A 144,179-nucleotide genomic window follows, 5' to 3' on the forward strand; every position below is an offset into this window, starting at 1 on the left:
TCCATTTCATAAACGATTCCAAAAAGATATATATTTTTTAGGTTATTAAGTTGTGATAACGCATCTACAGTGCCTTACAAAAGTATTCACCCCCCTTGGCATTTTTCCTATTTTGTTGCATTACAACCTGTAATTTAAATAGATTTTTATTTGGATTTCATGTAATGGACATACACAAAATAGTCCAAATTGGTGAAGTGAAATGAAAAAAATAACTTGTTTCAAAGAATTATACAAAATAAATAAGGGAAAAGTGTTGCGTGAATATGTATTCACCCCCTTTGCTATGAAGCCCCTAAATAAGATCTGGTGCAACCAATTACCTTCAGAAGTCACAAAATTAGTTAAATAAAGTCCACCTGTGTGCAATCTAAGTGTCACATGATCTGTCACATGATCTCAGAGTCTGCTTAGTGGTGTTGCCCCAGAGTCTGCAACACCACTAAGCAAGGGGCACCACCAAGCAAGTGGCACCATGAAGATCAAGGAGCTCTCCAAACAGGTCAGGGACAAAGTTGTAGAGAAGTACAGATCAGGGTTGCGTTATAAAAAAATATCTGAAACTTTGAACATCCCACGGAGCACCATTAAATCCATTATTAAAAAATAGAAAGAATATGGCACCACAACAAACCTGCCAAGAGAGGGCCGCCCACCAAAAATCACGGACCAGGCAAGGAGGGCATTAATGAGAGAGGCAACAAAGAGACCAAAGATAACCCTGAAGGAGCTACAAAGCTCCACAGCGGAGATTGGAGTATCTGTCCATAGGACCACTTTAAGCCATACACTCCACAGAGCTGGGCTTTACGGAAGAGTGGCCAGAAAAAAGCCATTACTTAAAGAAAAAAAATAAGCAAACACGTTTGGTGTTCGCCAAAAGGCATGTGGGAGACTCCCCAAACATATGGAAGAAGGTACTCTGGTCAGATTAGACTAAAGTTGAGCTTTTTGGCCATCAAGGAAAACGCTATGTCTGGCGCCAACCCAACACCTCTCATCACCCCGAGAACACCATCCCCACAGTGAAGCATGGTGGTGGCAGCATCATGCTGTGGAGATGTTTTTCATCGTCAGGGACCGTGAAACTGTTCAGAATTGAAGGAATGATGGATGGCGCTAAATACAGGGAAATTCTTGAGGGAAACCTGTTTCACTCTTCCAGAGATTTGAGACTGGGACGGAGGTTCACCTTCCAGCAGGACAATGACCCTAAGCATACTGCTAAAGGAACACTTGATTGGTTTAAGGGAAAACATTTAAATGTCTTGGAATGGCCTAGTCAAAGCCCAGACCTCAATCCAATTGAGAATCTGTGGTATGACTTAAAGATTGCTGTACACCAGCGGAACCCATCCAACTTGAAGGAGCTGGAGCAGTTTTGCCTTGAAGAATGGGCAAAATCCCCAGTGGCTAGATGTGCCAAGCTTATAGAGGCATACCCCAAGATACTTACAGCTGTAATTGCTGCAAAAAGTGGCTCTACAAAGTATTGACTTTGGGGGGATGAATAGTTATGCACGCCCAAGTTTTCTGTTTTTTTGTCTTATTTCTCGTTTGTTTCACAATAACAAATATTTTGCATCTTCAAAGTGGTAGGCATGTTGTGTAAATCAAATGATACAACCCCCCCCAAAATACATTTTAATTCCAGGTTGTAAGGCAACAAAATAGGAAAAATGCCAAAGGGGGTGAATACTTTCTCAAGCCACTGTATGTGGTTATAACCAGGCCTCCTCAGCGTATCTCAAAGTAAATGGATATTCACGACCACTTTGGAAGAAAATTCATTGTTTCATTAATGCAATAAAAATAATATGCATGTAACTAGAAAGTATGGTTGAATGTAGGCTACACATTTAGACTGATATAACGTGCATAAACAAGATACAAGAAATTCTCTAATGACATAGAAATATCCAAGTTTAACATATATTATATATTCATATTCTGACAAAAGGATTGTCTATATTCATATTCGGACAATCAAAATTAGGCTATGTATAGCTTCAGGCAGTAAATCAAATGATTTACACTTGTCATTGGACAAACCTTGCATCTTGAGTTGGATTGACATATTGACTAGCCAACCATTGATTGTAGCTTTGTTGGCCCTTCCCTCTCTGATGTAGTGGTAGTGTTATGATTTTTTCTATTAGCATAACAGGATGGAAAATAGCCTACTATACAGAACTACATTGTTGCAGTATCGGGTTCAACTGATGTGCACATTTCAATAACAGACACCTCAAACTATTTTATTTCAGTGTCAGGGTAGCTATGTTTGTTTTGCAACAATAGAGGAGCACATACAAGTGCAAGTAAAATAAAAAGGTTTGCCAGTTCTCTGCATTGAGTTTCTTGTTAAAGTTATATATTTTGTAGTAATTCACCTGTATTCAGCCACCCCTGGGGGATCTAGCCTTGAATGGATAGATCCTCCAACAAAGACTTCATTCTATATGTAGAATGCTCACCTGCCATGCAAGTTCACCAAGTTCAACCACAAAGTTAATTGTGAATGTCAAATAGCATATTTGTTAACTGCTAATGATATTTGTGTCTTGGAGGCGTGCTTTGATGTGGGTGTTTCTTGTGTGTCTTTGCAAGTGGGAAGCGTTTTTACATGCAAAACAGTATCACAGTTATAGTCGCAGGTTGACATTTATTGTCTGAGTCTTGTCCTGGAGGCAGAACTGAGCGATTTCCCCTTAGAAAGGCCAGCTGCAAAGTCAAAATTGGCTTTATTGTGATAATTCACAAAAAACTAACATTTGCTTTTTGGTCTTAATTTAAGGTTAGGGTTTAAGAGCCCCTTAATCCCAGACTTGGGACCACACAGCCACTCAACTGAATAGCAGGCTAGTGATTACTTTGCAATGCTAGCAGTTAGCCACTGATTCCTTCCAAACCACTCATTGTTGAATTTGCAGGCAGGAACAGTAACAAAAACAGAGCAACTCCCAAATATGAGGGACTAACCTCCAAATAGGCGGAGTCAAATTATTTACACTTGTGATTGGACAAACCTTGCATCTTGAGTTGGATGAACATATTGACTAGCCAACCATTGATTGTAGCTTTACTGGCCCTTCCCTCTGTGATGAAATAGTTGTAGTTATATTTTTTTTCTATCAGGCTAAGAAGATGAAAAATAGCTTCCATACAGAGCTACATTTTGCAGTATCGCGGTCAACGGAAGTGCAATGTTCGTTAACAGACACCTCAAACTAGTTTTAACTATTTTATTTCAGTGCCAGGGTAGCTAAGTTTGTTTTGCAACAATATTTGTTTTGCAACAAGAGTATCATTTAAAAGTGAAAGAAAAAGTTTGCCAGTTGTCTGCATTGAGTTTCTTGATAAAGTTACATATTTTGTAGTTATTCACCTGTATTCAGCCACCCCTGGGGGATTTAGCCTTGAATGGATAGATCCTCCAACAAAGACTTAATTCTTTATGTAAAATCCTCACCTGCCATGCATGACTACCAAGTTCACCATGTTTGAACGTGTAAGTTTGTCTTGTGGAGGCAGTGTGGCTTTGAGAAAATATGTTTATTGTGAATTACATTTTACATTTACGTCATTTAGCAGACGCTGTTATCCAGAGCGACTTACAAATTGGTGCATTCACCTTATAGCCAGTGGGGATAACCACTTTACAATATGTTTTTTGTTTTTTTGGGGTGGGGTGGGGTAAGGTGGGGTAGAAGGATTACTTTATCCTATCCCAGGTATTCCTTAAAGAGGTGGGGTTTCAAGTGTCTCCGGAAGGTGGTGAGTGACTCCTGGCATTGTGAGGGAGCTTGTTCCACCATGTCACGAGTGGAGTGTAGTGGGATGTGGAATCACACGCAGGACACAGAGAATAAATCCAAAGCACTTTAGTGAAAGTCCTTGAGTAAGCCCAAAACCGACAACAGGTCACGGGCGCAAACAAACGCACACTAGAACAAAAACGTCAGTATGCACAAAGTGCAGGTCTCTCTACAAAATAATCCAAAAATGAGAGAGAGAGCAAAACACAGAGCAAAACAACCACACGACAGCAGAACAATTACACACAACACCTAAACTAACAACAAGGAACTAAATAGGGTGCTTAATGAGACATAACACAAAACAGGTGTGACAAACAGACAAAACCAATCAAACAAGAAACATAGAACGGTGGCAGCTAGTACTCCGGAGACGATGACCGCCCGAAACCTGCCCGAACAAGGAGGAGGGGCCGCCTCGGCCGAAACCGTGACAGTACCCCCCCCTTGACCGCGCGCCGCCCCCGGCCTCAGGGACGACCCGGAGGACGCGGAGCAGGGCGCGTAGGATGACCACGATGGAATTCGGTCAGCAGGGACGGATCCAGAATGTCCCTCCTCGGCACCCAGCACCGCTCCTCCGGACCGTACCCCTCCCACTCCACGAGATATTGGAGACCCCCCATCCGGCGTCTCGAATCCAGGATGGTCCGAACAGTGTACGCCGGAGCCCCCTCGATGTCCAACGGGGGCGGAGGAGTCTCCTCAATCTCAAAGTCCTGGAGTGGACCAGCTACCACCGGCCTGAGGAGAGACACATGGAACGAGGGGTTAATATTCTTGTAATCAATGGGCAGTTGTAACCTGTAACACACCTCGTTCAATCTCCTCAGGACTTTAAAAGGCCCCACAAACCGCCGACCCAGCTTCCGGCAGGGCAGGCGGAGGGGCAGGTTTCTGGTTGAGAGCCAGACTCGATCTCCAGGTGCGTACACTGGCCCCTCACTGCGGTGTAGGTCGGCGCTCGTCTTCTGTCGACGGATGGCTCGCTGCAGATGGACGTGTGCAGCGTTCCACGTCTCCTCCGAGCGCCGCACCCACTCATCCACAGCAGGGGCCTCGATCTGGCTCTCATGCCAAGGTGCCAGAACCGGCTGGTACCCTAACACACACTGGAAAGGGGTTAGTCTAGTGGAGGAGTGGCGGAGAGAGTTCTGTGCCATCTCGGCCCAGGGCACATATCTCGCCCACTCCTCCGGCCGGCCCTGACAATATGACCTCAGAAACCTACCCACATCCTGGTTGACTCGTTCGACCTGCCCATTACTCTCCGGGTGGTAACCCGAGGTAAGGCTCACCGAGACCCCCCAACCGATCCATAAAGGCTCTCCAGACTCTGGAGGTAAACTGGGGGCCTCGATCGGACACTATATCCTCGGGTACCCCGTAATGCCGGAAGACGTGAGTAAATAGAGCCTCAGCGGTCTGTAGGGCAGTAGGAAGACCCGGCATGGGAAGGAGACGACAGGCCTTCGAGAACCGATCCACAACGACCAGGATGGTGGTATTCCCTTGTGAGGAGGGAAGGTCGGTAACAAAATCCACCGAGAGGTGAGACCAGGAGTCGTTGTGGAACGGGCAGGGGTTGTAATTTACCCCTGGGCAAGTGTCTGGGCGCCTTACACTGGGCACACACTGAGCAGGAGGAGACATAAACCCTCACATCCCTGGCTAACGTTGGCCACCAGTACTTAGTACTAAGGCAGTGCACTGTCCGGCCAATACCTGGATGTCCAGAGGAGGGTGACGTGTGAGCCCAATAAATCAGCCGATCCCAGACCTCGGCGGGACGTACGTCCGACCCACCGGACACTGTGGAGGGCTAGGGTCGGTGCGTAATGCCCGCTCGATCTCCGCATCGACCTCCCACACCACCGGTGCCACCAGACAAGACTCCGGTAGTATGGGAATGGGCTCCACGCACCTCTCCTCCGTGTCATACCGCCCGGGACAGGGCATCTGCCTTCCCGTTCTGGGACCCAGGGATGTAAGTGATCTTAAACACAAACCTGGCGAGAAACATAGTCCATCGAGCCTGGCGAGGATTCAGTCTCCTAGCTGCCCGAATGTATTCCAGGTTACGGTGGTCGGTCAGAATGAGGAAAGGGAGCCAATGCCTCCACACCTTTAGGGCCTGTACTACGGCTAACAGCTCCCTGTCCCCTACGTCATAATTTTGCTCCGCCGGACTGAGCTTCTTAGAATAAAAAGCACAGGGGCGGAGCTTAGGTGGTGTGCCGGACCGTTGTGAAAGAACTGCCCCGATACCGGCCTCAGACGCGTCCACCTCTACTTGGAAGGGTAAAGCGGGATCCGGGTGCGCCAGCACTGGAGCCGAGGTAAACAGGTTCTTCAGTCTCCCAAAGGCCCTGTCCGCCTCAGCCGACCACCGCAAGCGCACCGGACCCCCTTCAAAAGAGACGTTATGGGAGCTGCCACCTGTCCAAAACCCGGATAAACCTCCGGTAGTAATTCGCAAAACCCAAGAACCGCTGCACCTCTTTAACCGTAGTTGGGGTTTGCCAATTACGCACGGCAGACACCCGGTCAACCTCCATTCTCACCCCTGACGCAGACAACTGGTAACCCAAAAAGGAGACTGACTCCTGGAAGAACAGACATTTCTCGGCTTTGACATACAGGTCATGCTCCAACAGTCTCCTCAATACCCTGCGCACCAGGGCTACATGCTCGGCCCGAGTAGAACTGTACACAAGAATATCATCTATGTACACCACTACTCCCTGCGCCTGCATGTCCCGGAAAATCTCATCTACAAACGATTGGAAGACTGATGGAGCATTCATTAAACCATATGGCATGACGAGATACTCGTAATGGCCGGAGGTAGTACTAAATGCTGTCTTCCACCATCGCCCTCCCTAATGCGCACCAAGTTATATGCGCTCCTGAGGTCCAATTTTGTGAAGAACCGTGCCCCGTGTAATGACTCCGTCATGGTCGCAATCAGCGGGAGTGGATAACTATATTTCACAGTCACCTGATTGAGACCGCGGTAATCAATACACGGACGCAAACCTCCATCCTTTTTCTTCACAAAAAAGAAGCTCGAGGACGCGGGAGAAGTGGAGGGCCGTATGTATCCCTGTCTCAGAGACTCGGCAATGTAAGTCTCCATTGCCCTTTTCTCCTCCTGTGACAAAGGATACACATGGCTCCGCGGGAGCGCAGCTCCTGTCTGGAGGTCTATCGCACAATCCCCCTGTCTATGAGGCGGCAACCGTGCCGCTCTGGTCTTACTAAACACGAGTGCCAAATCCTCATACTCAGGCGGAATGTGCAGTGCTGGCATCTGGTTCGGGCTCTCCACCGAGGTCGCCCCTACGGAAACACCCAGACATAGCCCCTCACCCTGAGCAGACCACCCTTTAAGAGCCTTCTCTCGCCACGAAATCGTAGGATCATGGGTAATCAACCAGGGAAGCCCCAGTACCACCGGATACGCAGGAGAGTCGATCAGATAGAGTTGAATCGTCTCCTCATGACCCCCCTGCGTCATCATCCTAAGTGGCGCCGTGACCTCCCTAATCAACCCAGATCCTAACGGACGACTATCTAAGGCATGTACAGGGAAAGGCTTATCAACTGGAAGGAGGGGAATCCCTAACTCAACACAGAATTTACGATCTACAAAATTCCCAGCTGCGCCTGAATCGACTAGCGCCTTATGCTGGGAACGAGGTGCAACCTGTGGGAAACAAACAGGTAATGTAATGTGTACGACAGAAAGCTCTGGGTAAGTAGGGCGCCTACTCACCTGGGAGGACTCCCCAATGTGTGACCTGCCATCTCCCTCACCAGGGGACCCTCCCCAGCACCTAGCCGCGGTGTGCCCTCCGCGGCCACAGTTGGTGCAGGAGACTGCCCCCCTCGGGCTCCTTCCTCTCCTCCCTCTAGCGCCAGCACCTCCGAGCTCCATCGGGCTCGGCTCGGAGGCGCTGGAGGGTGGAATGGGAGGCCCCCACCTGGGACGTCCGCGGGTCGCGAGCAGGGTGTCCAGCCGAATGGCCATGTCCACCAACTGGTCAAATGTTAGTGTAGTTACTGCACGCTAACTCTCTGCGGACGTCCTCCCGAAGGCTACATCTAAAGTGGTCTATGAGGGCCCTCTCATTCCACCCTGCATCTGCCGCTAGAGTCCGGAACTCCAGCGCAAACTCTTGAGCGCTCCTCATCCCCTGTCGGAGGTAGAATAGACGCTCCCCCGCCGCCTTCCCTTCTGGTGGATGGTCGAAGACAGCACGGAAACAGCGGGAGAACTCCGCATAGGTGACTGTGGCGGCGTCTATTCCCCTCCATTCGGCGTTGGCCCACTCCAACGCCTTGCCGGTGAGACAGGAGATGAGGGCGGAAACGCTCTCGTATCCCGAGGGCGCCGGGTGTATGGTGGCATGGTAGAGCTCCACTTGTAATAGGAACCCCTGACACCCGGCAGCGGTGCCGTCGTACGCCCTCGGGAGCGAGAGCCGAATCCCACTGGGTTCCGGTAGTTGGACGGGCGGGCTGACCGATGGTGATGGTGCGATAGGTGGGGGTGTGGGTACCCCGCTGGTCTCCCATCGATGGAGGGTGTTCATGACGCGGTCCAAGGCGTGCCCGATTTGGTTGATCCGCTCCTCTTGACCACGAAGACGCTCCTCCATGATCTCGGTAGGTGCGGGTGCTCCTGCTGATTCCATCAGATGTTGTGTAATTCTGTCACGAGTGGAGTGTAGTGGGATGTGGAATCACACGCAGGACACAGAGAATAAATCCAAAGCACTTTAGTGAAAGTCCTTGAGTAAGCCCAAAACCGACAACAGGTCACGGGCGCAAACAAACGCACACTAGAACAAAAACGTCAGTATGCACAAAGTGCAGGTCTCTCTACAAAATAATCCAAAAATGAGAGAGAGAGCAAAACACAGAGCAAAACAACCACACGACAGCAGAACAATTACACACAACACCTAAACTAACAACAAGGAACTAAATAGGGTGCTTAATGAGACATAACACAAAACAGGTGTGACAAACAGACAAAACCAATCAAACAAGAAACATAGAACGGTGGCAGCTAGTACTCCGGAGACGACGACCGCCGAAACCTGCCCGAACAAGGAGGAGGGGCCGCCTCGGCCGAAACCGTGACACACCATTGGGGTGCCAGAGCAGTGAACAGTTTTGACTGGGCTGAGCGGGAACTGTGCTTCCGCAGAGGTAGGGGGGACAGCAGGCCAGAGGTGGATGAACGCAATGCCCTCGTTTGGGTGTAGGGACTGATCAGAGCCTGAAGGTATGGAGGTGCCGTTCCCCTCACAGCTCCGTAGGCAAGCACCATGGTCTTGTAGCAGATGCGAGCTTCAACTGGAAGCCAGTGGAGTGTGCGGAGGAGCGGGGTGACGTGAGAGAACTTGGGAAGGTTGAACACCAGACGGGCTGCGACATTCTGGATGAGTTGTAGGGGTTTAATGGCACAGGCAGGGAGCCCAGCCAACAGCGAGTTGCAGTAATCCAGACAGGAGATGACAAGTGCCTGGATTAGGACCTGTGCCGCTTCCTGTGTAAGGCAGGGTCGTACTCTCCGAATGTTGTAGAGCATGAACCTACAGGATCGGGTCACCGCCTTGATGTTAACGGAGAACGACAGGGTGTTGTCCAGGGTCACGCCAAGGCTCTTCGCACTCTGGGAGGAGGACACAACGGAGTTGTCAACCGTGATGGCGAGATCATGGAACGTGCAGTCCTTCCCCGGGAGGAAGAGCAGCTCCGTCTTGCCGAGGTTCAGCTTGAGGTGGTGATCCGTCATCCACACTGATATGTCTGCCAGACATGCAGAGATGTGATAAGGGACATAGCCAGCGGTCAAGGATGAGTTGATGAGCGAGGTGAGGTAAGGGAGAAGGTCACCGGAGATGGTCTGGAGAAGAGAGGAGGGGATAGGGTCAAGCGGGCAGGTTGTTGGGCGGCCGGCCGTCACAAGTCGCAAGATTTCATCTGGAGAGAGAGGGGAGAAAGAAGTCAAAGCATAGGGTAGGGCAGTGTGATCAGGACCAGCAGTGTCATTTGACTTAACAAACGAGGATCGGATGTCGTCAACCTTCTTTTCAAAATGGTTGACGAAGTCATCCACAGAGAGGGGGGATTCAGCAGGGAGGAGAAGGTGGCAAAGAGCTTCCTAGGGTTAGAGGCGGATGCTTGGAATTTAGAGTGGTAGAAAGTGGCTTTAGCAGCAGAAACAGATGAAGAAAATGTAGAGAGGAGGGAGTGAAAAGATGCCAGGTCCGCAGGGAGTCTAGTTTTCCTCCATTTCCGCTCGGCTGCCCGGAGCCCTGTTCTGTGAGCTCGCAATGAGTCATCAAGCCACGGAGCAGGAGGGGAGGACCGAGCCGGCCGGGAGGATAGGGGACATAGAGAGTCAAAGGATGCAGAAAGGGAGGAGAGGAGGGTTGAGGAGGCAGAATCAGGAGATTGGAGGGAGAAGGTTTGAGCAGGGGGAAGAGATGATAGGATGGAAGAGGAGAGAGTAGCGGGAGAGAGAGAGCGAAGGTTGCGACGGCGCATTACCATCTGAGTAGGGGCGGAGTGAGTAGTGTTGGAGGAGAGCGAGAGAGAAAAGGATACAAAGTAGTGGTCGGAGACATGGAGGGGAGTTGCAGTGAGATTAGTAGAAGAACAGCATCTAGAAAAGATGAGGTCAAGCGTATTGCCTGCCTTGTGAGTAGGGGGGGACGGTGAGAGGGTGAGGTCAAAAGAGGAGAGAAGTGGAAAGAAGGAGGCAGAGAGAAATGAGTCAAAGGTAGACGTAGGGAGGTTGAAGTCACCCAGAACTGTGAGGGGTGAGCCATCCTCAGGAAAGGAACTTATCAAGGCGTCAAGCTCATTGATGAACTCTCCAAGGGAACCTGGAGGGCGATAAATGACAAGGATGTTAAGCTTGAATGGGCTAGTGACTGTGACAGCATGGAATTCAAATGAGGAGATAGACAGATGGGTCAGGGGGAAAAAGAGAGAATGTCCACTTGGGAGAGATGAGGATTCCTGTGCCACCACCCGCTGACCAGATGCTCTTGGGGTATGCGAGAACACATGGTCAGACGAGGAAAGAGCAGTAGGAGTAGCAGTGTTTTCAGTGGTAATCCATGTTTCCGTCAGCGCCAAGAAGTCGAGGGACTGGAGGGTAGCATAGGCTGAGATGAACTCTGCCTTGTTGGCAGCAGAACGGCAGTTCCAGAGGCTGCCTGAGACCTGGAACTCCACGTGGGTGGTGCGTGCAGGGACCACCAGGTTAGAGAGGCAGCAGCCACGCGGTGTAAGGCGTTTGTATAGCCTGTGCGGAGAGGAGAGAACAGGGATAGACAGAGGCATAGTTGACAGGCTACAGAAAATGGCTACAATAATGCAAAGGAGATCGGAATGAAATGAACTAAACATCTGGGAAAGGAGAGAGTGGGGCCTCCCTCACTTACGTTTCACAGAAACACCCAAATATAACTCTCCCAACTTCCACCTCAGAAACTATAATTGTTGTAAACTACAGCGGTTCAATGTTTTCTAGGAATAGACTAACTTAGTTTATTCAGCTAGCTAACTTGGTGCAGTATTCTTCCGTGAAAATCGTCCAGGGCACCTAGTCATATGACACACAGCCAACTAGCATGCCGGACTCCAACAACACGGTTTAGCACCAATACTCGGCCACAACAAACCACCAGTGTGTCAACACGCCAAGCAGATCATTTGTGTCCATGTCTAACGTTGTGGGTTAGTCCCGACAGCTTGAGCGAGTCCGTCGTCAACTTATTCAGCCAGTTAGTTAGCTAGAATAGTTAGCATACTAGCTAGCCATTGCTTTCAGACAAAGAAGAAACCCGTCCTCCCACGGCACGAACACACAGAGAGAGCCAAGCTAACGTTAACTAGTCACCCATGTCCCGAATTCCCTTGAACGACTCTGGCTACCAGTATGTAAAAACAAAACACAAATGTAGGTTATAACTTACCCCTAGCAGCTACTGTTAGCTAGCCAAGTGCAAAGCTAGCCACTGAATTGACTCAGCCAGTTCGCGTTTGTTCACTAGGTCGTTCCAGCTATTGTTTACTAGTAGCTATCCAGGTAGCAACAAGCTAGCTAAATTTCAAGCACAGTAGCCACTTACTACCTAACGTTAACGCTTCAGACAATGAGGTTAGAAAAACAGCTGAATGGTAGGCATTATTGTATGTAATTATTGTAGGCAGCTAGCTGGCGTAATTACAGGTATTCTTAGGCGTGAAACAACAATCCACAGTTGCTAATAGTTACCAGTAGCTACCCGCCAGCTAGTCCAGGTAGTGGGTTAGCTAGCTTCGTGCTTCGCCGGGCTCAGCCGAATACAATACTAACCTACAATAATTGCATACAACAACCCACGATAACTACCTACAATACCTAACTACAATCTAAATACATAGTTTAAGCTTTACTCGACAAAGCCCAAACTATGTATATAAGCCATATAAGCCAAGCTTACCTCCCGCCAGAGAGAGACACAACCTCACCCGACGATACGACGATACAATCATGAATGTCAAATAGCATGTTAGTTCATTAACAGCCAAAGAGATGTTTGTATTGGAGGCATGCTTTGGTGTGGGTGTTTCTTGTGTGTGTCTTTGAAAGTGGGAAGCGTTCGTACCTGCAAAACAGAAACATGGTTATAGTCAGATAACTTGAAAACTAGTCTAACCACCTCGGCTAGGGCGTCTAAAATGGTCCGAGTGAGGTGTTCTCTCATTTGTGTCACCCTAACCTAACGTAGCAAGCGTTAAAAAAATCTGAGCTCCGTTTCTTTCTTTCTGGTTCTGATGAAAGAAAAAAAACTGTCTGGAGGTTCTCTTCTGCACTGTTCAACCAATCCAGTAAATGTGGAGGAGGAGTTAAGATGGCTGGAACACAGGCTCTCTTTCCCCTTAAAAAACTGGATGCATCCACTTTTTTTTCCAACCGCAGAGGGTGGTGTCACCCAGACTTATCTGCTTACCTTCCAAATGTTTAACCTCTTACAACACATTAGATCTTTGAAATGCAAGAGAAAGGCCACAATATAATATTGCAGTTTACGCACAATTTAGATGTCGGCCACTAGATGGCAGCAGTGTGTGTGCAAAGTTTCAGATTGATCCAGTTAAGTGTTGCAATACTGGACTATTTTGTATCAAGTCTGCCCAAATGTGCCGAATTGGTCAATTGATACATTTTCAAGTACATAACTATAGAGAACATAGAAAAATGATATGGTAATACAAAATCTAAGTTTACACACTCCCAGGAATGTCATACATGATGGATCATTAGTTTATACACTAACTTTCACATATCTAGATGGCCGGGCGGGGTGTGTGTGGAGCCAGAGACAGCAGGCGTTCGAAGTGTAGAAGCCAGTTCCTATATTTGAATATAAAAATTGATTTTATCAAACAAAACTATGCTAAATTTTATCTTTGGGTCCCTTAGGATGACAAATCAGAGCAAGATTACTGAATGTAAGAACATTATTTACCTTCAGAGGTGAATGTATCAAACCAGTTGCAGTGATACGTTTTTTGTTGTTGTGCACACTCCTCAAACAATAACATGGTATTTTTTTCACAGTAATAGCCATTGGGTATCCTACCCTATACACGTTTGTTCCAGACTGCTCAAACACACCTGATTCTACTAATTAGCTGCTCATCTTGACGTTGATTAGCTGAATCAGGTGCGTTAGAGCAGGGCTGGAACAAAGTATTACCTAGGCTACCCAGTAGCTCTACAGGAGGATATTTTAATTTGCTGATGATAAATCATATGTTCCAAGGTTAATTATGTGAATAAAATTAAAACATACAGGTGATGGTCTTAACAGGAGTTTAAAACAATGTTCCACCCTTATTCCTACATTGTGAATACAGTACAATTCATCAACCATCACAACTACTCAGAGGCCTGGGAAGAGATAGAAGTGCTTTGGTAGAGTGGCTCTGTCTTTGGTCGGTATCTGTCTGGGGAAATCATCAATTCAACCCATGACCAGTATGGAACAAAATACAAACAGGTTATTGTGGCTCAAAGTAAATCAAAGCTGATAAATTTTTCCAGGCAGCGGAATGCAATGAAGAAAGACCATTGTTAACTGTTCTGTTCCCAGATACTTGCCTTCTTGAACAATTCTCATATGCTCATCACATGTTTTGTCACGGTCAAAACATATTGATGCAACAGTAGCTAAGATTGGGAGAGGTCTTTCTGTAATAAAGCACTACTCTGCTTTCTTACAGGCCCTAGTTTTGTCGCACCTGGACTACTACCCAGTCATATGGTCAAGTACCACAAAGAGGGACAAATTCCAGTTGGCCCAGAACAGTGCAGCAATGCTGGCCCTTAAATGTACACGGAGAGCTAATAACATGCATGTCAATCTCTCCTGGCTCAAAGTAGAGGAGAGATTGACTGCATCACTACTTGTCTTTTTGAGAGGTAAATTAAAATAACAAGAAAATCATGCCGTCTGGTTTGCTTAATATAAGGAATGTGAAATGATTCATAGTTGTACTTTTACTTTTGATACAGAGGTATATTTTAGCAATTACATTTTATTTTCATACTTAAGTACAGTGCATTCGGAAAGTATTCAGACCCCTTGACTTTTTCCACATTTTGTAACATTACAGCCTTATTCTAAAATGGATGAAATTGTTTTTCCCCCTCAATCTACACACAATACCCCATAATGCAAATTTGAGGACAAGGCTACCGAAGTGCTATCAACATATGGACTGTTGTACTCGCCCTGCCAAAATCCTCGACCATTGCTATTCAAACTTCCGGGATGGTTATAAGGCCCTCCCCCGCCCTCCTTTCGGCAAATCTGACCACGACTCCATTTTGAGTTTCTGCCTATAGGAAGGGAGGAGCAAACAGGAAATATCCGTGCTAAGGACTATTAAACACTGTTCTGACCAATCGGAATCCACGCTTCAAGATTGTTTTGATCACACGGACTGGGATATGTTCCGGGTAGCTTCCGAAAATAATTTAGATGAATACACTGAAACGGTGACTGAGTTTATCAGGAAGTGTATAGCTGATGTTGTTCCCACTGTGACTATTAAAACCTACCCTAACCAGAAACCGTGGATAGATGGCAGCATTCGCGCCAATCTGAAAGCACGAACCACCGCATTCAACCATGGCAAGGTGACTGGGAATATGGCAGAATACAAACAGTGTAGCTACTCATTCCGCAAGTACCACAAAGAGGGACAAATTCCAGTTGGCCCAGAACAGAGCAGCATGGCTGGCCCTTAAAATGTACACGGAGAGCTAACATCAATAACATGCATGTCAATCTATCCTGGCTCAAAGTAGAGGAGAGATTGACTGCATCACTACTTGTCTTTTTGAGAGGTATTGACATGTTGAAAGCACCATGCTGTCTAGCGCTCAGACACCCATGCATACCCCACAAGACATGCCACCAGGGGTCTCTTCACAGTCCCAAAGTCCAGAACAGACTCCGGGAAACACACAGTACTACATACTACATATTAATGACTACATGGAACTCTACTTTTTTATTATTTAGATATGTTTCTGCTTATAATTTCTAACATTTTGGTAGACTATTTGTTAGTTAACTTTTCTATAGTTAGATACATGCAGCTTCTCTACTGCCATATCTTTCCATAGAAGACTAAATAAACACTTGCTAACCAAAATATCATAAATCGATAGAATGAATACTTAAATTTAGTTGACATCTGTAAAGCTTTCTCTGTCATCTCTGGTTCCTTCGCGGAGCCAAGACGTTTAGGGACCGGGGAGAAAATGCAATAACTCAAAAAAACTGGAAAGACTTTCTGTGCGAAATTTTCAAATGACATCATTTTGAACAGTTTAAGGAAATAGAAAGCTTTGAAAATGACCCAACATGTTTCTGATAAAAATACTGGTTAAAATACTATCAGGTTTTATGATGCTGATAAAGATAGCACCTCTATACAGATGGTATCTAACTGCGCATTCGCATTCTCTCAAGATGCTGAAAGAAATCAATTATATTTCTCCACTCCTGTTCCCGAGCCCAAATTTGGCCTACATTTGGTGTATCATTTTACTGCAAGAAATGCTTAATTCTGCAGGAGTTAATATTAAGGCTATGTGAGAGGTTATAGACCTACAGTCTGTGTCCAGATTTCAGTTTCCATTTAACCCATCTGAACAATAGGCTACAGTTCTCTTGACGTGCTATACGCCTATTTGAAGTCCCAATCTTGTGACTGTCTAATCTGTGTAGTGCCTCAATCAACACACATAACATAGCTGACACTGCTTTCATCCTCTTTTACCACTTCACCCAATTTTTCCCAAACATTACTTTTCTGGCCCTCCCTTCTCTTTATTTTCAACTCTCCATTTTACAGCTTTTCTTTTATTGAATTAAACTCTGACATTGTCCTTTTTGCCTCAATGGAGCAACATTAACTTTCTCTGCCCGTTCTCAAAATAATTTGGTGACTGGCATATAGGCTATTTGGTACGCCTACCGTTTGGTCGTAAAGCTTAGGTTTATACACTAATGCGATATAGCCTAAAATAATGAACGAAAAACCTCAATGTAGCCTATAGATATATATAAATTGTACAAGAATTATAAATGTTTTGATGTTTTAAGGTAGGCTATTGTTTTCTCTTCATTCAACCAAAATTCAAGCCTGATGCTACATGAGCCTGATGAGCCATACATTAAATACATTTTATGAGCCTTACATTAAAGACATTTAATGAGCCCAAGCCCAAAAAAGGCCAAATGATTGTGCCATTATCCAATACATATATGATATAGGCTGCTGCATATTACGCACGACAGCAAAACATAAAAGCCCATAGATGTAGCTAGCTACAGTGGGGAAAAAAGTATTTAGTCAGCCACCAATTGTGCAAGTTCTTCCACTTAAAAAGATGAGAGAGGCCTGTAATTTTCATCATAGGTACACGTCAACTATGACAGACAAAATGAGAAAAGAAAATCCAGAAAATCACATTGTAGGAATTTTAATGAATTTATTTGCAAATTATGGTGGAAAATAAGTATTTGGTCAATAACAAAAGTTTCTCAATACTTTGTTATATACCCTTTGTTGGCAATGACACAGGTCAAACGTTTTCTGTAAGTCTTCACAAGGTTTTCACACACTGTTGCTGGTATTTTGGCCCATTCCTCCATGCAGATCTCCTCTAGAGCAGTGATGTTTTGGGGCTGTCGCTGGGCAACACAGACTTTCAACTCCCTCCAAAGATTTTCTATGGGGTTGAGATCTGGAGACTGGCTAGGCCACTCCAGGACCTTGAAATGCTTCTTACGAAGCCACTCCTTCGTTGCCCGGGCAGTGTGTTTGGGATCATTGTCATGCTGAAAGACCCAGCCACGTTTCATCTTCAATGCCCTTGCTGATGGAAGGAGGTTTTCACTCAAAATCTCATGATACATGGCCCCATTCATTATTTCCTTTACACGGATCAGTCGTCCTGGTCCCTTTGCAGAAAAACAGCCCCAAAGCATGATGTTTCCACCCCTATGCTTCATAGTAGGTATGGTGTTCTTTTGATGCAACTCAGCATTCTTTGTCCTCCAAACACGACGAGTTGAGTTTTTACCAAAAAGTTATATTTTGGTTTCATCTGACCATATGACATTCTCCCAATCCTCTTCTGGATCATCCAAATGCACTCTAGCAAACTTTAGACGGGCCTGGACATGTACTGGCTTAAGCAGGGGGACACGTCTGGCACTGCAGGATTTGAGTCCCTGGCGGCGTAGTGTGTTACTGATGGTAGGCTTTGTTACTTTGGTCCCAGCTCTCTGCAGGTCATTCACTAGGTCCCCCCGTGTGGTTCTGGGATTTTTGCTCACCGTTCTTGTGATCATTTTGACCCCACGGGGTGAGATCTTGCGTGGAGCCCCCAGATCGAGGGAGATTATCAGTGGTCTTGTATGTCTTCCATTTCCTAATAATTGCTCCCACAGTTGATTTCTTCAAACCAAGCTGCTTACCTATTGCAGATTCAGTCTTCCCAGCCTGGTGCAGGTCTATAATTTTGTTTCTGGTGTCCTTTGACAGCTCTTTGGTCTTGGCCATAGTGGAGTTTGGAGTGTGACTGTTTGAGGTTGTGGACAGGTGTCTTTTATACTGATAACAAGTTCAAACAGGTGCCATTAATACAGGTAACGAGTGGAGGACAGAGGAGCCTCTTAAAGAAGAAGTTACAGGTCTGTGAGAGCCAGAAATCTTGCTTGTTTGTAGGTGACCAAATACTTGTTTTCCACCATAATTTGCAAATAAATTCATAACAAATCCTACAATGTGATTTTCTGGAAAAAAAATCTCAATTTGTCTGTCATAGTTGACGTGTACCTATGATGAAAATTACAGGCCTCTCTCATCTTTTAAGTGGGAGAACTTGCACAATTGGTGGCTGACTAAATACTTTTTTTCCCCACTGTATATGCTCTCTTGGGTAAATAAATGAAACTAGTTTCAGTAGGCTAATCTTTTTGAGCGTGAACTGTATTACTGTACTGTATTGTATTACACTGTATTATATGGACTGGAATTACGCACATCATTCAAACATGCAGCCAGTGGTGTAAAGTACTTAAGTAAAAATACTTTAAAGTACTACTTACGTAGTTTTTTGGGGGTATCTGTACTTTACTATTTATATTTACTCCACTACATTCTTAAAGAAAATAATGTACTTTTTACTCCATACATTTTCCCTGACACCCAAAAGTATTCGTTACATTTCGAATGCTTAACAGTACAGGAAAATTGTCCAATTCACGCACTTACCAAGAGAACATCCCTGGTCATCCCTACTGCCTCTGATCTGGCGGACTCGCTAAACACAAATGCTTATTTTGTAAATTATGTCTGAGTGTTGTAGTGTGCCCTGTCTATCCGTAAATTAAAATAACAAGAAAATCGTGCCGTCTGGTTTGCTTAATATAAGGAATGTGAAATGATTCATAGTTGTACTTTTACTTTTGATACAGAGGTATATTTTAGCAATTACATTTTTTTTTTTCATACTTAAGTACAGTGCATTTAGAAAGTATTCAGACCCCTTGACTTTTTCCACATTTTGTAACATTACAGCTGTAGTGTATGAAAAATTATGACTTTGCTAATGTTTTCAAGTGGAACCTGAGAGGAGGTTTATTCAGTGTTAGAGGGAGTAGTTTTAGAGTGACACACCATAGAACAGGAAGTCTGTTAGGTGTCCTCCTGGGATTGGTCTGTAGGGAACACCCATATCAGATTACATAGCATATATACCACAGTTAGGACAGAAGAGGTCAGAATAATCATATTAGAGATGGGGCGATTATTCTCCGGGTATCTGCAGGTATCTGTAAATCGACGCTGTAACCCTTTGTTATGAATGATGAAAATACAGCGTCAGCGGGTTCTCCTTGTCACACAGCATAATTAGCAACGTTAACTCGACACCACACAGCCTTATTCTAAAATGGTGAAATTGTTTTTCCCCCTCAATCTACACACAATACCCCATAATGCAAATTTGAGGACAAGGCTGCCGAAGTTCTATCAACATATGGACTGTTGTACTCGCGCTGCCAAAATCCTCGACCATTGCTATTCGAACATCCGGGATGGTTATAAGGCCCTCCCCCGCCCTCCTTTCAGCAAATCTGACCACGACTCCATTTTGAGTTTCTGCCTATAGGATGGGAGGAGCAAACAAGAATTATCCGTGCTAAGGACTATTCAACGCTGGTCTGACCACTCGGAATCCACGCTTCAAGAGTTGTTTTGATCACACGGACTGGGATATGTTCCGGGTAGCTTCTGAAAATAATTTAGACGAATACACTGAAACGGTGACTGAGTTTATCAGGAAGTGTATAGGTGATGTTGTGCCTACTGTGACTATTAAAACCTACCCTAACCAGAAACCGTGGATAGATGGCAGCATTCGCGCCAATCTGAAAGCGCGAACCACCGCATTCAACCATGGCAAGGTGACTGGGAATATGGCAGAATACAAACAGTGTAGCTACTCATTCCACAAGGCAATTCAACTGGCAAAACATCAGTATAGAGACAAGGTGGAGTCGCAATTCAACGGCTCAGACACGAGACGTATGTGGCAGGGTCTACAGACAATCATAGACTACAAAAGGAAAACCAGCCACGTCACTGGACGTCTCGCTTCCAGACAAGCTAAACACCTTCTTCGCCCGCTTTGAGGATAACACAGTGCCACTGACGAGGCCCACTACCAAGGACTGTGGCCTCTTCTTCTCCGTGGCCGACGTGTTTAAGACATTAAAGGATGTTAATCGCTGCAAGGCATCCCTAGCCGCGTCCTCAGAGCATGCGCAGACCAGCTGGCTGGTGTGTTTATGGACATATTCAATCTTTCTCTTTACCAGTCTGCTTTTCCCACATGCTTCAAGATGGCCACCATTGTTCCTGTACCCAAGAAAGCAAAGGTAACTGAACTAAATGACTATCGCCATGTAGCACTCACCTCTATCATCATGAAGTGCTTTGAAAGACTAGTCAAGGATCATATCACCTCTACCTTACCTGTCACCCTAGACCCACTTCAATTTGCTTACCGCCCCAATAGATCCACAGACGATGCAATCGTCATCACACTGCACACTGCCCTATCCCATCTGGACAAGAGGAATACCTATGTAAGAATGCTGTTCATTGACTATAGCTCAGCATTCAACACTATAGTACCCTCCAAGCTCATCATCAAGCTTGAGGCCTTGGGTCTGAACCCTGCCCTGTGCAACTGGGTCCTGGACTTCCTGACGGGCCGCCCCCCAGGTGGTGAAGGTAGGAAACAACATCTCCACTTTGCTGATCCTCAACACTGGGGCCTCACAAGGGTGCGTAATCAGCCCCCTCCTGTACTCCCTGTTCACCCATGACTGCGTGGCCAAGCACGCCTCCAACTCAATCATCAAGTTTGCAGACGACACAACAGTAGTAGGCTTGATTACCAACAATGACGAGACAGCCTACAGGGAGGAGGTGAGGGCTCTGGGAGTGTGGTGCCAGGAAAATAACCTCTCACTCAACATCAACAAAACAAAGGAGATGATCGTGGACTTCAGGAAACAGCAGAGGGTGCACCCCCCTATCCACATCGACGGGACCGCAGTGGAGAAGGTGGAAAGCTTCAAGTTCCTTGGCGTACACATCACCGACAAACTGAAATGGTCCACCCACGCAGACAGTGTGGTGAAGAAGGCGCAACAGAGCCTCTTCAACCTCAGGAGGCTGAAGAAATTCGGCTTGGCACCTCAAACCCTCACAAACTTTTACAGATGCACAATTGAGAGCATCCTGTCGGGCTGTATCACCACCTGGTATGGCAACTGCACCGCCCGCAACCGCAGGGCTCTCCAGAGGGTGGTGTGGTCTACCGAACGCATTATCGGGGGCAAACTACCCGCCCTACAAGACACATACAGCACCCAATGTCACAGGAAGGCCAAAAAGAACATCAAGGACATCAACCACCCGAGCCACTGCCTGTTCACCCCACTATCAACCAGAAGGCGAGGTCAGTACAGGTGCATCTAAGCTGGGACCGAGAGAATGAAAAACAGCTTCTATCTCAAGGCCATCAGACTGTTAAATAGCCATTACTAGCACATTAGAGGCTGCTGTTGCCTATTGAAATCACTGGCCACTTTAAGAAATGGAACACTAGTCACTTTAATAATGTTTACAGTCACTTTAATAATGTTTACTTATCTTGCACTACTCATCTCATATGTATATACTGCATTCTATTCTATAATATTCTACTGTATCTTATTCCATGCAGCTCTGTCATTGCTTGTCCATATATGTATATTTTCTTAAATTCCATTCCTTACTAGTTTTGTGTGTATTAGGTATATGTTGTTAAATGGTTAGATATTACTTGTTAGATATTACTGCACTGTCGGAGCTAGAAGCACAAGCATTTCGCTACACCCGCTATAACATCTGCTAAACACGTGTATGTGACAAATAAAATTTGATTTGATTTGATTTAATGACAAAGTAAAAACAGGTAAAAAAAATAAAAATATTCTATTTACATAACTATTCAGACCCTTTACTCAGTACTTTGTTGAAGCACCTTGGGCAGCGATTACAGCCTCGATTCTTCTTGGGTATGACGCTACATGCTTGGCACACCTGTATTTGGGATGTTTCTCTCATTCTTCTCTGCAGATCCTCTCAAGCTCTGTCAGGTTTGATGGGGAGCGTCGCTGTACAGCTATTTACAGGTCTCTCCACAGATGTTCAAATCGGGTTCAAGTCCAGGGTCTGGCTGGGCCACTCAAGGACATTCAGAGACTTGTCCCAAAGCCACTCCTGCGTTGTCTTGGCTTGTGGTTAGGGTCGTTGTCCTGTTGGAAAGTGAACCTTTGCCACAGTCTGAGGTCCTGAGCACTCTGGAGCAGGTATTCATCAAAAGATCTCTCTGTACTTTGCTCCATTCATCTTTCCCTCGATCCTGACTAGTCTCCCAGTCCCTGCTGCTGAAAAACATTCCAACAGCATGATGCGCGGCCACCACTATGCTTCACCGTAGGGATGGTGCCAGGTTTACCCTAGACGTGACGATTGGTATTCAGGCCAAAGAGTTCAATCTTGGTTTCATCAGACCAGAGAATCTTGTTTCTCATGGTCTGAGAGTCTTTTAGGTGCCTTTTGGCAAACTCCAAGTAGGCTGTCGTGCCATTAACTGAGGAGTGGGTTCTGTCTGACTCTACCATAAATGCCTGACTGGTGGAGTGCTGCAGAGATGGTTGTCCTTCTGGAAGGTTCTCCCATCTCCACAGAGGAACTCTGGAGCTCTGTCAGAGTGAGCATCGGGTTCTTGGTCACCTCCCTGACCAAGGCCCTTCTCCCCCAATTGCTCAGTTTGATCGGACGGCCAGCTCTAAGAAGAGTCTTGGTGGTTCCAAACTTCTTCCATTTAAGAATGATGGAGGCCACTGTTTTCTTGCGGACCTTCAATGCTGCAGACATTTTTTGGTACCCTTACCCAGTTCTGTGCCTCGACACAATCCTTTTTCTGAGCTCTACGGACAATTCCTCGACCACATGGCTTGGTTTTTGCTCTGACAACTGTGGGACCTTATATAGACAGGTGTGTGCCTTTCCAAATCATGTCCAATCAATTGAATTTACCACAGGTGGACTCCAATCAAGTTGTAGATACATCTCAAGGATGATCAATGGAAACAGGATGTACCTGAGCTCAATTTCGAGTCTCATAGCAAAGGGTCTGAATATTTATGTAAATAAAGGTATCTGTTTTTTTCGCTTTGTCATTTTGGGGTATTGTGTGTAGATTGATGAGGAATTTGTATTTATTTAATCCATTTTAGAATAAGACTATAACGTAACAAAATGTAGAAAAAGGGAAGGGGTCTCAATACTTTCCGAATGCACTGTACATTTAAAACCAGATACCTTTAGACTTTTACTCCAGTAGCATTTTAATGTGTGACTTTCACTTTTACTTGAGTCATTTTCTATTAAGGCATCTTTACTTTTACTCAAGTATGAAAATTGGGTACTTTTTCCACCACTGCATGCGGCCTACAAAGTTACAAGTATAGGCTAGTGAATTTGTATAATTAGTAGGCTGACGCATATATACTTTTCATAATATTTCCCCTAATGTTAGCCATTAGCCTACCTCCTCTTTCTCTATTGTTGCTTCATTCCTTCCTCGCTTTCAACAGTTAAATGAAATACGTTTCATTGTCCTTATCTTCATCATTCTAATGACATCCTTTAATAACATAGGACTAAAATTACATGCAGAAGGCTTTCACTTCTCTTCACGAAGTTTGAATGGTTATGGTTCTGAATAAATACAGTAACTGCTATAGCCTACTGCGTTCGCTCTTCTTTCAAAATACCTGTGAGTTCAATTGGCTACTCTATTTAACATTCAGAAGAAAAAAAAATTGAATCCCTCTTCGAATAGTCTGTTGGTATAAGAAATGCTAAAAACTAAAATGTCCAGCAAGCTATTCTAGTCTAGCTTTTCCTGCATGGGACTCTAAGAGCTAAGGAGCATTATTTAAGGGGAGGCCAGCGAAGCAAAGGTGCGAGGCTATAAATTAGAAGCTTATTATGCAGAAACCATCATTAATTAGCTAAATATAAGGCTAATACTGCAATGAATGTATTACCTGAAAGAGGTAATCTAGGACATCTATAAATAGGGCTATATATCAAACTAGAAAAGGATTATCTATTTCGGATGCAATTTGAATGGAGTTGGAGGGAAGGACTGCGAGAGCGAGCATGCACTGATTTAAAGCAATGATATTTCAAGTAATAGGCTGTTTTAAAACTCTGCAGCTGCAATTTAAAAAATAGATCTTTACAATTAAAAATAAAGGTGACCCCCAAAAGCTAGATGGAGATGGGTAAATTAGACGCGCTTTCAGTCTTTATATTACTGTAGCATAGGCTATGCTGCAGCAAATATAGGCCTACCTGTTATAATTCCTTGGTTGACTGTAAGTCGCTTTGGATAAAAGCGTCTGCTAAATGACATATTATTATTATTATTATTATAGCTAAATATGACAGACTTTTATCCGTAGGTTATTTTCAATGTGTTACCACATTTAATAACATAAATACAAGTAACAAACGACTGTATGCTAAACTGCCCTCATGCTCTAGCGCATGTGCAATATAAATTAACCCATTCATCACACCTGTCACAAGAAAAAAAGTTACCATGATGAGATGACAGGTCTATATATATGCATTTTGAACTGCTGCTCCATACTGAGATGGGCTGTGTTTCCCCACCCTGAGCGTTGATGATTCTTCATGCAGAGGCCATAGTGAAGCCAGATTTAGACATTGCATATAAATTAACAGTTCCATTTCATGCCATGCTGTTCATATAAATAATTTATTATAATTTACCGGTTTCTCACAGTTATTTATCCCGGGAAAAGGCACTGATTTTGGGTGGTAAATCTCAGTCATTCTCAGTAACTGGGTTCCCCTAATAAACCCTAATCCTGTTTTAAAATATGTATTTTTATTGGTGTTTTGACTCTTTATTCAGACAGTAAGAAAATCAGACGGGGAGACAGGTAAGTGGGAGAAACATTGAGAAAGTGGACACAGGGATTGAACCCTCTGCACTGGGCGAAAAGGGTCCATATCAGGGGATATCTCTACATTACACATGTTTTATATTCTAGAGAACACAGACCATTTCCAATGCATATTTAGAGTTCTCTGGATTTGCACCACATCCTGACAAATTCTGAATCCAGATGTGTCTTTTAGACATATATGATATTGGGATTACTTCATATTCCTATGACCGGATATGGACTCATTCAATATCCTGAGATATGTGACATCCTATTATCTCTCTTCATGTTGACAAATACTGGACCGTATACCTTGCATATCGGTGTCCTCAGCACATTCAAGATATGTTTCTCTTGGCTGAGGTTCATATCCGGATCTTGATATGCTTTTTGATATGCTGAAAATAAGGTAGATTTCTGATGCATTTCTGAGTTTTCAGCACATGCTCCAAAATTTGTAGGCCTACATAGTATATTTTCTCAGCACATACAATGCATATGCTCTTGACTGAGGTCCATATCAGGATCTTCATATGCTTTTTGTAATGCTAAATAAGGAAAATGTCTGATGCTTATTTGAGTTGAGGACATGTTCAATAATTTGACAAATATTAAATCCATATAATTATTTGAGACACTAGCTAAACTATTTGTATTACATCTGCATAAAGGCACACGCCAAACTTACGCTAAAAGCGCTGTAACTGGTAGCCTAGCAACAAGAATCAATTATTTTCTGCTGTGGAGTTCCAATTTGGGAGCCAGAAATTAGTTTGTAAAGGTGTGTGGTTGAACTGACAATTGGAGAAACAAAGAAATGAGAAGCTGTTCAGAAAGACTTCAAAGAAGTGAAAGCTAAAGTGAGTAGCTAATTTGAGATGTTTTATTTATCTTAGTAACTAGAATAAATAACATGAGCTAATTTGGCCAGCAGCCAGTAGGGCTAGCTAGCTAGGCTTGATAGGGATAAAAAAGTGGTAGCCTAGCTAGCTAACAAATAACGACATTTCCTTCCCTTCAGGGATTTTTTTTTTAACCCACTATCAAGGCTCAAGGTGACAGCTAACGTTTTAAAAGGGTTTGGGCATATTTTGTATTACTGGTTAATATAAGATAGCTAACGATAGCTAACTAACTTGGCTAGCTAGCTTGTTCCAGTTAGCTTTCTCATCATGAATGAAGCAGGTAGGGTAGTGTTGGGATCTATTTTCTTATAACTGGATGTGATGCCTAGCTTAGAAAGAATGCATTAATGATTAAACATGTTAAGTTGCGTCAATTCAAATCTGGTATTAGGAACAAAAGAGGTCAATACACGTCTTCTAAAATAGACTAGTATTTTAATTAATGCAAACCACTTCAATGGTAAATATGATGTTCGTATATACGGGTCCACTGAAATACCACGCAGGGCACTCAGAGAACTGATCCATTGTTCTAAGTTCTTCTCCAAATACTCTGACAGAGATAGTTCCCGCTCCCTGCTGGCCAATCAGAGTAGAGACTGAGCGTGGTTTAGACTTACTCAGCCAATCGTTGGCGCACAGGCTGGTCCCAGTCCCTTGGCGCTTCACTGTTGCCAGGCATAAGTTGTTATCATCACAACTTGTAGAGTCAGCACCTTTTTGCAGTACACGTCCTTGAGCGCGGTTTAACAAAGAGGCAGTGTGTATGTGTCTGTGAGAAATAAAAGTCTGTCTCACCCTACTCCCTAACATTCCTCACATGAATCACAGCTTGTTATGTTAAACAATTTATATCAGTACAGTACAAACCTATTATGTTTAATCATTAATGCATTCTTTCTAAGCTAGGCATCACATCCAGTTATAAGAAAATAGATCCCCACAATCCCCCTTTTCACACCCACTGGGTGTGAACCCAAAATAAGAAAACCCAAAATAAGAAATTTCAGGAAATTTTAGGATTCCCCGTATTGACACCCTCTAGGGTGTCACTCATTAAAATACAATACAAACAAAAAGAATCACACTTTTATTAATAGGCAATAATGATAATAAAAAGGCCTTCAGTCCTTCCATCTACACCCAACTTGTACTAGGTTGGCTACCAGCCACCCAGGAATTTCAAACCTTCACATAAGGAAAGACAAACATTCACAATGGTTAACTTGATTAATAAAGCATAAAACACATGATTAATAGAACACAAAACACAAGATTATTAAAACATAAAACACAAACAGGGAAGTAAATTTTGGCCCCCTTTAGACACCCTCTAAGGTGTCACTCCACCAAGCCTGGTAGGTCATATCCTTCATTCCTTAGGTCGGAGTCCGGGATTGGGCTGTATCTCACCATCTGTTGGGAAACCGCCTCCTCCATCGCCTTCCTCACCAACCCTCGGAAACAGGGAATAAGACAACATCCACAAAGAACAAGTATATCCATAGAAGCTATAACTTCACCCAGAATAGTTACAACAATAGTTTTCAATTTACCAAATATGTTATCAAACCACACTGCCTCTTTGTTAAACCGCGCTCAAGGACGTGTACTGCAAAAAGGTGCTGACTCTACAAGTTGTGATGATAACAACTTATGCCTGGCAACAGTGTGCAACAGTGAAGCGCCAAGGGGATGGGACCAGCCTGTGCGCCAAAGATAGGCTGAGTAAGTCTAAACCACGCTCAGTCTCTACTCTGATTGGCCAGCAGGGAGTGGGAACTATCTCAGTCAGAGTATTTGGAGAAGAACTTAGAACAATGGATCAGTTCTCTGAGTGCCCTGCGTGGTATTTCAGTGGACCCGTATATACGAACATCATATTTACCATTGAAGTGGTTTGCATTAATTAAAATACTAGTCTATTTTAGAAGACGTGTATTGACCTCTTTTGTTCCTAATACCAGATTTGAATTGACGCAACTTAACAATTGGTGACCACCGACTGTGATCTGGTAGAAGGGACTTCGCTGGGTATTGTCCGGCCCATTGGACATCGCTGTCATTGGACGGTGTGTTTCACAAAGAGTCCGGACTACTAAAAACAGGTAAGCAGACACCTATTGTTATATAACTAAAGTTCTGTACATTGGCATTATCCAAATTAAATTTGTGAAACACCTGTCTGATGTAAGTGAACTAAATTATGAAACTATTATGAGTAGATGAGCACCATATTGTGACATGCAAACCTGTGGTGAATGTGATGTTAAACCATGGTACCATACAGTATTTGTTCTACCGGCAAGGTCCGTAACTGCGAGGGTACGGCTAGGTTCGAAGATACAGGGAAAAATTGACTTAAGTAATTGCTATCGGCAAGGTTCGTAACTACGTGGGTGCGGCTAGGTTCGAAGAATTACACCGGCAAGGTCTGTAACTTCGAGGGTATGGCTAGGTTCTGGAAATTTTAGATAGTGTTGCGCTATCGGCAAGGTCCGTAACTAGTACGGCTATGATCGTAGGAGCACTTTAAAGTACATTATAGTGTTGCGCTTCGGCAGGGAGCTGTACTTGGGGGTACCGCCGAGATCGGAGGAGCACTTTAAAGTATAGGGTGTTGTTGTATGCATGAGAGTGCGAATGATCCCAGTGTAATAAAATAGTGTTTGCAGACTAAATAAAAGAGGGAATGCGGGTTACTAAAATTAATAAACCTGTATACCTTGATAGAAAACTAATTAGGAATTAAAGACGTCTGTGGCTGTCCAAACTGTATAATTTGTGAATAACTGTTGGGTTTGTGGTTGCTTAAACCGTATAACCCGTTAATAACAATTGGGAACATAAAAGGTGAAATAATGAATAACTAGTATGACTAAACTGAAACGTTTGAACTGATTGTTTGACATAGCATAATACTGGTTTTAAATAATTAAGTTGAAGCTATTTGGTTTATTATTTAATTTAACGGTTGATGTTTGACCCTGCAAAATACTGGTTAAATAATTAGACTGAAATTATTTGGTTTATCATTGAAATATAAAGTACAGAATATTTACATTTGCGGTGATTTGGCAGACGCTCTGGTCCAGAGCGACTTATGGGAGTGATTGGGGTTGAGTGCCTTGCTCAGGGGCACATCGGCAGATTTTGCGCCTGGTCGGCTCGGGGATTGGAACCGGCAACCTCTCGGTTGTTGGCGCGGCGCTATTGGTCACTAAGCTGCCTGCCGCCCCATATGAGTTTAAGGTTGTGCCGTTGTTTGATCATGTGATAAGGTTTAATGGGTAATCGGACCATAACTAATGTGGGTATGGAAGTAATGTATAAACAGTGGAGAGCCAATAGGGGGCTCCATTGAACTATTATGTTGTGTTGGGCATTTCGGTGGCATGAGGTGAAGTCTGTGTGTATGAGTGAATTCAACGGCTGGTGTGGGTGGTGACCGGATGCTACGGAGTGTTTGGTTTGGTGATGTTGAATGAACGATTTGTAGCGTGTTTTGGGGTTTGGTTTGGTGATGTTGAATGAACGATTTGTAGCGTGTTTTGGGGTTAAATAGAAAGACTCACTTATTCAATAGAGAATGGGTGAAGGGTGAGATAGCATTACTTTGTGTTGCTGAATGAGGTGAAAGCTAGTGCAGTTTTCATTTGGTGACGTCACTTGCTCTATGAACTGGAAGTATTTACTTTGAAAGCATCGCGGAATGTGTGGAGTGACTGGCAATGTATGGAGAGGGTCCCTGGTTCGAACACAGGTAGGGACAGTGGGTAAAGCTTTCGCATTGGGGCTATAGACCCAGATTACTACGTGGATTGAGAAATGTGAAAGGTTGAATTAGATAGCTTAAGTAGAAGTATTCTAGAAAGGTCTATGAAAATATGTTACTAGGTCCTCGCGCCTTCCCCGTTGGATAGAAAGGAGCAAGGGGAGGGGTGAGAGATAGTTCAAATGATATGAATATCATTAAATGTATACTTATCAACGATAGCAAGTCGTTTTATTAATTAGGGCCTAATCAGAGAGAACAGTTAAAGAAATTGAATAGCGAACTGAAATGGCGATAGAGCTGTGAAAATTGAGTTGAGGACAAAGGAGAGTAATTTATGGCTCTGGTTAAAGAATAAAAAATGGAGACAGTCAAGACAGTTGGATTGGGCTGTGGGATTTCAGGTAGAGGTCTGAATGCCTGACTGGAAGGCAGTGCTTTGATACATTCTAATTGTTATTACTTTATTCGATGGGTTGCTTGACGCCAGTTGTGTATGCAAATAGTTGGTGAATTCTAGAACGATAATTTATTTTCATTACGGGGACCAGGGGATGCAAGTGGCTTTGGCTGTTGTGCTGGGGGAATAGCGCAAGCCTGTGGGTGGGTTCTGGATTTGTTAGATAAACAAACTTATATTTTAAACTAAAGTAATGCAATAGGCTACAATTATAACATTATCAGAAAAAGGCACAATTTAATGTGAAATAGTTATTATAATTATTATGAATAGTTATTACAGTTATTATCATTGATCCAGTAATGATAGAAGAATAGTAGAGGAAAGGCAAGGGATTAAATCTCATTTAGGGAAAGCAGAAGAGTATGAAGATATATTAGGGAGAAAATACCATTAACTGAGGGAACATTTGATGTAACCGTGATTGTATTGGCTAAAAAATGAAATATGACATTTACAGGGGGGACAGGAACAATAGAAGAGGAGACAGATTTGCCTAGGGGGTTGATAAAATAATTGATAATGGATCATTTGAGATGAGATCACATGTAGCAGAGTTAGGGTAATCAATTAAATAATCATTGTATACTCGAGGAATTTTGAGTGGTTTTATATATTAGTTATGAGGAATTAGATTGATACAAACAATTATTGATGGGTTAGGACTGGGGATACAGTGGGGGGAAAAAGTATTAGTTAGCCACCAATTGTGCAAGTTCTCCCACTTAAAAAGATGAGAGAGGCCTGTAATTTGCATAATAGGTACACTTCCACTATGACAGACAAATTGAGGAGAAAATATCCAGAAAATCACATTGTAGGATTTTTAATGAATTTATTTGCAAATTATGGTGGAAAATAAGTATTTGGTCACCTACAAACAAGCAAGATTTCTGGCTCTCACAGACCTGTAACTTCTTCTTTAAGAGGCTCCTCTGTCCTCCACTCGTTACCTGTATTAATGGCACCTGTTTGAACTTGTTATCAGTATAAATGACACCTGTCCACAACCTCAAACAGTCACACTCCAAACTCCACTATGACCAAGACCAAAGAGCTGTCAAAGGACACCATAAACAAAATTGTAGACCTGCACCAGGCTGGGAAGACTGAATCTGCAATAGGTAAGCAGCTTGGTTTGAAGAAATCAACTGTGGGAGCAATTATTAGGAAATGGAAGACATACAAGACCACTCGATCTGGGGACAGCAACAGTGTGTGAAAACCTTGTGAAGACTTACAGAAAACGTTTGACCTGTGTCATTGCCAACAAAGGGTATATAACAAAGTATTGAGAAACTTTTGTTATTGACCAAATACTTATTTTCCACCATAATTTGCAAATAAATTCATTAAAAATCCTACAATGTGATTTTCTGGATATTTTCTCCTCAATTTGTCTGTCATAGTGGAAGTGTACCTATGATGAAAATTACAGGCCTCTCTCATCTTTTTAAGTGGGAGAACTTGCACAATTGGTGGCTGACTAAATACTTTTTTCCCCCACTGTATCTGTATCATGTTTTGTGTGTACTACCATCTTTAGATTATAACCAGGAGAAAGAGAATTAGCTTATCTCATTGGAATGTTGCCCAGGGCTAGGGGGAGCAGTAGTGAAGTTAGGCAGTATTTAAGTGGGGCCTGGCTATTTGTGGTTGTTGTTTTTCAAATTGGGTTTTTCAAACAAAAAACAACACACCTAGTATGATATTTATAAAGCCTTGTTGTTTCAATTTTGGGGGGATTTCAGCAGGTCAAGGGTGATAGGTCTTAGAGGAGCACGCACAGTGAATTTTATGGAGTTTTTCGGTTTTGGCTGAGTTTGGGGTATATATGATTTCTTATGAGAATGAATGTCAGAGGACTTAATGAACACTTGGGATAAGTAACATTTATGAAATATTTAGAATAATGGTAATGTTTGGTATACTATGGGATGGAACAGTTCGTTGAATAATTTCAATTGCCTCTGAAATCTGTTTTGACTGTTTTTGGTGTTAATTAATCATCCACACTAGTAAATTCTAAAGGCATGAGCGGAGGACTTTAAGATAGTAAAATAAACTAAGTTGAGGGTAATTTATAATACTGTGAAAAGTGTGAAGAAGATTATAATTTAGTAATAATATATATGATTTGAACCATAAAATTACAGAAGAGAGTGAGAGCTTTCCCTGAATGAGGGATACATGTTGTTAGTAAATTGTACTAATCTTGGATTACTTTTACGGGATAGAAGTAAATTGAGGTATTATCAAATGTTGTCATTTAAATTTCATTTTTAGTATGCTTTAATAAACAACAAGTTGGTATTTGAAACTAAATTAATGCAATGAGCTGCAGTAATCAGAGGAAGGCACAATCTAATGCGAAACAGCTATAACCTAGATCATTTATTTAGTAATGAGATCAGGAAGGGAGGAGCAATAAAGAAGCAAGGGACAGTCTAAGAAAATAATTAAAAATAAGGGATGGCAATTGGATGATAAATCACCAATATTACCTAAGTGATTGTTTAGGTAGGTGGTAATATTGACACATTAGCAAATCATGTGTCAAAAGGGGGATGGTAGGATTAAATAATAAATATATACAAAGGAGAGGACAAAATACTTTTAAAAAATTGAGAGCTGAACATGTGAAGATAATTTATTAACCACACCCGTATGTCAGAGGTTTTGTGCCGCACAGGTGAACTAAAGGAGAAGGTGACCCACTCTATCTAACCAGGTGACTGGTGAGCATCCAGTCCCTAAAGAAGAAAAACTGGAAGCAGGCCTGTTGGGAAGGGCCCTACCAAGTCCTATTGGTCACTGCCTTTGCCATTAGAATAGCTGAGAGATCCACCTGGGTGCATGTCACACACTGCAAAAAAGGTAAACCCAGCTACACCTGACGAACAAACACAGAGTTAGGAGAAAGAACCGATCACCACTAGGGCTCGGGGGTTGGCTCCTTAACGAAGATTCCCTTACCATGTCTGATCATCCCTGTGTGAGTTCGATAGAAAGTAAAGCAATGGGTTGGCCTCCGGCGTCTGACATGTTCTCAGGGCGAGGGTGGGGATTCACAGGTCTCCTGATGGTAGGTAGCTGTCTGATTGTGGGGGCCATATTCCTAACACACTCAAACCCTCCTGATCCGCCAGAAGTAGTAGTAGTTAACCAAACACAAGTTGATAAAATAATACCTGAGCACAGTCTACGAAGGCATAGGAGACAGCTAGACGTAGGGAAAGGGGAAGTACTAGGGACTGTAGGGAAGGACATCACCTTTTGAGGTCTTTGCGGACCAGTTGGGGACTACTGGCTGGTAGTATCGTAAAGGATGGGAGATATATATGTATGTCACCATGTACATCCTGGGACTATGTAGTTGCTCATACCGAGCGGGGGATATATCAATCTCCATACACAGTTTAAGGACAGGTGTAGTATTGTGAAAGTAGGGAATTACCAGAAATGGCAGTGCGACCCATATAAGGGTAGAATTCTGAAAGTCTGAATTACGCTAAAACAGGTTACAGACCTGACAAGTGAGATATCCTCTTCAACTGGGGCACCCTATAGAGTAAACCTCTCTGAGGGAGGTAGTGAGACCGGGGCTGTGGTGAAGATAGTGCAAACTATAGACCTGAAGGAAGTAGTACAGGTGGAGACGGGGTATAGAGATCCTAACCTGTGGTTGGAATGGATTCAGTATACGGCAAGAACTATGTCTAAAGAGGACTGTTATGCCTGTGGGACAGCCAAACCAAGGTTAACAACTACTCTGTTCCCCTTGACAGGCTTTAACTCTCCGTCAGGTTTATCCTCCATGATGAAATTGTTCAAGCCACCTGGGAATGTGGTGAAGGAGTGTTGTAGTAACTTGCACTATCTGTATCCCCCGATAACAAAGTCACCCCGACCTAGGTTGCCTCCGTTTGAAGTCTCAGGGGATTCTTATTATTGTTTTTCTAGGACTAATAAGATAGGATACAGGGTAGGGCATCTTAGCTCCTGCTCCCACACAGAGAATGTCACAACTAAAGAGACCATCACTAATCTCTCCTCTTTGTTGCAGCCAGAGGATTTTAGGAACCAAAACAGGCCTGTGCTTACATCTGATGGTTGTGTGGTGATAACAGATTGTGAACTCACCTACATACGCAAACAATCAAACGTGTCAGAGATTGGTGAGTTGTCACGTAGAAAGTGGGACCTCCTCCCGGGATCCTTTGATGAAAGGATATATATTGATGGGATAGGAGTACCTTGAGGGGTTCCAGAAGAATTCAAAGCTAGGAATCAGATCGCAGCTGGGTTTAAATCAAGTCTTTTCTGGTGGTCAACAATTAATAAAAACGTAGTTTGGATAAATTATATTTACTATAACCAGCAAAGATTTATAAACCACACTCGTGATGCAATAAAGGGATTGGCTGAGCAGACAGCGGCAACTAGCTTAATGGCATGGCAGAATAGAATAGCTTTAGATATGCTTTTGGCTGAGCGGGGCGGAGTTTGTGTTCTGTTTGGATCTATGTGCTGTACTTTCATCCCCAACAATACAGCACCTGACGGGTCCGTGACCAAAGCGCTTCAGGGACTCACCATGCTGGCGAACGAACTGGCTGAGAACTCTGGTATTGATAGCTCCCTAAACGGTTGGTTTGATAACATATTTGGTCAATGGAAAACTATTGTTGTAACTATTCTGGGTGAAGTTATAGCTTCTATGGGTATACTTGTTCTTTGTGGATGTTGTCTTATTCCCTGTGTCCGAGGGTTGGTGAGCAAGGCGATGGAGGAGGCGGTTGCCCAACAGATGGTGAGATACGGCCCAATCCCGGACTCCGACCTAAGGAATGAAGGATATGACCTACCAGGCTTGGTGGAGTGACACCCTAGAGGGTGTCTAAAGGGGGCCAAAATGTACTTCCCTGTTTGTGTTTTAATAATCTTGTGTTGTGTTTAACCATTGTGAAGGTTTGTCTTTCCTTATGTGAAGGTTTGAAGTTCCTGGGTGGCTGGTAGCCAACCTAGTACAAGTTGGGTGTAGATGGAAGGACTGAGGGTTTTTATATTTTTTATATATTATCATTATTGCCTATTAATAAAAGTGTGATTCTTTTTGTTTGTATTGTATTTTAATGAGTGACACCCTAGAGGGTGTCAATAGGGGGAATCCTGCATTTCCCTGAAATTTCTTATTTTGGGTTTTCTTATTTTGGGTTCACACCCAGTGGGTGTGAAAAGGGGGAGTTTTGGGATCTATTTTCTTATAACTGGATGTGATGCCTAGCTTAGAAAGAATTCATTAATGATTAAACATAATAGGTTTGTGCTGTACTGATATAAATTGTTTAACATAACAAGCTGTGATTCATGTGAGGTATGTTAGGGAGTAGGGTGAGACAGACTTGTATTTCTCACAGACACATACACACTGCCTCTTTGTTAAACCGCGCTCAAGGACGTGTACTGCAAAAAGGTGCTGACTCTACAAGTTGTGATGATAACAACTTATGCCTGGCAACAGTGTGCAACAGTGAAGCGCCAAGGAGATGGGACCAGCCTGTGCGCCAACGATAGGCTGAGTAAGTCTAAACCACGCTCAGTCTCTACTCTGATTGGCCAGCAGGGAGCGGGAACTATCTCTGTCAGAGTATTTGGAGAAGAACTTAGAACAATGGATCAGTTCTCTGAGTGCCCTGCGTAGTATTTCAGTGGACCCGTATATACGAACATCATATTTACCATTGAAGTGATTTGCATTAATTAAAATACTAGTCTATTTTAGAAGACATGTATTGACCTCTTTTGTTCCTAATACCAGATTTGAATTGACACAACTTAACAGTAGCTAGCTACCTTGTGGTAGGGTTTTGTGAAATTATAATATTTTCTTGCAATAGACATAATTTTGGATTCATGATTTATGCATTGACAGTTTGGAGTGGATCACAGACCAACACTACCAGCACGTTGGGTCTGGACTGCGAGGGACCACTGCTGGCAACTTAATCTGCACCCATCGCAACCATCATCCATAACAAACAGGGCAGGTAGGGGTATTGAGAGTGTGCAACTTTACATTTTTTCTTAAATAAATAAAATACATTTTAAGCAAAGACTGGCCTACATTTGCATCTTTACAGAAAACGTGTTGTGAATGGAGCTCTGGATTTTCTATGCTGCATTTAAAAAAACAGAAATAGCAGAGGTGCTTTGGATTAAATATGATGATCTTTGCTTTTCCGTGGCTTGTAGCCTACTACTGACTATAGTGCAAATGTATGCTCAGTTTTGTCACCATGTGAAGAAGCACGATGATTTTCGGCGCCTGAACAGGTCAAATATTTTGTCCGCTGGACATTGATCATGCGTCGGATTTTGCCCATTTTCGATCCGACATACTGTATGAGGATGAATATTACATATCATGTAAGGATATCTATTGAAATTATGATTTTTTTTGAAATACAGATCCATAAATGATCAGGTAATGACTACAGATATGATACATTACTGAAAGTATGTGAATTTGTTCATGCCTAAGTATAAAGGCTTAGATACAAGCATGGCAACATACCCTTTCCAATGTTAAAATACTCTACAAATACACTACATGACCAAAAGTATGTGGACACCTGTTCATCGAACATCTAATTCCAAAATCATGGGCATTATTCTGGAGTTGGTCCCCCCTTTGCTGCTAGAACAGCCTCCACTCTTCTGGGAAGGCTTTCCATTAGATGTTGGAACATTGCTGCAGGGATTTGCTTCCATTCAGCCACAAGAGCATTAGTAAGGTGGGGAACTGATTTTGGGCAATTAGGCCTGGCTCGCAGTCTGCGATCCAATTCATCCCAAAGGTGTTCGATGGGGTTGAGGTCAGGGCTCTGTGAAGGCCAGTCAAATTGGGCGGCAGGTAGCTTAGTGGGTAAGAGCGTTATGCCAGTAACCGAAAGGTCGCTGGTTCTAATCCCCGAGCTGACTAGGTGAAAAATCTGTCGATGTGCCCTTAAGCAGGGCACTTAACCCTAATTGCTCCTGTAAGTCGCTCTGGATAAGAGCGTCTGCTAAATGACAAAAAAATATATATATATATATATATATATATATATTCCACACCTATCTCGACAAACCATTTCTGTATGGACCTCGATTTGTGCACGGGGCGTTATCATGCTGAAACAGGAAATTCCCCAAACTGTTGCCACAAAGTTGGAATCACAGAATTGTCTAGAATGTCATTGTATGCTGTAGCGTTAAGAGTGTTGCAACCGAGGACAGATGATTTTTACGAGCTATGCGCTTCAGCCTTCGGCGGTCCTGTTCTGTGAGCTTGTGTGGCCTACCACTTTGCGGCTGAGCCGTTGTTGCTCCTAGACGTTTCCACTTCACAATAACAGCACTTAGTTGACAGGGGCAGTAATTTGACGAACTGACTTGTTGGAAAGGTGGCATCCTATGACGGTGCCACGTTGAAAGTCACTGAGCTCTTCAGTAAGGCCATTTTACTGCCAATGTTTGTCTATGGAGATTGCATTGCTGTGTGCCAGATTTTATGCACCTGTCAGCAACGGGTGTGGCTGAAACAGCCGAATCCACTAATTTTGAAGGGGTGTCCACATACACTATATACAGTGAGGGAAAAAATATTTGATCCCCTGCTGATTTTGTACGTTTGCCCACTGACAAATAAATGATCAGTCTATAATTTTAATGGTAGGTTTATTTGAACAGTGAGAGACAGAATAGCAACCAAAAAAATCCAGAAAAACGCATGTCAAAAATGTTATAAATTGATTTGCATTTTAATGAGGGAAATAAGTATTTGACCCCCTCTCAATCAGAAAGATTTCTGGCTCCCAGGTGTCTTTTATACAGGTAACGAGCTGACATTAGGAGCACACTCTTAAAGGGAGTGCTCCTAATCTCAGCTTGTTACCTGTATAAAAGACACCTGTCCACAGAAGCAATCAATCAATCAGATTCCAAACTCTCCACCATGGCCAAGACCAAAGAGCTCTCCAAGGATGTCAGGGACAAGATTGTAGACCTACACAAGGCTGGAATGGGCTACAAGACCATCGCCAAGCAGCTTGGTGAGAAGGTGACAACAGTTGGTGCGATTATTCGCAAATGGAAGAAACACAAAAGAACTGTCAATCTCCCTCGGCCTGGGGCTCCATGCAAGATCTCACCTCGTGGAGTTGCAATGATCATGAGAACGGTGAGGAATCAGCCCAGAACTATGCTGGAGGATCTTGTCAATGATCTCAAGGCAGCTGGGACCATAGTCACCAAGAAAACAATTGGTAACACACTACGCCGTGAAGGACTGAAATCCTGCAGCGCCCGCAAGGTCCCCCTGCTCAAGAAAGCACATATACAGGGCCGTCTGAAGTTTGCCAATGAACATCTGAATGATTCAGAGGAGAACTGGGCGTTGTGGTTAGATGAGATCAAAATCGAGCTCTTTGGCATGAACTCAACTCGCCGTGTTTGGAGGAGGAGGAACACGGCGAGTTGAGTTCATGCCCTCAGCCAGGGCATTGAAAATGGGTCGTGGATGGGTATTCCAGCATGACAATGACCCAAAAACACACGGCCAAGGCAACAAAGGAGTGGCTCAAGAAGAAGCACATTAAGGTCCTGGAGTGGCCTAGCCAGTCTCCAGACCTTAATCCCATAGAAAATCTGTGGAGGGAGCTGAAGGGTCGAGATGCCAAACGTCAGCCTCGAAACCTTAATGACTTGGAGAAGATCTGCAAAGAGGAGTGGAACAAAATCCCTCCTGAGATGTGTGCAAACCTGGTGGCCAACTACAAGAAACGTCTGACCTCTGTGATTGCCTTTCAAGGGTTTTGCCACCAAGTACTAAGTCATGTTTTGCAGAGGGGTCAAATACTTATTTCCCTCAATTAATAACATTTTTGACATGCGTTTTTCTGGATTTTTTTGTTGTTATTCTGTCTCTCACTTTTCAAATAAACCTACCATTAAAATTATAGACTGATCATGTCTTTGTCATTGGGCAAACGTACAAAATCAGCAGGGGATCAAATACTTTTTTCCACTCACTGTATACAAAAGTATCTACACATACAGTATGTGACAAGTACACCATTTTTGGAGACCACTTTTAGCTCGTGGGCGCTACTTTCAGAACTACTGGCTAAAACGTATACAAAAGTACTGGAGAATATCTTTAAGAGGCATTAAAAGAAGACAAAAAGTATCCATCATACGCATTTGGTGTGTCATCATAGTAGCCTCTGACTTGTGGTCAGAATCGCTCAGGTGGAACAAACTTCAATTTGCGCCTTTTTTCAATGCTGAATAGAATGTCATTGAGAAAACAGAAAGCTGTCATGTGTTTTTCGCAAACATCCTTTCTGAATTCAAAATAATCCAAGAAGTAATCTATTTTTTCAAATCCAACCCTGCACAAGCACACATTGAAATGTACACACATGCACAGAGACACACACCAATGTAATTTAATACTCATACACACAGTAGAGACACTCACAAGCACACATTGAAAATGTACACACACACACGTAACACTTTACTTGATTATAGATTGGCATTCATAAAACCTTTATGAAACCATTCATGACATACATTATCTAAATAATAGTCAGAATAGAACACACCTTTACTTAGGCTGGGATTTACTCCGATAACCTAATAAATTTAACGGTTACCGTAATAACTTTTCCGCTTATGTCATCCGGTGGTTATTACATTATCAGGTGAGTAGCAACATTGTTTTATGAATAACGTATTAACTTCAACCAATCATGTAATAACTTAACAAAATCAACCCTTATTTTGATGGACATTAAATGGGGAATACACATATTTACCTGATTTGTTTCATATTAATAGTTAACTATTAATATGCTTAACAATAGTAGAGACATTTCTTAACTACCAATGCTGTGCTTTTCGTAAGGATGGTTCCCTCTAGCTCCCTGCAGCTGGTCTGGGCGTGAAGTCAAGGACATGGGATAGAGATAAACTTGAGGAACAGATAGACCTGTATTGTTTCAATTTCTCGTTGCTTACACATAGCCACAAGAAGAAAACAAGGTGGCTCCTGATCTGCCAGGGAGGGGCGTGCTTGTATGAAAAACAGAGATTGTTTTAGACACTTTGCAGAACTTATGAAGAGCTATACAAATCCTGTTGACTCTGTATTAACTTTTGTCTGCAATTGCATAACTAAATATATTTTACATATACTTAGAAGCCGTTGTCTGTGTCATTTTCTAATGTTTAAAGTTTGCTTAAGAATAACAAAGAATCCTCTACATTTTGGCGAGCTTGCCAGGAGTGAGTGACCACCCGCCGTTGGAGTGAGCGTCGACCCACTGTGCTGCGCAACTAATTACTAAAGGTAAGCAGACGGCTGTTATATCTAAAGTCTGTAATTTGAACAAAGCACTGTGTGGTTGATGACTCATTCTGACACGTAAGTGGCGCCTCACTCACAGTATGCTGTTCATTTAAGAGACGAAACCTACATTGTGGTATATATTGATTTATTACTAAACTCTTAATAGATAAACCTGTTGGAAACTGACACAGACCACCTAGGTGATAGTTAGAAATTCCTAGGTGTGAATATGATTGAAGGCCTGTAACTGTTCACTCCAGAGTGCTAGGACGGTAAACGAGAGGTATGTTCTAGTTGTGTTGTCTGTTGTATAAATTGTATATATATGATTATGAGTGACTCATTGTTGTATGTTGTATAAATTGTAGTGACTGACTATCGGTGATGGTTAGGCTTGTATTTGTTTGATGATGAATAATTAAACGGCTAGATTGTGGAGTTACAATTCTGGTGTATCTCAATACGTGTTTGAACGAAGGGCATTTGCCTTGGTTGAATGGACTTTTAGTAACAACGGACACCAGGCTAGGTGTGCCGCATTAAACCTTGATTTATATGCTAAAACTGTTATAGAAACTAACAACTTTAGATATAGGTTGTCCTTGTCTGTATTGAGTGGAACCTCTTTTGAAACTGTTTTAGGGCCATTTCCAAATGAGAATTTGCCTGCTGAAATTAGAATAATAATTCAGACCAAACCTATTACCTCCCTAGTTCCTGTGTTTGTTGAACCCTTTACCCTAGCCTGGCTGGCGAACGGTTGTAATACCGTTGAGTTATCAGTTCGCCTTTTGGGAGGGCAGAGGTTGCTCCCGGGGCCCTGATGGCCTCTGGAGACAACACCTTTCAGGTAAACCTGTGTTGCCAACACAACTTATCCCGTCAGTTTGCCGAACGGCACATGGGATGTGTCATTCGCCAAGAGGGGATATGGTAACCAAGATTTCACAAGATTGGTTTTGCCCAAATTTAACAGAACATGTGAAACAACACATTTTTAAATGCGTCACGTGCATACACTACAACATTGCCAAGGGGACACCACTTAAATCTGGTCATTTCCCCTCACCTAGTGGCCCATTTACACACATTGCAATGGATTTTATTGATATGACTGAAAGAGTGGAGAGAAAGCGCTATTGTTTAGTAATAATTGACCGATTCACAAGATGGGTAGAGGCATTTCCTACTACCCACTGATGCTAAAACATTAGCTAAAATTCTGGTAAGGGAAATATTCCCTAGATTCGGAATCCCAGAAAGCTTGTCTGCAGACAATGACACCCATTTCACTTGAGATGTCATAGCCCAAATTGCCCTTATGCTGGGGATAGATCAGAAATGTGTCTGTATCCATCACCCACAAAGCAATGGGGTTACAGAGCCAACCAGACTCTTAAAGGAGGACTGGCGAAGGCTTGCCACTCGACAGGTAAAACCTGGGTAGAGTGCGTACCTCTGGTGCTGATGAAAATGCGAAGCAGCCCCAGAGGTACTGGATATAGCCCTCATGAGATGTTAACAGGCCGTCCCATGAATGTCCGATCTCATAGGCCCATGACTGACAAACAGACTGACCTGACTAGACTGGAAGATGACCTGTTAGGATATATGAAGGAACTAACTTCTACTGTTAGATCTGTATTCTCACTCTAGGAAAGCCCAGGAAGTGCCAGACGGAGAGGATAAAGACGACATCCCTGTCCAAATCGGTGACTGGGTGAAAACTGAAGGTTCACAAGCGAAAATGGAACCAGCCAAGATGGATGGGACCATACCAAGTGATCCAGGCTACCCCGACGGCTGTCAGAGTGACCGAGAGACAGGGATGGCACCACCTGTCACACTGCCAGAAGATGGAGAACCACCCACCAAAAGAATGAAGAATGACTAGAACCTGCCACCTGATGAAGACTCAACAGTTCTGCATGGACTCCATGGAGACAGGAGGGGAGGCCGTGAGCCACATCCACTGGGCCATGAATGTGCTGTGTTATGTGTAATAATCTGTGCTCTGCTTGCTTCCTCAGTCTCTGGGGTGGAAATACAGAACATGGAATAGTCCCAAAAGTGCAAAAACCATCAATCTGGCACTCCAGGCAGGCTCAAGCAAACGCTCAAAGTATTTGAACGATTTCAAATACTATTTGAACCCAGATCTGGATGGCGCAGAACTAACCCAGTCAGTAACACTAGCAACCATCCAGCTCAATCCCACCAGATATTTCTACTATAGAACAACTTGACAATAATAATAATAGTAATACTGTAACAAAAACAGGACTTTTGTTTTGAAGATTACATATGATTGATGTTGTATTAATGTGGTATTAAATAAAATAGAGCCTGCACACTCATAGGCTCCACCAGGTACCTTTATACACAAACAACTTTTAGATCCTGCAAGGATCTTCGTCAGGTTTTAATGTGGTATGAAGTTTATTATGAATGATCCTGCAACATTCATGAAGGGGTTATAAATGATTTCATGAAGGCAGGGCCCTTTACAGAGAGAGAGGGAGATGTGACGGTTCCTTAATGTTTTGGCTGTATAATACAGGTTTCTTCAATTGAATTTAATATTAAAACCTGTGTTTGTCATAGAACGATGCCAGGACTAGTTCATGTGGATGTGGATAGATTTCCAGCGTTGTGCTTCGTTTGACAGTGCATATCTTTCTGCCAAGAAGTGACGGGACTTTCAGCAAATTAAATGGGCAGGAAATAGGCTGGACTTCTGAGGCTGGTAACTCTAATGAACTTATCCTCTGCAGCAGAGGTAACTCTGGGTGTTCCATTCCTGTGGCGGTCCTCATGAGAGCCAGTTTCATCATAGCGCTTGATGGTTTTTGCGACTGCACTTGAAGAAACGTTCAATGTTCTTGAAAACGTTCCGCATTGATTGACCTTCATGTCTTAAAGTAATGATGGACTGTTGTTTCTCTTTGCTTATTTGAGCTGTTCTTGCCATAATATGGACTTGGTCTTTTACCAAATAGGGCTATCTTCTGTATACCCCCCTACCTTGTCACAACACAACTGATTGGCTCAAACGCATTAAGAATGAAATAAATGTTTACTTTTAAGAAGGCACACCTGTTAATTGAAATGCATTCCAGGTAACTACCTCATGAAGCTGGTTGAGAGAATGACAAGAGTGCGCAAAGCTGTCTTCAAGGCAAAGGGTGGCTATTTGTAGAATCTCAAATATATTTAGATTTGTTTAACACTTTTTGGGTTACTACATGATTACATATTTGTTATTTCATAGTTTTGATGTCTTCACTATTATTCTACAACGTAGAAAATAGTAAAAAATTAAGAAAAACCCTTGAATGAGTAGGTGTCCTAAAACTTTTGACCGGTAGTGTACATACACGTCTCCATATAATTACATATTAGAACTTTAAGAGGATCTAATTCATTTCGGTTTAGATACTAATATAATAGTAATTTAATAGGATATCTGTGCATGCCTCTGTCTGGGCAACTTTAAGGGTGAAGTGTGCACTCATACAGTCCATCTCGTGGATTTAAAAGGAATGGACTGGTGTAATGAATATGGTGGAAACACCCTGCAGACATGTTCGCACCAATCCAAATTGTTTTATAATATGCATGAGGGGGAGTGCACACTTCTGGAGAAGGGTAGAGAATCGGAAGGCAGCTATAGATGTTCTGCACCACACACTTCTTCTGTCATTCTGTCACTACCAGGTGAAGATGACTTTATAGAGGAAGCCATCATTGGTCTAAACTAAAAAGCCTCGGTCTGAGCTGTAAGGCTCGTATCTCACTCTGTATCCCCTGGCCTCCACATCCATGTTGATGCATTCCATCAGGTCAATGGCAGTCGGAGGGGCCTGTAGCACACATGCAAACGATTAGGGAGAAATGCACATACACACTAATCAATCATAAGTAAAGGTTACTTGCGTAACCCTGGTTCTATGCGTAACCCCGGTTCTCTGAGAATATGAGTGAGAATGATGTCTCACTATGGGATTCGCTGGATAGGCGGATCACTACGGAAAAACCAATCACACAACGTCTGTCAGAGACAAGATAGGTCGAATGACGTATGAGGTGAGCCCCTCCCTCTTCATAAGGCGCCACTCGCCCCACCCTATGGTCAATGTCAAGCATGCCTCTTCATTGCGCTCTTGCGAGCAGGGAAATGCGGTGAGACATCACTCATTCTCAGAGAACCGGGGTTATGCAAGTAACCTAGTTATCTTTCAAATACTTGTTTCAATGTCTCACTATGGGATATGCCCAACTCCCGTCTCACGGTCCGACATGATCACCCCTCAGAGGCGCCGACACTGAGGACAGTATGCGCCAAAGAAGGTGCAGTGACATCCAGTCGGTAAAACCTTAAATGTATGTGGGGTGGCTAGTATAACAGCCTCCACTATCCAATGGGATACCCACTTCTCAAAAACACACCACTTGTTCCATACACTGTAGAAAAGGCTCTCGCACTCTGGATAGTCCCAAGGACTCTGAGTGGCAAGCCTGTCGCATTCAGATTCATCCTCTCATGGGCCAGACCAGAGGGCAATGGTCCTGGGGTAAGGTGGAAAATCTCCACGTTCACTTGGGTCAAAAGATCCCTATGTAACAGTAGCTGCCAGGGCTGGTTGTAAAGCAGGAGAGTGATCTCTGCCTACCAGAGCTTCCCTAGCTGTCAAGAGGCTCTAATATGAGTGATAAGCTTTGTTCCCTCACTCTGTTTACCAGGAGGGGGAAAAATCATAAGACATCACTCTTGCCAGGGGTGTGCTAGAATTTCAACCCCTAGCGGTGCGTTTTAACCACTTGGGGATGGAGTCTCCAAACAAATAAACACAGGGTTGGGGCTTCTAACAGTCTGGGAGTTAGTCTGGACAGACGCGCAAAGCGGGCTCTCTAGATGTTGAAATACGTCAGTGCATGCCGGTCTTGCGCACCCCAGGGTGCAACAATGCTGCAGAGGGGTAGAGAGTGTCTCAGTAACTAGGACACCTTGTAAAGTGTCAGAGGCATATGAGCAGAGCATTTTTTTCAGAAGAAAATGATTGATCCTCTTGGACCGTGCCCCTAGTAAGCGGCGACAGGTATGGCTATACCGTGTCACCGAGCGGGGCTATCTGCAAAGAGAGAGCAGCCGGTGGAATGATGTAAGCCATCAGACGGTGTAGCTGAAAAGGAAGAAGGAAACATACTGGTTACCCAGACGTCCTAATCAGTGCAGTAGAGCAGCTATGTGTCTGGTCTGTCTTGGCCCTACTCCGAGGAGGGTTAACAACAGCAAAAGTATCCTCAGCCGCTCACTCCCGTAGGAGGTAGAGCGGGCAGTGGCCCGACTGTGTGAACCCGACTGCGTGAACCAAGCGCAGGGTAGAAAAGGGACAAAAAGAAAGCCTGAGCGTTGTGGACTTGGGAGAACCAGATAGCTGTTTGGGGCTCTGTCGCCTGATAAGGGCGCCATTCCACCCGCTCTCTTTTTTTTAACCAGAAAGTATAAGTAATGAAATCCTGTACTGACTGTCCTCTAGCTCCATAGAGGGTTCTCCATCAATTGAGCCGAGATGCTGTTGGCTTGCTGACAAATCCCAAAAAACAAGTGGGCTAAGGGAGTTTTGTAGTAAGCCAAGAAAGCCTGTTCCCCAATGGAAACCAAACACATGAAACCTCAGGGATGAACTGCGTGAGAGCGACAGGAATACAGAGAGGATGGGAAAGTGTTGTTAGGTTTTATTCCCTGCCTCGCTTACCTAGAGGAGGAGCACTCGAGAATCTGTTTACTGTGTTCGCTAGCACGCAATAGACAGTTTGGGGCAAAATTCTGCAGGGCATGGGAAGAGGAACATGATAGATAGCAACTGGCAATCTGTCATCCTGCTCCATTTGTCGGATGAGACCAGAGGGAGAGCGGACATGCAGACTTTCGCCCCAGGCTGGAACCTGAGAAGGCGCAGAGGGGAAAGTATAGGGGAGGGCGGCACTTGGGGGTAAAGTGCAGCTCCTCTATTTTCCCGTTTGAGCAAGGCCACGAAAGTGAGCTGCTGCACAGGGAATATATACATTTTATTTTTTACGCAGAAGTGCCTCCCCACTGCCACGTGAGGTGGAGGAATTACTTACGTTAAACCCGAGAGAGAGGGTAGGGCAGGGAGCTGTAAGCTTTGCGCCCTAGGTTGGCCGACCCCTCTTGCCTCCCCTTAGGGGGGTTAAGAGGGCGGAACCCTGTTGCGGCTGCAGCAAAGGACTGTCTACCTCCAGGTTTGCCCTGGTTATTGGCAGTTTGCTGTGTCGCCTGGGAGGGGGGGGGGTCAATGTAAATAGTCCGGGAGAACATTTAATTAATTGATCAGCAGTCTTATGGCTTGGGGGTAGAAGCTGTTAAGGAGTCTTTTGGTCCTAGACTTGGCGCTCCGGTACCGCTTGCCGTGCGGTAGCAGAGAGAACAGTCTATAACTTGGGTGACTGGAGTCTTTGATAATTTTTTGGGCCTTCCTCTGATACTGCCTAGTATATTGGTCCTGGATGTCAGGAAGCTTGGCCCTAGTGATGTACATTACCCTCTGTAGCGCCTTACGGTCGGATGCCGAGCAGATGCCATACCAGGCGGTGATGCAACCGGTCAGGATGCTCTCGATGGTGCAGCTGCAGAACTTTTGAGGATCTGGGGACCCATGCCAAATCTTTTCAGTCTCCTGAGAGGGAAAAGGTGTTGTCGTGCCCTCTTCACAACTGTCTTCGTGTGTTTTGACCATGTTGGTGATGTAGACACCAAGGAACTTGAAACTCTCTACCTGTTTGTTGGAGTCGTGCTTGGCCACGCAGTCGTGGGTGAACAGGGAGTACAGGAGGGGACTAAGCATGCACCCCTGAGGGGCCTCAGTGTTGAGGATCAGTGTGGCAGATGTGTTGTTGCCTACCTTTACCACCTGGGGGCGGCCCGTCAGGAAGTCCAGGATCCAGTTGCAGAGGGAGGTGTTTAGTCCCAGGGTCCTTAGCTTAGTGATGAGCTTTGTGGGCACTATGGTGTAGAACGCTAAGCTGTAGTCAATGAACAGCATTCCCACATAGGTGTTACTTTTGTCCAGGTGGGAAAGGGCAGTGTGGAGTGTGATCTGTTGGGGCTGTATGCGAATTGGAGTGGGTCTAGGGTTTCCGCCATGACCAGCCTTTCAAAGCACTTCATGGCTACCGACGTGAGTGGTACGGGGCGGTAATCATTAAGGCAGGTTACCTTCGCTTTCTTGGGCACAGGGACTATGGTGGTCTGTTTGAAACATGTAGGTATTACAGACTGTCAGGGAGAGGTTGAAAATGTCAGTGAAGAAACTTGCCAGTTGGTCCGCGCATGCTTTGAGTACACATCCTGGTAATTCGTCTGGCCCCGCGGCTTTGTGAATGTTGATCTGTTTAAAGGTCTTGCTCACATCGGCTACGGAGAGCGTGATCACACAGTCGTCTGGAACAGCTGGTGCTCTCTTGCATGCTTCAGTCTTGCTTGCCTAAAAGCGAGCATAAAAACGGCATTTAGCTCGTCTGGTAGGCTTGCATCACTGGGCAGCTCGCGGCTAGGTTTCCTTTTGTAGTGCGTAATAGTCTTCAAGCCCTGCCACATCCGATGAGCGTCAGAGCCGGTGTAGTAGTATTCAATCTTAGTCCTGTATTGACGCTTTGCCTGTTTGGTCGTTCAGCTGAGGGCATAGCGGGATTTCTTATAAGCGTCTTGATTAGTGTCCCGCTCCTTGAAAGCGGCAGCTCTAGCCTTTAGCTCAGTGCAGATGTTGCCTGTAATCCATGGCTTCTGGTTACGAAATGTACGTATGGTCACTATTGGGACGACATCATCGATGCACTTATTGATGAAGCCAGTGACTGAGATGGTATACCCCTCAATGCCATTGGAAGAACATATTCCAGTCTGTGCTAGAAAAACTGTCCTGTAGCGTAGCATCATATGACCACTTCCGTATTGAGAGTGTCACTGGTACTTCCTGCTTTAGTTTTTGCTTGTAAACAGGAATCAGGAGGATATAATTATGGTCAGATTTGCAAAATGGAGGGCGAGTGAGAGCTTTGTATGCGTCTCTGCGTGTGGAGTAAAGGTGGTCTAGAGTTTGTTTTACTCTGGTTGCACATGTGACATGCAAGTAGAAATTAGGTAAAACGGATTTAAGTTTGCCTGTATTAAAGTCCCCGGCCACTAGGAGCGCCGCTTATGGCCTTATACAGCTCATTGAGTGAGGTCTTAGTACCAGCATCGGTTTGTGGTGGCTTTCCCTAACTTGCCTTCCCATGACACCAAGTTGTCAGAGAGTGAATGGAGTGAATCGAGGCTATCCATAACCTCACCCCAGCTGTGGGAAGCGGAATCTCAGCCTTGGCCATTGGCTTTGAAGTGAGAGAAGGGGCAGAGACAGAGGTACGTCTGAGCCTCCTCCTCAAACCCACCCTAGTCAGCATTTTGCAGTGATCCCAGGACTCGGGGTCGTGAGTGCTGACTGAGCATGTTCCTTCCAAGCAGTTGACGAATAAAAGGTGAAAATCCTTCCATGCAATAATGGAACCCCAAGCGCAAGAACGTGGTGGTTTGAGTGCTTGGATTGGTCTGACCTGGGACAGGGTAACAGTAGCCATTGTATAGAGCCTTGCGGCTAATGGCTAACTAGGGTGAGTACAGTATGAACGCTATAGCCACAAGGCTAGTAAGGCATTAGCTAGCTAGCAGCTACCTTGCGTGGCTAAGGTGCGCTTTAGCTAGCACAGTGCTAGCCGAAGGAAACCGTGTGGGAGCAATGTTCGACTTCAGGCTGATATTCTCCCACAAAAGTGGAGCCATGAGGCTAAAGCGGTCGGTCGGTCTAATTAATACAAACGAGTGAACCTAGGTTAAACTAAACGATAAGGGAGCTAGCAATACTACCGTTGTACACGTAGGAATGCTAGTGTGGTTAGCTTGCTTTCCAGCAAGCTAGCCAAGTTAGCTTATGCTTTGCAGCGTGGACTAACCAGGTCTCGAAAGTTAGCCGTGTGACACATTGTGTGATTGGTTCTTCCGTAGTGATCCGCCTATCCAGCAAATCCCATAGTGAAACATCGAAACAAGTACTTGAAAGAGAACCCCCTGTTAAAGAGGAACTGTTGTGAAAAAACAATGTTTCCAGTTGAAAGTGCCTTTGAGGCATTGGTAGTAGTCATATACAGTGCCTTCGGAAGGTATTCTGACCCCTTAACTTTATCCACATTTTGTTACGTTACAGCCTTATTCTAAAATTGATAACATTTTAGCAAATGTTTTACAAATAAACAGAAATACCTTATTTACATAAGTATTCAGACCCTTTGCCATGAGACTCGAAATTGAGCTCAGATGCATCCGGTTTCCATTGATCATCCTTGATGTTTCTACAAATTGATTGGAGTCCACCTGTGGTAAATTCAATTGATTGGACATGATTTGGAAAGGCACACACCGGTCTATAAAAGGTCCCACAGTTGACAGTGCATGTCAGAGCACAAACCAAGTCATGAGGTCGAAGGATGTCTACAGCATTGAAGGTCCCCAAGAACACAGTGGCCTCCATCATTGTTAAATGGAAGTAGTTTGGAACCACCAAGACTTCCTAAAACTGTCCGCCCGGCCAAACTGCGCCATCGTGGGAGAAGGGCCTTGGTCAGGGAGGTGATCAGGAATATGATGGTCACTCTGACAGAGCTCTAGAGTTCCTCTGTGGAGACGGGAGAAACTTCCAGAAGGACAACAATCTCTGCAGTACTCCACCAATCAGGCCTATGGCAGAGTGGCCAGACGGAAGCCACTCCTCAGTAAAAGGCACATGAAATCCCACTTGGAGTTTGCCAAACAGCACCTAAAGACTCTCAGACCATGAGAAACAAGATTCTCTGGTCTGATTAAAACAAGATTTAACTCTTTGGCCTCAATGTCAAGCGTCACATCTGGAGGAAACCTGGCACCATCCCTACAGTGAAGCATGGTGGTGGCAAGATCATGCTGTGGGGATGTTTTCAGTGGCAGGGACTGGGAAAGATGAACGGAGCAAAGTATAGAGAGATCCTTGAACCTGCTCCAGAGCACTCAGGACCTCAGACTGGGGTGAAGATTCACCTTCCAACAGGACAACGACCCTAAGCACACAGCCAAGACAACGCAGGGGTGGCTTTGGGACAAGTCTCAATGTCCTTGAGTGGTCCAGACAGAGTCCGGACTTGAATCCAATCAAACATCTCTGGAGAGACCTGAAAATAGCTGTGCAGCGACGCTCCCCATCCAACCTGACAGAGCTTGAGAGGATCTGCATAGAAGAATGGGAGAAACTCCCCAAATACAGGTTTGCCAAGCTTGTAGCGTCATACCCAAGAAGACTCAAGGCTGTAATCGCTGCCAAAGGTGCTTCAACAAAGTACTGAGTAAATTTCAAAAAGCATGTTTTATCTTTGTCATTATGGGCTATTGTGTGTAGATTGATGAGGGGGATTAAAAAAAATATATACATTTTAGAAGAAGACTAACATAACAAAATGTGGAAAAAGTCAAGGGGTCTGAAAACTTTCAGAATGCACTGTACATCAATTATTAAGTACAGGTATATACACACACACACACACACAACCCCCAGTACAGGTACACACCTTCCACGGTCCGAACCGCACCACCTCCTGTTCCTCCAGGTTGTTGATGGCGTTGTCATAGCGACCCAGGTTTTCAGAACACACACGATGACAGCAGAGTGACGGGCGGCGATGGCTTCCGCTCGGGCCACTCTCACCAACACCTGGTAGCCATACAACAGTGACCATAAATAATATATCATATTTATCAGTGACATTGTAGAGGTAGTTTTATTTTTTTAAAGGAGTGGGTCAGTCCCACGCCATTCACATTTGTGTTTATTGGACAGGATATATAGAGGAGTGGATGGAGGAGAGAGAGTGCTAGAGCAGTTTTCAAACCCATGCTCGCCGCGGTAGTTCAGTACATGTAATCCAGAAACAGCGGCTTAGACTGCTGGATCACCCCAGGTCACAGGGGTTAGGTATTGTTATTATGTCAGGGCCATTGTACCTCCAGGTTCTCCAGGTATTTGGGGACCCTGGAGATGAACTGCTGCCTCCCCACTGTTTCTCCAAAGTCCTGCAGCTGCTTCACCAGGGCTCAGATGTCATTGTGGAGAGCCTCCTGGTAAACCTGTTACACACACACACACACACACACGTAGGACTCTCATGTTATGAATTGTTGTAACTACTGGGGGTAACAGGTCTCAGGGAAGGTGACATCAATGCACGATGGGCTCGCTCATTGGTTCAGGGTTCTGACATATGGGCTTGTGTACGTGTCACAAACCTCTAGAACACTCTCTGTGGGCAAGCGCTGGGTGCGTAGGAACTGAAGAATGGCTCCGAAGTGCGTCCCGTGGCAGTCGATGAAGTAGCGTCCCTTGGCGTTGGTGGGCAGTTTGGGTTGCTGACCACTACTGAACATGGAGGTCAGCTGGGAGTCGGGGTGTTGACGCAGCGCAGACGTGGTGAACACATGACCACCCACGTTCAGCTGCACTACAGAACAACTCTGGGGACAGGGAGACTGCTAAGGTTAGGATAGGTTAGGGACAAGGAGGGATATAGGTTAGGGATAGGGACTATTAGGGTTAGGACTTCCTGATGGGCCTCTCCCAGGTGGTAAGGGTAGGTAACAACACATCTGCCACGCTGATTCTCAACACGGGGGCCACTCAGTACCCTCCTGTACTCCATGTTCACCAATGACTGCATGGCCAGGCACGACTCCAACACCATCATTAAGTTTGCCGACGACACAACAGTGGTAGGCCTGATCACTGACAACGATGAGACAGCCTATAGGGAGGAGGTCAGCGACCTGGCCGTGTGGTGCCAGGATAACAACCTCTCCCTTAACGTGATCAAGACAAAGGAGATGATTGTGGACTACAGGAAAAAAAAGAGGACTGAGCATGCCCCCATTCTCATCGACGGGGCTGTAGTGGAACAGGTTGAGAGCTTCAAGTTCCTTGGTGTCCACATCACCAACGAACTATCATGGTCCAAACACACCAAGACAGTCGTGAAGAGGGCACGACAAAGCCTATTCCCCCTCAGGAGATGGAAAGGATTTGGCATGGGTCCCCAGATCCTCAAAAAGGTATACAGCTGCACCATCGAGAGCATCCTGACTGGTTGCATCACCGCCTGGTATGGCAACTGCTCGGCCTCCGACCGCAAGGCACTACAGAGGGTAGTGCATACGGCCCAGTACATCACTGGGGCCAAGCTTCCTACCATCCAGGACCTCTATACCAGGCGGTGTCAGAGGAAGGCCCTAAAAATTATCAAAGACTCCAGCCACCCTAGTCATAGACAGTTCTCTCTGCTACCGCACGGCAAGCCGTACTGGAGCGCCAAGTCTAGATCCAAAAGGCTTCTTAACAGCTTCTACCCCCAAGCCATAAGACTCCTGAACAGCTAGTCATGGCTACCCAGACTATTTGCATTGCCCCCCCACCCCATCTTTTACGCTGCTGCTACTCTGTTTATTATTTATGTAGTCACTTTAACTCTACCCACATGTACATATTACCTCAACTAACCGGTGCCCCCGCACATTGACTCTGTACCAGTACCCCCTGTATATAGCCTCCCTACTGTTATTTTATTTTACTGCTGCTCTTTAATCTTTTTTATTTTCTTAACTGCATTGTTGGTAAGTAAGCATTTCACTGTAATGTCTACACCTGTTGTATTCTGCGCATGTGGAAAATAACATTTGATTTGATAGGTTAGGAACAGTTAGGGTTTGAAACAGTTTGGGAAAGGACTAGGAACTGTTAGGAAGAGTAAGGTCAAGGCCCACTTCACCTATTCTGTGTACTTTCACTACACATCAATGAAGCACAAAAACATTAAATTCATTCTTTCAAATAAGCAATACAAAAAAAATGCATTTAATAAATGTAATGAAAGGGCAGGGACACCGCCTACATAACAATGTGGCACTCAGTCAGCAAGTGCATTTCTAAGCTATTGGTCTCCTGAGGTGGACTGCCTCCTTGTAAGATAAGGAATAGTCCACCTGCTACATGGTATATAAATACTGTAGTCTTAAGGATGTGCCTACCTGCCTGGTCAGCAGAGCAGCAACGCCCTCAACACTTGTCAGTATGAGAGCCAATAACTTTTAAAAAGTAAAGGCGTTTTTACAAGATATTCATTATCTTAAAGTAGGAGTGCTACTCTAGTAACAGGTCCCCTGTATAACCATTTCATGATGATATAAAGGGCAAAACTGTTCCTGGATCAGCACACCTATTTTAAAACGCTTCGTGAATACTGGCCCAGATTTGCGTAAATCGGTGACAAAGCAGACTGTATCCAGGACCTAGAGAGGGAGATAACATTTTTGGCTACTTTACACCGTCTCAAGCAGAAGGTTATCGAGAAGCTGAAGCAGTTAACAAATAAGCAACTTCCTCCAAACATACCAGAGGCTTGAAATGAATGACTATGAACACTTCTTCCCTTACCAGTAGCTCCGGAGAAGACTGTTTGCCCCGCGATCTGCTGTCTGAAGACTCATTTTCCATCCTGACTGTTGTGGGAAATGTTTTGGGTGATGTCAACACGTCTCGCTATCGGGAAGTTCAGGGAACAGAGTGAGGGGATTCAATTTAGATGGCCCGGTTCGCAGAGTAAAAGGAGTTTACATCGGGTGAAAAGTGATTACATTCGTTTTGTGAGCCGGTTGCCCCGGTGTAGTGATACTGGTCTGTCGGGACTGATGGTTTGTTAACATCTGTAGCATTTTAGCTAAACTTAACTCAGCTAATGACAGAAGTGACGTTACATAGCAGGTTAGAAGGAACTAACGCAGTAGGTTAGGCGTTAACACAGCAGGTGAGTGAGAATAAACAGTAGCATGTTAGAATTAACGTAGCATGTTAGGATAATTAACGTAGCAGGTTAGGAGAATAAAGTTATGAAAAGGATTAGTGTTAGCTAAAGTGCTACAGTTAACTGTTAACCCCGATTTGACAACGAGATGAAGCTGTACTTCATCTAGCCACAATCATACAAACAAATGTGTTTACATCCCTGTTAGTGAGCATTTCTCCTTTGCTAAAATAATCCATCCACCTGACAGGTGTGGCAAATCAAGAAGCTGATTAAACCGCATCATTACACAGGTGCACCTTGTGCTGAGGACACAATGCCACTAAAATGTGCAGTTGTGTCACAACAATGCCACAGATGTCTCGAAGTTGAGGGAGTGTGCAATTGGAAATGCCGACTGCAGTAATGTCCACCAGAGCTGTTGGCAGGTAATTTAAATGTTAATTTCTAACATAAACCGCCTCAGTTGTTTTAGAGAATTTGGCAGTATGGCCAACTGGCCTCAACTGCAGACCATGTGTATGGCAAGAGATTTGCTGATGTCAACGTTGGGAACAGCGTGCCCCATGGTGGCGGTGGGGTTATTATATGGGCAGGCATAAGCTACCGACAACGAACACAGCTGCATATCATCGATGGCATGAATGCACAGAAATACCGTGACGAGATCCCGAGGCCCATTTTTTTAAGGCGTCTGTGACCAACAGAATACATATTCCCAGTCATGTGAAATCCATAAGGGCCTAATTAATTTATTTCAATTGACTGATTTCCTCATATGAATTGGAACTCAGGAAAATCTTAAATCGTTGCAATTTGCATTTATTTTTGTTCAGTATAAAATAAGCTTCTAGCAACAAGTAAATAACCCCAACACAGGTATGTAAAGGACAGTACATTATTTGATATCAGGGTTAATTACCAGAAGAGGGTTCTGTTGTCCTAGAACACATCAAGGAATGACTTTCCATGACAGCAACAAGTTTTAGAACATGACCATGGGCTAAAGCAAGCCAGGTTTATAAAACAATTGAGTTCTAGGTCCTTTGTTGGTACTGACAAAGTTATGAATAGTTCTGTTTTTACAAGGTATATTATTCTCCAAAAACCAAGGGCTTTTTTAATTTTTTTTATTAAGTAGTTATTGAGGTGGCATTTCCTTAACTGGCTACCCAGACTCCTTGCCATTCTCCAATTCTGAAAGTGCCATACACCCTACCAATTATTATATAATTAAATTACTTAGCATGGTTGGGAACAGGAATATTTCACAAGTTGAGACAACACAAGGTGTATTTTCCAAGTTTTATTTTTGTACAGAAAAATTCAGGGTCCTGCATCCATCTGAACAAATGGTTGACACCTGGAGAAGAAAAGACAGAATTAGGACAACATCCCTAACCCTACCTCAATCACAGCTTGTGAATTATACACAACATACATTAGCTTAGCTACATGCTCAAGGTCAATTCCGCCATCAGTATATTGTCAGACTCAAATGGCACCCCATTCCCAATACAGGGTACTGCATTTGAACAGAGCACTAAAGGTCCTGTTCAAAAGTATAAAAGGGAATATGGTGCCATTTGGGGGACACATTTCATAAAGCCAGGAAGCCCTTCTCAGACAAATGCCTCGATGTCTTCAACTGAAGAGACACACTGCTCTGGGGAACTGAACCCAGAGACACAGAACGTGACCCTGACCCAGTGAACCCAGACAGGCTGTGTCCCGTTCCGACTCGTCATCGTATCATCACTGAAGGGAAGAGTAAACTAAACGTCGCCCTGAAAGTAAACAAACTTACTCCATCACACCCTGCGATACTCTTTGGTGCAGCATTTTAAATGAGACAATCATGGGGAGTCCTTTCACTACCACAAGCCTCCTCCACAATTACTACATTTTCAATCTAGCATTAAAAAGAATCTCCCAGATTGCATTTGTGGTTTTCCCCCACAATACACATTTTGAGTCACAACTGAGGCAACCTGGTTAAATTTGGGCCCAGAGGCAAAACCAGTTGAGAACAACTGATTTACAGTACATTTCTACTATGCAGTGGCTGGGTTAGTGTTAGGGTATAGTACCTGTCTATGCGGTGGGTACAGGAGTCTGTGGCATGGCTGCTGGGGCTTCTGGCTTGGCCCCCTTCTGCTCCGACTGGGGGGTGGAGGGGATAGTCTCGTCTTTGGGCTCCACAATGCTCACATGGTCTGGCAGAGGCTTCTTGGGGCCGATCTTACCACTGGGGTCCCATGGTAACATGATCTTCACCTTGATGCCCAGCACACCTGACAAACAAAAACACATCAGTGCCCTCTACACAACGGTTATCATTCTGCGTACGTAGAACAGTATATGTAGAACAGTGAAAGCGTATAGAGTATGAGGGTTAGCCCATGTGTGGTGTAGCAAGAAAGAGGTTGATCATAATATGACTAGACTTAAGTCATTTCTGGCCCTTCTCAGACAAATGCCTCGATGTCTTCAACTAAAGAGACCCGCTACTCTGGGGAACTGAACCCAGAGACACAGAACGTGACCCTGACGCAGCGACCCCAGAGACAAACCGTGTCCCGTTCCGACTCGTCATCGTATCATCACTGAAGGAAAACATTACACCTTTAAAAAGCAACAGACCAAAAATCCTACTGTTGATGACTCACCTTGACAGAGCAGAATAATCTAGGGGTAGGGTATAGGGGTTATTTGGTACTCACCCTGTCGGAGCAGGACGTGGCGTACAGCGGTGTCGACGTAGTAGTTGACTGGGTCTCCACTGTGGATCATCAGGCCGTCAACAAACTTCATTGACTTGGCCCTCTGACCCCTCAGCTTCCCAGATACCACCACTTCACAACCCTTAGAACCACTCTCCATGATGAACCTCAGCACACCATAGCAAGCTCTGGGAGAGGAAAGGGATGGAGGAAAGAGAAGAGCGATGGTGAGGGAGAGTGAGAGAGTAAGAAAGGAGAGGGGGGTGAGGAGGAACATTTGAGTGCAAAGGGGGGGAGGGGGATAGGAGAAAATGTAAATGAGAAAGAAAATGGGTTTAATACACATGTCAACTATGAGCTCCCATCTGACATTATGAGCCATTTTCCTGGCCCTTCTCAGACAAATGCCTCGATGTCTTCAACTGAAGAGACCCGCTGCTCTGGGGAACTGAAACCAGACACACAGAACGTGACCCTGACCCAGTGTCCCCAGAGACGGACTGTCCCATTCCGACTCGTCATCGTATCATCATTGAAGGGAGACATTCTACTGTATATCATGAGAAAGGTAATTTAAGAAAGTGGACTGTAACAGCAGGGACATGTGCTCAATGGATTCCTAGAGATACTCATGTTAGCATGCTAAGCTAACTAGGGGCTGCTCAAGATAACTAAATAATGCAGATTATACTTCCAAACGGTCTGGGGTGATTGACGACAGCACAGATTAGTGGAAAAACCAAAGATAAGTCTGCCAATATTCTCCTGAACAGATCTAGAACCCGCTTACCTTCCCAAATCCTAACCTGTACCATTACAGAGTGAAACCTGCACCATTACAGGTTAATGCATAACTGACCTTTGAGCAGTGTCTAGATGCAACAGGTTAGAGGTCAGGGTTAGGCTTACCTACGTACAGCCAGTCCTCCCAGCAACTTGTAGCGCAGAGACTCAGCCTGAGCAATGGCACACAGACCACGGGTTGCAACCTTCTCAGCATACAGCTAGAGAGGGAGAGAGTGGGGAGGTTAACCTTCTACACAAACAGCGAGAGAGACTACACAGCATACAGCTTGGTGCGGGTACTGCAATGTGATAGCCCCGGGACCACCACAGCAGAGAAGTGTAGCATCGCGATTCACATTCTTAAATTGTGGTGGAAATAGTCTCTAGAACGCCGACTACGTCATGCATCACTGACTACCTTCATCTTACCCAACTAGCCACCCAACTCCCTAACAAGAAACCATCTGAATTCACACATTTCCTGTACTGGATTGAACCCTTCTCAGACAAATGCCTCAATGTCGTCAATTGAAGAGAAACGCTGCTCTGGGGAACTGAACCCAGAGACACAGAACGTGACCCTGACCCAGTGACCGCAGAGACTGACTGTGTCCCGTTCCGACTCGTCATCGTATCATCACCGAAGGAAAGTGGTTTCTGGTTAACAGTCTGGTGCAAAGGCAAAGCTAGAGCTTCTCCAGTCATATATTCTACCTTCAGACACACTTGAGGTTGGTTGTTGTAAGTTGATTAACACATTTTAAATCATCCCCTTGTAAAAATGTGGAATTCACACTTGTTTTCATTTAAAAACTTCACACAATCATATTCCTCTACCCTCCACACCGCAGTCAGAAGCCAAACCTCTCTTGAGCCACAGTTGTCAGCTCCCTGATGTTGGGGTTAGGGAGTATGTCTAATGTGTAGTGTCTAGTGGATGCATGTCAGTAGTGTGCATTTACCTCCACGTTGCCCTCAGGGAAGCCAAACCTCTTCTGAACAACAGCGGTCAGCTCCCGGATGCGACGGCCCTTCTCGCCCAGAACATTCTGGGTCCTGAAACAATAACACTAAATGTGCTCCATGTCTGCAATCAGTTATCAGTCATCTTGTTTTCCTGAACGTTCCAGCCGTATTTAACATGTTTTTTCCCCTATTTAAAAATCTGATTATCCATTTCATTCAAATCAATAGATACTTTTGAGTTAGTAAATGCAGATTAGTTTGAATGACGCAGGACAGTAGCTGGAAGGCACCAGTGTTCTCATTATGATGAACACACTTTGGCAACATGGCCCTTTCTACAGCAGACCACTTTCACCAACCCTAACCCACCACATACCTAACTAGCCACCTAAACAAGATTTTTTTTGTTGAGCAGTTGCACACGAGACATACAGTAGAAGTCTGAACTTTATTTTAAGAATGTGAAATGTCAGAATAATAAGACAATTATTTACTTCAGCTTTTATTTCATTCATCACATTCCAAGTGGGTCAGAAGTTTACATACACTCAATGAGTATTTGGTAGCATTGCCTTTAAATTTTGGCCCATTCCCCCTGACAGAGCTGGTGTAACCGAGTCAGGTTTGTAGGCCTCCTTGCTCGCACACGCTTTTTCAGTTCTGCTCACACATTTTCTATAGGATTGAGGTCAGGGATTTGTGATGGCCACTCCAATACCTTGACTTTGTTATCCTTAAGCCATTTTGCCACAACTTTGGAAGTATGCTTGGGGTCATTGTCCATTTGGAAGACCAATTTGCGACCAAGCTTTAACTTCCTGACTGATGTCTTGAGATGTTGCTTCAACATATCCACAATTTTCCTTCCTCATGATGCCATCTATTTTGTGAAGCGCACCAGTCCCTCCTGCAGCAAAGCACCCCCACAGCATGATGCTGCCACCCCCGTTCTTCACGGTTGGGATGGTGTTCGTCGGCTTGCAAGGTACCCCCTTTTTCCTCCAAACATAACGATAGTCATTATGGCCAAACAGTTCTATTTTTGTTTCATCAGACCAGAGGACATTTCTCAAAAAAGTACGATCCTTGTCCCCATGTGCAGTTGCAAACCGTAGTCTGGCTTTTTTATGGCGGTTTTGGAGCAATGGCTTCTTCCTTGCCGAGCGGCCTTTCAGGTTATGTCGATATAGGAGTCATTTTACTGTGGATATAGATACTTTTGTACCCGTTTCCTCCAGCATCCTCACAAGGTCCTTTGCTGTTGTTCTGGGATTGATTTGCACTTTTCGCGCCAAAGTACGTTAATCTCTAGGAGACAGAACATGTCTCCTTCCTGAGCGGTATGACGGCTGCATGGTCCCATGGTGTTTATACTTGCGTACTATTGTTTGTACAGATGAACGTGGGACCTTCAGGTGTTTGGAAATTGCTCCCAAGGATGAACCAGACTTGTGGAGGTCCACCTTTTTTCCCCCTGAGGTCTTGGGTCAGGGACAGCCCTACAGGGGTGTATTCATTACACAGATTATGTTGCAACAGGAACAGTTTACTCCAAACAGAAAACATTTTGCAACGAAAACAAGTTGCTATTGGACAAATTGAGGTAGGTCCCTGCCCGTTTTGTTCCGTTCTTAAAACGGTAAACAGTTTCCATTGCAAAACGTAATGAACACACCCCAGGTACCTACACAGCCAACTCCCTAACTAGAAACCATCTGACGCCAACTCCCTGTACTGTATTGAGCCCTTCTCAGACAAATGCATCTTCAACTGAAGAGACACGCTGCTCTGGGGAACTGAACGTGACCCTGACCCAGTGTCCCCATAGACAGGCCGTGTCCCATTCCGACTCATCATCGCAACATCACTTAAGGGAAGAGGAGGCTCACACCGTGCATTGGCTGGGAGTCAAACATATGTATATAGGTTTATGTGCTGGAACAACACTGGTGAAAGTTGAAATAAAGTTAATTTTTGCCAGACCTGTCATCCAATGGCTTTGATGGGCTCTCTGTGTAGGCCACCTAACTGTAGACAATGGAAACTACATTGATTGGGATAAATGGCTGTGCACTGTCGTGGTCACGGCATCAGCAGTATAACTACAGAGTCAATCCCAATGATTTAAATATACACTAGACGACTGATAGGGGGCACTGTGTTTAAGCCACTGTGCCTATATCTTGGCACTCACCATCGTAAAAACATTTTGGAAGCTATAGAAATGCATTTGTTGCCACATTAATTATATTATTAGACACCTTAATGCATACTTCTAAACTATATTATGTGAGCTAAACATAAAAAATACATATTTCTTCCTTAGTACAATTGTTATAGATTACCTATGTTCCTGTCCTTACTACAAAAAATACATGCAATTTTGCACTGCATTCATTCCTATGGAAGACCGCTCCCAATGGGGCGTGCCTTTCAATGGCCAATACATAGCGTCAGCAATCCAGGGTTTATATACATCATTGGTCAATCCAATTAATAAACCTTGAATACTACAGCATGTACCACCTTGTAGAATACTACTTACAATATACCGTACAGCAAAGACAACAGTCCCAACAATATACCCAATACTAGCTACTACCAATACCCCTTACTAGGCTTGGGCGGTATTTGATATGATACTGTATATACCGAGGTATTTGCTGGCTAATATGCGTTGTGTGCAGCAAGCTGTCTAGCATTTTGTGATTACTTGTAAAGTTTAGGACAGAAACTGTACAAAATGTTCAATGCGCTCGTTAGCATTTACTATTATTCCTTAGTATTTGTAATCATTCTGGTAAGTGACTTTTTTGGGCCTCGAATATTAGTACTTTTTAAATAAATACATTCAATCAACTTGTGCACTAGGTAGTAGATAAAGCAGATAGTATTCATAATTTCACCCGTTACGAAAAATGTATTATGACGCTTACTGGTACTGGTTTCCCAAAGTCACTCCTGCAGCGCAATTTAAGTGAGGTGATCAGTTACACTTGTATGAAATTCACAACTAATGTTAGCATTTAACCAGCATCCGCTATGAGAATACCGTATTTTCCGCACTATAAGGCGCACCGGATTATAAGGCACACCTTCAATGAATGGCCTATTTTAGAACTGTTTTCATATATAGGGCGCACCAGATTATAAGGCGCATAGAATAGAAGATACTGTAGTCAAACGAATTGACTGGGGTTGCGTTATGCATCCACTAGATGGAGCTGTGCTAAAAGGAATGTCAACAAAACAGTCAGATAAAGTCAAACTTTATTAAGCGTTCTGACAACTCCGTTCACTCCCATGGTAATGTTGTTCAAACGTTAATGTGCATATTAACAATATCTCCCAGCCTTGCGCACTCTTCTCCCAAACGTGGAGGGGAACCTTTCCCTGATTCAGTAAACACGTAGTAAAAGAAACCGTCTGATACCACTAAATCAAACATTAGTGCATAACTCAACATTGTTCAGTTACATATAACACGTAAAGCTCACTTTTTCAGTTCATTCCCCATCCACGAACCCCTCGAATTCTTCTTCTTCAGTGTCCGAATTGAACAGTTGGGCGACTACGGCATCCAACCTGCCCGGCTCCCTCTCGTCATTATCCCAGTCAGTGTCGCTGCTGTTGCCTGGCAGTTCAGAGATTATTCCTGCCTTCGTGAAAGCTTTGACCACAGTTGAGACAGATATATCAGCCCAGGCATCCACGATCCATTGGCAGATAGTAGCGTAAGTCGCCCGGCGCTGTCTCCCCGTCTTGGTGAACGTGTGTTCGCCTTCTGTCATCCACTGCTCCCACGCAGCTCGCAGTCTAGCTTTGAATGCCCTGTTGACACCAATATCTAGCGGCTGGAGTTCTTTAGTTAATCCACCCGGAATGACGGCAAGCTCCGAATTAGTTTGCTTCACTTGTTTTTTGACAGCGTCGGTGATATGGGCGCGCATTGAGTCGTAGATCAATAGGGGACGGAGCTGTGTGGAAAAAGCCACCCGGTCTCTTGACGTAAATTTCTCTCAGCCACTCACTCATATTTTCCTCATCCATCCATCCCTTCGGGCTAGCTTTGATGACGACGCCAGCTGGAAAGTTCTCTTTTGGCAAGGTCTTCCTCTTGAAAATAATCATGGGTGGAAGTTTCTGGCCATTAGCCTGGCAGGCGAGAACTACAGTGAAGGATGACTTCTTATTCCCTGTGGTACATACAGACACCGTACTGGTCCCCGTTTTCTCCACAGTGCGGTTCACGGGAATATCAAAGGTGAGTGGAACCTCGTCCATGTTGGTGATGTGCTCTGGCCAGATCTTCTTTTCAGTGATCTTCTTTTTGCAGTATGCGCGGAAAGTGACCAGCTTTTCTTGGTAATCTTTTGGCAGTTGCTGCGAGACGGTAGTTCGTGTGCGGATGGAGAGATTACATCTTTTCATAAAACAAAAGCACCAAGAAGGACCGCCTCGAAATTCATCGATTGTCATGTCCCGTGCTAGCGCTGTTGCCGTCATTCGAATAGTGACTGTAGAGACGCTTCTACTTGCTGCTCTCTGTTCAACAACCCACTGTTCGAGTTTGTCCTCTAACTGTGGCCATCTCGCTTTGTTCCCGCGGAAACTCTGTTTAGTCTTCTTTACTTGGCGCAGGTCATCTTCTTGCTTCCTCCACTTCCGTACCATTGATTCATTAATGTTGAATTCTCTCGCTGCTGCTCTATTCCCATATTCTACTGCATGACCGACAGCCTTGAGCTTGAACTCTGCGTACGTAGCGTGTCTCTTGAAAGGTGCCATTTTGGGGTCTTTATACACACACAAGTGGTGTGGGACTATGAGTAAGCACAATACCGGTGTGTACTGGCTACCGTAATGCGGCTTTGTAGTTTACCAGTCGTACTGAAACATTTCATTATTATTACATTGTTTTTATTGGTTTTTCATACTGAAACATTTTGACAGAGCACCTTGAGCACCGTGTACAACCAGTATGGATCAACCAATTAACCAATTGATCCATATATAAGGCGCTCCGGATTATAAGGCGCACTGTCGTTTTTTGAGAAAATTAAAGGCTTTTAAGTGCGCCTTATAGTGCGGAAAATACGGTACCTTAGTACTTGTTATCATTCTGGTGACGTTTTTTGGGGGTCTTTTTTACATTTGGAAATTAGTGCCCCTTGTGTGCACTATCGATATTACGGTATATCCCGGGACGGCATGAAAATATGGATACCACCCAACCCCTTACACTACCAACAATAAACCTTAAAGCCAGCATATCACCACTACCTACAAACATACCGGTAACGTTACCTTGTGGCCAGGATTATGATCTCGGTCCTGGTTGGGGTCACACGCACCTCCACACCGGAGTACCCATCTTCGGCAAGTTCGCGCGTCAGGAACTCGTTCAGCTCGGCTTTGAAGATTCCGTCCGCGACGAACTAACCAAGCATAACACAAAAATGCAGTACATTGTTAGCTAGGTTGTAGGGAACATGATTGTAGTCACATAGCCGCTAGTGAACGTGCTACTGTAGATAGCATCATTGGTCAGCAAGTTACAGAGCTGGTGAACTGGGTAGCGCAAATGTTTAAATAAAGTAGCCTGCCACCTGTGCGACTTTAACATTAGCCAACTAGATACTGACCACCAATCTACAGACTCACGACAATCATAGTTGCAACTAAATGCTTTGAATGGTGTTATTATGGTTATTCTTACTCGCTAGTACGGTATAAAATGCACCCCTTGGCACGTTCACTAGCGGAGTGAGGATTGCTTGTACCGGTAGTTAGCATCTGTGGTAATCCTCTTTAGACTAGGGGACGAGGACGCCAATCAAGGCTACAACCAACTCCGTATTCATGCTGCTAACACATGGCATCCCAATTTGCTACAACTGCATCCGTTATAAAGAGCATTTTGGGATGAAATGTGAACAAACCTTCCTCTTCTTGGAGATTTGCACAGCCATCTTGTCGGAGGCCGCTGACAGGAAAGAACTTGTTAAGGAACCGGAAGCATACTTATACCCGGAATTGCGCGTTCCGTCGACGCTTGATGACGATGTTTTGGGCGCTTTCAACAACAACAAAAATACTGGTAGCTGCCGCTAGCTAGCTAACCAACTTCGTTGGAAATGGCAGCACATCTCAAAAAGCGAGTTTACGAGGAATTCTCCAAAGTTGTCCAGGTTGGTAGACGCATGATTACGGAAAAAAAACGAAACATTCACTTTGTAACCATCGTTGTTCTTTCAATAATAGCTAGCTAACGTTATACTGCGTCTGAGTGTTTCGTAGCTAGCTAACGTATTGCATTCTGCAATAACATCACATCGTTTTTGATAACATCATGCATCCTCTTTCATTAACTTTAGTTAGATAGAGATATTATATAGGCCTCATAGAAAAGTTGCTAACTAACTACCTTGGGTCACAGGGATCTGAACAAATAGCCATTGGTAGCTAGTTATGCTGGTTGGTGTACAATTGCAATCTTGTTCTAGCCTGAGTGCCAGTCTGTTTCTGTTATGATCATGCAAATTATGACAAGGACAGCAATAGAGTGGGAAAGAGCACAAACAGATCTGGGACCTGGCTAGCTTTGTCTAGATCCTAGCTATAGTTCGATCCCTACAGCGTTAGATATGCCGTTTAGTTATCCAGATCCGTATGATCTCATATAACAAAATGAAAAAGAAAAGGTAATCCATTGTCTCTGTTGATCAACAGCTTCCCCAAGAGGAGGCTCCAGCCAAGAAGCTCCGTCTGACCAAGCCAAGTAAGTCTGCAGCGCTGCACATTGACCTGTGTAAGGCCTCCAACCCCACTGATGCCCTGCAGTACCTGCTGCACTTCGCCCGCAGCTCAGTGGAGGCAGAGGGGGTGGTGCGCATACTGCTGGAACACTACTACAAAGTATGGTGGCCCTGGCTTTGATCCTTTGATCCTCCCATCTCTCCTTACATCCCTCTATCTTCTCCTTCTGTCCTTTCTCTTCTCTTTCTATCCTTCATCTCTCTCCCTTCTCTCCTCCTGGAACACTATTACAAGGTAAAGCAGCCCTCCTCTTCCTAGCTGCTCTTAGCAATGTGGGTGTATTTACATACACTAGCATTGCTTTCAATTGTATTGGGTTGCACAAAAATTGTCAGCGGAAACCCAGAAGTTCAATCAAATTAAATTTTAACGTATTGTGCCAACGTACTCTCTGCTTACCTCATGTTCAAATAAAAGTCCTGCACATGTGCCATATGTGGACAAAAAACGAATAACTTGTGGGGGACTTTTATTTTGGCATGAGGTAAGCAGAGAAGAACTGGGTCTACAACAGACCCACGTTTGGAAAGTCTGTTTAATAATACAAACTTTTAGATATTGTCTCAAATTCCCCCCGTCATAATGACCAAACTTCCTGCCCACCGGCACAGTGACTTAAAATGTAATTGTATTTAACTTCTGGCTTCCCGCGGACTGTTTTTGTGCAACCCAATACAATTGAAAGCAATGCTAGTTATATAAATAGACCCGCGTTGCTAAGAGCAGCTATCCTCTTCCCTCCTTCCATGGTCCCTCCTTTCTTCCCTCCTACTTCTATCCTTTCTGTCTCTCCTTCTTCCATCCCTTCTTTCCCTCACCTTGCTCCTGTGTCTTCCTGTAGGAGAGTGATAACTTGTAACTGTGTGGGTGTGTATGTCTCTGTAGGAGCAGGATAACTCGGTGCGGCTGAAGATTGCCTCTCTGGTCGGCCTGCTTAGTAAGACACAGAACTTCAACCCTGAGAGTATCCTAGATGACACCCTCAACACAGAGAGTAAGTTACACTCTGATACACACACTTAGTACATCGTACACACTCCCTTATCTTCTCTGACCTAGTCCATGTCTCTCTCTGAGTTTTCTTCTCCGTGTGTGTAAATGTTTGTGTGTGTCCAGAGTCCCACCAGGTCCTGGCTCAGCTGCTGGTCATCGGCACCCAGCTCCCAGAAAGCCCTACTGTTAGACACATACTCTAAATTCAATTTAAATTAATACTCATAGAGGTGGCCTGCAAGGTAACACACACACACAGATGTGGTCTGCAAGTTGAATCTCTCTCATACCTCTTTTTCATCAATCTCTCTCATCCTCCTGGCTCATCAATCTCTCTCATCTCTCTCTCGCTCATCCCCCCCTCATCGATGTCTCTCATCTTATCTCTCTCTCTCTCTCATCCCTCTCTCTCAGCACCTGTCAGACACATATTTCGGCGTGAGGAATAAATGCTTGCAACTCCTGGGTTGCCTGGGCAATGTGGACATGCCCCTAAGTAAAGACAGACAGGGATTGGTTCCAGCTGTGATTGGGGGCGGTGCTCCGGGTGTGTATATTTATTTGCGTTAACCAGGGTAGTTGAGTCAACAACGATAAAAACATTTACTACATGACATGTTTATTTAGTTTAACCAGACTATTCCACTCATCACATCACCATGTCTGTTAGAGATGTGTATGTGTGTGGGATGTGCAGCAGAAGTGTGTTATCAGTGACTACTTTCCACTCTCCCTTCCTCCTCCTTCCAGGGTGTCTGGCGGAGTGTGTGTGAGAGACGTGCAAAGCGTCATCAGTGACTACTTTGCCGACCAGGACCCCAGGGTGCACACGGCGGCCATCAAAGCCATGGTATGACCTCACTTCCTCCTGTTATGTCCCAATATACATACTAGCATGCTCACTTAGAATGCATGCCCAAAACAATGCTTCAGTCTATTGAGTGGATATTGAGAGCCCTCTCAATAGTCTGCACTGCACTGAAAACACAGGACAGGTGAAAGTTAGGTGGATGATGCCTACACCAAACATGTAGGAAGCCTCTCAATACTGTTGGCATGTGTTCAGCGGCTGGATAGATTTATAGATTGACTGATTGATTATTCAATGTTCTGCTCTTCCTTTCAGCTGCAACTGCATGAAAGGGGAATGAAGATTCAACATACCATATATAACCAGGTAGAGTGTGTGCGGGCGCACACGTGCATGCATGTGTTTCTTTCCAAGCCTCTAGGTTGCTGTGTGTGTGCGTTTCTCTCTAATTGTGTGTGTCTAGGCCTGTCGGCTGCTGTGTGATGACTATGAGCAGGTGCGTTCGGCTGCCGTTCAGATGGTGTGGGTCCTGAGTCAGCTCTATCCAGAGAGGTAAGACACACACACATACAATGACTATGTTCAAGAGCACCAAATCCATGATGCATTGTGTGTAAATTGTGACTGACAGACTGATCTACAAATAATAATGAATGGTTATTTATGACGCAAGTCAATTTGTTGATCAGTCAGTCAGCAGTCGCCTGCAATGTCGGCTGCAATGTCAAACAAGACCAACACTACACACTGAACACACAAACTCACTGACTGGGGGGATGAAAACTACTGTGTGATTGGTGACTAAAGGTGTCATCTGTCCAATCAGCATCGTGCCTATCCCGTCGTCCAATGAGCAAGTCCGTCTGGTCGACAACTCATTTGGGAAGATCAGTCACATGATCTCTGATGGATCCTGGGTAGTCAGGGTGCAGGCCACCAAAACACTGGTGAGTACACACACACACAAACCACTCGTTCACGTCTTACTTTTCAGATAGTCATGGCTCTCCTTTCCTCCCCCGCCTCTCTTCCACTCATCCCTCTCTCCTCTCTTCCTCAGGGTAACATGTTGCAGGTCAGTCCTCACTTCCTAGAGCAGACCTCGGGGTACGTTGTGTGTGTGTGTGTGTGTGTGTGTAAAATGTATCTTCAGAGGAAGCATACAGCATTCTATCTCAAGGCCATCAGACTGTTAAATAGCCATCACTAGCCGGCTACCACCCGGCTACTCAACCCTGCACCTTAGAGGCTGCTGCCCTATATACATAGACATGGAATCCCTGGCCACTTTAATAATGGAACACTAGACACTTTAATAATGTTTACATACTGCTTTACTCATCTCATATGTATATACTGTATTTTATTCTACTGTATTTTAGTTAATGCCATTCCGACATTGCTCTTCCTAATATTTATATATTTATTTATTCCATTATTTTACTTTTAGATTTGTGTATTGTTAGATACTACTGCACTGTTGGAGCTAGGACACAAGCATTTCGCTACACCCGCAATAACATCTGCTAAATATGTGTATGTGACCAATACAATTTGATTTGATCTGAAGCGGAAAGTATTCAGACCCCTTGACATTTTCCACATTTTGTTACTTTACAGACTTATTCTAAAATTGATTAAATAGTTTTTTTCCCTCAATCTATACACAATACCCCATAATGACAATAAAACCCTTAAATAACACATTTACATATCACATTTACATATTCAGACCCTTTACTCAGTACTTTGTTGAAGCACCTTTGGCAGCGATTACAGCCTCGAGTCTTCTTGAGTGTGGCGCTACAAGCTTGGCACACCTGTATTTGGGGAGTTTCTCCCATTCTTCTCTGCAGATCCTCTCAAGCTCTGTCAGGTTGGATGGGTAGCATCGCTGCACATCTATTTTCAGGTCTCTCCAGAGATGTTCAATCGAGTTCAAATCCGGGCTCTGGCTGGGCCACTCAAGTACATTCAGAGTCTTGTCCCGAAGCCACTCCTGCGCTGTCTTGGCTGTGTGCTTAGGGTCGTTGTCCTGTTGGAAGGTGAACCACCCCAGTCTGAGGTCCTGAGCACTCTGGAGCAGGTTTTCATCAAGGATCTCTCTATAATTTGCTCCGTTCATCTTTCCCTCGATCCTGACTAATCTTCCAGTCCCTGCCACTGAAAAACATCCCAACAGCATGATGTTGCCACCACCATGCTTCAACGTAGGGATGGTGCAAGGTTTCCTCCAGACGTGACGCTTGGCATTCAGGCCAAAGAGTTCAATCTTGGTTTCATCAGACCAGATAATCTTGTTTCTCATGGTCTGAGAGTCCTTTAGGTGCCTTTTGGCAAACTCCAAGCGGGCTGTCATGTGCCTTTTACTGAGGAGTGGCTTCCGTCTGGACACTCTACCATAAAGTCCTGATTGGTGGAGTGCTGCAGAGATGGTTGTCCTTCTGGAAAGTTCTCCCATCTCCACAGAGGAACTCTTGAGCTCTGTCAGAGTGACCGTTGGGTTCTTGGTCACCTCCCTGACCAAGGCCCTTCTCCACCGATTGCTCAGTTTGGCCGGGCGGCCAGCTCTAGGAAGAGTCTTGGTGGTTCCAAACCTATTCCATTTAAGAATGATGGAGGCCACTGTGTTCTTGGGGACCTTCAATGCTGCAGAAAGTTTTTGGTACCCTTCCCCAGATCTGTGCCTCGACACAACCCTGTCTCGGAGCTCTACGGACAATTCCTTCGACCTCATGGCTTGGTTTTTGCTCTGACATGCACTGTCAACTGTGGGACCTTATATATATATATAGACAGGTGTGTGACTTTCCAAATCATGTCCAATAAATTGAATTTACCAAAGGTGGACTCCAATCAAGTTGTAGAAACATCTCAAGGATGATCAATGGAAACAGGATGCACCTGAGCTCAATTTCGAGTCTCGTAGCAAAGGGTCTGAATACTTATGTAAATAAGGTATTTCTGTTCTTAATTTTTAATACATTTGCAAAAATGAAAACTGTTTTCGCTTTGTCATTATGGGGTATTGTGTGTAGATGAGGAATTGTTTTTATTTAATCCATTTTAGAATAAGGCTGTAACGTAACAATGTGGAAAAAGTCAAGCGGTCTGAATACTTTCCGAATGCACTGTTTGTAATGTAATCTGTATGTAGTGTAATCTGTACATATTGTTATCTACACTGAACAAAAATATAAACGCAACAAGTATCAAGTTATTGGTCCCATGTTTCGTGAGCTGAAATAAAAGATCCCAGAACTTATGAACAAAAAGCTTATTTCTCAAAAACAATGTGAGCATTTCTCCTTTGCCAAGATAATCCATCCACCTGACAGGTGTGGCATATCAAGAAGCTGATTAAACAGCATGATCATTACACAGGTGCACCTTGTGCTGAGGACAATAAAGCCCACTCCAAAATGGGCAGTTTTGTCAAACAACATAATGCCACAGATGTCTCAAGTTTTGAGGGAGCGCGCAATTGAATGTCCATCAGAGCTGTTACCAGAGAATTGAATGTTCATTTTTCTATCATAAGCCGCCTTCAACGTTGTTTTAGAGAATTTGGCAGTACATCCAACCGGCCACACAACCGCAGACCACGTGTAACCATGCCAGCCCAGGTCCTCCACATCCGGCTTCTTCACCTGCGGAATCGTCTGAGACCAGCCACCCGGACAGCTGATGAAATTGTGGGTTTGCACAACCAAAGAATTTCTCCACAAACTGTCAGAAACCGTCTCATGGAAGCTCATCTGCATGCTCGTCGTCCTCACCAGGGTCTTGACCTGACTGCAGTTCGGCGTCGTAACCAACTTCAGTGGGCAAATGCTTGCCTTCGATGGCCACTGGCATGCTGGAGAAGGGTGCTCTTCACGGATTAATCTCGGTTTTGACTGTAACGGGCAGATGGCAGACATGGTGGCGGTGGGGTTATGGTATGGGCAGGCATAAGCTACGGACAATGAACACAATTTGAATGCTTAGAGATATCGTGACGAGATCCCGAGGCCCATTGTCATGCCATTCATCCACCGCCATCACCTCATGCTTCAGCATGATATTGCACGGTCCAATGTCGCAAGGATCTGTACACAATTCCTGGAAGCTGAAAATGTCCCAGTTCTTCCATGGCCTGCATACTACCAGATATGTCACACATCGAGCATGTTTGGGATGCTCTGGATCGATGCGTATTCCAGTTCCTGCCATATCCAGCAACTTTGCACAGCCATTGAAGAGGAGTGGTACAACATTCCACAGGCCACAATCAACAGCCTGATCAACTTTATGCGAAGGAGATGTATCGCACTGCATGAGGCCAATGGTGGTCACACCAGATACTGACAGGTTTTCTGATCCACGCCCCTACTTTTATTTTTTTAAGGTATCTTGACCAACAAATCCATAAATAAAGGTTAAATAAAAACATATATTAATAATAATGTTATCTATATTTCAGAGGATACGTACTGCTCATGAGTGGGCCAAAGAGCTCTATTCGTCTGGTGAGTTCTCCTCGGGGAGGAAATGGGCTGATGATGCTCCCAAGGAGAAGGTGGACACGTCAGCTGTCAACCTGATCACCTCGGGGGACTGGAGGACGAGATGTATGGTAAGTGCGTGTTTGTCGGTAAGGGTGTGTGTGTCAGTGTTTGTTTGGCGGGTGTCTCTGTGTGTGTTGTTTTTTTGTTTCTGTAAAGACTGTGGAGGCTCAGAGAGGGAGAGAGAGTGCGTTTGTGTGCGTGTGTGTATAAATTATAATGTGCCTGTGTGTGTTTTATCTGTAGAGGTGTGTATTGCTGCTGTGGATGCACTCTGCTCTCGCCCAATCATCTGCCAGCTTTGCTGAGAAGTGCCTGGACTTCCTGGTTGACATGTTTAATGATGAGATTGAGGAAGTCAGGCTGCAGTCCATCCATGTTCTGAGACAGATCTCTACTAACATCACCCTGAGAGAAGACCAGCTGGATACTGTACTGGCTGTACTAGAGGTAACACACACCAACACACAGAGACATATACACACACACACATACGCAGACGCCAGTGGAGGCTGCTGAGGGGAGGACGGCTCATAATGGCTGGAATGGAGGCAATGGAATGGTATCAAACACATCAAACATGTGGTTTCCACACTTACAAGGTGAAAGTAGAACATTTCTAAATGTTAGAATATATATGCTTTTTTGAATGAATAAAAATAAACAACTGAAATGTGTAACCTGTGTAGGACTCGTCTCGTGACATCAGAGAGGCGCTACATGAGTTGCTGTGTTTCACCAATGTGTCGACAAAAGAGTGTATCCAACTGGCTCTGCTGGAGCTGCTGAAAAACCTCACTAAGTACCCCACCGACCGCAACTCTGTCTGGAAGTAAGCCTGTGTGTGTCACCTTGCAAGTGATTCAATAAAAAGCTTTTAAAAGTCAACACTCTCTTTCTGTCTATTTCTCTTCATCGCTGTCTTTTTCTTCATCTCTCTCCCTCTCATTCTCTCTCTAGGTGTCTAAAGTTTCTAGGTTGTCGTCATCCTACCCAGCTGCTCAGTACTCACCCCTACTTCCACACCCCTGAACCAGACATGGATGACCCTGCCTGTATCCTACACACACGCACACACACACAGCTATACCTACCTCTGTGTTGTGTGTTCCTGACCTAGCGTAACAGATTGTTGTTGGTGCTGGTATTCAATGCAGCTCAGTCTTGTCCCACCATGACAGCTCTGTTCTCAGACCACACCTTTAGACACTACACCTACCTACGAGACAGCCTCTCTCTCCTAGTACCTCCTCTCAGGGTAAGACACACACACACACACACCCCTTTCAGACACTAGACCCACCAATCTATGTCGAGACCCCTGTGTTATAATCTGTGTTATGATTGTGTGTGTAGTTACCAGGGAGGAAGCAGGCCCCAGGTGTGAGTGGTATAGAAGGATCCAGCAGTGTGGAGTCTGCTCAGCTGTTCCTCCAACAGAGTGAGCAGAGTTAGCACCATACACAACCTACAGGACCCCGGAGCTCAGGAACTGCTCATCTTTACTATCAGGTACATACACGCACATCCACACACACATACTATCAAAACATTTCAAACTATTTTTGAAGCGACTATTTTGTGTGTGTATGTCCTCCTCAGAGACCTACAGAGACTGGGGAAGCTACAGACAGAGCTGGCAGGGGCTGCTGACTTCTCTGCCACCTACCTCCGCTGCCAACTACTGCTCACCAAGGTGTGTCTGGATCTGGATAGACAGGTGTCTTTCTGCATTACATTTGACCAGAATGCCCAAATCATATTGCCTCTCCTCATCTCCTTGTCTCCTCTCCTTGTGTCCTTCCCACAGGCCTTGCAGGAGAAGTTGTGGACCATGGCCGTCCCCCTCTGCCTTAAATACAACGCCATGGCAACTGCTGCTGCCAAACAGGTACACGCACAAACTAAAGTGCTTTTTTTGTTGTTGTATTTTTCACTTTATTTAGACAGATTTTAAATGGGAGGGATACAGGCAGATGGGAGATACGGTTTGAAGGATAGATTGAACCCCGGTCTCCGGTGGGAAGAGGAGCATATACACTGAGTGTACAAAACATTAGGAACACCTTCTTAATATTGAGTTGCACCCCCTTTTGCTCTCAGAACAGCCTCAATTCGTCGGGGCATGGACTCTACAAGGTGTCAAAAGCGTTCCACAGGGATGCTGGCCCAGGTTGACTCCAATGCTTCCCACAGTTGTCAAGTTCGCTGGATGTCCATTGGGTGATGAACCATTCTTGATACACACAGGAAACTGTTGGGCGTGAAAAACCCAGCAGCGTTGCAGTTCTTGACACACTCAAACCGGTTCGACTGGCACCTACTACCATGCCCCATTCAAAGGCACTTAAATCTTTTGTCTTGCCCATTCACCCTCTGAATGGCACACATGCACAATCCAATTGTCTCAAGGCTTAAAAATCCTTCTTTAACCTGTCTCCTCCCCTTCATCTACACCGATTTGAAGTGGATTTAACAAGTGACATCAATAAGGGCCACCTGGTCAGTCTGTCATGAAAAGAGCAAGTGTTCCTAATGTTTTGTGCACTCAGTGTATATGTGTCTTCAGCCGGTGGCGTTACCCCTAGACAGTAATGTGATGTGCAGAGCTGTGTGTATATAATGTTATGTTTTGTGTGTGTGTGTGTTTGTAGATGCTGGAGGAGACGTATAAACTGGAGTTCCTATATAGTGGTCTGGAGAACAGACAGGTGGCCACCATACACCATGTCAGACTACAGGCTAAGACCTTACAGCTAGTCCTGACTGCCCGCCCACCAGGCGAGGGTTAGTACACACACAAACACCCCCACCGTCCATGTCTATAACTGTCAAGCAGCTCAACCCCTCTCATCTCTCTGCAGAGTTGAACCTCTCATCAGTGTCTGTGAGAAATTCCTTCAGGAGGAAGGAAAAATACAGACTATTTCTCCTATAGGAGAAGAACAGAAACTGATGCATTTGTTATGAATTGGGGAACTGAATTGTTGATTTAATTTATAGCCACAAGGTGGCAACATTGACCTTGCAGAAAGTACACCCTTTTATTTTGGTATTCTGATTAATCCTCACCTCTATGCCTCCAGGCTGTTTGTGGTGGAGCTGCCCCACCTCCAGGAAAGTTTTGTGGGGAAGCTGTTGGAGAACTGGTCAAGATCCTTCAGACCACATTGAGACAGTGGCTTCTTAAACCTTCAACTACCTAAACAGGTACACAGAACACACACACACACACACACACACGTATTTGACCTAGGTGTGGTTTGTATTGGCTGGCAGGTCCAGCATGCGTCGGCGACCATCATCGAGCCAACAGGAGAGTCTGACAACCCGCTGCGTTTCACCTCTGGCCTGGTGGTGGCGCTAGACATTGACGCTACGCTGGAGCACGTACAAGACCCCACAACACTGTCAAAGTACAGGAACATACCCTGTTATAGAAGGTCTCTGGTACACACACCCCTTGGCTGCGTTCCGATTCTCCAACCTTCTCCCAAAGTGTGCACTCATACTCACCCTCATGGATTTAAAAGGAATTAACTGGAATATAGTGGAAACTCCCTCCAGCCATGTTTGTACCAATCCAATGTAAATGCATAAGGTAGATACACGTGCACATTTCTGGGTGAAGGGTAGAGAATCAGAATGCAGCCTTAGTCCAGGACCCTAGCGGTATATAAGCTGTACCCTCTCCTCTCTCCTGCTGATGGATGAAGTGTTGGTCCCAGTTGTAATAGTTCGCTTTGTCTTTTACACACACACACACACACACATATTTTGTCTCTCTCCAGGTGCTGTATCCAGACGGCCAGTCTCATGTGATTCAGCCTAAACCTGGAGACTTCAGGAGTCCTGGACCACACCGCCACCGCCTCATCACACAGGTCTACTTGTCTCACTGCGCATGGACTGGTGAGGACACACACACTACCTGTCTCACAGCACATGGACTAGTGGGGGCACACCCACACACATTCTACCTGTCTCACTCCACATGGAACGGTAAGGACACAAACTCACCCCCGGCCCCATTCTCTCTGTCTCTCTCTCAGAGGCGTGTCAGATCGAGGTGTGGCTGCTGCTGGCATACAGCTCATCTCGTCTCTGTAAAACGGCGTGGAGCGACAGCAGCACTGAAGGCCTCCAGCCAGCAGAGGGTGCCACTGAGGGAACCATTCCCTTCGGCAAACCTGTCAAGGTCTTCATCATGCCCAAACCTGCCCGTCGCTGACACCAAACACACCTCTTTAAACATCCATCTCTCTTTCTCTCTCCTCTTCCTCTTTTCTATCTTGTCTGTTGTCTTCTCCCACCCCTGACCTGCTACTCCTCAGCATTGGAGCAGACCTCAAAGCTGGCCCTTCCTTACTGCATTAATTTTTACTAAACAATATGTTTATATTGTTAGTGTGTGACTGGCTGACTGTACTTTATGGTCGACTAGAATGAGGATGCGTCCCAAATAGCTCCCTATTCCCTATATAGTGCATTACTTTTGATCACTGTAAAGGGGAATAGGGTGCCATTTGGGATTCAGCCTGAGACTAAGCCAGAGTATCACTGAGGTCACCTTTCTGATCTGTGTGTTGCTATTCCTAGTTGCTACAGTTAAGGACAAAAACGTATTTTTTAATGACCAATAAATGAAACCAAATGACAAAAACAAGCCTTTATTCACATTTAAGTCATTTCAGCGCTGTTCATTACGGTGTTTTGAATGTTTCACCTTGCTAAATGCACCCCAGGGTTGTGTTCATCAGGCACCAAACAGAAGAAAATAGGGAGGGACTACAATGCAAAATGCCCATTGTTGTTTTCCATTGCAAAACGTTTTGCTACGGTGTGCTGTAATGAATATGACGCTGTTGAATCGTGCCAAGTTTTCAGACTTCTCCTACTGGCCACCTCTGTGGTGTGATGTCATCAGCAGGTAGAGTGGAAGACGCCGCCCACCTTGGCTCCCTGGCCAACCAGGTTGTTGTATTCTGTGACTGCCTTCTCTGTCTGCAGCACCCTCAGTTCCACTCCTCTCTGTCTCACAAAATCCACAGTTGAGGACGGGACCTTTAGAGAGACAGCGTGTTCAACATTGCAGCTGACTTTAAAAGACAAATTCCACCTGAAAACTATCATTTTGTTTTTGTTTCATTAGTCCATTGTTGACAGTTCCAAAATGTTTTGCTTGTCAGCAATCAAGTTTTCAAGATACGTAACTTTCCACATACATAAATCATCCCCGTATGATGCAATTTGTATCATATGATGCTGTGTTTTGCATCATATGATGCAAATTGCATCATACAGGGATGATTTCTGTATTTTGAGTTACATATCTTAAACTTGATTGCTGACAAGCAAAACATTTTGGGACTATGTCAACCAATGGACTAATGAAACAAATACCAAAAGATAGTTTTTGGGTGGAGCTTTCCTTTAAAGGCAGTTGAGACTGATTGATCTACAAATCACCTTGCATCATAAATAACTACTAAATATTATTTGTAGATCTGTCATTCACAATTTACCCATGGTACATCACAGTTTTGACGCTCTCGAACACAGCCAGAGAGAGAACTCTGGGGAAGTGTGTAGGGGCTAGGGAAAGTGTAGGGCAGAGGAAGGGTAAATGTGTAGGAGCTGGTGAAAGTATGTTTGTAGGGGCTAGGGAAAGTGAACGGTAGGGGAAACGGAGGGGAAGCGAGAGGTTTTACTCTGCCCAAAATCTGTCCATGAAAATAAGCTCAAGAAGTGAGGATTTTTTGTATGAAGGTCAATGAGTGTCAAATTTGGTCAACAAAAAATGTAATTGCTAATTTGCTACGTGAGGCTTATTTGATTGAAAGGAAATTTAGTAATGTTTAGGTTGTTACGAATGCAGTGATATAAGTTTACGCCTGTGGCATTTCGGCAACTTACCCAAATATGACTTTACATTGGAGTTGTGCCTGTTGTCATAGAGATACAGTGGGGAGAACAATACACTGCTGATTTTGCAGGTTTTCCTACTTACAAAGCATGTAGAGGTCTGTCATTTTTATCATAGGTACACTTCAACTGTGAGAGACGGAATCTAAAACAAAAATCCAGAAAATCACATTGTATGATTTTTAAGTAATTCATTTGCATTTTATTGCATGACATAAGTATTTGATACATCAGAAAAGCAGAACTTAATATTTGGTACAGAAACCTTTGTTTGCAATTACAGAGATCATACGTTTCCTGTTGGTCTTGACCAGGTTTGCACACACTGCAGCAGGGATTTTGGCCCACTCCTCCATACAGATCTTCTCCAGATCCTTCAGGTTTCGGGGCTGTCGCTGGGCAATACAGACTTTCAGTTCCCTCCAAAGATTTTCTATTGGGTTCAGGTCTGGAGACTGGCTAGGCCACGCCAGGACCTTGAGATGCTTCTTATGGAGCCACTCCTTAGTTGCCCTGGCTGTGTGTTTCGGGTCGCTGTCATGCTGGAAGACCCAGCCACGACCCATCTTCAATGCTCTTACTGAGGGAAGGAGGTTGTTGGCCAAGATCTCGCGATACATGGCCCCATCCATCCTCCCCTCAATACGGTGCAGTCGTCCTGTCCCCTTTGCAGAAAAGCATCCCCAAAGAATGATGTTTCCACCTCCATGCTTCACGGTTGGGATGGTGTTCTTGGGGTTGTACTCATCCTTCTTCTTCCTCCAAACACGGCGAGTGGAGTTTAGACCAAAAAGCTATATTTTTGTCTCATCAGACCACATGACCTTCTCCCATTCCTCCTCTGGATCATCCAGATGGTCATTGGAAAACTTCAGACGGGCCTGGACATGCGCTGGCTTGAGCAGGGGGACCTTGCGTGCGCTGCAGGATTTTAATCCATGACAGCGTAGTGTGTTACTAATGGTTTTCTTTGAGACTAGTCCCAGCTCTCTTCAGGTCATTGACCAGGTCCTGCCGTGTAGTTCTGGGCTGATCCCTCATCTTCCTCATGATCATTGATGCCCCACGAGGTGAGATCTTGCATGGAGCCCCAGACCGAGGGTGATTGACCGTCATCTTGAACGTCTTCCATTTTCTAATAATTGCGCCAACAGTTGTTGCCTTCTCACCAAGCTGCTTGCCTATTGTCCTGTAGCCCATCCCAGCCTTGTGCAGGTCTACAATTTTATCCCTGATGTCCTTACACAGCTCTCTGGTCTTGGCCATTGTGGAGAGGTTGGAGTCTGTTTGATTGAGTGTGTGGACAGGTGTCTTTTATACAGGTAACGAGTTCAAACAGGTGCAGTTAATACAGGTAATGAGTGGAGAACAGGAGGGCTTCTTAAAGAAAAACTAACAGGTCTGTGAGAGTCGGAATTCTTACTGGTTGGTAGGTGATCAAATACTTATGTCATGCAATAAAATGCAAATTAATTACTTAAAAATCATACAATGTGATTCCGTCTCTCACAGTTGAAGTGTACCTATGATAAAAATTACAGACCTCTACATGCTTTGTAAGTAGGAAAACCTGCAAAATCGGCAGTGTATCAAATACTTGTTCTCCCCACTGTATATAGAGGACTCATCATGGATATAATCAATTTTAGCATGGACATTGCCATTGAAGGCTTACAACATTTTAAAGTAGTCAACTGGGTGGGGATTCCTATGAGTTGGAAAAAATCTGCCAAATAAGAAAAATAAAATGTACTCCTTTAAAATGGAGATAGCAATAGGCAGTGCATTTGAGGCTGTCACAGACGCTATAATGGCACAGATACAAAAATGAGTCCTCTATATATCTCTATGGCCTATTGTTAACGCGTATCTGCCCTCTCACTGGCTAGAATAGTCCCACCTGATCTCACCTCCCGCCTGCCTTCTATCTTTGAGGACATTTATTTTCATTGTTAGAGTGGTCACTCGAATATCTTGTCAATATAATAAACAATATTTGGGGTAAATGTGTAGGTCTAGGGAAAGTGTAGTGTAAATGTGTAGGGAGTAGGGGAAGTCTGTGCGTATGGGTCTAGGGGCATACCTGCAGCGCCTCACTCATGCCCCGCCCGATGACCAGCGTCTCCACCCCCTTCTGAAGCACCTCCTCCAGATCTGCAGGATGCACTCCAGATTGATGCTACACACATTGTGAGTGACATCATTATCATCATATAAGGTTGATAGATTAATTATTAATGACTAATTATTACACCCTGAAACTGTGTGAAATGTGTGAGTGTAGGACCAGTAAAGACTATGGCATTGAGCTACAATTTAGCAATGTGAGTAAGAGTTAGACCAGACAACAAAGGAGAACTGTCTAAACCAAGATAAAGGGGCCTCCCAATTTAGGGAGGAGAGAAACTGTTAGGTTTTTTAAGGAGTATGCAGGATATTGTGAGGACGGCGATAACTAAGGAATGCATGTGTATGTATGTATGTGTGTAGGCATGTGTATGTATGTATGTATGTATGTATGTATGTGTGTGTGTGTGTGTACTGATGGTCAGGAGAGCAGTTTTAAAGTGGAAAACTACAGCCTGCCTACAGAGAAGAGGGATGTTTGTATGATGTATGAGTATAAAAGATGGACTCTGAAATTGTGATGGCAGAACGTTTTCATGAATAAAGCCTGATGATTGTATGCTGGGCTGCTTGGTCTGATTATTAGAGATTTACAACCTCTGGGATACAGACTGAGTAATAAGTTCATTTTTTAAACATTGGGATAGAAATTCACGTAACAAAGGTGCCATTTGAGACGTAGCCCATGTCCGGCTCTATGTCCTATTATCATAATAATGTAATGAAACAGGCAGGGAGCAGGTCTCGAACCATCAACCTTCTAGCCCGAATTCCAGCGTGCCATCGACTGTGCCCCAAAAGTATGCTCGTGTGGCAGAGTCGATATCCGCACTTATAAACCCAGGGTCGTTACACAACCCCCGTCCTCGCGCTAGCTTACAACTCAACATCTTACAGGAACGCGCTCAACGGGCAAGCACACGCACGTTCGTGGATGCAAGGTCCGATCAATTCTGACACCAACGTAATGAAACAGGCGTGGAGCAGGTCTCGAACCCTCAACCTTCTAGCCCAAAGCCATCGACTATGCCCCAAAAGCATGCTCGCGTGGCAGAGTCGATATCCACGTTTATAAACCCAGGGTCGTTTCAATAACTTACATCTGTCCCAGTCTCACTCCAGTCCCAGGCACGGCTTTCCCCGGGCCACACCTTACAGTCCTTATAGGAAGAGGAGCAGCCCTTCACCTTCATCTGTCCTGTCCCCAGGACGATCTCTGGCGACGACATAGGGCAGGTGTTGTCTCGGCTGCTGCAGGCACATTTGGAAACAAACGCAGCGTTTTCAATCTAACGCTTTGAACACACCGACTGTCTCATTGGCAAAATAGTATGCAGCATCATCTAGATATGTGTGCAACAAAAGTTCAACATTCACCTTCTGCTACCATTTCTGTCAACCCGTCTACGCATACATTTTGACGCATACGTTCGATAAATCCAACGTATGCACCACACAGAACGCACTGCAACTGCCTCTGCAACGCAATGGTGCAAGGCAAACGCAGCGTTCCATTGGAAATGAATGTACTTCTGGTGTACCAAAATGCAATAACACAGTCGGTGTGTTTGAAGCGTTAAAGGTGGGCTAGCAACCAGAGGTTTGCTGGTTTTGAATCCCAACAGAAAAATCTACTGGGGAATAAGCAGTGGTGGAAAAAGTACCCAATTGTCATACTTGAGTAAAAGTAAAGATAACTTAATAAAAAATGACTCAAGTGAAAGTCACCCTGTAAAATACTACTTGAGTAAAAGTCTAAAAGTATTTGGTTATAAATATAGTTAAGTATCAAAAGTAAATGTAATTACTAAAATGTACTTAAGTATCAAAAGTAAAAGTATGAATCATTTCTAATTACTTATGTTAAGCAAACCAGTAGGCACAATTTATTTATTTATTTACGGATAGCCAGGGGCACACTCCAATACTCAGACATCATTTACAAATGAAGCATTTGTGTTTAGTGAGTCCGCCAGATCAGAGGCAGTAGGGATGACCAGGGATGTCCTCTTGATAAGTGTGTGCATTGGACAATTTTCTGTCCTGCTAAGCATTCAAAATGTAATGAGTACTTTTGGGTGTCAGGGAAAATGTATAGAGTAAAAAGTACATAATTGTCTTTAGGAATGTAGGGAAGTAAAAGTAGTCAAAAATATTAATAGTAAAGTACAGATACCCCCCAAAAACGACTTAAGTACTTTAAAGTATTTTTACTTAAGTACTTTACACCACTGGGAATAAGACAGGAACCGGAGGGTACTATCCTGCCGTTGTGCCCTTGAGCAACCCCTTAAATGGCTCATCAGGGGCTGCCCTGCTCAAACCTCTCCAATCGGTGTGTTGGTGTGTCTTTCAGCGGGGTTGTCAACTTGAGATCAATGCTGCAAGGAATATGGATATATAAAGTATTCTTCTAAAACATAAGCATATCTAGTGAGAAACATTTCTAAAGTTGAATCCCTATGAACTATTATTAGATCGTATTTCTGTCCACGTGACCATGTAAACAAACACGGGTGAACTGTAACAAGTGCACGCAAACAAGTTTTGAAACCGAACGAATAGACGAAAGTGTCGCTGAAATGTCATTTACTACAGATTTGTGTTGGTTTTAAAACTATATTAATTTCATGTCCGTCAGTCGTGATTGCTACTTTTCCTTACCAGTTCGTTCCATCGTAGACAGCCTGACCAAAGCGTTTTATACCTAAACCAAGACATCACAGCCTGTCGTTTCCAATGGGAACAAATGAGCGATAGTGGGCAGAACAAGCAAGGAGTGGGGCAGAGCCAAGCACGAGCTAGCGAGATCCTATTGGCCCGTTCTAGCATAATCTGCATCTTTCCGTTAGGGAACGCCTACTCTGTGAAGTGCGCGTGTGCAATAACTCCATTCGCCTTTGCCCTAAACAACGCGATTTTTTAAAAACTTTTGCAACGGGTAAAGTTTACAAACCTTAGTCGACTCTATTCATAACATATTCTAGTTTTGACAACAGAACTGTATTGAGATCAAACGTTTCATCGATGAGAAAATGTGCAGAATGTCGGCCAAAATCCATCTCGTTCCATCTTCTCTCACTCCCCGCCAAATATGCTTCACATTTAAACATACATTTACATTTTAGTCATTTAGCAGACGCTCTTATCCAGAGCGACTTACAGTTAGTGAATACATGTAATATATATATATATATATTTTTTGTATACTGGCCCCCCGTGGGAATCAAAACACAACCCTGGCGTTGCAAACACCATGCTCTATCAACTGAGCTACATCCCTTCCGGCCATTCCCTCCCCTACCCTGGACGACTCTGGGCCAATTGTGCGCCGCCCATGAGTCTCCTGGTCACGGCCGGCTGCGACAGAGCCTGGATTCGAACCAGGATCTAGTGGCACAGTTAGCACTGCGATGCAGTGCCTTAGACCACTGCGCCACTCAGGAGCTACTTCCGTGAGGGTTGGGTGTGTTCTGGATCGTTGTCAAATTTCTGCGTTGTGGAACGTTGCAGATAGAAATGTAATGACTAGAGCTGATGTGATGCTTATTCTACATACCAGCGAAGTATGTTTGTTCTACATCATTCATTTATATCTGAACGTTGGCGAACGTTGTCTCCTGCTGAAAGTGGCCATGATAAAATGTGGACTGGCTAATGGTTAATTGTATTAACTGAACAGTTGAAGCAAGAGCTGTTTGTCCCACTGAGTTCATCCAATAACCATTTACTTTATCAACTTTTTTTCTACATGGACTTTTAAGTTGCGTGTGTGTGTGTGACTCCCTCCCATTTCCCAAAAGTCTATTAACTTTGAATACGCCGACTGCGTCATTGCGCAAAATAGTATGCAGCATCATCTAGATATGTGTGCAACAAAAGTTCAACATTCACCTTCTGCTACCATTTCTGTCAACCTGTTTACGCAGACAGTTTGACGCATATGTTCGATAAATCCAACGCACTGCAACTGCCTCTGCAACGCAATGCTGCAAGGCAAACGCAGCGTTCCATTGGAAACGAATGTACTTCTGGCGTTTCAAAATGCAATGATACGGTCGGTGTGTTCGAAGCGTTAGGTTCCCATTCCTCCTGTTATGTCACTGTCAGCCAATGTGTAAACTGTCCAAAGGGGAACAATGATGCTGCAAATGTATTTGATAATAACAAATAATTGATTCTGTTTATCCACATAAACATATGTATCACAAGCCGGTTTCGGGCCCAGAAAGCTTATTTCTGGACTAAAAAGTACTTCTCCATTCAGCATACCCCACATATAAAAATAACAGTTATGGGTCTTTCTATAAATAATGGGGCCAATGTGTGGCATTGGATTCCAAATTTCAAAACGGTTTAAAACTAAAATAAAAATGATTTTCATGCAGTTATTTAGAGTGATAAAAGTGAATATATGCAAATTGGCCCATAACTCCACCTATACAACAACATCGGCCTAGGACTAAACATCCTTTAAGCGGGGTTCATAAAGACATTGCCAAGTCAAATTCAAGGACTTTCAGGGTCTTTTTCAAGCACTTCAATGTAATTTTCAAGGACCTCCATGTTATACAATTGTATAATTTATACAATTGTACATATAGGGCTTAATATATACTGAACAAAAATATAAACGCAACAATTTCAAAGATTTTACTGAGTTACAGTTCATATAAGGAAATCAGTCAATTGAAATAAATTCATTAGGCCCTAATCTATGGAATTCACATGACTGGAAAGGGGTGCAGCCATGGGTGCCAATCAGAATGAGTTTTTCCCCACAAGGGCTTTATTAGACAGAAATACTCCTCTGAAAACAGTAAAGTAGGCTACTTCAAGCCCCTTGTATAGGTTAAAATTGCAGGTGTAATATGGAAAACAAAATGTATTTGTCATGTTATTTCATTACCAGGTCATATTACATAGCAATTTGTCATTATATCCAGAATGAATAGAAATAGCGTTGGGTGTTGCGCAATAAACTATCCTACACAATTTCACACAGTAGACTGTGTCCAATCCGAGGCACAAAAACAATGTATTACCTTAATGCTTCCTCTGTTAAATCTAAGGAGTAAATCAAGCAGACAACAGATTACCATCAATTCGCTAGGGATATCACCAGCATATTGTTCAAAATATATTCTTGACATTCCTCCCGAACACCTTTTTTCCAGCACTTGGGCAGTTGTTGCATCGCATGCGCTATCACAACTGCTGTTCATCACTTGACGGTCATTCGTAAAAGTCCTTCCTGGATCAGAAGATGACGTGTGAAAATATCACGCCGTAACTAATCAGCTGGACACCAAAAGTATTATGCATAATTATTGAAGAACCACGTTAATGACAACAGTATCGATTTAGCTTTTAAGTATCAAGGTAAGGGGACTCTCTGTTAAAAGCTTTCGATTTTGCAATTGCATACATCATTTTGGATTTGTGTGCCCATAAACTCTTTTCACACCATAACATAAGGAGATCCACACAAAATGTTACTAGTTACACTGCATTTCTGAGATCTCTATACAAAAAAAATACAAAAAAACTGTCCAACGGCTAGATCCAGGATTCTTACAAGTTCAAGTTCAATATCTAATTTAACTGATTAATGCTTAATATATTATATAAAGACAACTTACACTGCCATAACTGTAAGGATAGAAAAGTCATTTTATGTCACACGATTTTGGGCAAATCTGCGAAAACACCAACTATGATAAAGGGTTAAACATAGGTTTTAAATCAACTGGTGAATTGTACTGAATATAGCTATGATCCCCCCTTATTTCTTCATGTAATGACATGATAAAAAAGGCTGAATATTATCAATGACTTATCAACAGCTGTAACAAGTTGTCCAGTGTAGGAAATCCTCAGTGGTACCCTAGTTTATAGAAAGACCCTTCTGCAGACAGTATGCCGCCACCACACACACACCTTGGGCAGTATGGATTTCAATATAGGAAGATACCCAGAAACTGCTTGTCCGATTCAAATCCCTGATCACATCAAAACATTGTTGGCTAGTACCACTGGCGTTAGTTAATACAACTCTGTCCCATTGACATCAAGACATCTCTGCTAAACCTTAGTCTGAGTTGTTTAGATAATGGCTTGTTGGGTCTCTGGTTCTTAGAACCTCTCTGGTTCCTAGTGTCCCACAACCCACTGGGGCTGTTCCTTCATGGCAACGATCAGATAATTCGCTGTCGGACCGCCCCGTCGTCACTCTGCCTTCCGCCTGTCATCGCACTGTTGCCTGGCAAGAGAGCAGAGAATTCTGAGGGGCAAACAGAACATTACGAATTTCATTTATCGGATATTTGTTTTATTTGTAGAATGGTTTGGAATTTCATTATATTTCCCATCATTCCAATTCGCTTCCTCTCCCCTTCCTTCCTTTCCCTTCAAACTCACCTGTCATCTCAGTGGCCCTGGTCTGGCTTTGGCCTGGGTCTGGGGAAGCTGGGCTGGGGACTGGGGCCTTGCTACTGGCCTCCCCAGCGGCAGGGTTAACAATATGAATAGCTTTAGCAATAGGGTTGTCATTAGCTTTAGCATTAAGGATAGCATTTGCATTGGAGGTTTTGTCACTAGCATTGGAGGTAGCTGCGGTGCTCCTCTTTCCGTCCGTGACATCCATCTTCACTAGACACAGCATCTGAAGCAGTCCCATGGCATCAAAGTCCTCCCCCTCACACACACCCCTCCTCCTCAGCAACTCCAACACCTACAACACAGAGCTATACAATTACACACACACCCCTCTGCCTCAGCAACACACATGCAAAAGTCGTGAAGAATGCATGACAGTGCCTCTTCCCCTTCAGGTGGTTGAAAAGATTTGGTAGGGCCCTCAAATCCTCAAAAAGTTACACAGCTGCACCACTGAGAGCATCTTGACTAGCTGCATCACTGCTTGGTATGGCAACTGCACTGGGGCCAAGCTGCCTGCCATCCAGGACCTCTATATTAGGCGGTGTGAAAGGAAGGGCAGGAAAATTGTTAAAGACTCCAGCCACCCAAGCCATAGACTGTTCTCTCTGCTTCCACACAGCAAGCGGTACCGGAGCAACAAGTCTGACACCAACAGGCTCCTGAACAGCTTCTATCCCCAGGCCATAAGACTGCTAAATAGCTAACAGAATGGCTCCACGGACTATCTGCATTGACCGTTCTATTTTTGCACTTACTCTATGCACACTACACACATACATACATACATACATATCATGCACACACATTCATACTGACTCTACACACAGGCACTCGCATACAATCATATGCACTGCTGCTACTCTGTTTAACATGTATGTACTGATGCCTAGTCACATTACCCCTGTACATATCTACCCCTACCACTCCACAATCCCTGCACATTGTAAATATGGTATTGGCACTGACCCTGTATTTGGCTTATTTACTTATGTTCTTCTTATTTCTATTTCTCATGTGTTTTTGTTCCACTTGACTATTCTCTAGAGTACTACTGATACTCATTACTGCATTGCTGGGAGCAAGCAAGATAGCTATTTCACTGTACTTGTGCACGTGATAATAAAAACATGAAAATCTAACAGCTATCACACAGAGCTATACACACACACCTTCATGTACTTGTATGACTTGAGCTCGCTGAGGTTTTCTTCCAGGAAGAGGAAGTAGAGTGTCAGGTCATCCCATTGGCCCTGGGGGCGGGGCAGAACACCGGTGGTGGGCAGTGATTGGTAGGACTTCAGGAAATGGGTGTGTGATTGTAAGAAGGGGCGCAGAGCGCAGTATATCACCACGGGAACCAGCATGGCGTACACCAGCAGGTTAACAAAGCTGAAATCACAATCCAGTAAACTTTATTTAAAAAGGGAACAACAACTACAAAAATTACTGGCTAAAAGCTAAAAAGGTGGCGTAAAAACCTTAGCAAAGTGAACACGCCCACAGCGACCAGCTTGCACTGTAATTGGTCGGGGATTGAGGTGTCATTGGCCAGGAGTCCGGTGCGCAGGGAACAGCCGAACTGTGGTGAGGATCACAATGTAGGACCAATAAGTTAGCCAGATAACTGTCAACACAAGATCAATAAGTTAGGGTCAGTTATGACTAGACCCACAGAGTTAGTTACCTGGTCAGTGAGGGAGGCGAGGCGGAGATAGTAGCCCAGGTAGACACAGGCCAGAAGCAAGGTGAGCAGGTTGAGGCCTCGACACAGCAGGTAGCGCCACAACAACACAACACTCCTCTTCTTGGTCAGCAGATACTGCTCCACCACCGGGTACATGAAACACCCCTCAGTAGGGTCGGACGCACCACTGTAGGGAGGGAGAGACAGAGAGAGAGTGAGAGAGTGTTAGCAGTGGTGGAGGTCAGGCTCATAGTAATGTCTGGAATGGAATTAATGGAACAGTATCAAACACTTCAAACGGTCTCCATGTATACTACACCGGCTCTGATGCTCGTCGGATGTGGCAGGGCTTGCAAACAATTACGGACTACAAAAGGGAAACCCAGCCGCGAGCTGCCCAGTGACGCGAGCCTACCAGTTGTGCTAAATGCCTTTAATGCTCGCTTTGAGGCAAGCAACACTGAAGCATGCATGAGAGCAGCAGCTCTACCGGACGACTGTGTGATCACACTCTCCGTAGCCGAAGTGAGCAAGACCTTTAAACAGGTCAACATTTACAAAGCCACGGGGCCAGACAGATTACCAGGACGTGTACTCAGAGCATGCACGGACCAACAGGCAAGTGTCTTCACAGACATTTTCAACCTCTCCCTGACCGAGTCTGTAATTCCTACATGTTTCAAGAAGACCACCATAGTCCCTGTGTCCAAGAAAGCGAAGGTAACCTGCCTAAATGACTACCGCCCCGTAGCACTCACGTCGGTAGCCATGAAGTGCTTTGAAAGGCTGGTCATGGCTCACATCAACACCATAATCCCGGAAACCCTAGACCCACTCCAATTCACATACCGCCCCAACAGATCGCACTCCACGCTGCCCTTTCCCACCTGGAAAAAAGGAACACCTATGTGACAATGCTGTTCATTGACTACAGCTCAGCGTTCAACACCCTAGTGCCCACAAAGCTCATCACTAAGCTAAGGACCCTGGGACTAAACACCTCCCTCTGTAACTGGATCCTGGACTTCCTGACAGGCCGCCCCCAGGTGGTAAGGGTAGACAACAACGCATCTGCCATGCTAATCCTCAACACGGGGGCCCCTCAGGGGTGCGTGCTTAGTCCCCTCCTGTACTCCCTGTTCACCCACAACTGCGTGGCCAAGCACGACTCCAACACAATTATTACGTTTGCTGACGACACAACAGTGGTAGGCCTGATCACCGAAAACGATGAGACAGCCTTTAGGGAGGAGGTCAGAGACCTGGCAGAGTGGTGCAAGGACATCAACCTCTCCCAGCTGGTAGAGCACGGCGCTTGTAACGCCAAGGTAGTGGGTTCGATCCCCGGGACCACCCATACACAAAAATGTATGCACGCATGACTGTAAGTCGCTTTGGATAAAAGCGTCTGCTAAATGGCATATTATTATTATTATATTATTAAGATAAAGGAGCTGATCGTGGACTAAAGGAAAAGGAGGGTCAAACACGCTCCCATTCACATCGACAGGGCTGTAGTGGAGCGGGTGGAGAGTTTCAAGTTCCTTGATGTCCACATCACCAACAAACTATCATGGTCCAAACACACCAAGACAGTCGTGAAGAGGGCACGACAACACCTTTTCCCCCTCAAGAGACTTGAAAGATTTGGCATCGGTCCCCAGATCCTCTAAGAAGTTCTACAGCTGCACCATCGAGAGCATCCTGACCGGTTGCATCACCGCCTGGTATGGCAATTGCTCGGCATCCGACCGTAAGGCGCTACAGAGGGTAGTGCGTACGGCCCAGTACACTGCTGCTACTCACTGTTTATTATCTATGTATAGTCACTTTACCCCTACCTACATGTACAAATTATCTCAACTAACCTGTACCTCCGCACAGTGACTCGGTACCGTAGCCCCTGCATGCAATAAATATATATATATATATATATATATATATATATATATATATATATATATATATATATATATATATATATATACACAGTGGGGAGAACAAGTATTTGATACACTGCCGATTTTGCAGGTTTTCCTACTTACAAAGCATGTAGAGGTCTGTAATTTTTATCATAGGTACACTTCAACTGTGAGAGACGGAATCTAAAACAAAAATCCAGAAAATCACATTGTATGATTTTTAAGTAATTCATTTGCATTTTATTGCATGACATAAATATTTGATACATCAGAAAAGCAGAACTTAATATTTGGTACAGAAACCTTTGTTTCCAATTACAGAGATCATACGTTTCCTGTAGGACTTGACCAGGTTTGCACACACTGCAGCAGGGATTTTGGCCCACTCCTCCATACAGACCTTCTCCAGATCCTTCAGGTTTCGGGGCTGTCGCTGGGCAATACGGACTTTCAGCTCCCTCCAAAGATTTTCTATTGGGTTCAGGTCTGGAGACTGGCTAGGCCACTCCAGGACCTTGAGATGCTTCTAACGGAGCCACTCCTTAGTTGCCCTGGCTGTGTGTTTCGGGTCGTTGTCATGCTGGAAGTCCCAGCCATGACCCATCTTCAATGCTCTTACTGAGGGAAGGAGGTTGTTGGCCAAGATCTCGTGATACATGGCCCCATCCATCCTCCCCTCAACACGGTGCAGTCGTCCTGTCCCCTTTGCAGAATCGCATCCCCAAAGAATGATGTTTCCACCTCCATGATTCACGGTTGGGATGGTGTTCTTGGGGTTGTACTCATCCTTCTTCTTCCTCCAAACACGGCGAGTGGAGTTTAGACCAAAAAGCTATATTTTTGTCTCATCAGACCACATGACCTTCTCCCATTCCTCCTCTGGATCATCCAGATGGTCATTGGCAAACTTCAGACGGGCCTGGACATGCGCTGGCTTGAGCAGGGGGACCTTGCGTGCGCTGCAGGATGTTAATCCATGACGGCGTAGTGTGTTATTAATGGTTTTCTTTGAGACTGTGGTCCCAGCTCTCTTCAGGTCATTGACCAGGTCCTGCCGTGTAGTTCTGGGCTGATCCCTCACTTTCCTCATGATCATTGATGCCCCACGAGGTGAGATCTTGCATGGAGCCCCAGACCGAGGGTGATTGACCGTCATCTTGAACTTCTTCCATTTTCTAATAATTGCGCCAACAGTTGTTGCCTTCTCACCAAGCTGCTTGCCTATTGTCCTGTAGCCCATCCCAGCCTTGTGCAGGTCTACAATTTTATCCCTGATGTCCTTACACAGCTCTCTGGTCTTGGCCATTGTGGAGAGGTTGGAGTCTGTTTGATTGAGTGTGTGGACAGGTGTCTTTTATACAGGTAACAAGTTCAAACAGGTGCAGTTAATACAGGTAATGAGTGGAGAACAGGAGGGCTTCTTAAAGAAAAACTAACAGGTCTGTGAGAGCTGGAATTCTTACTGGTTGGTAGGTGATCAAATACTTATGTCATGCAATAAAATGCAAATTAATTACTTAAAAATCATACAATGTGATTTTCTGGATTTTTGTTTTAGATTCCGTCTCTCACAGTTGAAGTGTACCTATGATAAAATGTACAGACCTCTACATGCTTTGTAAGTAGGAAAACCTGCAAATTCAGCAGTGTATCAAATACTTGTTCTCCCCACTGTATGTATATATATATATATATATATATATATATATATATATATATATATACACACACACTTTTTTTTTGTCATTTAGCAGACGCTCTTATCCAGAGCGACTTACAGGAGCAATTAGGGTTAAGTGCCTTGCTCAAGGACACAGACAGATTTTTCACCTAGTCGGCTCTGGGATTAGAACCAGCGACCTTTCGGTTACTGGCACAACGCTCTTAACCACTAAGCTACCTGCCTTGTTATTGTTATTTTATTTTTTACTTTAGTTTATTTAGTAAATATTTTCTTAACTCTATCTCTTGGACTGCATTGTTGGTTAAGGGCTTGTAAGTAAGCATTTCACAGTAAAGTCTACACCTGTTTTATTCGGCACATGTGACAAATACAATTTGATTTGATTACGTTTATTAATTCCATTCCAGCCTTTCAGTCTATTTGGTGCCTAATGAATACAACCCAGTTAGCCTACCTGTCTGTGTATTCCCCAGCAGTGGCCATGTGTTTAGCCAGAGTGACAGCACGGTTGTAGCAGCGGTCGAGCTCTTCTATGATGAAGCTGAGGTCTGACTGAAGCAGAGGAGAGGCAGAGAAACGCCAGAAAACCGCTGGACTATACATAATTACTGCTACCAACAGCAGGATATAGGGGAAGAACTGACAGAGTGGGGGAAAGGGAGAGAGGAGGGTGGATAAAGAGAGAGGAAGGAGAAAGAGAGTGAGAGGAGAAAGGTTAAGTGTTAGTTCCCTGTGTGTGTCCTTGTGTAGCCATATGGATAGTCTGCAAGTGTATGTCTGTGTGTGTTACCTTGTGTAGCCATAAGGGTAGTGTGTGAGTGTGTAGGGCTGCCCAGCAGTAGGAGTCCACGTACATGGCCTGACGCCAGGAAAAGTTAGCTGGAGGGAAACAGCTGATCTGAACACCTGGGAGACAGACAGAAAGACAGACACACACAGAGAGAATAATCACTAAATTATATAATCATTCATGATTTAGTGATTAATTAATCACACACACCTACCTACCTGTGACCTACTCACCCACAGAGACCTCCTGGGCGAACGCAAGAGAGATGAGGAGCAGAGGGAGTCCCACCGCCACGCATGTCACCATCTTGTCCATGGCTAGCTCAGTGCGCACGGCGCGGTACCTTGCCTGACCCGGCTCCTTCAGGAGGAAATCACTGAAAACATACTCTGTAGCGACGTGGGCGATAGCCATCTCTGGCTCCGTTGTCTTCTTAGCAGATCGACCCACCGTTTTGTTTCTAAACTAGTTTACCCTCGCTCTCGTGAGCTCGAAATGACAACGCTAAAGTTGAAACTGAAAGACTGGTGAAAGACGCACCATTGAAAAGTTGACAACACCTAGCTAGCTAGCAAGCTAAGCTACTGGTAAATTAATATAACTAGTGTGGCACGTGTACGCTTGACCCAACTACATAAATCAATCAAGCCATGCTGTGAGTTTAGCTAGGTAAAGAAAATCTCTTGTTAAAATTAGCTACCTGTGTTATAATTTTTTTGGCGGTGCACAACAAAGCAACTGCTGTTAACCAATGAAACTGCTAGACTTTGATGTGCCTTCCGGGGTGTCTCTAAGGTCGAGTAGTGCAAACTGGGATTCTTGGGACGTCCCTACCCTAAACTTAACCCTTACCCTCTCCTTAACCATTTTACATTTCAACTTCAATGGGAGGTAGGGACGTCCTAAGGAACCCTTCAGGTCCTTCCTTTTTTAGTCTTTCCAAGCTCTGTGGTCTTTACTTACTTATTTGCTTGCTTTATTCTTTCATTTTTTCCCCACTGTCTTTCACCATCCCATTTTCTCCACTGAATCACTAGCGAAACGTCTACAGGACACTGCACTTGCACAGACTTGCACGAAATAAACGGTTTTTTCCATCCTCTGCATGCACTGTAGCTACATGTTTTTACTGTGTCTGATGAGAGCTGTTGCTCTTCCATGAGGCCCTAGGGAGAGAGATAGGGGTCCAGCCACTGAGTGTCCTCCATCTGCAGACCTCATCACTCAGGTCCCTCTCTATACTGCCACCTACTGGAGACCTCATCTCTCAGGCCCCTCATCTTTCTTTGTACAATGCCTTCGCAAAGTATTCAGACCCCTTGACTTTTTCAACATTTTGTTATGTTACAGCCTTATTCTAAAATGGATTTGTTTTTAAATCTTCAGCAATCTACACACAATACCCCATAATGACAAAGCGAAAACAGGTTTTTAGACATTTTTGCAAATGTATTACAAATAAAAAACAGAAATACCTTATTTACATAAGTATTCAGCCCCTTTGCTATGAGATTCGAAATTGAGCTCAGGTGCATCCTGTTTCCATTGATCATCCTTGAGATGTTTCTACAACTTGATTGGAGTCCACCTTTGGTAAATTCAATTTATTGGACATGATTTGGAAAGGCACACACCGGTCTATAAAAGGTCCCACAGTTGACAGTGCATGTCAGAGCAAAAACCAAGCCATGAGGTCGAATGAATTGTCCGTAGAGCGCTGAGACAGGATTGTGTCGAGGCACAGATCTGGGGAAGGGTACCAAAACATTTCTGCAGCATTGAAGGTCCCGAAGAACACAGCCTCCATCATTCTTAAGTGGAAGAAGTTTGGAACCACAAAGACTCTTCCTAGAGCTGGCCACCCGGCCAAACTGAGCAATCGGGGGAGAAGGTCCTTGGTCAGGGAGGTGACCAAGAACCTGATGGTCACTCTGACAGAGCTCTAGAGTTCCTCTGTGGAGATGGGAGAACCTTCCAGAAGGACAACCATCTCTGCAGCACTCCACCAATCAGGCCTTTATGGTAGAGCCCGGACTTGAACCCGATCGAACATCTCTGGAGAGACCTGAAAATAGCTGTGCAGTAATGCTCCCAATCCAACTTGACAGAGCTTGAGAGGATCTGCAGAGAAGTATGGGAGAAACTCTCCAAATACAGGTGTGCCAAGCTTGTAGCGTCATATCCAAGAAGACTCGAGGCTGTAATCGCTGCCAAAGGTGCTTCAATAAATTACTGAGTAAAGGGTCTGAATACTTATGTAAATGTGATATTTCAGTTGTAATATTTTTTTAAATTGGTAAACATTTCTAAAAACCTGTTTTTTCTTTGTCATTATGGGCAGTGTTGGAAAAAGTACCCAATTGTCAAACTTGAATAAAAGTATGATTCCTTAATAGAAAATGACTCAAGTAAAAGTCACCCAGCAAAATACTACTTGAGTTAAAGTCTAAAAGTACTTGGTTTTAAATATGCTTAAGTATCAAAAGTAAATGTTAAATGCACTTCAATCAGTGTAGATGAAGGGGAAGATTTTTAAGCCTTGAGACATGGATTGTGTGTGTGCCATTCAGAGAGTAAATGGGCAAGACAAAATATTGAAGTGCCTTTGAACGGGTATGGTGGTAGGTAAGGGTGTGCCGAGTAGTCAGACAAAACAATATCTTTATGGACATGGAACATTTTCTGGATACGATTATGATCTGAGAATTTTTTTGTAATTATCCGTGATCTGAAAAAAAAAGTTACCTTCGGGTGCCAGCAAGCATCTTTCTCATGTCAGTCAGTCACAGAGTTTCTAAACCATAATGTACTGTCTTTCAGTCATGTGTGAGGTTCTACATGGTCTAAATAACTCAACTGGCTAGTTTGCCCATCTGTATGTAAAGAGAAGGCAGCTGTACATTGATCCTGCTGCTCTGATTGGATAGAGGGAAGCTGTATTTTTCCCTCCACTTGCTTCATAATTTCACCCGATCACTTTTCTTTGCATGTTTTCGGTCTGATCATTTAGATTGCTGCTGCCTGCTACTATGATAAATCACATGGCGAGGAGATTTGCTATCAATGTGCATAATATCTAACAAGCGGGGCAAGGGAAGGGAAAAAATATGAAACGCCGATGCGCATTCTGACCTGGCTGCCGCGTTCTGATTTGGCTGCCCGCTACAAATTGAGGACACAGACACACCCCTCCGGACTCTGCTTCTAATCTGCAGTTTTTTTTTTTTTTGCAGTGAGAATGTGCAGGGAAGTATTTTGCCAACATCTATTTAGGCATATTAAAACACTTTCATTTTTTCCGATCACAAATATAATCCGATCCTACTATCAACTGTCAATTTACGGATACGAATACGAGTATGGCCATTTCGGCACACCCCTAGTAGTAGGTGCCAGGCGCACCGGTTTGTGTCAAGAACTGCAACGCTGCTGGGATTCATTCTACAGTGACAGTACATTTATGGTGATTTTCACTTAAAGACATGCTCCGGAACTTTGGCCACTACTAAGTATTTTTTTTAAACCTCCCGCTTTGAGCTGGATGTGTCAATGTGTAGTTCATACATGCATAATCAATGAGCACCATTACTGTTTTACCTCAATTAGCCACGATATCCCTAGTTTGAAAGCTACAGTTTTTCTGGAAGCTGTGCTGTCCCATTTTTCCCCATGTGGGCCAGCCCCCTAGTAATTCCAGTTCAGCCAATGAGCTTCAGCCCCTCGCCATTTGAGTGCAGCTAGCAAGAGGCACACAAGAAGCACATCATGCACACACAGCATCCCTATGGAACCCTTTCCACACCTTGTAGAGTCCATGCCCCGATGAATTGAGGCTGTTCAGAGGGCAAAAGGGAGTGGTGCAACTCAATATTAGGAAGGTGTTCCTAATGTTTGGTATACTCAGTGTATATTATATATGCCATTTAGCAGACGCTTTTATTCGAAGAAACTGTCATGCGTGCATACATTTTACATATGGGTGGTCCTGGGAATCGAACCCACTATCCTGGGGTTGCAAGCACCATGCTCTTAGCCTAACAAATCACACTAAATTCTTCTGCTGCTCTGTCATTCGCTACATACTTTAGTCTGAGGTTAACATCATTGAAGTCGTTTGTGGTGACGAGGGGCACGTGGGGCATTGTACAAAACAAAGTAATCAGCGATTGGATCGTCTCTAACCAGAGTATCAAAGCCAATGACACATTTTCAAGCCGCCGCTTTACCAGAGATACTGGATACAGTGACAAGACGCTTGTGTCTCCGCCCTAACAGTAGGATTCGTTGTCCACAGAGTGGACCGCCAGGCTGTCAAGCTCCCGCCTATTCCTTTCTTTGGATTGGTGGATATATCTCGCTATTTTAATACTTTTTAAAATATTCGATGGGGGTGTTGACGTCAACCGCCTGTATTCAATGGAAAGTGAGATGCTATGCTAGCCTCATGAATATGCATAGACGTCTAGAATATCAGCACATGCATCACACTTATATTAGCACACTCATAAAAACCTAAGCATTACAAAACTTCTATTAGATCAAATAAGCCTCATGTATCAAAATAGCAATAAATTTTTATCTTGAATAAACGTCAGCAAAACAAAGGAGTTGATTTGTCACACCCTGGCTCTGGGACTCTATAGGTTGAGCCAGGGTGTGTTCATTCTATGTGTTCTATTTCTATGTTGGGGGTTCTAGGTTGTGTATTTCTATGTTGGCCTGAGTGACTCCCAATCAGAGGCAACGAGTGTCAGCTGTTGGCTGGTTGTCTCTGATTGGGAGCCATATTTATACTGTCTGTTTTCCTTTTGTGTTTGTGGGTTCTTGTTCCGTGTCGGTCATTGTTACCGTGGACTTCACGAGTCGTTTATTGTTTTGTTGTTTCGTGTGTGCACTTTAATTAAATAAAGTAACATGTTCGTTCATCACGCTGCGCATTGGTCTCTCCCTGACGATCGTGACAGAAGAACCCACCATAAAAGGACCAAGCAGCGTGTCCAGGAGCAGGCAGACTGGACATGGGAGGAAGCGCCAGGAAAGGAGATGGAGAGGCTGGTGATGGCCCAGGTGGGCAAATCGTGGTCCTGGGAGGACATGCTCGGGGGCAAGGGACCTTGGGCTAGGATTAAGGCCCTGGCGAGAGAGGAGCAGCGGCGTCAGCAGTGCCATCGTCGGACGGACGAGAGGCAACCCCAAACATTTTTTAGGGGGGGGCACACGGCATGGGCGGCTGGGCAGCAGGAGGCTGCCACAGGGCGATTTGGAGAGGAGGCCACCGGGTTAAGGGGGCCAGAAGGCAGGTTGGCGGAGCCTGGATGGAGAGCGGAACCAACTTCCCGTACTCACGCATGGCAGCATGGGACGGGGCAGGTTCCGCGGTATGCGGAGCGGCGTACTGTGCCACGAGTGGGCCGGCATAGTCCTGTACGTCCTGTGCGAGCACCCCGCATGTGTCGTGCGAAGGGGGGTATGCAGCCAGGACGGAGTGTGCCGGCTCAACGCTCGTGGTCTCCAATGCCTCTCCGCGGTCCCGGATATCCTGCTCCAGTGTCACGTGCTGTTATGCCAGTACGGGTACACAGCCCTGTACGTCCTGTGCGGATGCCTCACACAGAGTGTGTGAGGGTAGGCATTCAGCCAGGACGGGTTGTGGCCGCTCTTCACTCCAGGTCTCCTATCCGTCTCCACAGCCCGGTTCGGCCTGTCCCTGCTCCACGCACCAAGCCTACGGTGTGCGTCGCCAGCCCAGCCCGGCCTGTCCCTGCTCCACGCACCAAGCCTACGGGGTGCGTCGCCAGCCCGGCCCGGCCTGTCCCTGCTCCACGCACCAAGCCTACGGGGTGCGTCGCCAGCCCAGCCCGGCCTGTTCCTGCTCCACGCACCAAGCCTACGGGGTGCGTCGCCAGCCCGGCCCGGCCTGTCCCTGCTCCACGCACCAAGTCTACGGTGCGCGTCGCCAGCCCGGCCCGGCCTGTTCCTGCCACTCGCACCAAGTATACGGTGCGCGTCGCCAGCCCGGCCCGGCCTGTTCCTGCCACTCGCACCAAGCCTACGGTGCGCGTCGCCAGCCCGGCCCGGCCTGTTCCTGCCACTCGCACCAAGCCTACGGTGCGCGTCGCCAGCCCGGCCCGGCCTGTTCCTGCCACTCGCACCAAGCCAGGGGTGCGAGTCGCCAGCCCGGCCCGGCCTGTTCCTGCCACTCGCACCAAGCCAGGGGTGCGAGTCGCCAGCCTGGTCCAGAACGTTCCTGCTACTCGCACCAAGCCAGGGGTGCGAGTCGTCAGCCCGGTAAAGCCCGTTCGGGCTCCACGCACCAAGCCAGGGGTGCGCATCGTCAGCCCGGTCCGGCCCGTTGCTGCTCCACGCACCAAGCCAGGGGTGCGAGTCGCCAGCCCGGCCCGGCCTGTTCCTGCCACTCGCACCAAGCCAGGGGTGCGAGTCGCCAGCCCGGCCCGGCCTGTTCCTGCCACTCGCACCAAGCCAGGGGTGCGAGTCGCCAGCCCGGCCCGGCCTGTTCCTGCCACTCGCACCAAGCCAGGGGTGCGAGTCGTCAGCCTGGTCCAGCCCGTTCCTGCTACTCGCACCAAGCCAGGGGTGCGAGTCGTCAGCCCGGTAAAGCCCATTCGGGCTCCACGCACCAAGCCAGGGGTGCGCATCGTCAGCCCGGTCCGGCCCGTTGCTGCTCCACGCACCAAGCCAGGGGTGCGAGTCGTCAGTCCGGTGAGGCCCGTTCCAGCTCCACGCACCAAGCCAGGGGTGCGTATCGTCAGCCCGGTCCGGCCCGTTGCTGCTCCACGCACCAAGCCAGGGGTGCGCATCGTCAGCCCGGTCCAGTCCGTTTCCTGCCTCACGCACAAGCCAGGGGGTGCGCGTCGTCAGTCCGGCACAACCCGTGCCTGGGTCATCGGTGCCAAATCAGGTACCGCTCAACTGCTCCACAACGGAGCTGAAGCTAGCCGTTCCTGCTACGTTCAGGTCAGCTCCAGCCAGCGGGGCCAGACCCGGACCAGGGGCGCTATGGGGGGATTATTGGAGGGTGGTGGGCAAGGCCGGAGCCAGAACCGCCGCCGAGGAGGTATGCCCACCCAGCCCTCCCCTGTTTTGCTCTTATTGAGGCGCGGTCGCAGTCCGCGCCTTTAGGGGGGGGGGTACTGTCACACCCTGGCTCTGGGACTCTATAGGTTGAGCCAGGGTGTGTTCATTCTATGTGTTCTATTTCTATGTTGGGGGTTCTAGGTTGTGTATTTCTATGTTGGCCTGAGTGACTCCCAATCAGAGGCAACGAGTGTCAGCTGTTGGCTGGTTGTCTCTGATTGGGAGCCATATTTATACTGTCTGTTTTCCTTTTGTGTTTGTGGGTTCTTGTTCCGTGTCGGTCATTGTTACCGTGGACTTCACGAGTCGTTTATTGTTTTGTTGTTTCGTGTGTGCACTTTAATTAAATAAAGTAACATGTTCGTTCATCACGCTGCGCATTGGTCTCTCCCTGACGATCGTGACATGATTGTTGACTTCAGGAAGCAGAGGAGGGAACATGCCCTGATCCACATCAATGGGACTGCAGTAGAGAGTCACAAGTTTTAAGTTCCTCAGCGTCCACATCACCGAGGACTTGTCATGGACCAATGACACCACCACTCTTGTCAAGAGGGTGCAACAGCGCTTCTACTTCTTAAGGCGGCTGAAGAAAATACTACCGCTGCAGCATTGAGTGTCCTGACCGGTTGCATCACGGCCTGGAACAGGAATTGCTCCTGTATACTGAGATACTGGATACAGTGACAAGACGCTTGTGTCTCCGCCCTAACAGTAGGATTCGTTGTCCACAGAGTGGACCGCCAGGCTGTCAAGCTCCCGCCTATTCCTTTCTTTGGATTGGTGGATATATCTCGCTATTTTAATACTTTTTAAAATATTCGATGGGGGTGTTGACGTCAACCGCCTGTATTCAATGGAAAGTGAGATGCTATGCTAGCCTCATGAATATGCATAGACGTCTAGAATATCAGCACATGCATCACACTTATATTAGCACACTCATAAAAACCTAAGCATTACAAAACTTCTATTAGATCAAATAAGCCTCATGTATCAAAATAGCAATACATTTTTATCTTGAATAAACGTCAGCAAAACAAAGGAGTTGATTGTTGACTTCAGGAAGCAGAGGGAACATGCCCTGATCCACATCAATGGGACTGCAGTAGAGAGTCACAAGTTTTAAGTTCCTCAGCGTCCACATCACCGAGGACTTGTCATGGACCAATGACACCACCACTCTTGTCAAGAGGGTGCAACAGCGCTTCTACTTCTTAAGGCGGCTGAAGAAAATACTACCGCTGCAGCATTGAGTGTCCTGACCGGTTGCATCACGGCCTGGAACAGGAATTGCTCCGTCCACGACCGCAAGGCCCTCCAGTGGGTGGTGGAGATGGCCCAGTACATCACTGGGACCATGCTCCCACCATCCTGAACATCTACTTGAAAAGGTACCTGCAGCATCATCAAGGACCCCACACACCCCAGCCACAAGCTGTTCTCTCCCTAACCGTCGGGCAGACGTATCGGAGCATGATGTCTGATACCAACAGGCTCAGAGACAGTTTCTATCTACAAGCCATCAGACTGCTGAACACTTGAACTGGACTGACCACCTGCTCGTATTCTCCGCACCTTAGCACACATGCACTCACTCATGCACACACCCACACAGACATATACACACACACATATACAGTGCATTCGGAAAGTATTCAGACCCCTTAACTGTTTCCATATTTTGTTACGTTACAGCCTTATTCTAAAATGGATACAATTATTTTTCCCCCTTATCAATCTAAACACAATACCCCATAATGACAAAGCGAAAACAGGTTTTTAGAAAATTTTGCAACAGAAATACCTTATTTACATACAGTACCATTCAAAAGTTTGGACATACCTACTCATTTTGCTATTTTCTACATTGTAGAATAATAGTGAAGACATCAAAACTATGCAATAACATCATATGGAATCATGTAGTAACCAAAAAAGTGTTAAACAAATCAAAATATATTTTATATTTCAGATTCTTCAAAGTAGCCACCCTTTGCCTTGATGACAGCTTTGCACACTCTTGGCATTCTCTCAACCAGCTTCATAAGGTAGTCACCTGGAATGCTTTTGAAGGAGTTACCACATATGCTGAGCACTTGTTGGCTGCTTTTCCCTCACTCTGCGGTCCAACTGAAAAGGATTGCACCGGAGGAGATGGCTGCCATTTTATGGGCTCCTAACCAATTGTGCCATTATGTGTGTTTTTTCACGTTATTTGTAACTTATTTGTACATAATGTTTCTGCCACCGACTCTTTTGACCAAAAAGAGCTTCTGGATATCAGGACAGTGATTACTCACCTCGTACTGGACGAAGATTTTTTCTTTAACAAGTTGGACGCAAAGGATTTACTTCAGACACCCGACAAGGCCCAAATCCCCATCATTCGCAGGAGAAAAAGACGGAGATATCGGGGACGTAAGTCAGGGTGCCTTGCAAGGATCCGACGGCGAGTGGGTAATCTGCCTCTTCCATCAGTCCTATTAGCCAACGTACAATCATTGCATAACAAAATTGACAAGCTACGATCATGAATATCCTACCAACGAGACATAAAAAACTGTAATATCTTATGTTTTACTGAGTCGTGGCTGAACGACGACATGGATAACATACATCTGGCGGGGTTTACGCTGCATCGGCAAGATAGAACAACGGCCTCCGGTAAGACAAGGGGTGGCGGTCTGTGTATATTTGTAAACAACAGCTGGTGCACGAAATCTAATATTAAGGAAGTCTCAAGGTTTTGCTTGCCTGAGATAGAGTATCTCATGATAAGCTGTAGACCACACTATTTACCAAGAGAGTTTTCATCTATATTTTTCATAGCTGTCTATTTACCACCACAAACCGATGCTGGCACTAAGACCGCACTCAATGAGCTGTATAAGGCCATAAGCAAACAGGAAAATGCTCATCCAGAGGTGGCGCTCCTAGTGGCCAGGGACATTAATGTAGGGAAACTTACATCCGTTTTACCTAATTTCTACCAGCATGTTAAATGTGCGACCAGAGAGAAAAAAAACTCTAGACCACTTTTACTCCACACACAGAGACGCGTACAAAGCTCTCCCACACCCTCCATTTGGGAAATCTGACCATAATTCCATCCTCCTGATTCCTGCTTACAAGCAAAAACTATAGCAGGAAGCACCGGTGACTCGGTCAATAAAGAAGTGGTCAGATGATGCAGATGCTAAGCTACAGGACTGTTTTGCTAGCACAGACTGGAATATGTTCCGGGATTCTTCCGATGGCATTGTTGAGTACAACACACCAGTCACTGGCTTCATCAATAAGTGCATCGATGACGCCGTCCCCACAGTGACCGTACATACATACCCCAACCAGAAGCCATGGATTACAGGCAACATCCGCACTGAGCTAAAGGGTAGAGCTGCCGCTTTTAAGGAGCGGGACTCTAACCCGGACGCTTATAAGAAATCCCACTATGCCCTCCAACGAACCATCAAACAGGCAAAGTGTCAATACAGGACTAAGATTTAATCGTACTATACCGGCTCCGACGCTCTTCGGATGTGGCAGGGCTCGCAAACTATTACAGACTACAAAGGGAAGCACAGCCGCGAGCTGCCCAGTGACACAAGCCTACCAGATGAGCTAAATCACTTCTATGCTCGCTTCAAGGCAAGGAACACTGAAGCATGCATGAGAGCATCAGCTGTTCCGGACGACTGGGTGATCACACTCTCCGTAGCCGATGTGAGTAAGATCTTTTAAACAGGTCAACATTCACAAGGCCGCAGAGCCAGACGGATTACCAAGACGTGTACTCTGAGCATGCGCTGACCAACTGGCAAGTGTCTTCACTGACATTTTCAACCTGTCCCTGACTGAGTCTGTAATACAAACATGTTTCAAGCAGACCACCATAGTCCCTGTGCCCAAGAACACTAAGGTAACCTGCCTAAATGACTACAGACCCGTAGCACTCACGTCTGTAGACATGAAGTGCTTTGAAAGGCTGGTCATGGCTCACATCAACACCATTATCCCAAAAACCCTAGACCCACTTCAATTCGCTTACCACCCCAACAGATCCACAGATGATGCAATCTCTATTGCACTCCACACTGCCCTTTCCCACCTGGACAAAAGGAACACCTATGTGAGAATGCTATTCATTGACTACAGCTCAGCGTTCAAAACCATAGTGCCCTCAAAGCTCATCACTAAGCTAAGGACCCTGGGACTAAACACCTCCCTCTGCAACTGGATCCTGGACTTCCTGACGGGCCGCCCCCAGGTGGTAAAGGTAGGTAACAACACATCTGCCACGCTGATCCTCAACATGGGGGCCCCTCTGGGGTGCGTGCTCAGTCCCCTCCTGTACTCCCTGTTCACCCATGACTGCATGGCCAGGCACGACTCCAACACCATCATTACGTTTGCTGACGACACAACAGTGGTAGGCCTGATCACCGACAACGATGAGACAGCCTATAGGGAGGAGGTCAGAAACCGGCCATGTGGTGCCAGGATAACAACCTCTCCCTCAACGTGATCAAGACAAAGGAGATGATTGTGGACTACAGGAAAAGAAGGACCGAGCACGCCCCCATTCTCATCGACGAGGCTGTAGTGGAGCAGGTTGAGAGCTTCAAGTTCCTTGGTGTCCACATCACCAACAAACCATCATGGTCCAAGCACACCAAGACTGTCGTGAAGAGGGCACGACAAAGCCTATTCCCCCTCAGGAGACTGAAAAGATTTGGCATGGGTCCTCAGATCCTCAAAAAGTTATACAGCTGTACCATCGAGAGCATCCTGACTCGTTGCATCACCGCCTGGTATGGCAACTGCTCGGCCTCCAACCACAAGGCACTACAGAGGGTAGTGCATACAGCCCAGTACATCACTGGGGCCAAGCTTCCTGCCATCCAGGACCTCTATACCAGGTGGTGTCAGAGGAAGGCCCTAAAAATTGTCAAAGACTCCAGCCACCCTAGTCATAGACTGTTCTCTCTGCTACCGCACGGCAAGCGGTACCGGAGTGCCAAGTCTAGGTCCAAAAGGCTTCTTAACAGCTTCTACCCCCAAGCCATAAGACTCCTGAACAACTAATCAAATGGCTACCCGGACTATTTGCATTGTCCCATCCCCCACCCCCCACCCCCTCTTTTACGCTACTGCTACTCTCTGTTTATTATCTATGCATAGTCACTTTAACTATACCTATATGTACATATTACATCAATTACCTCGATTTCAACTGTTATTTTACTTATTTTATTTTTTACTTATCTATTGTTTACTTAACACTTATTTTTCTTAAATCTGTATTTGTAAGTTAGCATTTCACTGTAAGGTGATACCTTACCTGTTGTATTCGGCACATGTGACAAATAAAATTTGATTTGATAAAAAATAAAAAACTCATCCCAAACCATCTCAATTGGGTTGAGGTTGGGTGATTATGGAGGCCAGGTCATCTGATGCAACACTCCATCACTCTCCTTCTTGGTCAAATAGCCCTTACACAGCCTGGAGGTGTTTTGGGTCAATGTCCTGTTGAAAAACAAATGATAGTCCCACTAAGCGCAAACCAGATGGGATGGCGTATCGCTGCAGAATGCTGTGGTAGCCATAATGGTTAAGTGTGCCTTGAATTCTAAATAGATCACTGAGTGTCACCAGCAAAGCACCCCTACACCATCACACCTCCTCCTCCATGCTTCACGGTGGGAACCACACATGCGGAATTCATCCATTCACCTACTCTGCGTCTCACAAAGACACAGCAGTTGGAACCAAAAGTCTCAAATTTGGACTCATCAGACCAAAGGATAGATTTCCACCGGTCTAATGTCCATTGCTTGTGTTTCTTGGCCCATGCAAGTCTCTTCTTATTGGTGTCCTTTGTAGTGCTGTCTTTGCAGCAATTCAACCATGAAGGCCTGATTCACGCAGTCTCCTCTGAACAGTTGATGTTGAGATGTGTCTGTTACTTGAACTCTGTGAAGCATTTATTTGGGCTGCAATCTGAGGTGCAGTTAATTGCCGATTTCTGAGGCTGGTAACTCTAATAAACGTATCCTCTGCAGCAGAGGTAACTCTGGGTCTTCCTTCCTGTGATGGTCCTCATGAGAGCCAGTTTCATCAGAGCGCTTGATGCTTTTTGTGACTGCACTTGAAGAAACTTTCAAAGTTCTTGAAATTTTCCGTATTGACCTTCGTGTGTTAAAGTAATGATGGCCTGTCATTTCTCTATGCTTATTTGAGCTGTTCTTGCCATAATATGGACTTGGTCTTTTACCAAATAGGGCTATATTCTATATACCAACCCTACCTTGTCACAAGACAACTGATTGGCTCAAACGCATTAAGAAGGAAACAAATTCCACAAGTTAACTTTTAACAAGGCACACCTGTTAAATGCATTCCAGGTGACTACCTCATGTAGCTGGTTGAGAGAATGCAAAGAGTGTGCAAAGCTGTCATCAAGGTAAAGGGTGGCTATTTGGTTTGTTTAACACTTTTTTGGTTACTACATATTCCATATGTGTTATTTCATAGTTTTGATGTCTTCACTATTATTCTACAATGTAGAAAATAGTAAAAATATAGAAAAACCCTAGAATGAGGAGGTGTGTCCAAACTTTTGACTGGTACTGTAAGTATTCAGACCCTTTGCTATGAGACTTGAAATTGAGCTCAGGTGCATCCTGTTTTCATTGATCATCCTTGAGATGTTTCTACAACTTGATTGGAGTCCACCTGTGGTAAATTCAATTGATTGGACATGATTTGGAAAGGCACACACATGTCTATATAACGTCCCACAGTTGACGGTGCATGTCAGAGAAAAAATCAAGCCATGAGGTCGACAGAATTGTCCGTAGAGCTCTGAGTCAGGATTGTGTCGAGGCAAAGTTCTGGGGAAGGATACCAAAACATTTCTTCAGCATTGAAGGTCCCCAAAAACACAGTGACCTCCATCATTCTTAAATGGAAGAAGTTTGGAACCACCAAGACTCTTCCTAGAGCTGGCCGCCCGGCCAAACTGAGCAACCGGCGGAGAAGGGCCTTGCCCAGGGTGGTGACCAAGAACCCGATGGTCACTCTGACAGAGCTCCAGAGTTCCTCTGTGGAGATGGGAGGACCTTCCAGAAGGACAACCATCTCTGCAGCACGCCACCAATCAGGCCTTTATGGTAAAGTGGCCAGACAAAAGCCACTCCTCAGTAAAATACACATGACAGCCCGCTTGGAGTTTGCCAAAAGGCACCTAAAGGACTCCCAGACCATGAGAAACAAGATTCTCTGGTCTGATGGAACCAAGATTGAACTCTTTGGCCTGAAGTTCAAGCGTCATATCTGGAGGAAATCTGGCACCATCCCTACAGTGAAGCATGGTGGTGGCAGCATCATGCTGTGGGGTTGTTTTTCAGCGGCGGGGACTGGGAGACTAGTACAGAGAGATCCTTGATGAAAACCTGCTCCAGAGCGCCCAGGACCTCAGACTTGGGTGAAGGTTCACCTTCCAACAGGAAAATGACCCTAAGCACACAGCTAAGACAACGAAGGAGTGGCTTCGGGAAAAGTCTCTGAATGTCCTTGAGTGCCCAACTAGAGGCCGGACTTGAACCCGATCTAACAACTCTGGAGAGACATGAAAATAGCTGTGCAGCAACGCTCCCTATCCAACCTGACAGATCTTGAGAGGATCTGCAGAGAAGAATGGGAGAAACTCCGCAACTACAGGTGTGCCAAGCTTGTAGCGTCAAAGCCAAGAAGACTCGAGGCTGTAATCGCTGCCAAATGTGCATAAGTAAAAGGTCTGAATACTTATGTAAATGTGATATTTCAGTTTTACATCTTTAATACATTTGCAAACATTTCTAAAAATCTGTTTTTGCTTTGTCATAATGGGGTATTGTGTGTAGATTGATGAGGGAGAAAAACGATTTAATCAATTTTAGAATAAGGCTGTAACGTAACAAAATGTGGAATAAGTCAAGAGGTCAGAATACTTACTGAATGCACTACATTCTATTATGGTTTTCTTGGTAGCCTATTTGTTTTCGTTGCTGTAAGTTGAACTGTACGTATTGGAAACGTGTTTATGGTAGGCTGGCATTGCTTAATTGATTATGTGTGTCAAATTTGATTCACAGAAGGGTATTGTGCCATATCACAACGTGTTGCTTAACTCATGAGCGAGAGGGATGATTTTCCATGTTTGAAGCGGGCCTGTAATGGCCTATTTATTTGGCAAGACAGCTGTGCATGGCTGCATCTCACTGCAGTAGGCTGTGTTTTGGTAATTTGGATCTCCATTTGCCTTTTGTTTACTGTTAATGTAACTAACCTAAATATAGATTGTGTCATGCCTTTATCGATCTGATATTTTGTTTACTAGGCCTACTAGTTGGTACCACTGTTTTGATCTATTTGCATTCATTAGCATTCACAGCTGTGTTGGGATTCTAAGCCAAACTGCTATTCAGTATTTCTGTTTGCATACATGGATAACTAGGCTACTACTTTCAGCATTTAGTTTGCATTATTTTGGTAAGAGAGCTGTGTATGGCTGCATTCACATAGGGTAATTCACCTATTACAAACAGCCTATCTATCTTGTAGCCTATATTGATTACCAGAACAGCCTAGCTGTCCATTCTGCTGATACAGAGGCTACATATTTCAAAAGCACTCAATGATCTCGGCGTCTCTACATTTGAACTTTGTTTATTTTGGTATAGCGTGATTATATAAGCATAACTCAATATCATTCCAATGCAAGAACCCCCCAAAATATTGCCCCCTCGCCTATTTCAACTGCCCCCTTAGTCACTTTATCCTGGCACCGGGTCTGGGCTATACCCTCGTCTATTGCCTGCACTAACATCGGGTTCAAACTGTTATGGCTTGGTCTGCGCTCTGCTCTATAACGATTTAATTAGCCTACGTCTTTTTTTATATTATCAATTGTTGCTAATAATCCTCAGCAACAACCACATGGCTGTGACTGCCTTTACAGAGGAAGCAAATGAAACAATGTAATTAAATGGAATGATAATGTAGTTATACCAACTGAAGGGAACTAACAGTAAATTGGCAGTTGAATGAATGTGTTGATATTAGGCCTACTGATGGTGGCTAATATTTAACATGATAGAAATAGGAACCAGAAAGTCAGGTAGCCTAGAATTAAGACATTCGAGAATGCCCATCCCTGCAAGTTAAAAGGCTGTACAATTTACATTTTGCATTATGGCACAGCATTTCATGAACTTTACTGTGGGAAATATGTTGATATGTTTCAGTTTGCTGCCATATGACTGGTTTCACATTTGTCTCCAGCAATTATAAGTTAAAATATCTAAAACAAGTGTTATTTATATTTACAATTCTCTTATACAAACAAATTACTCATTTACCTAGCTCTTATCAATTACAGTAAATGGAGAATGGTGTTATTTCTAACTGAAAAAAAGAAAGTACTTGGAACCGCTCGGTTCGCTAGACCTTATTCATGGTTTCCTTGAGCGTAAAGGTGGTGGGAATTAGTTTTTTTCCAACTGCTTACACACTTTTTCAAAACTCTCCTTTTTTAAAAACTCTACACACAATTCCCAAAATGCCTCAGCTCCTTCAAAACGTAACACTGCATTCAAAATGACAAACACATGTCAGAATGAAGCATTTGCATCAAATGGCAAACACTTCTTTCATAATAGTACATTTCTGGATATACCATGTAAACACTTGTTCTAAATCTAAAGCTCTTTGGTCTTTCATAGGCTTATCTACATTTCAATACAATGTTCTACAGTGAAAGTAATCTGCTGAGAGGGGTAACAAGTACACTGTAAACACCAATGCAATGTAGAAACAGAATATATTTATTAGGCCAAACATTACTGTTGTATACAGTAGCATACAACAAACCATAAACCTATGTAAACCAAGGGTCTGGCCACAATACTTCGTCCACATCACAAGATACGTTTTCTCTTGCCAAACATCGAGGGAAGTATCTCCTAGCATGGCGTATCCAACCTTGGACAGAGGCAACCTCTGTCCCCACATGCATCCTCCATTGCCTGGAGAAGCGGCATGCGGGCATTGGGTTGGCGATCATACACTTTCCAGCGTAGAATAATTCCTCTATGGGATTTAGAAAAGGTGAATATGGGGGTAGGTACAAAACTACAAATTGTGGATGGGTGGCAAACCAGTTTTGGACCAGAACAGCCTGGTGAAAACTAACATTGTCCCATATAACCACAAATCTAGCAGGCACCTGATCTGGATCAGGGACAAGCATTGTGTAAATTGCATCCAGAAAAGTGAGCATATGGCCGGTGTTGTACGGACCCAGTGTGGCATTGTGATGAGGACCCCGTTTTGAGTGATGGCAGCACACAGTTATATTACCCCCACGCTATCCAGGGACATTGGTAATTGCCCTCTGTCCTATTACATTTCTTCCACGGCGCCTGGTTTTGGTGAGGTTGAAGCCAACCTCATCCACATAAATAAATTCATGGCGAATTACATGGGCATCCATCTCCAATACTCTCTGTAACAGACAAAAGGATATACAGATGAGTAAATATTGTATGTCTGAAGTACTGGAAGTAGTGTTGCATACATACCTCTACAAAGTCATGTCGCAGATTCTTGACTGTCAGAGTTTCTCTCAAATGGCACCTTGTAAAGTTGTTTCATCGTCACTTGGTGCCGTTGGAGAATGTGTTGTATGGTCGACAGGCTTACAGCATTGAGGTTGTTAAATATGGTGTCATTATTCAAGATATGCTCTCTTATCTCTCGAATCCTAATTACATTGTTGGCCAAAACCATATTTATAATTGCAGTCTCTTGTACGTCTGTAAACAAGCGTCCTCGTCCTCCATGATGTCTTTGCCTTTCCACTCTGTACAGAATTCAAACACAGTATGTGTTCAGCATGATAACCAACCTCATTCATTCAATGCAGTGCAGTAAATGGATGGCTTAGAGTTACAAATGTTTATGCAATACTATGCAGTCATACGTATTTTACAGTACTGTAATGCTAAAATAGTCATTAGACAGTTGCATACCTGTTCTCATTTCTGAAGGTTCGAATTATGGACGCCACTGTAAATCGACTCAAGTTGGGCTGGACTCTCAGTCCAGCCTCTCTCATGGTCAAACCGTGGTTGATCACATGATCAACAAGTGTTGCCCTAATCTCATCAGAGATGGCTCTCCTTCCTTCTTTTCTTTGCCCTCATCTTCTTATTTTTCCTCTTCGTCTTTGAATTTGTCCTCGTTGTTGTCCCCTGCCTCTCCCTCCTACTCCTCTTGCTCTCTGTCCATTGTTGGCATCCGTTGTTCAAAACAGGTAATCTGACATTTGACCTATTTATAGGCCTATACTACAGTAAAGCAGTGATTGGTTAGTGATCAGTTAAGCAATTAGTGTTTGCACATGTGAGGAGTGTGTGTGTGACCTGGTGAATAAGTGTAGCATTTTGATTGGTTGGGTTTGGAAAAGGAAAGCAAGTCACTACCTGTTAGATTTTTGTGTTTTAGGTAGATAATTGTGTGTAGTGTTTTGAAAAAAGTGTTTTATGCAATTGACAACTGAGTCAAAGGCTGAGAAATAGCTTATGGTTTTGGAGATTTGGTGTGTAGTTTTGCACTTTGAGTGAGAGGTTTCAAAAATCGTGTGACATGAAAAGATTTTGTGTGTAAGCAGTTGGAAAAAAAACTGTAAGTCACGGTCAGAACACAGCATATCTGTAGACACACCTCCATTTATTCGATATCCACCCAAAACGAATAGCAGGTGAATAGCATGCTATTCTCATGCTTAAGTTCAAGGTCAGAATATGCATAGAGAGAAAGTGCATAAAAAGGGAATTATGTTCCATTTATGTGCGCTTAACTCGGGTCAGAATTGGGCCCATGGTGAATAATAGTTTATAGCCTTGGCCAATATGCACAAAGATAATAATTATGATAATTCTGGATCTTATTTTGACAGGTTGCACATCAAAATATAAATCATGCATTCCCTGGATATGTTGGATGAAATAGCTCCTACTTCTCGCAGCTATGCCCCCATCAGATTCTGTCTTTGCCTTCACTTTGTCAGGCTGGGGCAAAGGGGAAAACGCTGTAGCCCTTCTGTCAGGCAAGGGTCAGGGAAGAGCAACAGCGCCCTCCTCTGGCTCTCATCAGTCTTATCGTGACTTACTTTATGACTTTGAACTGTTTGTCTCTTATACTTTGCCGTAGAATAGACGTGTAAACAGAGAAGATTACAAAACTGTTCCACCAAACTCTTTGAGGGTCGGGGATCTCGTTCTCGCTACATTTTATTTTGTTGATTAGCCAAACATGGTTGTTGCAGGCGCATGACACTGACAGCCTTCCCTTGCCAGAAAAGCTTGAAATCCAGCTCAGACGGCTAAAAAGACAGACGTCAGACGTTGATCACCTCATTCACTTGACAGGAGCTTGTCGTCTAACGTTAGCGGGTAATGATGTATCAGATTAGATGGCTTTTGATTGACAAAATGTCTCAAGTTTCTGTTTGTTTTCATGATAGCTAGCTAGCTACCGACACCCCAAGGGTAAAGTACACACAACTAGCTAACTAATTGGCTTGCCTGCTATCCAAGCAGAGGAGCTAGATGTTATTGCCTGATAACTAACGTTAATAAGATACTGTCGTTACAAACCTAGCTAGCTAACTAGGTAGTTACAGTAATGTTATTGCTTGCCTTTGACTGCCAGCCACCTTATTCAAAATTAATGTAAAGAGCTATGCTAGCTAAATAGTTAGCTGTTGTTGTTGAGATTCTCAACTATTGCTTCCTTGAATTTAGCTATTTAGCTAGCTATTGATAATTCATTCGTATCATTTAACCTTTGCCAGCTAGGTAGCTACTTGCAGTGTGAACAGATCCTTGTAGAGATAATATCTCATCAGATGGATGTATTTTCTTGTCTTCTTGGCAGGCATGGAGGAAGCCAATCAAGACAGAGCCAGGCTGCAGCTGATCAAAGACGGCTATGAGAAGGCCTTTGAGTGCATCAACAGGGGCCTGACCGAGGATGAAGCTGGCCACAAGGCCCAGGCCCTGGCCCAGTACAGACAGGGGCGCCAGCACCTCCTCAGGTCCATCAGCGTGCCCTCACAGGGGGACAAGTGTGTGGGCAGCTCCTGGGAGTCAGCCCGCCAGATACAGCACAAGATGCAGGAGACTCTGAACAACATCACCACTCGATTGGCAGTCCTAGAGACCAGCCCAGACCCTGAGCTCCCACCACCTCTAGATGCCTCTAATGGAGTCCCTGGGACAGCCTCTAACTCTAACCTCTACCCCAAACTGGAGAAGGAAAAACCAGAGTGGCCGTCTCCACCCAAGCTGCTGATGACTAACTGCCAGGCTGGAGCTGTGGGAGGCAGTGTGTCTTCCTCCCTGCCTCTTTCTCCCACTAGACAGCCTGCGGTGCCTGGCGAGCTGCCCCCAGCCTACTCGTCCCAGGCGGCTGATGGCCACCTGACTATCTCCTACGGTACAGAGTCTGGAGAGATGTCGCTGGTGGGAGAGGAGTTCTACAGCCACATGTTCCCATCTCCCCCCTCTCCTCAGAGCCTGGGGGAGGATGGAGAAGAACTCTTCTTCCTGCCTCACGGGGTGCAGATATTCTTTGTCACACCTGACGGCCAGGTCAGTGCTCCCTCCTACCCAGGGTACCTGCGGATGGTCAAGTTCACCAGCCAGCAGTCAGAGAGAGTGCCCAACCGCCCCCCAGCCTTCCTGCAGGTAAGAGGGATGTGGGGGGAATGGGGTGATGAATTCTAGTCACTGTCTATAGTGTCAACACTTACTGTATCTAACCATTTCAGTGTATGATGAAATCACAGGGTTCATGGAATCTGTTTCCTTGATCTCTCTGTATCCATTGTGCACTCTAACACGATTTCATCATCAGTGGTTTGCTCTGCCTCTGCTCATAAACTCCCTCCTGTCATACAGAGGTGTTTGTGTGTGTGGTTGGTGTTTAGAATAGGGTTAGGCTCGTGTATATGTGGGATAGGCTAGCAGTAGCACAGCAGCCAACTAATGATCTGTGTCCTGCATCATGTGATCAGTGACTCAGTGGCCCTAATCCCAGGCAGGTGTTCTCTATGATGGCATGGTGGGAAACCCCAGTGGCCACTGTGTCAGATTCACAGATATCTATGTCACAACTAGTTACAGCAAAGAGACAGACAGGGTGTTGAATCTTCTCTGTGTTTTCCTGAATGTAGGAATGTAGGCCTAGTTGATACAGATTATAGGCGGATGGTTTCCCTCTTTGGTTTTCCCGTCCCTGTGGTGTCATGACAAGATAACCTCTGGCTATACGCCGCTGCTGTCTGTCTGCTGCCTGCCACATGAACAGAATATTACACCAGCACCACTAGTCTTTGAACAGAGCTGGAGATACACACGCATAGCCCACGCTGTTTGTCTGCAGTGAGTAGGCCAGTGGAGAAGGTTGTCCCTGCCTCAGTAATACTGTCCCCATGCTTTCCATACCTCAGCACTGGACCTACTCAGACTAAAGGACTAATGTCACTGAATGGCCCGCTGATGCACTGTAGAATTAAATGAGGCTACTGCTTGCTCTATAGAACCTTTATGACAGACCGTAGTATTTAGCACACATGCACCTGATGTGTGTAAACATGTACTGAGACTGGTGATAAGATAAGGAGATGGAAATGTTTCACCAAGGCCTGTATGTAATCAACAACTGAATGGCTATGTGGGAGTGTCAGGGATAGTAACAGCCCAATTGATGTGTTTGTCTTCACAGTGGGTTAACAGTACTGTATCATGGAGTTGGGGTCGACTTGTCATTGTAGAATTTCCCAGTAAGCCTGGTCTGGGGGAGGGGGTTAGGTTAGTCGTTCCATATAATCTCCCTATACTGTCCTGTGTGATTGGCTGTACTGTTGATTTGTTCCAGGTGTGATGGGTTATACTGTTAATGTATTCCAGGTGTGTGATTGGCTGTACCCGCTGATGGCCACAGACTCCCCCGTCCTGCTGTGTAACACAGGGGTGTTCATATTCCCGGACATGATGGCGCCCGCCCCAGGGTCCTACGTGGGTGTTGTGCTGTCCTCTGCACTGCCTGTAGGAGACAGACAACTGTTCCAGGACCTGCTGTCCCAGATGACAGACCTCAGGGTGCAGGTGAGCTGCTGAGGCTGTGTCTCAAATGCCACTCTATTCCCTATATAGTGCACTACATTTGACCAGGGCCCATAAGGTCCTGCTCTCTGACTGGCCCATATGAAGGTGTCTGGTGGTCAGCTGGTTGCTGAATGGTCCAAGGGAAAGTAATAGAATAATAAAGGCATCTCTCTGCCTGATGCGGTTTTGCTGATTTCAGGTGTATTTGAGGCATTGCCACACCATCATAGCATGACAAGTGTCCTTGTGCAGAAGGTTATGCACCCTGGATGAAAAGAATGACAGGGTTGCCTACATCCATTCTTAATCAGCAGTTCAGATTCAGAAACAGTGACAGTTTGACGTCATTTCCAAGCATTGTTCTTTGTTTTCTTATATCCCTGCCAATGATCCCAGTGGAATGTATGGTTCAAATTAAGGGATTTGGCCCAAAATGGAACCCTATTTCTTCATAGTGCCCTACCTTTGACCAGAGCCTGGTCAAAATAGTGCACAACATATGGAATAGTGTGCCATTTGGGACAGCCTAGAGATAATACAGTAGTAGAGTAACATGAGCTATTCTGCTCTCTCTAGCCTCAATAACGATTCATTTGATTGGTCCATATTTCAGATATTACTACTAATGATGTAAATGCTGCTCTATTCTGGTGTGAAAATGTCTGCTTGCTGTTGTAATGCGCTCTACTTCACCTGTGGGTCTTGGGCTTTCTCAATGTCTAGGGCAGATACAGAGGGTGTAGGGCAGAAACTGTGGGTTGAGGGAAGAAACTGGCTGGCGTCCCAAATGGCACCCTATTCCCAACATAGTACACTACTTTTAACCAGAGCTCTATGGGACCTGGTCCCAAGTAGTGTACTATGTAGGAAATAGGGTGCCATTTGGGATACATACACTGAAGGCTCTACAGCACTGCTTGCTCCCTGAATACACCTAGCCTCAGCAGTTAGGGAATTTAGGACAATGGGCAGATGAAGAGCATTAATGTGTGCTAATGCTCTTATCTGGCTACAACACAACACAGCCTCAGTAGTCACTACAGTAATGGAGTCAGACGGTGGTTCTGTCTCCGAGCAACAGTATTCAGCCAGGTTCTAACTGATGGCATGTTGTTGTTGATAAACTACCTCTCACATGGACAGCTGCTTCTGAGATGGAATGCAATAAACAAGTAGGCTTTTCATGATCACATTGAATGTATGTACATTTAGGAGGTTGTGTCTTGTTGAGAATAGCAGTGATGGTATTAGAACAATGCCCCTCTGTCTGTTTTCCTCAAGCAAGGAGACATCTGAAACATGTCTGGTGACCATGTTTTTGTTTAGAGAAGAATGAGTCATTGTGATCAGGATGGGGATAGAGGGAGGAGAGGCACCCTAGGGTAGCAAGAGCCTACTACTAGGAGGTTGCTATGAGGTGACTAGGAGAGTTAGGGTAAGAAGGCACTTGAGGTTACCAGGAGGTAACTAGGAGGTTACTAGGAGGTTACCATGAGGCAGGGACTGCTAGGCTCCAGCTAGGCTATCCTGTCCTGTATTAGTTGGAAGTTACAGAAACAGAGAGGACCAAGACAACGAAGCATAGTTAATCAAACTTGAATGTTCTTCTGCCAATGCTGTACATATACACCACCAGGTGTCGTAAAACCGCTGTTGCAAAACACCATATTAATACAAGTCCTGCTGCTCCAGGTTCCAAATGAGGCGGCAGACAGCATCAACCTGAGCCAGATGGTGTCCATCGCTCCCCCCGAGGAAGAGGAGGCTCCAGCAGCAGGAGAGGAGGAGGAGAAGAACCTGCCAGAGTGGAGCGAGAAGGTGGCCAGCGGCATCCTCACAGGTCAGACCCAGGGCCCTAACCCCTACAACGCTAACCCTAACCAATGACATCCTAACCCGAGGCTGTAGGGGTTAAGGTTAGGGTTGTGTGCTGTGTATCACTCACTCACACCTACTGTGTTTTTTCCATCCAGGGGCATCGTGGCTGAGCTGGGGCCTGGTGAAGGGGGCTGAGTTCACTGGCATAGCCATCCAGAAGGGGGCATCCAAACTGCGGGAGCACATCACCCCCGAGGACAAGCCAGCCCACGTCAGCCCCTCCATCTCCAAGGGATTGCATGTAGCCAAACAGGCCACCGGGGGCGCTGTCCGCGTCAGCCAGTTCCTGGGTGAGAAGCAGCTGAGTGTCTGACTCTGATTGGTTCTGGTGTTGGAAGGAGCTGACTGTCTGATTGGTTCTGGTGTTGGAAGGAGCTGACTGTCTGATTGGTTCTGGTGTTGGAAGGAGCTGACTGTCTGATCGGTTCTGGTGTTGGAAGGAGCTGACTGTCTGATCGGTTCTGGTGTTGGAAGGAGCTGACTGTCTGATCGGTTCTGGTGTTGGAAGGAGCTGACTGTCTGATCGGTTCTGGTGTTGGAAGGAGCTGATTGTCTGATCGGTTCTGGTGTTGGAAGGAGCTGACTGTCTGATCGGTTCTGGTGTTGGAAGGAGCTGACTGTCTGATCGGTTCTGGTGTTGGAAGGAGCTGACTATCCGATCGGTTCTGGTGTTGGAAGGAGCTGACTGTCCGATCGGTTCTGGTGTTGGAAGGAGCTGACTGTCTGATAGGTTCTGGTGTTGGAAGGAGCTGACTGTCTGATCGGTTCTGGTGTTGGAAGGAGCTGACTGTCTGATCGGTTCTGGTGTTGGAAGGAGCTGACTGTCTGATCGGTTCTGGTGTTGGAAGGAGCTGACTGTCTGATCGGTTCTGGTGTTGGAAGGAGCTGACTGTCTGATCGGTTCTGGTGTTGGAAGGAGCTGACTGTCGGATTGGTTCTGGTGTTGGAAGGAGCTGACTGTCTGATCGGTTCTGGTGTTGGAAGGAGCTGACTGTCTGATTGGTTCTGGTGTTGGAAGGAGCTGACTGTCTGATCGGTTCTGGTGTTGGAAGGCGCTGATTGTCTGATTGGTTCTGGTGTTGGAAGGAGCTGATTTCTGATTGGTTCTGGTGTTGGAAGGAGCTGACTGTCTGATTGGTTGTGGATGGGTGTGTTGTGTGGATGATTTGTATGGTGGCGGGGTGTGTGTTGTGTTATGACGGGGTGTGTGTTGTGTTATGACGGGGTGTGTGTTGTGTTATGACGGGGGGTGTGTTGTGTTTGTAGTGGACGGTGTGTGTATGGTGGCAGGGTGTGTGGGTAGAGAGCTGGCTCCCCACGTGAAGAAACATGGAGGCAAGTTGGTCCCGGAGTCCATGAAGAAAGACAAAGATGGACGATCCAACATCGATGGAGCCATGGTGGTGGCTGCCAGCGGAGTTCAAGGTACACATAGTCACTGTTGTGGTTGTTATAGTCACTATATAGTCATTGTATAGGACAAGACAGGACAACACTAACGGTGGCTGTGCGTAGTAGATCACCTGCTGGGTGTCAACGAACGGTGGAGATTCAACGTAGAATGTAGGGAAGTTAATAGATAATGACTGCCGATTTTCGGGGGTCAGAGGCGATAGGACGGCCACCCACTACGCATGGCCGACGTTCGTATTGGTCGGTCTTGTCCTTAAGGAGGGTTCACATGGATTATGTACCCCCTATTCTACCAAGTGTCTAGTCATTGTTGTGGTTCCTGTGTGTTTCTACATGAAGGCTTCGCTACCATGTGGACTGGCTTGGAGGTAGCAGCAAAGAACATCACCGTCTCTGTTGCCTCAGAAACCGTCAACACTGTCAAGCATAAGTAAGTCTTTCTCTGTACACTTCAACCAACATGTGTTGTCTGTGCTCTTCTCATTCAACATGGATGCGTCTCAAATGGCACCCGGTGAGCCTATGGGCCCTGGTCAAAAGTAGTGCACTATATATGGAATAGGGTGCCATTTGAGACGCATCCATGTCAAAATAAAGAAAGATGTTGTATTGTCACATACACCGAATAGGTGCAGTGAAATGTGTTGTTTTATAGGGTCAGCCATAGTAGTACGGCGCCCCTGACGCAAATTAGGATTAAGTGGCTTCTCAAGGACACCGACAGATTTTTCACCTTGTCGGCTCGGGTATTCAAACCAGCGACCTTTCGATTACTGGCCCCAACGCTCTAAGCGCTAGGCTAGCTGCCGAATGTGTTCTGTGCTCGGCTCATTCACCATGTCTGATTGGCAGCACTACTTGCTTGACTTTACATTTGCTCCTGTCCACCCAGCTCTGATGTGTATGTCTGTTCTTTTGCTTTCTAAACCAGGTTTTGCTAGACCAGGTTTTGCTAAACCAGGTTTTTGCAGTGTATCTTGCAAACACTCACTTGTGTTTTATAAGCAAAAAACAAGCAAGCACTTACTGTACATTTCCCTCTTCCACTCATTTTTCAGATTTAGGGGTCTACAAAACATCTTAGACCCTCCTAATGACAAGAAGACATGTATTTAAAGCGAGCCTTTTAATGAACACTCCTTAATAGTAACGAGCAGCATGGCCAAGGCTTAGCCTCTGTTTCTGGGTGCTCTGAATGTAAAGCTGCTGGATTCACCTCTACTCTCTAAACATAGGCTACTCTTCTATCCTACTCGGCTATACACTCGGAATTCAACATGTAGCGTACACTGATTTCTCTGGTTTCTAACTAACCAACTATTTTTCCTGACTTTCTTGAAAATAATATAACTATTCCTAATACATAGTCATAGTATGAATTGATGCACTTATTGAATTGATGTGTATTATATGTAGAAATAAGTGCAATCACCAGCCCCACAATATAATCAGTTGTACACTACAGGTGAAGACATCAAAACTATGAATAATATAATAATAATATGCCATTTAGCAGACGCTTTTATCCAAAGCGACTTACAGTCATGTGTGCATACATTTTTTTTTGTGTATGGGTGGTCCCGGGGATCGAACCCACTACCTTGGCGTTACAAGCGCCGTGCTCTACCAGTTGAGCTACAGAGGACCACCATATGAAATAACACATGGAATCATGTAGTAACCAAAAAAGTGTTAAACAAATCTAAATATATTTTATATTTGAGATTCTTCAAATAGCCACCCTTTGCCTTGATGACAGCTCTGCACACTCTTGGCATTTTCTCAACCAGCTTCATGAGGTAGTCACCTGGAATGCTTTTCAATTAACAGGTGTGCCTTCTTAAAAGTTAATTTGTGGGGGGGGTTTACAGAATATAGCCCTATTTGGTAAAAGACCAAGTCCATATTATGGCAAGAACAGCTCAAATAAGCAAAGTGAAATGACAGTCCATCATTACTTTAAGACATGAAGGTCAGTCAATCCGGCCTCCATAATCCCCTGACCTCAACCAAATTGAGATGGTTTGGGATGAGTCGGACCGCAGAGTGAAGGAAAAGCACCCAACAAGTGTTCAGCATATGTGGGAACTCCTTCAAGACTGTTGGAAAAGCATTCCAGGTGAAGCTGGTTGAGAGAATGCCAAGAGTGTGCAATGCTGTCATCCAGGCAAAGGGTGGCTATTTGAAGAATCTGAAATATAAAATATATTTTGATTTGTTTAACACTTTTTTTGGTTACTACATGATTCCATGTGTTATTTCATAGTTTTGATGTCTTCACTTTTATTCTACAATGTAAAAAATAAAGAAAAACCCTTGAACAAGTAGGTGTTCTAAAACTTTTGAGCGGTAGTGTATATTTACGGATTACTGAATAGTCAGACAACTTGAATAATTCTGTTGAATTCATGCTCTGCATGGGTGGTGGCTTTAATCCTAGTTGCATGTTGTTTCTGTCCTTGCTGTTCCCTATAATTGCCCTCCTTCCTCCTGCCCTCAGCCCTCACCCCCCAGCCCTCCCCCTCTCAACAGTTGTTTGTGTGTGATTATAAGGTATGGGGCAGCAGCCGGCCAGGCCACAGACCATGCTGTGAACTCAGCCATTAACATGGGCGTCACCGCCTTCAACATTGACAACCTGGGCATCAAAGCTGCGGTGAAGAAGACTGGCAAACAGACGGCCGTGGCCATCCTGGAGGACTACCAGCTACAGGACCCTAACACTAACCAGAAACAAGTGGAGAAACGGGACAAATAGGCCCCATCCAGGAACAAGTCTACGTCCCAAATGGCACCCTATTCCCTAAATAGTCACTATTTTTGGGACACAGTCAACCCCTAGCCCCATGACACTTACTCTAGCCCCTACCCACAGAGCACTGGTGTAGATATGAGAGGACTGGATAGGTGTGAGCAAAACAGCAAAACTTCTACCTGCCTAGTCTGTCATAGGGAAAGGCAGAGGTACTACCATATTGATTAAACATATCCTATTCTTTCAGATCTACCCAAGTGTCTAGAGAGTAGAGGCTAGGATTGCATCCCAAATGGCACCCTATTCTCGATTATAGTGCACTACAAAGGGAATGTGGTACCATTTGGGATGCACACCATGTCCTCCTCTCTTTCCTTTTAGAGCTTTAATTAAAACACGATTTGTATTCTATAAAGAAATCTATCTATACATAAATGCTTTATTTACAATAAATGTTTTATATTTGCATACTAGTTGACTAATAGCCTATAGAAATGTTACTAGGGTTTGATACAACTGTTAAGCACTTTAATCTTCATAATGAACGGTTCTCTTTCTTGAACTGCATTGTTGGTTAAGGGCTTGTAAGTAAGCGTTTCACAGTAAGGTCTACACCTGTTGTATTCAGCGCATGTGACAAAGAAAATTTTCTTTTATAATGACATTATAATAATGTTATAAATATTATAATAACTAAGATGGACATTGTATGTAGGTAGGCTGATGTATAATCGCTACATTATTTGTGTGCAATGTTGGTGAGAAGAAGACACTGGAATGTAATAAGTCACGTAGGTGATATAAATATAAACTGAAAACAGGATTCTTGTTTTAAATTTCAGATGGAACAGTTGTCTGTTTCAAGACTACTGCTGTTGACTTATTGTAGTAATACTGTAGTAACAGTAGTATTACTGCAGTAGTACTGTAGTAACACTGTCCACAGTTTAGTGTATCTGGAGGTAAAGGTGTATCTGAGGTAGAGTTGCACAATTCTGGTAACTGTCCCAAAATCCCCAGGTTTTCCAGAAATTCTGGTTGGAGGAATATGGATTTTCTGCTTGTTCCCCCCCAGCCTCTTTCCCCATCCATAACCTGAGGCCAGCATCGGTTCTGGGTTTCAAGATTAATTCCCTCCTGATTCCTGGAATATTCCAACTGGGATTTCTGGAAAATCTGGGAATTTTACAGTAGTTACTGGAAATGTGCAACCCTTATCTGAAAGTCAAGGTGTGTGGGGGGAAGAAACCCAGCAGCATGCTAACTATGTGCTATAAGAATACATGTTTGGGTTCATTTAATCAATGAAATAATGTTCATGTTTGAAACAAGACAAAACCAAGCATGCACAGGAAAACATGTAGTTATATAGATGTTGAGGGTACTAGATAAGATTGAACAAGGGTCTCTAATGTATACTCTTGTCATATGACTTCTTTGTAATGCAGAGGAAATAATCAATCCAAACATAGAAGCAGTGGAGTTTTAAACTGGTTTGAGAATGGTCCATGGTTTGCTCAGTATGCCTTAATAACCATGCTGTATGCTACTGTAACCATAGGCCAATACATCCACCTTACAGAAAGCAAGTCCATGCTACTGTATCGTCTTGTGGTCCAGTTCATTAACTTTGAGAAGCTATAACCTATCCTTTCATCTTAGTATCTGATCATACTTTTTAAAGCTGTGATAATTTTTAATTTTTTGTTTAATTTGATGTAAAGAAAATGATATTCAAACAATGTCATTAACATTTGGACAATTATTTTATTGTTTCTTGTTTTTAACTATGACATCTGGAACAAATGATTATGGCAAAATTACAGATACAAATACATCAACTGTTTCTGCACAATCTGTAAGTATGTGGAAAGTTTTGAGGGGTGTGTTTATGATTCGTGTCGCTGTACATGTTTTATGTTCTCAACATACTGTATTTAACTTGTAATGCTGTCTACCATTCATAATTTACCTTGGGCTGATGCTGATGTTTATTCAATGTGAATTGTCTTCAGTAATATTTCCCCTTCAGGTTTAAGTGAAGGCAGACTGTCTTTCTGTGTGAACTTTAAATATCATGCAGGAATTAAATACACATCAGCATTCTTACAAAGTGGTTGTGATTTTCCGAATAATGGCTCTGTGCTTCTGTTGCCCTATGTGAACAAATAGTCACATGGTCCGATGATAAACCAAATATCTGATATGTAATAAAAAGCAATGGAAGAATGTGTTGTATATCATTGGTTTGGATAGAGCATGTCATATGTCTGTCTGTCTGGGCATTTCTACTGCATAATAGACTCGACTTAGTCTGGATTCCAGTCTCTAATAATCCACTCCTACTCCGTGTCATGTGACAAATGACATGGAGTGCAAGGAGTGGCATGTAATAGCTGAACAGACTGGCAACGAGGCCGGACTCGGCTGTCCCATTAGATTAAATATAGGCCAAAGGTATTTGGTTTAAGCATAATATATCATATTCAGAAATTATGGTAATCAGAAATACGTTTTTAATAAGCACATCTTTAGTAAAGTAGGACCTGCAAGCTTTCTACAACATTTCGTATGTTTGATTTTAGCGGAACATCGCCTACCTTCGGTATTTCACTGTTGCTATTCAATTAGTCTACATTAATTAGGTCGAGACCGCGTGCAATGCATGTGTGTTTAACAAGCGTAAAGGAGAATTTTCACGCAGAAGCCACTCAAATTACCTGGAAACGAAGTTAGTGAAATAGGATAATTTTGAAGCGTTTTGCAGCACGTTATCCAAGTGATTTATCCTGAATGCAAAGGAGCTCATCCACATTCGAATTAGTTGAATCACATTCAATCGAAATGTACTTTGAATTGTTTATGCATAATGGGTGATGATTAGGCTATTATTATGATTAGGCTGTTTTACTCCTCAATCACATAATGTCATATCACTATTTTAGACTTTTTGGAAGTTTAAGCCCTACCTCTATATTATGTTCATGATTTACATATTTGAGTTGCGTGTTTTTGTCAATTTGTGACAGAGATGGCTAGCTACAGCGAGTTGGAGCGTTGAAAGCTACCCTGTATCTTCTGATGGGTTCTTAAAAAAGAGCAGAGCAAATTTCCTTCTGCTCAAAATTAAACTATGGGCTATGCGTCACACCACCGGTCCACCATTTATGATTGAAAAGGTTGAGGATCCATACATGCTGTCATCTCATGTTAGAGCTTCACACCGAAACAAACAAGTCAGAATTCATTATTGAAATGAGATTGAGTTCGATATTATTTTAGTTTAAAGGCCCAGTGCAGTCAAAAACTGTATTTTTCCTTTGATTTATATACATTTCCACAGGGTTGGAATAATAATGTGAAATTGTGAAAATTATTACGATAATGCCCTTTTTAGTGTAAGAGCTGTTTTAAATGACTACCTGAAATTTCATCCTGTTTTGGTGGGATAGAGTTTTGCCTGCCTGGCAGGCATCCTTTTTATCCACTCCAAACTCGCGGCAAAACTACGCCCACGAGTAATCTACATACCCAGCCATCACAAAAAGGAAGACGAAGAGAGAGGCCCAACTCGGTGGAAAATCTGTCTCCCTCCAGCAGGTGGCGTTTTTTCGTTGTTTCGCCCACCAAGCAAGGAGTTTTTGTATGGCGGTCGATGAGTGTGTCGAATTTGGTCAACAACAAAAATGTATGGCTTATTTGCTACATGAGGTTTATTTGATCTAATATAAGTTTCATAATGCTTAAGTTGTTACAAGTGTACTGATATAAGTAGGACACGTGACATCTCGGCAACTTTGAGAAAAAAACACTTTATATTGGATTTGTCTGGAGATGGCATATTCATGGCATGATGCTAGTAGCATAGCATATCTCCATCACAGGAGGTTGGTGGCACCTTGAGGACGGGCTGATTGTAATGGCTTGTGCGGAACAAATGGAATGGTATCAAATACATCAAAATGTGCAAAACTGTCATCAAGGCAAAGGGTGGCTATTTGAAGAATCTCAAATATAAAATATATTTTGATTTGTTTAACACTTTTTGGGTTACTACATGATTCCATATGTGTTATTTCATAGTTTTGATGTCTTCACCATTATTCTACGATGTAAAAAATAGTACAAATAAGAAAAACCCTTTGAAAGGCTGGTCATGGCTCACATCAACACCATTATCCCGGAAAGCTTAGACCCATTCCAATTTGCATACTGCCCCAACAGATCCACAGATGATGCAATCTCTTTTGCACTCCACACTGTCCTTTCCCACCTGGACAAGAGGAACACCTACGTGAGAATGCTATTCATTGACTACAGCTCAGCGTTCAACACCATAGTGCCCTCAAAGCTCATCACAAAGCTAAGGACCCTGGGACTAAACACCTCCCTCTACAACTGGATCCTGGACTTCCTGACGGGCCGCCCCCAGGTGGTAAGTGTAGGTAACAACACATCTGCCACGCTGATCCTCAACACGGGGGCCCCTCAGGGGTGCGTGCTCAGTCCCCTCCTGTACTCCCTGTTCACCCATGACTGCATGGCTAGGCACGACTCCAACACCATCATTAAGTTTGCAGATGACACAACAGTGGTAGGCCTGATCACCGACAATGATGAGACAGCCTATAGGGAGGAGGTCAGAGACCCAGCCGTGTGGTGCCAGGATAACAACCTCTCCCTCAACATGATCAAGACAAAAGAGATGATTGTGGACTACAGGGAAAAAAGAGGACTGAGCACGCCCCCATTCTCATCGACAGGGCTGTAGTGGAACAGGTTGAGAGCTTCAAGTTCCTTGGTGTCCACATCACCAACAAACTATCCTGGTCCAAACACACCAAGACAGTCGTGAAGAGGGCACGACAAAGCCTATTCCCCCTCAGGAGACTGAAAAGATTTGGCAGGGGTCCTCAGATCCTCAAAAAGTTATACAGCTGCACCATCGAGAGCATCCTGACTGGTTGCATCACCGCCTGGTATGGCAACTGCTCGGCCTCCGACCGCAAGACACTACAGAGGGTAGTGCGTACGGCCCAGTACATCACTGGGGTCAAGCTTCCTGCCATCCAGGACCTCTATACCAGGCGGTGTCAGAGGAAGGCCCTAAAAATTGGCAAAGACTCCAGCCACCCTAGTCATAGACTGTTCTCTCTGCTACCGCATGGCAAGCGGTACCGGAGCGCCAAGTCTAGGTCCAAAAGGCTTATTAACAGCTTCTACCTCCAAGCCATAAGACTCCTGAACAGCTAATCATGGCTATTTGCATTGCCCCCCCACCGCACCCCACCCCAACCCACCGCACCCCAACACCCTCTTTTACGCTGCTGCTATTCTGTTTATTATTTATGCATAGTCACTTTAACTCTACCCACATGTACATATTACCTCAAATACCTCGACTAACCGGTGCCCCCGTACATTTACTCTGTACCGGTACCCCCTGTATATAGCCTCCCTACTGTTATTTTATTTTGCTGCTGCTCTTTAATTATTTTTAACACTTTTTTTTTCTTTTCTTAAAAAACTGCATTGTTGGTTAAGGGCTTGTAAGTAAGCATTTCACTGTAAGGTCTACACCTTTTGTATTCGGCGCATGTGGCAAATAAAATTTGATTTGATTTGAATGAGTAGGTGTGTTCAAACATTTGACTGGTACTGTATATATTTCCTAAGCTTTCTTATATCTCCTAGATATAGGACAGACACTTCAAAACCTTATTCCTCCAGGGTTAGATAACATTACTGCTCTCTTTCTACCTACACCACTACCCCCCAAGTTAGACAATACATCTCTCTGTCTCCCTACACCACTACCACCTGAGTTAGACAACATTACAGCTCTCTGTCTCCCTACACCACTACCTCCCAAGTTAGACAATACATCTCTCTGTCTCCCTACACCACTACCACCTGAGTTAGACAACATTACAGCTCTCTGTCTTCCTACACCACTACCACCTGAGTTAGACATTACAGCTCTCTGCCTCCCTACACCACTACCACCTGAGTTAGACATTACAGCTCTCTGTCTCCCTACACCACTACCTCCTGAGTTACACATTACAGCTCTCTTGTCTCCCTACACCACTACCTCCTGAGTTAGACAACATTACAGCTCTCTGTCTCCCTATACCACTACCTCCTGAGTTAGACAACATTACAGCTCTCTGTCTCCCTACACCACTACCCCCTGAGTTAGACAATACATATCTCTGTCTCCCTATACCACTACCCCCTGAGTTAGACATTACAGCTCTCTGTCTCCCTACACCACTACCACCTGAGTTAGACATTACAGCTCTCTGTCTCCCTACACCACTACCTCCTGAGTTAGACAACATTACAGCTCTCTGTCTCCCTACACCACTACCCCCTGAGTTAGACAATACATCTCTCTGTCTCCCTATACCACTACCCCCTGAGTTAGACATTACAGCTCTCTGTCGCCCTACACCACTACCCCTGAGTTAGACATTACATCTCTCTGTCTCCCTACACCACTACCACCTGAGTTAGACATTACAGCTCTCTGTCTCCCTACACCACTACCACCTGAGTTAGACATTACAGCTCTCTGTCTCCCTACACCACTACCTCCTGAGTTAGACAACATTACAGCTCTCTGTCTCCCTATACCACTACCTCCTGAGTTAGCCAACATTACAGCTCTCTGTCTCCCTACACCACTACCTCCTGAGTTAGACAACATTTCAGCTCTCTGTCTCCCTACACCACTACCCCCTGAGTTAGACAATACATATCTCTGTCTCCCTATACCACTACCCCCTGAGTTAGACATTACAGCTCTCTGTCTCCCTACACCACTACCACCTGAGTTAGACATTACAGCTCTCTGTCTCCCTACACCACTACCACCTGAGTTATACAACATTACAGCTCTCTGTCTCCCTATACCACTACCACCTGAGTTAGACAACATTAGAGCTCTCTGTCTCCCTAAACCAGTCCTGAGTTAGACAACCATCAGGTCACTGTATTTTCCATCTGTCTGCCCAATCATCAATAATTGTACTGTACATAACCTGAGGGTGTTGTTAATTATCTAACAATCAGTTCTGTCAATTATCTCTCTCTCTGTCTCCACCTCTCTCTCTCTCTCTCTCTCTCTCTCTCTCTCTCTCTCTCTCTCTCTCTCTCTCTCTCTCTCTCTCTCTCTCTCTCTCTATCTCTCTCTCTCTCTCTCTCTCTCTCTGTGTGTACAGCTTTATCATTATTAGGTTGTTACAGACCGGTTTGGGTTTGGTTGTCCTGTGTTTGTGCATGCAGTATAGTACACTACTGCAGACACTGCTAGACATCCTCCTCAGCACCAGCATACAGATGCCCATGCTGTCTCATATCTGCTTACCAAATGGCAAACTATTCCCTAGTGCACTACTTTTGTCCAGACGCTTATGCCCTGGTCAAAGTAGTGCACTATATATGGAATAGTCTGCCATTACATTTGGGACAGACCTCTGCAATACTCCACTGTTTATGGGTGGATGGGGGTCTTTAACACTAACCTACCCTGCATGGTCAAGAGAAAAGGGCTTGTGTCACATAACCCTGTATCTATCTATCTGCGTTATGAACAAGAATGTTGCTGAAAAGCCTCGTGTCTGTCAGAACAGTTAGTGCGCTGACGGACTAGTAGAGTAATCACCGCCTGCGCCACGCCCCTTGTTTCAGCGCATCTAGAGGGGAGGAGAGAATGAGAGAGAAGGGAGCATGTTAGCGAGGTGAGATGCTTGGTGCTTCCCTTCGAAGGCCTGCGTGTCAATGAGGGACGGCCATCTGGAAAACACTGCTAAAGAGACAGAAACTAGCTGCAGCTCGTACAGCTCACACTTGCTCAATCACAGAGCAACAAAGGGGCGGATGCTTCTTCTACCGCTCAGGCGGGCCATCATACTACAAATATCTACACTGACATAGCCTATTGGAGAGCTGATATATGCAATTGCTAAAAACTGACGCGGTTGACTGCATCCGACTTCAATGAAAGGTAAGTAGTTATTTGCCCAAAACACATTTTAAGATGCCATAATGTGTTGTTCCGTGTCATTTAACAACAGCTGGGGTTATGTTGTCAGAAATTAATATGATCAAAACAAACGTTACATTTGATTAGAATCACAATGCCAATTGGGTGGTGGACGAAACTAAAGAGCATGGCATGTGTGAGCATGCTATAGCCTACAATCAGATTGTTATGTTCCTCAGAAAGAGCTCATTTTCAGTATGTGACATACTGCCCACAAACAGGAGAATTCTATCTAGCTAGCCAGTGGCGCTGTCCGTTCATTCTGACTACAGCCACGGCTGTCAGACTAGCTAGCTGCTAGCAGAACCGCACCTGCCGCGCTGTCCATTCAGCACCAGTGAATGTCGACCGCGACCTCAGAGTTCATGCAGAAATCCAATTGATTCTACTCTCTCCAGTAGGCCTATATGACATTCAACTAAAACTAAAGAATTACTTGTTTATTCTGCGAAGGAAAATAAGTTGCTTGAGGTTTAAATGTTCTTGTCCATAATGTTCCCCTCCCTGATTTGTCTCTTTCTGTGTAACATCACTACAGTCATGGAGCTGGAGCACTTTGACGAGCGGGAGAAAGCCCAGAGAAACACCCGCAGAGGCTCCAGGAACAACGGGCTGCCGAGCCCCTCTCACAGCGCCCACTGTAGTCTGTACAGGACCCGGACACTGCAGTCCCTGGCCTCTGAGAAGAAGGCCAAGAAGGTCCGCTTTTATCGCAACGGAGACCGCTACTTCAAAGGGATTGTCTACGCTATTTCCCAGTACAGGTTCCGGTCTATAGACGCCCTGTTGGCCGATCTGACCCGCTCCCTGTCAGATAATGTGAACCTGCCACAGGGGGTTCGGACCATCTACTCTATTGATGGGACCAAGAGAATATCAGGCATGGAGCAGCTGGAAGAAGGTAAGCTAACCCTTAACCTTAACCCTACCCTAAGGGTTGGGATGAGACAGTATGGAGCAGCTAACCCTAAGGGATGGGATGGGACAGTATTGAGCAGCTAACCCTAAGGGATGGGACAGTAGCAGTCTGAGAACAAAATAAGTAGTGCATTTTTCTAGGTTTCCCACTGTACAATGAGTGACCTGCTCCAGTAGGCCTACATGCTAGTATATTTCCAGTAGGTCTGTAAACTCTTATCATCTAAATCTCATAGCTGTGTCATTATGTGGTGCATGCAGTGAGGTGAGTCCGTGGTTGCTGTGACCATGTAGGCCTATCTCTGTGTGTTGCCTACCTGCAGGAGAGAGCTATGTGTGTGGCTCCATAGAGCCATACAAGAAGCTGGACTACACTAAGAATGTAAACCCCAACTGGTCAGTTGGAGTGAAGACAGCTGCGGCTGCCTCTGCGCGTGGTTCCCCCTCCCTGGGCAGTGCCAAGGCTGGGACTCCGGAGACCAGGGAGAGTAAGGACTTCATCCGGCCCAAACTGGTCACAATCATCCGCAGCGGGGTGAAGCCTCGTAAGGCCGTCCGCATCCTCCTCAACAAGAAGACGGCCCACTCCTTCGAACAGGTCCTCTCTGACATCACAGACGCCATCAAGCTGGACTCTGGGGTCGTCAAGAGACTGTACACCGTGGACGGGAAGCTGGTAGGTTATGAATTACGGTTGTATTAGTGAAGTTACTGCCTGGTTCTCAGGTGTAGCTTTCCCCACAGACTCAGAGGGATGGGCTATAAGGCAATTAGCAGAGTTAGAAGCAGGTTTCTGGGACTCAGTCTGCTGTGTTGACATCCCAGTCAGTAGGCGTTTCAGGAGCACAGTTTCACTGAGACATTTTCACACATTAACCAATGGATGATCTTTAAATATTTTTGAAGTATAGCCTTTATGACCAGATTACTATATGGTATAAATCCCGTGAACACAGACCTTTAACACACAGAGTCCTGAACACAGGATTACTAGAGAGAGTCAATATGAGAAGTAATGAGAAAGAGGCAAGAAGAGTTGGGAAACATGTTGTTTAGTTGGGATATGCCTATTAATAGTCAGTCTCCTCTTTTATATTGGTTCTATCAAAGAAACTCCGATGTAGTTTTCCATTTTTCTCTCCTGGACGGTTTCTATGGTGATCTGGTTGCCTGGGCTGGTTGCTAAGGAACAGCCTCTGCGGCAGAGTGGTGCAGTGGGAGTGTTGTGTGTGTGTGGCTCAGTGTTGCAGAACAGTGTGAATGTCAGTGCTATTGGGGAAGACTAGAGAATGGTGCAGGGTACTCGTATGACCCAGACATGACCAGGAGATAGTAGCTGTATATTCCATCATCAATATCATGCAGATGAAATGCATTCCGGGATTCATCTGTAATGTTTGCGGTTCATCCTGTTCATCCAGTTCAGTTTAACTTCACTGTCTCATTAAATAATGATGGTAGAATTAAAAAGTATTGACAAGAGTTCTCCAGACGCACTTCCGGTTCAATATCATTGTTTCTCCAGTTGATGATTTATGAGGCCAATATGCTCTCTGTTATGCTAAGTGAAACTAATGGAGTTCAGTGTTGGGCTATAGAGTACAGTTCTATACAGTGGGTATCAGGGTTGGGCTACATAGTACAGTTCTATACAGTGGGTATCAGGGTTGGGCTATACAGTACAGTTCTATACAGTGGGTAACAGGGTTGGGCTATACAGTACAGTTCTATACAGTGGGTAACAGGGTTGGGCTATACAGTACAGTTCTATACAGTGGGTAACAGGGTTGGGCTATACAGTACAGTTCTATACAGTGGGTAACAGGGTTGGGCTATACAGTACAGTTCTATACAGTGGGTAACAGGGTTGGGCTATACAGTACAGTTCTATACAGTGGGTAACAGGGTTGGGCTATACAGTACAGTTCTATACAGTGGGTAACAGGGTTGGGCTATACAGTACAGTACTATACAGTGGGTAACAGGGGTTGGGCTATACAGTACAGTTCTATACAGTGGGTATCAGGGTTGGGCTATACAGTACAGTTCTATACAGTGGGTAACAGGGTTGGGCTATACAGTACAGTTCTATACAGTGGGTAACAGGGTTGGGCTATACAGTACAGTTCTATACAGTGGGTATCAGGGTTGGGCTATACAGTACAGTTCTATACAGTGGGTAACAGGGTTGGGCTATACAGTACAGTTCTATACAGTGGGTAACAGGGTTGGGCTATACAGTACAGTTCTATACAGTGGGTAACAGGGTTGGGCTATACAGTACAGTTCTATACAGTGGGTAACAGGGTTGGGCTATACAGTACAGTTCTATACAGTGGGTAACAGGGTTGGGCTATACAGTACAGTTCTATACAGTGGGTAACAGGGTTGGGCTATACAGTACAGTTCTATACAGTGGGTATCAGGGTTGGGCTATACAGTACAGTTCTACACAGTGGGTAACAGGGTTGGGCTATACAGTACAGTTCTATACAGTGGGTAACAGGGTTGGGCTATACAGTACAGTACTATACAGTGGGTAACAGGGTTGGGCTATACAGTACAGTTCTATACAGTGGGTAACAGGGTTGGGCTATACAGTACAGTTCTATACAGTGGGTAACAGGGTTGGGCTATACAGTACAGTTCTATACAGTGGGTAACAGGGTTGGGCTATACAGTACAGTTCTATACAGTGGGTAACAGGGTTGGGCTATACAGTACAGTTCTATACAGTGGGTAACAGGGTTGGGCTATACAGTACAGTTCTATACAGTGGGTATCAGGGTTGGGCTACTATGCTATACAGTGCTTGGCAATTCTATCTGACTGGTGTTTCACTGTTAGGCGTGTGCGTGTGTGCCTGTTGACCTTGACTGGGCCTCTCATTGGTGTTTGTGCAATCAGTCCACACACAGGGACTCTGCTATTGTTCAGACAGTGCCAGACTAGGACCGTGATTCATTCCAATCGCACCTGTCGACAGTGGGCCATTTAAAGGAAATTTCTATTTGAGCCGACATCTACAGCGTTCACCACAAATGCAATATCTGCAAGCGTGGTGATGTTGCCTTTAAAAACCTAATTGTTGACAGCGTTATACGGATTGAAACCCGGCCTAGAACTAATATGTTTTCTGAACATCAGCTGGGAAGTTGACCTGTTGACATGATCTGTCTGGGGTGAAAATACAACAACTTACAGCTGAGAATACTGGACTAATGTGAGTGCTGTAAGCTGAGTGGTGAATTGAGCTTGGCTTCATATAGTGTAGTGTTGCTAAGTGGCTGACTCCACAGTAACTGTGTGTTAGGGAACTGCTACAGCACAGCAATGGAGCTACATACTGTTGTGCTGACCTGCAGCTCTGAAGCCAGTTATCATTCATCTCCTCCATTGCAGCTGCAGCCTGTGTCCCAAATGACACCCTATTCCCAATATAGTGCACCACTTTTCCATTTGGGATGCAGTTGTAGTAATATAGTAGCCAGCTGGAACTCTGCTCAGCTCTTCATAAACACCCAGTGAGATTTACATACTGGTTATTGGCTCATTTCAGACATCCAGAAGTGTGATTACTTAATCTGTTTGATTAGTGTTACGTTGACGTTCTGTTACTGATTGCTCCTGTAATCATATTCAATCTGACTACTTGTATCTGTTATTGATATGAATACATTCCCCCTCCCCTCCACACGCATCTCTGATAATGGACATTCCTGCTTGACATACTGTAGCAGTCTGTCTAATGTCTCTCAATAATGAATGAACAGATCTAAGACAGATACTAGCCCATCTCTGAAACAGCAGCCTGTCTCTGAAACAGTAGCTTGTCGCTGAAACAGCTTGTCAGTAGCCTTTTTTTGAAACATTACATTTAAGTAATTTAGCAGACGCTCTTAATGAGGTTTAAGTGCCTTGCTTAAGGGCACATCAACAGATGTTTAACCCTGTTGGCTCCGGGATTCGAACTAGCGAGCTTTTGGTAACAGGCCCAACTCTCTTAACCGCTAGGCTACCTGCCGCCCTACAGCCTGTCAGTAGCTTGTTTCTGGAACAGCCTGTCAGTAGCTTGTCTCTGAAAAAGTCTGTCTCTGAAACAGCCTGTCTTTGGAAAAGCCTATCTCTGAGTGGGAGGCATTTAATTCCAGTGGGAATGTTGTAGGTATGAGTCAGTATTTTTCTTGTACATGCATTAGGACTGTAGGTCTATATGACTGTCTGGGAGGAGGGAGGGAGGAGAGGCGGGTAGAGGGGGGCAGGGAGAGTGGAGGGATACGGGGGAGGGGGTGAGGAGGTGGGAGAAGCGGGGAGGGGGAGAGGGATGCGGGGAGGAGGGAGAGAGGAGGGGGAGGCATACAGGGAAGGAGGAGAGGAAGGGTATACAGCGAAGGGTGAGAGAGGAGGGGTATACAGGGAATGGGGAGAGGAGGGGTATACAGGGAAGGAGGAGAGGAGGGGTATACAGGGAAGCGGGAGAGGAGGGGTATACAGGGAAGGGGGAGAGGAGGGGTATACAGGGAAGGGGGAGAGGAGGGTATACAGGGAAGGAGGAGAGGAGGGGGTATACAGGGAAGGGGGGAGAGGAGGGGTTATACAGGGAAGGAGGAGAGGAGGGGTATACAGGGAAGCGGGAGAGGAGGGGTATACAGGGAAGGAGGAGAGGAGGGGTATACAGGGAAGGGGGAGAGGAGGGGTATACAGGGAAGGGGGAGAGGAGGGGTATACAGGGAAGGAGGAGAGGAGGGGTATACAGGGAAGGGTGAGAGAGGAGGGGTATACAGGGAAGGGGGAGAGGATGGGTATAAAGGGAAGGAGGAGAGGAGGGGTATACAGGGAAGGGGGAGAGGAGGGTTATACAGGGAAGGAGGAGAGGAGGGGTATACAGGGAAGGGGGAGAGGAGGGGTATACAGGGAAGGAGGAGAGGAGGGGTATACAGGGAAGGGTGAGAGAGGAGGGGTATACAGGGAAGGGGAGAGGAGGGGTATACAGGGAAGGAGGAGAGGAGGGGTATACAGGGAAGGGGGAGAGGAGGGGTATACAGGGAAGGGGGAGAGGATGGGTATACAGGGAAGGGGGAGAGGATGGGTATACAGGGAAGGGGGAGAGGAGGGGTATACAGGGAAGGGGGAGAGGAGGGGTATACAGGGAAGGGGGAGAGGAGGGGTATACAGGGAAGGGGGAGAGGAGGGGTATACAGGGAAGGGGGAGAGGAGGGGTATACAGGGGAAGGAGGAGAGGAGGGGTATACAGGGGAAGGAGGAGAGGAGGGGTATACAGGGAAGGGGGGAGAGGAGGGTTATACAGGGAAGGAGGAGAGGAGGGGTATACAGGGGAAGGGGGGAGAGGAGGGGTATACAGGGAAGGGGGGAGAGGAGGGGTATACAGGGAAGGAGGAGAGGAGGGGTATACAGGGAAGGAGGAGAGGAGGGGTATACAGGGAAGGGGGAGAGGAGGGGTATACAGGGAAGGAGGAGAGGAGGGGTATACAGGGAAGGGGGAGAGGAGGGGGAGGGATACTGGGAGGGGGAGGGATAAAGTTCAGATGAAGGAGAGGAGATTAGGACAGGAAGCCACTGGACTCTGGAGAGATTCTGTCTGTTAGCCTCGGTATCAGACCTGTTTGTGCTATCATTCCAATCCTTGCCACTCCTTGTCATAGACAAAACATCATCATAAGTTTGGCATATGACAAGGAGTGGCAATGATTGGAATGATAGCACAAACAGGTCTGGTACCCAGTCTACCTGTCTGTGTCATATCAATAATGAATAAGTAATGTGAAGACTAGTTGTTTGTGGTATCCTTGTTCCAGGTGACTGACAGTGTCTAGCTGTCTGTCTGTTCCAGGTGACATGCCTTCAGGACTTCTTTGGTGACGATGACATCTTTATGGCCTGTGGTCCAGAGAAGTTTCGCTACCAAGATGACTTCCTCTTAGATGAGAGTGGTGAGATAGTTATAATAACAGTACCATAACATTTAAATTAGAATATCATGGGAGTAATTAGTGTGTGTGTGTGTGTACTGTAGGTGTGTGTGTGTGGTATCTGATGGTGTGTCCTCTCCCTCCAGAGTGTAGGGTGGTGAAGTCGACGTCATACGGTCGGATCTCCTCTCTGCAGGGACGCTACTCACCCAGAGGAGGAGGCTCACGCCGAAGCTCAGGCTCAGGTATGGCCCTGTGAATGTGTGTGTGTGTGTGTGTTTTTGTGCGTGCGTGCATAAGTAATTAATCTACAGAATCAACAACTTTTTCAGCAATGTATTTGTCCTTATCAGCAACCAACTGAGTGAGGACTGTCTTTCTCTAACCTCTAACGTCTTGTGTCTGTACTGTAGCCAATGGGACGGCAGGCAGTCAGCTGTCGACTCCTCGCTCTGGGAAGTCCCCCAGCCCCTCTCCTACCAGTCCTGCCAGCCTCCGACGACGCAGGGTAGGACCACACAATGCTTTACTAATACAATCACAACGCTTTATTAACATAGGCCTAGATTCAATCAGATCAAGAGTTAACCGGTGATAGCCGGCACCCGCATAGCTAATGTTTTGGGCGGTGTCGGAGATGTAACCGCATTGGAGCTGTCAAATCGGTGAGCAGCTGCTCTTGATCATTGTCACAATACCACACCCATCCCACTCCCATTAGAAGTTCAGAGCGAGAAAGTGTAGGCTATAGCCTACAGAAATAATGACACTCAAATTAAAAACCATTAAACAAAATAATGAGGATTTCTATCATCCTAATCATTCCAGTGTTTGAACTTGTAAACAAGGCTGCATGGGATTTCTCTTAATGCGACTCCGTTCAGCCAATGGCAATGGCCGCTTTAGGTATAATTCCAGGAGCCGCTTGTGGATTTCACAGCTCTAACACAGTTCCACCTCTGACACCACCAAAACAACGCTATGCGGATGTTGGCTAAAATGGATCTGATTGAACAGAGCCCATAGTCTCCTATAGATGGTCCCCTATGGATAGTCCCCTATAGATAGTCACATACATATATTCTCTCTATATAGTCCCCTATAGATGGCCCCCTATATACAGTGAGGGAAAAAAGTATTTGATCCCCTGCTGATTTTGTACGTTTGCCGACTGACAAAGACATGATCAGTCTATAATTTTAATGGTAGGTTTATTTGAACAGTTAGAGACAGAATAACAACAAAAAAATCCTGAAAAACGCATGTCAAAAATGTTATAAATTGATTTGCATTTTAATGAGGGAAATAAGTATTTGACCCCTCTGCAAAACATGACTTAGTACTTGGTGGCAAAACCCTTGTTGGCAATCACAGAGGTCAGACATTTCTTGTAGTTGGCCACCAGGTTTGCACACATCTCAGGAGGGATTTTGTTCCACTCCTCTTTGCAGATCTTCTCCAAGTCATTAAGGTTTCGAGGCTGATGTTTGGCAACTCGAACCTTCAGCTCCCTCCACAGATTTTCTATGCGATTAAGGTCTGGAGACTGGCTAGGCCACTCCAGGACCTTAATGTGCTTCTTCTTGAGCCACTCCTTTGTTGCCTTGGCTGTGTGTTTTGGGTCATTGTCATGCTGGAATACCCATCCACGACCCATTTTCAATGCCCTGGCTGAGGGAAGGAGGTTCTCACCCAAGATTTGACAGTACATGGCCTCGTCCATCGTCCCTTTGATGCAGTGAGGTTGTCCTGTCCCCTTAGCAGAAAAACACCCCCAAAGCATAATGTTTCCACCTCCATGTTTTTATTTTTATTTTTATTTTTTATTTAACCTTTATTTAACCAGGTAAGCCAGTTGAGAACAGGTTCTCATTTACAACTGCGACCTGGCCAAGATAAAGCAAAGTAGTGCAATAAAAACAACACAGAGTTACATATGGGGTAAAAAAAGACATAAAGTCAGAAATACAACAGAAAATATATATACAGTGTGTGCAAATGTAGCAAGTTATGGAGGTAAGGCAATAAATAGGCTATAGTGCAGAATAATTACAATAGTATTAACACTGGAATGCTAGATGTGCAAGAGATTATGTGCAAATAGAGATACTGGGGTGCAAAAGAGCAAAATAAATAACAATATAGGGATGAGGTAGTTGGGTGGGCTAATTTCAGATGGGCTGTGTACAGGTGCAGTGATCGGTAAGGTGCTCTGACAACTGATGCTTAAAGTTATTGAGGGAGATAAGAGTCTCCAGCTTCAGAGATTTTTGCAATTCGTTCCAGTCATTGGCAGCAGAGAACTGGAAGGAATGGCGGCCAAAGGAGGTGTTGGCTTTGGGGATGACCAGTGAGATATACCTGCTGGAGCGCAGACTACGGGTGGGTGCTGCTATGGTGACCAATGAGCTAAGATAAGGCGGGGATTTGCCTAGCAGTGATTTATAGATGGCCTGGAGCCAGTGGGTTTGACGACGGACATGTAGTGAGGACCAGCCAACAAGAGCGTACAGGTCACAGTGGTGGGTAGTGTATGGGGCTTTGGAGACAAAACGGATGGCACTGTGATAGACTACATCCAATTTGCTGAGTAGAGTGTTGGAGGCTATTTTGTAAATGACATCGCCGAAGTCAAGGATCGGTAGGATAGTCAGTTTTACGAGGGCATGTTTGGCAGCATGAGTGAAGGAGGCTTTGTTGCGAAATAGGGAAGCCGATTCTAGATTTAACTTTGGATTGGAGATTCTTTATGTGAGTCTGGAAGTTGAGTTTACAGTCTAACCAGACACCTAGATATTTGTAGTTGTCCACATACTCTAGGTCCGACCCGTCGAGAGTGGTGATTCTAGTCGGGTGGGCGGGTGCTAGCAGCGTTCGATTGAAAAGCATGCATTTAGTTTTACTAGTGTTTAAGAGCAGTTGAAGGCTACTGAAGGATTGTTGTATGGCATTGAAGCTCGTTTGGAGGTTTGTTAACACAGTGTCCAATGAAGGGCCAGATGTATACAAAATGGTGTCGTCTGCGTAGAGGTGGATCTGAGAGTCACCAGCAGCAAGAGCGACATCATTGATATACACGGAGAAAAGTGTCGGCCCAAGAATTGAACCCTGTGGCACCCCCATAGAGACTGCCATAGGTCCAGACAACAGGCCCTCCGATTTGACACACTGAACTCTATCTGAGAAGTAGTTGGTGAACCAGGCGAGGCAGTCATTTGAGAAACCAAGGCTATTTAGTCTGCCAATAAGAATGCGGTGGTTGACAGAGTCGAAAGCCTTGGCCAGGTCGATGAAGACGGCTGCACAGTACTGTCTATTATCAATCGCGAGTTATAATATCGTTTAGGACCTTGAGCGTGGCTGAAGTGCACCCGTGACCAGCTCGGAAACCGGATTGCATAGCGGAGAAGGTACGGTGGTATTCGAAATGGTCGATGATCTGTTTGTTAACTTGGCTTTCGAATACTTTCGAAAGGCAGGGCAGGATGGATATAGGTCTGTAGCAGTTTGGATCTAGAGTGTCACCCCCTTTGAAGAGGGGGGATGACCGCGGCAGCTTTCCAATCTCTGGGGATCTCAGACGTTATGAAAGAGAGGTTGAACAGACTAGTAATAGGGGTTGCGACAATTTCGGCGGCTAGTTTTAGAAAGAAAGGGTCCAGATTGTCTAGCCCAGCTGATTTGTAGGGGTCCAGATTTTGCAGCGCTTTCAAAACATCAGCTGTCTGAATTTGTGTGAAGGAGAAGCGGGGGGGCATGGGCAAGTTGCAGCAGAGGGTGCAGAGTTGGTGGCCGGGTTAGTGGTAGCCAGATGGAAAGCATGGCCAGCTGTAGCAAAATGCTTGTTGAAATTCTCGATTATTGTAGATTTATCGGTGGTGATAGTGTTTCCTAGCCTCAGTGCAGTGGGCAGCTGGGAGGAAGTGCTCTTATTCTCCATGGACTTTACAGTGTCCCAAAACTTTTTGGAGTTAGTGCTACAGGAAGCAAATTTCTGTTTGAAAAAGTTAGCCTTTGCTTTCCTGACTGCTTGTGTATATTGGTTCCTAACTTCCCTGAAAAGTTGCATATCGCGGGGCTATTTGATGCTAATGCTGTACGCCACAGGATGTTTTTGTGCTGGTCAAGGGCAGTCAAGTCTGAGGAGAACCAGGGGCTATATCGGTTCTTAGTTCTGTATTTTTGAATGGGGCATGTTTATTTAAGATTGAGAGGAAATTACTTTTAAGGAACAACCAGGCATCCTCTACTGACGGAATGAGATCTATATCCATCCAGGATACCTGGGCCAGGTCAATTAGGGAAGGCCTCCTCGCTAAAGTGTTTTAGGGAGCGTTTGACAGTGATGAGGGGTGGTCGTTTGACCGCGGACCCGTTACGGACGCAGGCAATAAGGCAGTGATCGCTGAGATCCTGGTTGAAGACAGCTGAGGTGTATTTAGAGGGTGTGTTAGTCAGGATGATATCTATGAGGGTACCCATGTTTACGGATTTAGGGTTGTACCTGGTAGCTTCGTTGATAATTTGCGTGAGGTTGAGGGCATCTAGCTTGGATTGTAGGATGGCTGGGGTATTAAGCATATCCCAATTTAGGTCACCAAGCAGTACAAACTCTGAGGATAAATGGGGGGCAATCAATTCACATATGGTGTCCAGGGCACAGCTGGGGGCTGAGGGGGGTCTGTAGCAAGCGGCAACAGTTTGACGGTGGGGATGGGGTGTTCTTGGGGTCATAGGCAGCATTCCTCCTCCTCCAAACACGGCAAGTTGAGTTGATGCCAAAGAGCTCGATTTTGGTCTCATCTGACCACAACACTTTCACCCAGTTCTCCTCTGAATCATTCAGATGTTCATTGGCAAACTTCAGACGGCCCTGTATATGTGCTTTCTTGAGCAGGGGGACCTTGCGGGCGCTGCAGGATTTCAGTCCTTCACGGCGTAGTGTGTTACCATTTGTTTTCTTGGTGACTATGGTCCCAGCTGCCTTGAGATCATTGATTTGATCCTCCCGTGTAGTTCTGGGCTGATTCCTCACCGTTCTCATGATCATTGCAACTCCACGAGGTGAGATCTTGCATGGAGCCCCAGGCCGAGGGAGATTGACAGTTCTTTTGTGTTTCTTCCATTTGTGAATAATCACACCAACTGTTGTCACCTTCTCAGCAAGCTGCTTGGTGATGGTCTTGTAGCCCATTCCAGCCTTGTGTAGGTCTACAATCTTGTCCCTGACATCCTTGGAGAGCTCTTTGGTCTTGGCCATGGTGGGGAGTTTGGAATCTGATTGATTGATTGCTTCTGTGGACAGGTGTCTTTTATACAGGTAACAAGCTGAGATTAGAAGCTCTCCCTTTAAGAGTGTGCTCCTAATCTCAGCTCGTTACCTGTATAAAAGACACCTGGGAGCCAGAAATCTTTCTGATTGAGAGGAGGTCAAATTACTTATTTCCATCATTAAAATGCAAATCAATTTATAACATTTTTGACATCCGTTTTTCTGGATTTTGTTGTTGTTATTCTGTCTCTCACGGTTCAAATAAACCTACCATTAAAATTATAGACTGATCATTTCTTTGTCAGTGGGCAAACGTACAAAATCAGCAGGGGATCAAATACTTTTTTCCATCACTGTATAGTCCCCTATATATAGTCCCCTATTGATAGTCCCCTATAGATAGTCTATAGATGTCCAAACTGTCAACATCCATGTGTTCAAAAAGCATTTTTGATCTCTCCCTCCCTCAGAGTTCCCAACACAGTGGCTCCTCCCTGTCTCTAGCCTCCACCAAGGTGTGTAGCTCCATGGATGAGGGAGACGGAGCAGGTAGTGAAGGTAGTAGAGAGGACATACTGTATACATGTTTAAGGGCAGCTTTTCCAGTGAGCATGCTCTAGAAGGCATTGGCTGTATCCCAAATTGCAACCTATTCCCTTTATAGTGCACTGCTTTTGACCAGTGCAGAAAAAAGTCAGTAAACAAAGTAAGTAAAAGTAGTGCACTGAATAGGGGATAGGGTGCCTATGGGACAGAGACTTAGGCCTAGATTCAATCCGTATCGCGGAAGTTCAGCACTATAGCATGACTGACATTTAAAGGCAATGTTCGCGGAGACTTCATTTACGGTAAACGCTGCATTTGTTGGCTCGATTGGAAATTACTTTTACATTTAAATAGCGCTAATCTTCCTCGATACAGATTGAATCTAGCTCTTATTCATCTAGGGACTGTGGAGTGGAGAGTGCAGTAGCAGACATGACCGAACTCTCCTGTTTGCCTGGTTTGATAGCGGAGCTGAACCTGCTGAGTGATGAATGTCCCTCCGTCCCTCCGTCCATCGCTGAGAGGTACAAGGTGGGGAGGACTTTAGGTGACGGTACCTTTGCTGTGGTCAGAGAGTGTGTGGAGAGATGTACCGGCAGAGAATATGCCCTGAAGATCATCAACAAAGGCAAATGTAGGGGAAAGGTGAGAACTACTCCGGCCCAGTTATACCAAAAGCTACAAAGTAGTAAGGAATCGCAGAGCTCTCTTTTTGTGGGTGTATCTTTGAAACACGTCACATTTGCTAATAGCCTATTCAGCAGGATGTCAAAGCTAACTAGTGAGACCCTTCCGATTGGTTATCGCCAATTTGCATAAACATGGAACTTGCTCAGCTCATAGTAGATAACCGTTAAGTCGCTGAATGTTTCCTCGTGTCTCCTCCCCCCGTTGAAATGACTGCATGGTCTCCAGTAGTTTGATAGTAGTAGTATTATTATATTATTATTACCTGTACTACAGTACTATTAAGCTGAACTACTATTAACATCTGTAACCTGACAGTTCCTTGTTGTTATTCCCCAGGAACACATGATCCAGAACGAGGTGTCCATCCTCCGTCGTGTCAAACACCCCAACATCGTCCTGCTGATCGAGGAAATGGACACCTACAACGAGCTCTACCTGATCATGGAGCTGGTCAAGGTGAGTTGACAGGACATTTAGAAGAACAGAAAAGATTTGGAGACAGGTTTAGAGAGAGAAACAGAGAGGAAAGGGCACAGACAGTCATCGGAGCTTAGACCGCTACACCAGACTCCAGCAAGCTGGTCAAGATGAGCTGTACCTGATCAGGCGTTTCATAGATTACACCCTGTTATGGATAGAGTAATGCAGGCTAATACTGTTCATTACAATTATGCGTGTTGTAAGGTGTAATGTGTGTATCGATCCACAGGGGGGTGACCTGTTTGATTCCATCACCTCCTCTACTAAATACACAGAGAGAGATGCTAGTGGGATGCTTTATAACCTGGCCAGTGCCATCAAGTACCTGCACAGCCTCAACATCGTACACAGAGACATCAAACCTGAGAACCTGCTGGTGAGTGTGTGAGTGTGTGAGTGTGTGTGTGTACATTATATTTTTGTGTGTTTGTTTATTTATGTTTATATATAGCCGGGATTCAATGCAAGGTGTGTTATAGTGCGGCACACCATACAATGCACCTTTTAAACGCCTGATGTTCAGGGAGCTACGCATTTAGACTCAACCATAAATTACCTTTAAAAGTCTGTAACGCGCCCTCCATTAAATCCTGGCCTATGCTTCACTGTGTCCCAGGTGTATGAGCATCAGGATGGTAGTAAGTCTCTGAAGTTGGGAGACTTTGGCTTGGCTAGCCTGGTGGATGGACTCCTCTACCTGGTCTGTGGTACCCCCACCTATGTAGCACCTGAGATCATCGCTGAGACAGGGTACGTCTATGTGTGGCAGGTGTGTGGCAGGTGTGTGACAGGGGTTTGTATGTTGTCCTCTGACAGGTGTGTGTATTGTCATCTAACAGGTGTGTGTGTGTGTGTTGTCCCCTGACAGGTACGGGCTGAAGGTTGATATCTGGGCAGCTGGAGTGATCACATACATCCTGCTGTGTGGCTTCCCTCCCTTCAATGGGTATGTGCTGCTCTATGATACCTAGATAGACAATACCATTATAACCCTTCAGTGGGTCTGTGCTGCTCTATGTCTTATTTGTCATAGGCCGGGATTCAATCCCAGGCACACTCTAGCTCATTGCACTAGACTACCGACAATAAGCCTTTTAAAGGCATTTTCGCAGACATTTGCAGAGATCGCATTCATAGTAAAAGCTTCTCATGTCGGCTGAAGCGTAAATTACCTTTAAAAGTCAGTGTTAGTGTGCTGCGCTATAACGCGCCTTGCAT

General features: G+C 44.9%; 5 protein-coding genes, 4 non-coding genes and 2 pseudogenes across 14 annotated transcripts in view; 3 read left to right on the forward strand and 8 right to left on the reverse strand.

Moving 5' to 3' along the window:
- Positions 1-43,920: 43,920 nt before the first annotated feature.
- LOC121567130 lies at positions 43,921-54,701 on the reverse strand (annotated as a pseudogene).
- A 1,085-nt stretch (positions 54,702-55,786) lies between these two features.
- Positions 55,787-65,014, reverse strand: LOC121565691 (40S ribosomal protein S3). Its single transcript, XM_041876199.2, has 7 exons — positions 64,913-65,014; positions 64,278-64,408; positions 58,967-59,060; positions 58,128-58,222; positions 57,219-57,406; positions 56,586-56,789; positions 55,787-55,858 (listed from the first exon to the last, which is right to left on the reverse strand). Exons 1-6 carry the CDS (start codon positions 64,940-64,942, stop codon positions 56,590-56,592), a joined length of 738 nt encoding a protein of 245 aa, XP_041732133.1. The 5' UTR covers positions 64,943-65,014; the 3' UTR covers positions 55,787-55,858; positions 56,586-56,589.
- On the reverse strand, positions 56,113-56,259 carry LOC121567216. Its single transcript, XR_006001068.1, has one exon. It is a non-coding gene; the product is annotated as a small nucleolar RNA SNORD15 (small nucleolar RNA).
- LOC121567218 lies at positions 56,959-57,107 on the reverse strand. The gene has a single exon (XR_006001070.1). It is a non-coding gene; the product is annotated as a small nucleolar RNA SNORD15 (small nucleolar RNA).
- On the reverse strand, positions 57,610-57,756 carry LOC121567219. The gene has a single exon (XR_006001071.1). It is a non-coding gene; the product is annotated as a small nucleolar RNA SNORD15 (small nucleolar RNA).
- Positions 58,502-58,650, reverse strand: LOC121567217. The gene has a single exon (XR_006001069.1). It is a non-coding gene; the product is annotated as a small nucleolar RNA SNORD15 (small nucleolar RNA).
- A 14-nt stretch (positions 65,015-65,028) lies between the features above and the next one.
- Positions 65,029-76,806, forward strand: LOC121565719 (annotated as a pseudogene).
- An 11-nt stretch (positions 76,807-76,817) lies between these two features.
- LOC121565703 (mth938 domain-containing protein-like) lies at positions 76,818-82,930 on the reverse strand. The gene is made up of 4 exons (XM_041876202.2): positions 82,857-82,930; positions 81,293-81,443; positions 80,149-80,244; positions 76,818-77,204 (listed from the first exon to the last, which is right to left on the reverse strand). The coding sequence occupies exons 2-4, from the start codon at positions 81,419-81,421 to the stop codon at positions 77,064-77,066; spliced, it is 366 nt and encodes a 121-aa protein (XP_041732136.1). The 5' UTR covers positions 81,422-81,443; positions 82,857-82,930; the 3' UTR covers positions 76,818-77,063.
- Positions 82,931-85,548: 2,618 nt separating this feature from the next.
- LOC121565661 (pannexin-1) lies at positions 85,549-93,690 on the reverse strand. Of its 3 annotated transcripts, none has more exons than XM_041876188.2 (8): positions 92,947-93,690; positions 92,714-92,829; positions 92,378-92,562; positions 88,318-88,504; positions 88,112-88,212; positions 87,803-88,022; positions 86,613-86,925; positions 85,549-86,454 (listed from the first exon to the last, which is right to left on the reverse strand). In XM_041876188.2, the coding sequence occupies exons 1-8, from the start codon at positions 93,125-93,127 to the stop codon at positions 86,390-86,392; spliced, it is 1,368 nt and encodes a 455-aa protein (XP_041732122.1). In that variant the 5' UTR covers positions 93,128-93,690; the 3' UTR covers positions 85,549-86,389. The 3 variants fall into 3 exon arrangements, with proteins under 3 accessions (XP_041732122.1, XP_041732121.1, XP_041732127.1); XM_041876187.2 differs by having other exon boundaries at positions 85,549-86,475; positions 92,947-93,689; XM_041876193.2 differs by having other exon boundaries at positions 85,549-86,475; positions 92,932-93,023.
- Positions 93,691-112,028: 18,338 nt separating this feature from the next.
- LOC121565625 (spartin-like) lies at positions 112,029-123,306 on the forward strand. Of its 3 annotated transcripts, none has more exons than XM_041876186.2 (8): positions 112,029-112,311; positions 112,796-113,607; positions 114,832-115,029; positions 116,722-116,869; positions 117,003-117,197; positions 118,174-118,332; positions 118,660-118,750; positions 120,821-120,902. In XM_041876186.2, the coding sequence occupies exons 2-8, from the start codon at positions 112,798-112,800 to the stop codon at positions 120,864-120,866; spliced, it is 1,647 nt and encodes a 548-aa protein (XP_041732120.1). In that variant the 5' UTR covers positions 112,029-112,311; positions 112,796-112,797; the 3' UTR covers positions 120,867-120,902. The 3 variants fall into 3 exon arrangements, with proteins under 3 accessions (XP_041732120.1, XP_041732119.1, XP_041732116.1); XM_041876185.2 differs by lacking the exon at positions 120,821-120,902 and adding an exon at positions 119,379-119,847; XM_041876182.2 differs by having other exon boundaries at positions 112,030-112,311; positions 120,874-123,306.
- Positions 123,307-128,716: 5,410 nt separating this feature from the next.
- Positions 128,717-144,179, forward strand: part of LOC121565608 (serine/threonine-protein kinase DCLK1-like) — an 18,530-nt gene continuing 3,067 nt past the window's right edge. Inside the window, exons 1-12 of one of the 2 annotated variants that reach the window (XM_041876181.2) lie at positions 128,717-129,086; positions 129,664-130,026; positions 130,367-130,719; positions 135,895-135,994; positions 136,120-136,218; positions 136,387-136,481; positions 141,716-141,803; positions 142,258-142,436; positions 142,818-142,937; positions 143,191-143,337; positions 143,578-143,711; positions 143,830-143,907. In XM_041876181.2, the coding sequence (XP_041732115.1) occupies positions 129,080-129,086; positions 129,664-130,026; positions 130,367-130,719; positions 135,895-135,994; positions 136,120-136,218; positions 136,387-136,481; positions 141,716-141,803; positions 142,258-142,436; positions 142,818-142,937; positions 143,191-143,337; positions 143,578-143,711; positions 143,830-143,907 (1,763 nt within the window). In that variant the 5' untranslated portion in view covers positions 128,717-129,079. The remainder of the gene's footprint in view (positions 129,087-129,663; positions 130,027-130,366; positions 130,720-135,894; positions 135,995-136,119; positions 136,219-136,386; positions 136,482-141,715; positions 141,804-142,257; positions 142,437-142,817; positions 142,938-143,190; positions 143,338-143,577; positions 143,712-143,829; positions 143,908-144,179) is intronic. The other variant, XM_041876175.2, reaches the window with a different exon arrangement.

The sequence above is a fragment of the Coregonus clupeaformis genome, chromosome 5 (assembly GCF_020615455.1).
Source record: "Coregonus clupeaformis isolate EN_2021a chromosome 5, ASM2061545v1, whole genome shotgun sequence".
Lineage (NCBI taxonomy): Eukaryota > Metazoa > Chordata > Actinopteri > Salmoniformes > Salmonidae > Coregonus > Coregonus clupeaformis.

Excerpts from the sequence above, each read along its gene's own strand:
- LOC121565691 (XM_041876199.2), bottom strand. The coding sequence starts at position 64,942 with ATGGCTGTGCAAATCTCCAAGAAGAGGAAG. Across the intron at positions 64,409-64,912 it reads AAATCTCCAAGAAGAGGAAG|TTCGTCGCGGACGGAATCTT; the intron begins GTTTGTTCACAT and ends ATGCTTGGTTAG. Across the intron at positions 58,223-58,966 it reads TCCCTGAGGGCAACGTGGAG|CTGTATGCTGAGAAGGTTGC; the intron begins GTAAATGCACAC and ends CTCCCTCTCTAG.
- LOC121565625 (XM_041876182.2), top strand. The coding sequence starts at position 112,798 with ATGGAGGAAGCCAATCAAGACAGAGCCAGGCTGCAGCTGATCAAAGAC. Across the intron at positions 116,870-117,002 it reads GGCCAGCGGCATCCTCACAG|GGGCATCGTGGCTGAGCTGG; the intron begins GTCAGACCCAGG and ends TTTTCCATCCAG. Across the intron at positions 118,333-118,659 it reads GGCTGCCAGCGGAGTTCAAG|GCTTCGCTACCATGTGGACT; the intron begins GTACACATAGTC and ends TTCTACATGAAG.
- LOC121565661 (XM_041876187.2), bottom strand. The coding sequence starts at position 93,127 with ATGGCTATCGCCCACGTCGCTACAGAGTATGTTTTCAGTGATTTCCTC. Across the intron at positions 88,213-88,317 it reads TCGCCTCCCTCACTGACCAG|TTCGGCTGTTCCCTGCGCAC; the intron begins GTAACTAACTCT and ends TCCTCACCACAG. Across the intron at positions 86,926-87,802 it reads AGTCATACAAGTACATGAAG|GTGTTGGAGTTGCTGAGGAG; the intron begins GTGTGTGTGTAT and ends TCTGTGTTGTAG.
- LOC121565703 (XM_041876202.2), bottom strand. The coding sequence starts at position 81,421 with ATGTCGTCGCCAGAGATCGTCCTGGGGACAGGACAGATGAAGGTGAAG. Across the intron at positions 80,245-81,292 it reads GGAGTGAGACTGGGACAGAT|CATCAATCTGGAGTGCATCC; the intron begins GTAAGTTATTGA and ends CAATGTGTGTAG. Across the intron at positions 77,205-80,148 it reads GCATGAGTGAGGCGCTGCAG|GTCCCGTCCTCAACTGTGGA; the intron begins GTATGCCCCTAG and ends GTCTCTCTAAAG.